Source organism: Cupressus sempervirens, chromosome 1 (genome assembly GCF_028749045.1).
Source record: "Cupressus sempervirens isolate cs-2001-9-10 chromosome 1, ASM2874904v1, whole genome shotgun sequence".
In the NCBI taxonomy this organism is placed as follows: domain Eukaryota; kingdom Viridiplantae; phylum Streptophyta; class Pinopsida; order Cupressales; family Cupressaceae; genus Cupressus; species Cupressus sempervirens.
In genome coordinates, this window is record NC_143118.1 from 863,460,266 (window position 1) to 863,604,444 (window position 144,179).

At 35.7% G+C, this 144,179-nt stretch overlaps 2 protein-coding genes across 3 annotated transcripts; one reads left to right on the forward strand and one right to left on the reverse strand.

Annotated features, from left to right (window-relative positions):
• The first annotated feature begins 51,885 nt into the window (after positions 1-51,885).
• Positions 51,886-54,201, forward strand: LOC149580575 (protein JINGUBANG-like). Its single transcript, XM_089814164.1, has one exon. It carries the CDS (start codon positions 52,545-52,547, stop codon positions 53,940-53,942), a length of 1,398 nt encoding a protein of 465 aa, XP_089670290.1. The 5' UTR covers positions 51,886-52,544; the 3' UTR covers positions 53,943-54,201.
• Positions 54,202-64,265: 10,064 nt separating this feature from the next.
• LOC149580576 (ras-related protein RABB1c) lies at positions 64,266-98,166 on the reverse strand. 2 transcript variants are annotated; one of them, XM_089792053.1, is made up of 7 exons: positions 98,039-98,166; positions 97,773-97,897; positions 97,073-97,212; positions 65,911-65,993; positions 65,162-65,366; positions 64,995-65,063; positions 64,266-64,745 (listed from the first exon to the last, which is right to left on the reverse strand). In XM_089792053.1, the coding sequence occupies exons 2-7, from the start codon at positions 97,816-97,818 to the stop codon at positions 64,650-64,652; spliced, it is 639 nt and encodes a 212-aa protein (XP_089648179.1). In that variant the 5' UTR covers positions 97,819-97,897; positions 98,039-98,166; the 3' UTR covers positions 64,266-64,649. The 2 variants fall into 2 exon arrangements, with proteins under 2 accessions (XP_089648179.1, XP_089648170.1); XM_089792044.1 differs by having other exon boundaries at positions 97,773-98,166.
• Between the last annotated feature and the right edge of the window lie 46,013 nt (positions 98,167-144,179).

Sequence of the window (144,179 nt, forward strand, 5' to 3'; positions counted from 1 at the left end):
TACAATTAGGACTCTCAAGACCAGTGAAAGAAGTCCAAAGTCAATTTCATTCACACAATTGAAGATTGGTTCATGGTAGGTTACATTGATAACAACCACCAAAATAGATATGACAAAGAATGAAATAATATTGATATAGTCACAAGGTGCATACTTGGAATGCAATCAGGATTTTATGTAATCTATTCCATAGATAGAATGATCAAATCTAAAGAATAGGGAACTTCTAAGTGGGGGAGTTTTCTACTTGGTTTTATTCTAATTGTAATGTAGAGAAAGGGGATTTTTATTTTTAGATAGTGGTCAATGTACAAGAACAATAGAATTTTTGTTCTTTTGTCATGTTCGGGGAGGGTAAATTTTAGTATATTAAAACTTAAATTTTAAATTCTTGTTTTTTATCAATATTCAACTTTGAGTGATATTGATTTTCTCTAAATGTGCATATGTTACATCTAATCATCTTTTTGACTTAGTGTCTAGTTTTTTGTATTTTTGGAAAGAGCAATATATCTCTCTCTATGTTATTTTTGTAAGATAATGATTGTATAAATGGACTTTGTGTCATTTATTTTCCATCTCCTATTAATCAATTACTTCTTTCACATCTATGTTGTGTTTATGGATAGATGTTTGTAAAACTTTATTGCTTTCAAGTTAAAAGCATTATCAATCATTGCATAGTCAATTCATTATAAATCCTACATGGGGATTTGTACTTGAAAAAATTCAAAGGGTTCTTATGCTCTTCAATAGCAAAATGACCCAACTGTTAGTGTTGATTTAGCCTTCCTCTCTGGGAATTTTAGGTTTAATTTGTATATATTTCTTGGGAGGACAATCTGCTCACTAACACATGGTTAGATACATTGGTGATAATGTTGATGGACTTAATTATGTTGATTGTATTTGATAATCATTTACTTACCATTTGAAAGAGTTATGTATAGATGCTACTAGTTAACACTAGATAGAGATAAGAATCAATAAAAGTGGGGTATTAGTAAGAAATGAGTTATCAGTAAACTAAACATGAATAACTTGCACCAACTAGTCATCGAACAATTTTTTGGGAAATAAAGAGAAGATTGAGATGTTCATTTTGCACCTTGAATTTCATAGAGCTATTACAGGAGAAGAGTTTGAGTTTTTAGTGTAGTTGATTGAGAAAATTATTGAGTGATATCTGCGTGCAAAAGATCAAATTGAGAATTTGAAAGCCCTAATTGTACAGTTTTAGTTTATTGGTGAATTTTTAAATTATCTTAAAGTTTGAATGAATAAAACTTGCACAATCATCATAGCCTTGAAGGTTGATGCAACAAAGTTAAATAAGATCACCAAGGAACCTAAACTTGAATACAAATTGTACCTATAAAGGTTGTGGAGGTTAATAACACAAGTGACCTATATTTAATTCCTTATGTGTTTTTAATAGATGTAAGGACCATATCCTAGTCAACAAATTCCACATAATACAAATGCTTAAAAAGTGGGAAAGTTAAGAGAAACCCTAGTTTAAAAGTTAATATCCATTATATTAACTATAATTAGGATTAACACTTAGTTAACAACAAGTACTTATAATTGCATTATCTAAGATGTTGATTTACATATTACACCCATCAAAATACATGTCTAACAACTATAATGAGATTTTTAAAGATACATTAACCAATTATATAATTTCATCATAATGATCATCTAAAGATGATTCAATAATCCTTAGGAATCAAGTAACCTTGGCATGTGTCCATCTGTGTGATCTGGTCTCCAAAGCCATCAGTCATTTTCCATCTTCTATCTAAGATGGAAGCATGGTCCAAGTGCTTTTACTATGCCAACCATGGAGTGTTTACTCCCCCAGAGTTATTGACATGAAGAACACCCTAACCCTAGCACAAAAATTCTAGCAAATCAAAATAGGAAGATCGGATGGATCCAATGCACCTATGAAATGTATCTACTCATATGCAACATTCTAAAGCATATCTAATCATATGAACAATAAATGTATGAATATCTACACATATGCACAACAAAGTAAGCATATCTACACATACGCACCACAAAGTAAGAATATCTACACATGTACACTACAAGTACAACAACATAATAGATGCAGTAGAGAAAATGAATGGCTTGGCCAAGAACTTAATGTCACATTTCACTAAAAGGAGAAGTAAAACAAAATGAATCCATCCAATCAAAACTAATGGATTGAGAGAACAAATGTAATGTATCCATCTTTAACCCTCCCTTTTTGCCACATTACACCCATTACACCAAGGAAATAAATATCAAGGGATACCAAAAACATTGCATTTTCATCCACACTGGCCGCAACATTGTCTACATTTGTCTTTTGTGCAAATCAAGTTTTTGTGTTGACTAGTGTCTCTGATAACTAAGGTTGCCGCCCTATAACTAAAACAGCTTGTTTCATCACTAGAAAACCTATTTTAGCATCTGCGTAGTTTTCCATTCTGTCATCTAGGTTTTCTTTTTGTCATCTACAAAAAACTATTCTATCGTCTGCATATCATAAATTTTCATTTGCAACCTATCCTTTATCATTTGCAACTTTTGGCATCTATTTAGTTTACTTTGTCATTTTCATTTGACACAATGTCATGTCATCTCAAAACCGTACTTAGTTATCCTCTGTCATCTGTATTGATTACCATCTACACATTTCGACATCTCCGCAATTAAGCATTTGTGTCAACTATCATCTGCACTTGTAGAGAGAGTTGCACAAGTTTTTAAATTATTTTTTCTAACTGGTGACTTACAAATTTTTACTAATGTTCTTTATGCGGGGAATTAACCTTGAAGACTTAAAAAACAAAAACAATAGTGATTTTCATCACTAAGGAAGTTTGTAGTGATTCTTATCACTTTAAACTTAAGGCCTAATGAACTTGTATGGCTTAATCACTCTCATTTGAATGAATGAATGTTTAGCATAGAAAACATTTGGACTTGGTGCTTAAAATTGATATGAATGTTTAGGGTAGCAAACATTTGGACTTGGTGCTTAAAATTGACATGAATGTTTAGGGTAGAAAATATTTGGATTTGGTGCTTAAAATTGACATGAATGTTTAGGGTAGAAGAAAAATTTGGAATTGGTTCTTAAAAAAATAATTCATACCCTCTTGAATGCTTTAAAAGATAATGGACATGTATGCCTAGGCTAGAGAATATTTGGAATTGGAGCTTAAAATTGGCATGTATGCCTAGGCTAGAATATATTTGGAATTGGTGATTAAAATGAATTCATATACTCTTGAATGCCTTAAAGAAAATTGATTTCATTTTAAGCATTTTTCTTATACATACGCTCGGTTTACTTTCTTGTTGACGAATCTGCACTTTTCAGTTATGTTGACAACGATTTCAAGTTGGAAAGAACATTGTATGTTATAAACACATGTCTTCAAATTAGATTACAAAACCTAAAGCTTCATTGGGAAAGAACACGTGTCTATTAAACCCCAAGGCCACTTATGTATTCTCTCCCCTCGCACCTTCGGGTGATCTTAGGTGCACAAGAAATAAGTGGTCTTGTTTTTATCTTTTTAGGAGGCCTGCTTGGGGATTTCATCACCCCTTGGGATGATCTCAACTCTAGTGTCCTAGCAGAGTATAAAAATTGAGAGGTGAATCGAAAGACACCTCTCTTGGAAGTAAAATCTTGTCACTCTTGGCTAAGCCCCAAAGAAATTTATACCTTTGGGAAGTGAAGGAGGAGATTTGGATTATCATCTCCCCCCGACTGTGTGGCATTATTTTCTTTCATCTACAGATGTGAGACTCACATACGTTGTGTATATCAAGGATGCCCTCTAGTTCATCCTTGTACATCCTAGTTGAAACCTCATAGGATTGTTGGTGTGTTTGATGTGCTTGAGTGTTTGAAATCCTCCCCTATTGAAGGGGACACACTGACTACACTTTTCTTGTATATATTGCATTGTTTGATTTTGCATCTCAAATTTGAAAAATCCAAAAACATCATAAAACATAAAAATCCAAAAACATCATAAAAGTTCAAAAATCCAAAAAATTCAAAAAATTCAAAAACAACAAAAACAAGTTCTAGTTTAAGTCCTCTTAGTCAAGTTGTCCACATCAATTTCACCTCACATCTTCTTTCCATCAAATTCATCACCCTCATATATCTCTTGTCTTAATCATTCAAATTGTTCCTCAAAACCTTAATCATCTCTATTTCATCTAAATCATTTCCTCATCATGAAATCAAATCCATAATCCTCATCCTAATCATGGTCCATAATCCACATCAAGATCATATTCCCTCATTCAATGATTCATCCTCATGATTCTTAATCTAATTCCTTGTCAAATTCAATCATTTCTAATCAATTCTTAATTTGATTCATTTTCATCTTCCTCCATAATCATATCTTTCCAATTTCATCCATTCAAGTCTTCTTCTAATTCAACTTTTCACCAAATCTTCTACTTTGGACATAGGAGCATTGTCACGAACATTGGACTTTCATTCAAACCCAACATTCACTTGTTTCCAATATCATAGGGTTTTTTATCAAATCAAATCAAACCCCCATCCAATAAATATCAAGTCCAATCCAATTCAAATCAAGCCAACACAAAGTCCAAAATTTCTCCTAGTCCTAAGTTCATATTCCATCCATCATCAAATCTTTCATCACTCTTCATCTAACATCTATGGATAAGAATTGGTTTAATCAAACAGTTGATGATCTTCAAAGAAAATATGGATTTATACCTCCTTTTCAACCTACATATCAAATCCATCCTTATAACTTCATATCCAACTCTCATCCATCTCATGTTCATTATTCTTCTACCTTTGACAAGGAAAATCCACCTCATTATCCTTCACCCACATACAATTCCATTCATGGACCACATAATTCTTCAAACACAAATGCCCTTGCCATGGAAATGGAGCAACTAAAGCATTATCTCTTAGCAAGTCAGTAGTAAAAGACCACCTTCCATGCCATGTATCCTCTTCCCCCATGTTTCAAAGATCCTAGTACTCATGTCCCATCCAACCCCAACCCTTCACACAATCCTAATCCTCCAAAAACATCATCCCCACCTTGTAAGGGGTATTTTTGATCATTCTTGGCTAAGTGTGAAGAACAAGAAAAAGTGCACCAATCACCCAAATTCATACCCCTAATTCCATCTCAAGACCTTTCTCCAAAGCATGACATTATGGATTCCCTTTCTCCTCTAGATCTGATTATTTCTCCACCTCATCATTCCCCTATCCCTCAACATCCATTTATCCCTCCTAGTCCATCTCATGATTCCCCTCATAATCACGATCAAGGCATTTCATGTACCACACACCTTACCGATTCCCCTCCATCTCAAGAGTTAGCATCCTTCCATCCTCCACTTCATGAAGAGTTTCCTTCCACTCAATCCACTAATACTCCTCCATGTCAAGATCAAATCAATCCATCTCATGATTCCACTCCCTCCAATCCATTATATGATTCTAGTCCATCTCATGATCCACTCATTCCACTACATGATCTTCTTTTAAGTCAAGATCAAAGCACCCCTTCATTTGCCTTTCATGATCCCACCCCATCTCCAAATCTTATCATCCCTCAAAATCCCCCTTGTGGCCTAATCCTCCACATGATCCTATCACACCTATTCAATCCACTCATGAACCCCATATACATGGACTCACATCTTGTGTTGAAAATAATAAGTATCCTATTGAAGAAATAATGTCTCAAGATGTTGGTACACCTTCCACTTCTTCAAAATCAAAAATTTTTCCTTCCAAACATTAACATTCTCATCCTCCATATTCCAAGTCCATTTTGGGCCCTTATATCCATATTCCCATTCCTTCCTCACTTTCGTCCATTCTAGGTCCTTGTGTTCCACAGCCAAGCCCTTCATCCCTTCCTTCCATTTTGGGTCCTTACATACATCCATCCATCATATCCATGTTTTCCACTTCATCCCCTCATGCTTCTAATAAATATCACCCAAGGCACACATCCTTGAATTCCTTCCAATGCTCACCATCCATAAGCTCTCCATCCCATTTATCTTCATGCACCCATACCATGGCCAATGGAAGAAAATTGGATGCCAAAGGAAAAGTGAATAAAGCTAAAAATCCACAAAAATCCAAGGATCAACATTTCCCCTCTAAAAGACATGTCCAAGAAAATAAAAATACGATCCAAAATAGAACTAAAAGGCCACAAAGGCTAAAAATCAAAAATGCAAAAATTATGTGGATTCCAAAGCTACTTAATGTAGCAATGAATCTCAAAGAAAACTTCAAAATGGCATCCAATCTTGCTAATTCAAAGGCTTCTATCATTCAAAAATCATCCAAGCTTCCATTTTCCAAATCCATTTTGGGTCCTTACATACCCAAATCCACCATCCTAAATTCATCATCTCCTTCATCCATTTTGGGTCCTTATATCCCAAAATCCAAACTTTCTCCTACATATCCTCCACAATTTCCTCCTTTCCATCACCCTTCAAGGTGTGTGCCAATGACAATCTTTCTGCCTCCTTCATCCACTCATTCATAAGTATTCCAACCTAGCATCCATCAACTATGTCTTCCTACCACCCACTCCACCCCCTTAATCCAACCTTTTTCATAAGCCATTGTCCTTCTTTTCACTATCCCATCAACATCTATGAGGAAAAAAAAAAATTTAAATTCCTTGAACAAAAAAAACAAATAAAAAAAGGAAATAAATATCAAGGGATACCATCCATATATATAGATGCTTGAGTCCTCCCTTCATTTTTCTATCATGTATCCAATGTCTTCCACTTCCTCTTATCCATCCATTCACTTTTCCTCTTCCACTTGCACTCTACACTAGGAGAAAGCTCTATCCATATCTCATTACCTTATATATCTTCCATACTTCCATCTACCATTCATCATCCTTTTCCATCTTTGATCTTGACTTTCACTTTCCTTTCATCCATCCATATGCACTTTCCATATCCCTTGCGCATTATCCATACATTATCCTATAAACTCCCATATTCCTTTCACATCTTTGATCTTGACATTCTATCCATATCTTGCCTCCCATAGTCCTTGTCATGTTCATTTCATCCATTTTCTATCCATACTCCTATATACTTCCATCCTTCTTTCATATGTCCTTGGTCTTGGTTATCCCATCCATTCTATCCATTTCATATCGCACATTTCATCCATATCCTTCATATCATTACCAATATCATATTCATATTCTCCCTCCCATATACCATATTCATTCCCCTTTCATGCTCATGCTCATGATCACTCCTAGAGGAACAATACCAAAATGTTCATACATTCTTTGGAAGAGCACATGACTTCTCTTCCTCCATACGCTAGCCTTCGTACCACCTTTCCATTTCCATGCATCCTTTCCCACCATATTTCCTTCCATTTTCCTATCCTTGGTATGGGGCATTTTGACTCCTTCAAAAAATGATTTTTGGCTCCGCATTTTTTTGATACCATGTCATTTGTCCCCTCATATCCTTTCACCATTCCTTTCATCCACCAACTCATGTTGCTTTTCCTCCATTTACCATGCCCTGTCTCTCCCTTGTCATTGGTCCCAATCCATTCTATCCCACATTTTTTCATATCACCTTAAATCTAATTCTTCCACTTCACTTCAATCAAATTCATTCATTCTCTAATTCAATCAATTTTCCCTTCTTCTAATCCTTTCATTCAAATCATTTCCATAATCAATTCCTTCATTCTTCCATCTATTTGCATGTACTGTGATCAAATTTCTAGTCTTCCATTCAGAAAACTTTCCTCTAGAGAACATTTATCACTTGCTCTCTCACATTCCTCTTCCATTCCAATTCAATTCATCCATCATCTTATCATATCTTATCATCATCCCATCTCATGACACTGAGCTTCAACTGAGCTTATCAAATAGTGATTTCAAATAAACTTACATGAATTCACACTAAGACTAAATGATTTGAGAACATCATTCCTTTCACTATCATTTCCAGTAAACAATCACAAACATTTCAATAAAATTCAATCAAACATTCAATTTTTGCCTTACAGGATGAATCCTTCCTACACAGGCTTAACAAATTTCACTATCAAAATTAGGTTTGTGGCAAGAACTATGAACTGAATGACTACTTGGTCATAATGTCTTTTGTTGATTTTATCTTTGTGTTTCAGTGATAGCCTCCCCATGTGTGCCTTGATCTTCCATATCTTGGTGTCATTTGAATGGATTAACCTGATTACACCTATCATTTTGTGATATGATCTGTTTTCATGATTCTTTAGCACATCTATGTTGGTTTTCAAGTTATGGTTATGCATTGCTCACTAGGGGCAATGAGTTAGCACACTTTCCACAAAGATCCCTAACAAGAGTTTGGGTGTGCCCAGACCTCTCTAGTGTGTATATGTCATTTGTTCCAACATGACTCTAAAACCTACAGTTATTGTGTTGAGAGTTTAGTCCATGCAAAGGAATCTTTTCATCTATGCTACTATAGCATTTGATGCATAACTCCTCTCGCAATATCAAACTAAGGTGTGCTCTCCCATATGAACACAACTGAATCTCATACATTCATTTAGTTAGTTACATTTAGAGTAATCATTATCCAATCCATCCTGCTTCATTCCACTTTTACCAAAAAGTCATGCAAGGTCATCTTGTAAGCCTTTTTCCTTCCCTTTTCCTTCCCATGTCTATTTTCGAGAAAATGGGGCAAAATATATTCCTTTTTCACCCCATTTCCTCGAGGGGGCACCCTCCTCCCTTGTCGTCGCTTCAACACAACTCCTAGGACTCCTATCCTTTTTGGGGCAACCTATATTTTCTTTTCTTTGATATAATGTCATCTCGACATCATATCAAAGAGGGGCAAAATGTAGACACTTAAAATTGTCCTAAAGACTATATTGATTTATTTAATATAGCCCTTGACATTATAATTTATTATTTATTAATTAATTATATTTGTCATATTCTTCTACCTAATTAATTAAATTTATTTAACTAAGTAGGTTCACTTTCCTAAGGTACTTAAATTTAATTTAAACACCTCCAGCCTTAATGTGTTAAAATTATTTAATACAATACCCTCCATTAATTCCCCTTTTAAATAAATTCTATTTATTTAAATCCCTCCATCTCATTAATTTCTCTAAAAATATGATTAAATTAAATCTTATTTAATTTAATCTTAAACCTAGCCTAAAGCCTAGCCTACCACCTATCACTTTCATCCTCCTAAGCCTATCCACCCTTTAATCCCACTTAATTACCTTAATCATCTTGCTAAACCCTTCGTAAGCCTAAGTGTGTGCTCACACATGCGTGAGACAACTCCCTATTGCAAGCTTTGTCCCCCACTCTTCTCTCCAAGTTTTCTCACACATGTGTGAGCAAACTTTGAAATGTTGACCACTTTCATGGCTTTCTTATGTGTCTCCTTGTGGCAATATGTGGATGCCACATAGATTCCACCTCACCCAAGGTCTCTATTAAACCTATAAATAGGGCCATTGTCTCAAGCATTTTCATCTCCCATTATTTCATTGTTATCATGTTGGTTTGAGATTTGAGCTTTTCATTGTAGTTTGAGTTTTCATAGTAGATTTCTCATAGTGATTTCTAGGTGCATACTAACTATTTGGTAGCTGGTTTAGTTTTCATTTGCATTATTAGTCTAGTTTACTTATGCATTTGCATCTCCATTTCACCTACATTTTAGTGTAGCTTGCATATCTAGTTAGTTTCTTTGTTTCATTTCATACTTTCACTCTGAATGCCTTCAAGTATGGCTTTCTTCATAGCCATTTCTTGAGGTGTTCTTCATCTCATGTAGTTTAGGTTCATAACTTCATCACTCAAATTTGCACATCCACATTCAAGAGATTCACTACCTTTTTGTGTTTGGGAGAGCACACCAAACATACCTCACATCCTAACACCCCAAAAAAGCCTCTCATTGGTGCCTTTGTTGAGTTGTAGAGGTTTCTTGAGGGCTTGATTTGTTGGCTACTTTGAGTTGCAAAACTCAAGCAAGCATTAGTTTGTTTTTTTCATTTTGTGAGCATTTGATGCATGTGTTTTAACTAATGTTTGTTTGTTTATTCATTCTCCCAATAGGTCACTTCTTCTAGCATACACACCCATTTAGAGAAGAAAGAGTACATTTAGCATTTATTTACTGAGTATTGTTGATGAGAGGAAAATATGCTTGATAAACTTGACTTCAGGATGAACTATTATAAATGATCAGGTTGTGTGTAATTTGTTATTGCTATTCATTATTCCAAGCATAGTAACTTTGAATGTTATGCATAGATAGCTACAGAATCTTTTGATTAAATTGTAGTGTTAATCATTCATGAGATTTCTATGTATAGGAAGTGCACTTGTAGTGTTAAGATGAAAGATGTTATTGAATTCTTATTATCTTCCTAGTAGAATACACCCTCTATATTATGTTGTTAAGAAAAATGCATATGAGTACATCTACAGAAACATATTGTTATGATGAATGTTATTGATGCCTTCTTGAATTATTACTCTTATAATGTTGAATGCAAATGATCACATTCTTTGAGGTATTTTGAAATTTTATTACTTGATATCCTAAGTGTTAGTTGTTTAACTCCTTTATAGGATGTGTGTAATGTAGCAAAAAGAGAGGGTTAGAAATGCATACATTATGTTTTGTTCTCTCAATCCACCAATTCTGATTGGATGGATTCTTTTTTTTTGCTTCTCCTTTCATTGAAATCTGGAATTAAGTACTTGGCCAAGCTATTTATTTTCTCTACTACATTTATTATGTTGTTGTACTCGTAGGGAACATGTGTAGATATGCTTACTTTGTTGTGCATATGTGTAGATATGATTACTTTTTTGTGCATATGGGTAGATATTCATACATTTTTTTTTCATATGATTAGATATGTTTTAGAATTTTGCATGTGAGTAGATATGTTTTATGCTTGCACTAGATCCATCTAATCTTCTTGTTCCAATTTTATAGGCTTTTCATGCCACAGTTAGGGCATTCTTCATGTCAAGAAGAACCCTGGGTGATTAAATACTCTATGGTTGGTATGGTAAAAGTACCTGGACCACACTCCCATCTTAGATAGAAGATGAACAATGATCGATGGCTTTGGAGACTAGATCACACAAATGGACACATGTTGAGGTTACTTGATTCTCAAGAATTGTTAAATCATCTTTAGATGATCATTATGATGTAATTATCTAAGTGGATAATGTATCTTTAATGATCTCATTGTATTTTTTGTTGGCCAAAAGTGACCTCCCACCAAAAGATTGAATTCAAATATTTAAACCCACCCAACGGTCATAAGTTTCAAAGATCCAATATTTGAATATGCACAAGTGCACATTATAACCTTAGGTTATCCCTAAGTTCTGAGTCATTTCATGTTATAATTTAAGTCTCAGAGCCACGACAAGATAATATGGTCTCAATCTTATGATGACCCTTGCATTGGAAGATTTTTAGGCAAATCGAGCATTGGTAAGATGCTACAAGGCTCATATTGGTCAAGTGGTCACGTTGTCATGACATTGAAGATTTTGTAGGATAGCAAGTCAAAGGAAAATGTGTTTTGACACCATAAAAGGTCAACAATCATAGGATCATGGGGTTGACTTCTTAGGTTGTCGATGCTACAAAGGGGAAGGTTACTCTTATGATCTTAGAGTCATAAGATCACAAGGTAAGAAGGGGTGGAGGCCAAGTTTAGATAGACATTGGGCATTCTAATCTTACAATATTCCTCTATCATAAGATCGCAAGTGCAAATGAAGAGACTATCAAGGTCATGATAAAAAGTTAATTAACCATGATCATAAGATCATAGGTGTTATTCTTATAGCTACTGATATTATAGTAGACTGTGATCATAAGATTGTAAAGGTCAAATCAACCACACCCATATCATCACAAGAGGAGATTGATGGTATCATGAACTTATGCTAGGAGTGTTATCATGTCATCATTATTTCATGAGATTTTAGGTCTTGTTTCTATTGAGGGATCATAAGGAGAATGAAGGATGGGCTCAATGCTATGAGGTATGGGTGATCACAAGATTGTAGGGGTCAGGATTATGAACAAAAGGTGACATGAAGGGTTTTGGCTATAGTTGATGATCATAGGATAATGAGTTCTAGTGTTAACCAAAATATAGGGAGCTTTACTTGTTGAGCTAGAAAAAAGAGGAGTCCTCGACTAATCAAGTAGCTCTTTGATGGTGGATCTGATCTTTTGTTCTCCTTCAACCACTTTTGTCATTCCCCAAGCCTAATAAGTATGAGGAACACTCCATCATGGCCTATTGATCTATCTATTTAGTCAAAGGATTAATGGCCATTATTCTTGTCCTCTCAGAGATTTTTTTGGTGAATAAGTGATCTTCTTGCATCTGGATTTGTGCTATGATTAGATCTTTTCTAGTTCTGGAATAATTGTTCTTTACAAGTTTGAACGCAGTTGTTAAAGTTCTATCTTAGGGTAGAAGCTATCTAAGTTATGGTTACACTATAAAAGTATATTTTGTAATCTTTCTTAGGATTAGATATCTCTATTTCTCTAGTATCGTTCGAGAATATTATTGTAAATTCCCTTTTTTCCTCTGAATTATATGACATTCTGTCTTGTCTCTTTTAGCCATTGATCTACTATACAAGCTTTATTTTCCTCTCCTCGATGTACTATGGATATTTTTGACCTACATATTTGTATCTCTTTCAACATATGGATGATATAAAGTGAATCTCTTCTTCTTTATGTCACTCATTTGGTTTTCTGGTCTACATGTGGCTATTGGGCTGAAACAAGTCTAAATCTGTACATCTTTGGATTGTCATGATAACTGTATTGTGCACATATGGGCAAAGGTTGGTCTAAAAACTCTATTTTGGTGCATCACCTCCTTAGAATAGATTAGGTAGCTTGAATTTATGCATTCCTCTTCTGTTTTCCTCTCCAGGTGTAGTCTAGGTGCATCTTGATAGCAAAGGAAGTCGGCCTTCTCCGAAGACTCAGCCTCATTGTTCAAGTCCCACAACTTGGAGGTTGTTTCCATGATTCATAAGGTTTTCCTTAGGTAAAAACTTTCAACAAGGGTACAAACTTTTTTGAGAACAGTTTTTGGCTAGGACTCCATATTAAACATTCTAATTTCATTGGCTTCAAAGAAAGATTTCATGTTCATACTAAGGAGATAATATTGCCTTCAATATTAAAGCCTTCAAGAGGCTCATTTGTTCAAGTACTTCATGACTCCAAGCTTCAAACATATCTAGTTTTCAGACCAAGGTTGTTTTGATTCATGCCTAAAGCATACACAAGGGCATCCTCTAGAGGTAATTTTTAGTAGTCAAAGCTCTTGTTTTCAAATCCTAGAAGAAAGAAGGCTAGATTGTCTCTATCACCAATTTGGAGTATAGAGGAATTCCATACACCTGCAAGATTCATCTCTACCCCTCCTACTGATAGATCTCAACCTAGGAAACCAACTACTCATGTCATTAGACCACTCATTTATATGGCTAGAGCACATGCTTTTTCCACCTTTAATAGTGGAAACCACCTCTTATTGGCTCAAAGACATGATATTCTAGTGTCAGCTCTCAAAATTATACCTAAGTTTACTAGTGAAACCTCCATTTCGCTTATTGAGCATATTCAAGAGGTGTCTAATGTCTGCAATATTCATGGCATCATTGAAGACAATATTGCAGTCAGGCTTCTAGCCTCATCCTTAAAGGGGAATGCATTATAATGGTATAGGGGGTTGCCTCATAACTCTATAGTTGATTCGGATGGGTTAGGAGCGTCCCTATGCAAATATTTTGAGGATAAAAGTGACTATCTATCACTTTTAGAGTAGCTAGCAACCATCAAGAGGGCACCTCATGAATGTATGACTAATTTTAATTATAGGTTTCAAAAGAAATGGGATTGAATACCCACTATAGCAAAGCCCCCCCCTTGGTCATGCATTCTTGTACTACCTCAGAGCCTTCAATAGTGATATTGCTACCACCCTACAGTCTATGGGAGGGGATACTTTACCAAATATATATGAGGTAGCTATAAGGGCAAAAAATATCTTGATACAAGGAAGAAAGTTAGCCCCAATGCCTCCAATGCCCTTCTTTCCTGACATGCCCAATCATTAGCTTCTTATAGCCCCCATTCCTACTTTCTCTATAAGCCAGCCCCTTATTGTGGTCCCAATAGTCTCCACATCCTCTAATGGAGTTGATAGGATTGAGGCCATGATGTAGACGCTGATGTAGAATATAGACAAGAGGTTGTAGGATCAAGAAAGGAAGATGGAGGATAATGGTGTAGTGATGCAGAAGATGGGCAGTGAGTTTTTGTCTATGAAGAGGGAGAAAGCTCAAAATAATAAGTCTCCCCAACTCCAGTATCAAGGTCATTTTCATAATAGATCCCCAAACTACATTTTTTCCCCTTACAATCAGAATAGACCTATCAACAATTCCCATGCAACAAATACCAACATAAATGGGGGTTATAATCATAATAGACCTATCGATAACCCACCCACCCCCCCCCCCCCCCCCCCCCCCCCCCGCAAAAATTCTATGAATACCAACCTAAATAGGGATTTAGTCCCTTGGAACAATCTTTCTCAAGATCAAGATTTATGCCCTTCTTGTAACTACTCCTATGGATATTGTATGTGTCAAAAGGAAAAATCTTAGGTTGCATTAATATTACTAGAGCAAGCAATTGACTAGTAACACAATGCTAATCAACTTATTGATGCTTCTCTTCAAGGTAGTTGCTCCTTCATGAACCATCAAGTGGAAGAGCCTTGTAATGTAACCAAGATTCATGTGCTTACAATACTAGGAGAAAAAGAAGAGTTGTAAAAGATGTTGCCCTTCCTCATTCTAATCAGGCCTCAACATCAAGTGCAATACCTCATATATGAATATTTGATCAGCAACACAATGGTAATCAACCTGATAATGCTTCTTAGTAGCAAAGGAAAAATGATAACACAAGAGATGTGGATGTTCCTCAAGTTGTTCCATCTCAACCTTCTATACATGCAACTCCTAAGGTTTCTACCAAAGCACCCAACACATCTTTTAGTGTGGTAGATCAAATGAAGAAGACCAATGTGAAAATTTCTATGTGGGATGTTGTTGCCACCATACCATCATAGAAGAGGTTATTGTAGCAAGAATTGGAAAGCATTGAACTCAGAGGTCAACTACCTAGAGAACAAAGTGTAACAATCTTGGTGTAGCAAAGCAAAGAAGGAGAAACAAGTAAGAAAACTAGACCTCCTCCTTTCTATGTCTCTTTAATTATAGGGGATAAACTAGTCCACAAATACATGATAGATTTGGGGGATAGTAGTTTAGTGATGTCTAAGTGTGTTGTTGATATCCTAGGAATGGAATATGATCCCATCATTAAGGATGTATTCTAGCTAGATGGTAGTACTACCAAGACTGTAGGAATCCTTAGGAATGTTGAAATAGCCCTACATGCATGCCCTGGTTGTACTATAGTTCAATATATATCAGTTTCTGAGGTCAAACTACACTTTTCTATCTACCTTTCTAGAGACTTTACTACCCAAATAGGTGGCTATATCTCCTCTAATTGGTTATACATGTTTTTTAGAACAAGATATGGAACTAAAGCTTCGATCAAAGTAGAGCCTCTAGCCCTCCATCATACTAATCCCTATACCCCTAGTCCCATCAATATTAATTGCATCATTTATGAAGAAGAGGAGGGAGACATAGTATATGAGTCTGCCACATCCACATCCTTAACAAAGATACCTAATTTCCTCTTAGATGAATGGGCTAGTGCATATTATCTTGACCCTATATCAAAAGCCATTGAGATAAGCCTTGGCACATATTGTATATCAAAAACAAATTCTCTTGTTCCCAACCTAATGAAAATCAAAGAAGATACTAGTGGACTATGGAGCATGTACTTTGATTGATTAAGGAATAAAAATGGATCAAGGGATGGTGTGATGTTGGTTTCTCCCATGCTAGAAAGGTATTACTTCTCATTTAGGCTTTAATTCAGTTGTACTAATAACATAGTAGCCTATGAGGCACTGATTCAAGGTCTCTTGCTTGCTCAAAAAAGTGGAATTCAAGCCTTAAATGTATATGGAGATAGTGAGTTGATTGTTCATTAGGTGAGAAATTAGAATGTCACTAAGAATGGTTTGCTCAAATATTATAAACATAGAGTGTGGGATTTTCTTGAAGGTTTCAATGCATTTAATATTCAAATTATTCCTAGGAAAGAAAATAGACATGTTGATAGACTTGCAGTAGTTGGTGCACCTTATCACATCCCAAGAAGTATTGAAGATGAGAAAAGGTAGTAGATTAAAATGGTGGTTAGGCCTGTTATTCCTGATAACAATGTTCATTGGCAAGTGTTTGAGTTTGATGCACAAATTGTAAGTTTCTTGCAAAATGAAGTAGAGTTCTTAGAGAGAAATCATTCAAGGCTACATGATCAGTTCATGGATTAAATCATCAATCTTAGCTCCAACAAGCTTCCTAAGGGTCTGATTACCTTAGAAAGTGTTTTCACTTCTAATGATTAAGGAAGAGATAGAGGCATAAACCTTGCTACAAGAAAGGATGATTACATTCATATCATTGTTGCTGATGGGAGAACTCTTAATATGGGAAAGGTATGTTTTGAAACTGAGAAAGAGAGTTTTGTTCATCTATGTCAAGAATTTGACCATATATTTTCTTGGACATTGTTAGAATTCTTTTAGAATAACTGAGAGGGGGGTGAATCATTTATTCAAGGTCCAATAATGTCCAATACAAAAAAATTTAATAAAACATGGGTAAATCAGAAGTACTAGCCTTTTTACTTTATTGTCAAATTCTTAATGGCATATAATTGAAATTATCATGCATGCAATTAAACATTAAACAATCATGTAAAGTAAACATGCATCACCACATAACACTTGAGATTTTGGTGACCCAGAAACCCTCCAGGAATAAGAAGGTAAAATTAGTGTAAGGATGACACCCAAAAAATTACTACGCAATAGATTTCAACCACTTCTGATGGTTTTCCCTGTTAAAGGCCTGCCCTGTTAAAGGCTTTACACACTGTCAAATGTGACCCTGTTAAAGGATTTCTACACCCTATTAGGAGTGTGCCCTGTTAGAAGACTTAAGAACATTCAACTTAGAATTCCACCAAATAAAGGATTTACATAGAGATATTAGGCCCACCCAAGTCCATGGGATTTATAGTCACCTTCTCAAAAGAATATTTTATCCCTAGAGAAGGATCTCCTATCCTTCTCTTGAGGATCTCTTATCCTTCTCCTAGGGATCTTCTATCCTTTGCCTGAGGCTTATCGACCTAGCTGTTAAGCTAACCTAGCAATGTAGGATTTAAATGTCTAATACAATAGTAAGAAAGTATTAGAAAGGTTTTGACCTGATAAATATTGCAACTCTTGTATATGTGAAAATGTGGACTCTGCTAACACACACACTTCAACAAGGTCTTTATTTGTGGATTCATCCCAAAATGAACATTGGATTGTTCATCCAAAAATCAGCTGGCAAGGCGACTTGTTGCCTTCTATCTAAAGGGAATTACTTGTTAGATATCCTCATATTTGAGATGTTAAGCAACCAGACCCTCTACGAATGAAGGATTTGAAAGAGAATGTGACTAATCTATATGAGAATGTAGATTAATCTAAAATGGAGTATGCACGTTTAATCTAAGAGAATGTAAAAGAAAGCTATGCTAAAATGTATGCATATTAAATCTATATGAGAATTAAACTAGCAATGAAAATCTTATGAAAATAAGGAGCTCAAATGAATGCACAATCCAACAGCTATTCGATGCAAATTCTCATTCAACCTTCCTTTGAAATGAAGAGAGGAGGGTCTCTTATAAAGATTTTCTTAAAAACCATCAACGGTTGAGATCGATTTCAATCAACGGTCAGGATTAAAGGTGAAGTTCAGTCATAATGGAAGATTCCCAAATTAAAGGGAGTTAACTGATTTAATTTGAGTAGAAAAAGGAGTTAACTGATTTAATTCCTTTTTGATCAACAGTGAACTGGGAATTTCCCTTTTTGAACTGAAGAAAGATTTTGGAGAGATATTTAATTTAATAAAATGAGATATGCTCTCATAATTACCTTTTCTAATTAATTAAATAATCCTTTAATTAATTAGAGACACTTTTCTTATTTAATTAAATAACTCCATTTAATTAATTAGGAATGGCTTCCCATTTAATTAAATAACGTTGTTTAATTAATTAGAAGTAAGTACTCCATTTAATTAAATAATTTTCTTTAATTTCTTAGAAATACCTTTCCCATTTAATTAAATAATTACATTTAATTAATCAAGATATGCGTATTTATTAAATTAAATAAATTTAATTCCATAGTACATTAGCCTTAAGATATAATTTAATTTAATTAAAGTATAAATACTTAGTAATTAAATTAACTATTAATCAATAGGTTTAATGTGACTAATATGAGTAAATACTATAGAAGTTAAATAATAAGCATGATGAATGCAGATTAGAGTTTTCTGCATCTAACATTTAAGTCAAGTAGCGAGTAGTAGAATAAGAATTTTCCTAGTGAAATAGGACTTAGGATTGATCAGAAATAGACCAGAATTGGTATCATGGAAATGAGCCAATTTTGGGGTATTACATTTTGCCCCTCTTTGAATGAATGTGTGAGCAACACATTCATGAGATTGGTTCTGAAGGTGATGACACGGAGACCAATTGATAAGCTTTTAAGGACTATCTCTAGAATAGAGCTTAATCCCAAGGAATCAAAGCAGAATGCCTAGATACCTAAAATTGATTCGAAGATGAGATTAGTTCTAAAGGTGATGACATGGAGACTAATTGATAAGCTTTTAAGGACTATCTCTAGAACAAAGCTTAATCCCAAGGAATCCAAGCAGAATGCCTAGATACCTGAAATTGATAGCATATAAAAGACTATCTCTAGAACGGAGCGTAATGTTTAAGGATCCAGACAGAATGTCTAGATACTTGAAATTGAAAGCATTTAGAAGATTATCTCCAGAATGGAGCTTAACCTTCAAGGATCCAGATAGAACACCTAGATACCCAAGAGATTGAAAAAAAGATAACAAGGTTCAATCATGAGTCATAGAATCATCCCTAGAACGAGGCTTGATCCTCAAGAGTAGGGGTTTAGACTATCCCAATACCTATCTATCGAACTCTGAGAAGAGTTGTTATAAGGTTGACCAATTGATGAAAAGATAAGATAGATGGGAAAGATGCCAGATAGAAGGGAACAAGATGCCCCGAGTGATGAGATGCCCCAAGTGACGAGGACATAAGATAGGAACAAGATGCCCCAAGCGATGAAGATTCAAATTGATTTGAAATTCAAGTTCAATGATGTAATCATCTTGCCCCCTCAGGAGCGAAATCAAAAGATGACACACTAGAAATATGATGTAAAGTAGTAGAAGAAATCTGAGATTCAACAGAATGTAGAAGAGATCAGAATGATCTAAAGAATGAAGAAGAGATTAGAATGATCTAAAGAAATATGAAGAGATCAGAATGATTAGAAGAAATTTGGAGAGATCAGAGTGATCTGAAGAAATGTAAAAGTTGATCCGAAGTGATTTCGAGATCCAAAAGACCAAGTTTGAGTTGAAAAGATTCCAAGAATCGCAAAGTATCAAAAAAATTTGGACTGTACAAGCATTCAATCGCATTGGTCTCAAAATTATAAAATGCATTTTTGAGCAACTTAAGTGTGTCAGATTTTGAATTCGATCTCAAAAATGGGTTCAAAACAACCAAAGTAGCCAAAAGAGTGATTAATCAATCATTTGTGTAGTCATGAAGAACATGATGCTTTGAAGATATCTGTAGTCCCTCATCAGAGTAGGTGAAAGTAGATTTGCAATTGAATTGCATGCTTATGTAAGTGAAGTATGTAACACAAGAGTATATTAAATGCAACCCTAGGCTAGATGCAACCTTAAACTAGATGCAACCCTAGGTCTGGTTACCAAGCCTCAATATTTAATCATCACCGGATATAGAACAAAGCTCGTAGGTCATACTATTCCCACTGACATTGCAATCATAGAAATATGAATATAACATATGTTATTGGTTTGTCGAGATTAAATGTAAGCATTCGAGGCACAAGAAGCCAGAATGACCAGAACATTTGTCCCTTTTAATGTAGCAAGTTAACATAAGCATCAAAGCATAAACGCTAGGATGACCAGAATGTTGCTTGCATGATAGGCACACCAAACACACGAGAGATCCCTCTTATGCTAAGCATTCAGTATTCATTTTGTCCGCAATGACCCTTGCATTTGTAACCTGAGACAGAAGTGTGCTAGATATACTCGCAGTGACTCGTACATTCACTTAGCAAGACGAGTATTAGTATTTACTATAGCATGAAGAGTTCACTCCAACAAACAAGGAGAAGCACCAACGTTATTGACGTATTCTTATAAAAGGAGTCGAGGTACACCCGGCCATCCAATACGAGATGGAGGCTCTTATAGTGGACACCCCTTTTGTAGGAATGTATCAACTAATTGGAACTAAACCGCAAACAAAAAGCAAAGAAAAAGATCATGCCCCCAGTCATTGCTTCTCTAGTCGAAGATGACATCATCGAGTTGCTCGAGGAGATATGATAAAGCAAAACAAAGCAAATAAAGAAAATGCTCAGCATATCCAAACAATTATATCATTTTTGAGTTCAATGTTTTTGGGATTGATGTCAAGTGTCAATGTCCAAAACATGTTTGAAAGAAATCTCTTCAGTAGGGTGACGACAATAGGCAAACGCAGTCAGAATGACTAGTGACTAAGGTCAAAGAGGAATCTTCACAATGAAGAACCTAAAGAGGACTAAGCGACAGTAGACAGACACAGCCAAGATGATTGGTGATTGACGCAAGAGAGATCTTCCATAAAGGAATCTGGAGACATGACCTTAGCAATAGTAAGTAGACACAGTTGAAACAACTAGTGACTGTTGCAAAAGAGATCCTATGAGAAGAATCTCAAAAAGAGTGACACTGGCAACAGTAGGCAGGCACAGTGAGGACCACTGGTGACTGTCGCAAAGGAGATTCTATGAGGAGAATCTTGAAAAGGGAGACACTAAGGGGGAATGCCCTCGAGCTGTAACAACACTCAATCCATGGATACATGAGTAGAAAGCAAGAAAAGCATGAAAGCAACTGTACAAAAAGCCAGAAGATGCGCTGTAGGATGGAGCTTTGGGAACAAGAGATGCCTATTTACCAAGTTTTCACCTTCTTGGCAGGATTTCCTTTTTTTGCTACCATGATGCCTATTTCAAGGTTTTCACCAATGGCAGTTTTCTTGTTTTTCAATTTTTTTGTATTTTTCTCTTTTTGATTTTTTTTTTGGTGTTACCAAGGTGCCTATTGCTAGGTTTTCACCAGGGTAACAATTTTTTCAGGACTTTTTCTTATTTTTAGGATTTTTGCAAAATTTTAGAACTTTTTCAGAGATTACTAGCTCTCAAGAAGGATTGCCTTGATTTTGTTCCAGTGTCTAGCAAGGTGTAGGAAAATATGTAGTAGCAAGCTAGTGGATAAGCAGAGATGGAAAGGCAAGGAGTATGAAGCACTGAATGTTACCCTCAAGGAAAGTCTTCACAAGATTACCCAAGCTAGAGAAAAGGATATAACAATATGAGCTCATGGTGTAATGAAGGGTGTCACATAAGTAATCCAAGAAAATGACCATGTCAACAGATTGCTAAGAATTGAGTTTTCTTCTTTCTTTCATTGATCAAGACTAGAGGGTTAACTGAATAGGATAGAAAAAAATTTTATGGAGGTTATGAGTGAGTGACTTGAGACAAGGACATTTGAAGGATAAGCAAGATCATGATAGGATGTCATGGATGGAAGAATTACGCATGATGCTTGTTTACTAGGTTTTCATCATGGTACTTGTCCAAGGTGCCACAAGAAGTGGTTTTCACCATAGGACGGATTTATTTTTCTTTACTTTTGCTACTAAGGCGTCTATTTCCAAGTTTTCACCGAGGTACTTTTTTTTTTCCTTTTTTTTTCTTTTTTTCTTTTTTTTTTTTTTGTTTGGATTTTTAGAGTTTTTGGAAAGAATTCAAGCCTTTCTCAAATGAGATAACACTCCTATAAGAAAGATAAGTTATGATAAGCCAAGGCCATAGCAAGGTACACTCAAAGATGCTAACAAGGTAATGGAAGGGAAATGATAGGAAAATGAGAGGTAGATGGAGGATAAGGTTGTTGGTTTTGGAAGACTGAAACAAGCAAGGATGGCAAGCAGGCATAAGATTTAGAGGATCTCATGAGGGTGGATGAGATATTAGGCAAGATCAACATTGACACACACCTTAAAGGGTAGTGGAATGATGGAGGAAATATGGATGAGATAGATTGAGGCTTAGATATATGATGTAGCAAAGCCATTTTGGAGAGGGGTGGAGTAGAAGGTTTTGAAACCTTTTTAGGAAGATGTTGGGAAGGAGATGGAGTGGAAGCCTTTGGAAGCTTAAATGTCAACTTTGATTTATTTTCAATATTCAAGTCCTTCAAAAGAGACTTGGGAATCCATATAGCTTTTGATTTTTCATTTGATGCTTTGGAATGCATTTCTTCAATAACAGATTTAAGAACCCATACTTCCTTTGGTTGAGCTCTTTGAATAGTGGACCTTTGCGGTCTCTTTTGCATATTTTCCTTCTTGACATTCACATGTCGATTAGGGGAGACATAGTGAACTTTTGAGGATGGATTCATGCACTTGTGTTTGAGTTGATTATCCAAATTTCTTCCAAAGGACTTGGGATTTATGGATGAATGAGGCCAATATGACTAGTTTAGATGAAAAGGTGGATGTGAAGAGTTCAAGTATGTGTATCTTTGATGATCTTGGGGTAGGGTAGGAGGAATGTGTAATGAGCTGAGAGTGGAAGTAGGAGATAAAGGAACATAAGGTCCCAATATGGATGGAAGACTTGAAGGATTTAGCTTAGATGGATAGGGACCAAGGATAGATTTAGAAGATGTGAATGGACCATGAGTATGGATATCAGCATCTTTAGAGTGAGCAACATGACCAAAGCCATCAATAGATTTATGAGTAACTGTTATAGGATCAATACCTTTGACAGGAGTATTTAAAGCTTGAGCATAGTTTTGAAGTGAATGTAGCGAGGTAGGAGAAGAGGGTGAGAGAACACTTTTCTCTTCAAAAGGAATCTTAGGTAGCATAGGAAAAGTATTCTTCTCTTGGTCTTTTATAGTCTCCTTAAGGATGGTGGAAGGAATATCATGATCTTTCTTAGTAGAGGTGCATGACATGGGAGATGGAGGACTATGTGACTCTTGAGATGGAGGCACAAGATCTTGGAAGACTTGAAAGGGGATGAAGGAATCTTGTTCTTGATCAACACTTGTTTCTTCATCATTTAAGTGGTCCTCTTGACATGAAACCAAATCCAAGGATGAGGGAGTATCTGAATCTATATTTGAATATATTTCTAGAGTCTCCATAACAGGCTCTTGAAGGGACAATGAAGGAATAGTTGGATTGGGGATAATAGGAGGAGCAACACATGGAGGTTTTGGATTTTTTCTTTGTGTAGTATGGGAGAGGTTTGTAGCTAAGTCAAGATTAGCTTGAGTTTCCTTTAAAGGTAGTCCTTGAGGGTACACATAGTCAACTGGGGGAGTAGTGAGTTCTTTTGGTGAATATGTGTTGGAAAGATTGGAAAATTTAGAAGGTGGATATATGTTGGAGGAAGTAGAAGTTGTGTTTGAACCGTTACTAGACATGGTTTCATGAGGTTGATCCTTCTTGAGAGTAGAATCTTTAGTAGTTGGGAGCTTATATTTTTGAATTATACCATTGTCAAAGAGATCTTGGATCTCTTTTTTCAGCTCCTTACAATGGCAAGTTTTATGTAAATTATGTCTATGATAGGCACAATAGTTACTCATAAAGGAAACTCTCGCCAAGTGAGCTTAGGTAAAGTAATGATTTTTTCTTCAAGAAGTTCTTCCAAGGTTAATTCATAAGATTTTCCCAAAGGTGTCAAATCACGCTTTGGTTTAGGTTCCCAAGGTTTTTCTTCAAAAATATTTGTAGATTTCTTGGGTGTTTGTGAAGTGTTCTCAGATATCTTGGATTCAAGATCACAAAAATTTGATTTTTGGTTATCATAGGAGGAAGGGAAATTTTCTCTCAAGGAGAATTTGTTCGATGATGTGTTTTCCTCCTCTTTTAGTCTTTGAAGTTGACCGCTCGTTGATTGGTTATTAGCCATTTTGATGTACTATGTTTCAATTAGTGACAACCAAGTTTTAGAACATAAGTCAAGTTGCCACAGTCATAGACAATGAAAAAAAGTAAAAGCTTATACAAGGACCACACTAGAATATAGTCTCAGAAAAGAAAGATAAGAGTGCAGTATACTAAGGTACGAATAGTCTAATTTGAAGGCTAGAACAGCCAAAGATTATGACTATCATGACACAGAGTACAATAAGCACTAAAGGACAAGAGCAAGATAACTGAGAGACAAGACTAGTTAAAGTATGGATCGCAAGTCATTAGCTAAGCAGGATGCCACTGTTTGGGACTATTTTCAGACAAAAAAATAGTAAACCAATGTAGGAAACAAACTTGGTACAAAGCACAGATAGCTCTAACAGACTAACTTGACAGTTCAAACTCAAGATCTCACATGAAGATCCTCTAAAAGGCACATGAGAAAGTACACAGAGCCATGCAAAGACTCAAGATAGCATAAATATTTCACACGAGGATGTGCTCTAGGCCACGCAAAGTAGTGTAAGGTTAACTTGGATAGCATAAAGATCTCGCATGGAGATGTGCAACTGTTTGCACAAGAACTTGGATAAAGCTAGGTGAAGAAGTAGTAGGACAACAAGTATTCGTGAAAAAATTTGCAAACTATATGTGAACATGGAAACCAGACTGACAACTGAACTAGATTTTGAAAAGACTTTGAAGGTTTCAAACAGTTTTGGATAGATTGTTGATTCGTTTCAGTAACCAGGCAAATAAATAGGCACGTAGAATAGCAAGCAGGTGATTTCAAGCACGTCTAAAAACAATGAGCAAGGGAAAAAGAAACCTTGCGCATGAACAATCAAGTGACTTAGTTTGTGCTAATTCCTAGGAGAGCTATTTTTGTATATTTTCAAAGAGTTTTGCAATCACACATACATCCCTAGAAAATAAAAGTTGGCCTCTCTAAGGTTTTTAGTAATGGTTTGACTCTGTAACTTTTATGACTCACAGGGGTGACCTCCAATCCCGGTGCACCGAGGTTTTAACATAGTCCGAGAACTTAATCTTCAAGAGTTGCTGGGGAGATCTAACAACCCACAATGAACCACATCCATGGAGATTTCTTCCACAAGGACATTTATATAGCGGTTGTCACTACCATGTCAAAAATGGCTATTACCGCTTGAGGTTTCGTCAACGCAGTTTTTCCTATAGAGGGATTGTCTACTGCGGTTAACCCTCTCTAAAGGTGACCGACTCATAATAGTGTACAACAAGGGGACTTAGCTTTCAGATCCAAAGTTTTGACACCTTTACACTTTCAGCCCAATCAAAGCAAGAAGATTAATTCAACACGCTAAACTAAGATTATCTCTTAAAGATCTATGATATCAACTCCCAATGATCTATCAACCTCTCCGGAGAAAGGATGCCTCAATCAATAAGTTGAAGATTCATCTATCTGCGAGATGCTCAAAGTATCCTCCCCACCTACAAGGAATTTGTTGTAGAGAGGAGTTTCCCTAGGAACCCACTCTCTCAAGATCCACGAATAGTGTTCATGGGGCCTAATTACTCTGTGTGTACAGATGTTAATTTCTAAAAGAAAATCTATCCAAAAGCAATCAAAGAGCACAAGGTGGTACACTTAATGCTTTAACTAATGCAAGGTGAGTCCAAAGATGTGGAACATTTAACCCCTCACACAAGCCAAAATGAGTCCACAACTCAGAAACTAGTGAGTTCTAGAAAGCACAAAAGGGTTGCCTTATGGAGCATTTAACACTTATTTCCTGTAGACCCCTCCCCTTTAATGTGGTGTTGATCTTGCAACCACAGGGTGGAATGAAGGGTTGGCGGATTAGCGAGTCCAATAACCCAAGATAGCTAATTAGATCTATCACTAGTAACTAAGCCTGCTAGATGAAACTAATAGAGATCACAACCTAGTATCAAATTATGCATGTGTTGTAAAATGAGAACATGGAAGGAAATACACACAAGCTTGACACAAGAGTTGTTCGTTTTAGCTCCAAATGAATTATTATCAGCTGAGGAAGGTTACCTAGTGATCCTCACAATGCACTTAGTAGATTTTACCTGATTTTTAACAATTCTTGTGTTGTTTTCGAAGCTAGCAAAAGCGAGATGCATTTTTTTATTTTTTTTCTTTCTTTTGTCATATTTGGATGGCCTTTCTTTCTTCCTTTCTGTTTTCCCAAAAAAAACCTGCAATAAAAATTATTAATTAAAATTTCAAGATTTACATCATGAGTTAATAAAATTTTTTTATGAGAACACATAAAAAAATTATTAAAAATAGAATTATGATTCAAAAAATCTGAAATTTTTACTGTAGTCTACAGAAAGTGTCCCAAATTGGCAATAAAAATTTTAGATCAAAATGTTGAGATTTATCTGATAAATTAATTTTTTTATGAAAAATCATAAAAGAATTAATAAAAATATTTTTTAAATCTAAAAAACCTGAATTTTTTATTATGAGATCTAGACATCATTCTAAACTTTCAGTAAAAAATTTAGATTTTAATTCGATTATTTGTTGTGTAAATTAATTTTTCAATGAAACAACCATTAACAAATTACTAAAAATCCAATTTTGATCTAAAAATTCTGCAATTGTTACTGTACATGCCAGACATTTCACAAATCTACAAAAAAAAATTAGATCAAAATGTGTTAGTTTACTAGCTCAAATAATTCTCATATGAAAAAATTATTAAAAATATATATAAAATAAAGATTTAATCAGAAAAATCTAAAATTTTGCATACAATTTTTTCCTATCATCTAGAACCTTCAGTTAAAATTTCAGACCAAAATTCATCAATTTGGTCTACTTTTTATGATTTTTATGAAAAATCATAAAAAGGATTAAAAAAAGAATTTTGATCATTTTTTTTTAATATAAAACTTTAGAACATGAGAAGGAAGAAAAAGAAGAAGAAGAAGAAGAGAAATAGAAGAAGATTAAGAGGAGAAGAGGAAGAGGTTTCTCAAATGCTCATTTTCTCATCATTGTTGGATGCCTTCTCGAAGTGTCTTCAAACCTGCAACAAAACAAACCTGTAAAACAAGATATAAAAAAACTACAATGTGAAACAAAAAGAATGAGGCTAGAAAATTGATTTCTCAGCCCCACGTTGGGCGCCAGAAATGTATATGTGAAAATGCGGCCTCTGCTAACACACACACTTCAACACGGTCTTTATTTGCGGATTCATCCTAGAATGAACATTGGATTGTTCATCCGAAAATCAGCTGGCAAGGTGACCTGTTACCTTCTATCTAAAGGGAATTGCTTGTTAGATATCCTCAGATTTGAGGTGTTAAGCAACCAAACCCTTTACGAACAAAGGATTTGAAAGAGAATGTGACTAATCTATATGAGAATGCAGATTAATCTAAAATGGAGTATGCACGTTTAATCTAAGAAAATGTAAAAGAAAGCTATGCTAAAATGTATGCATATTAAATCTATATGAGAATTAAACTAACAATGAAAATCTTATGAAAATAAGGAGCTCAAATGAATGCACAATCCAGCAGCAATTCGATGCAAATTCTCATTCAACCTCCCTTTGAAATGAAGAGAGGAGGGTCTCTTATATAGATTTTCCTAAAAACCATCAACGGTTGAGATCGATTCCAATCAACGGTCAGGATTAAAGGTGAAGTTCAGTCATAAAGGAAGATTCCCAAATTAAAGGGAGTTAACTAATTTAATTTGAGTAGAAAAAGGAGTTAACTGATTTAATTTGAGTAGAATAAAGAGTTAACTGATTTAATTCCTTTTTGATCAACAGTGAACTAGGAATTTCCCTTTTTGAACTGAAGAAGGATTTTGGAGAGATATTTAATTTAATAAAATGAGATATGCTCTCATAATTACCTTTTCTAATTAATTAAATAATCCTTTAATTAATTAGAGACACTTTTCTTATTTAATTAAATAACTCCATTTAATTAATTAGGAATGGCTTCCCATTTAATTAAATAACTTTGCTTAATTAATTAGAAGTAAGTATTCCATTTAATTAAATAATTTTCTTTAATTTCTTAGAAATACCTTTCCCGTTTAATTAAATAATTACATTTAATTAATCAAGATAGGCGTATTTATTAAATTAAATAAATTTAATTCCATAGTACATTAGCCTTAAGATATAATTTAATTTAATTAAAGTATAAATACTTAGTAATTAAATTAAATATTAACCAATAGGTTTAATGTGACTAATATGAGTAAATACTATAGGAATTAAATAATAAGGATGATGAATGTAGATTAGGGTTTTCTGCATCTGACATTTAAGTCAAGTAGCGAGTAGCAAAATAAGAATTTTCCTAGTGAAATAGGACTTAGGATTGATCAGAAATAGACCAAAATTGGTATCATGGCAATGAGCCAATTTTGGGGTATTACAACTCTAACCTTGCAGATTTCATATCACTCTTCAGTTCTTTTATTTGCTTGGCTTTTCTTCCTTGCAGTGCTGACAGCTTGTCCAACCTTGAAGATCTGTCTCCTTGAGTTCTTCCACTTGTTATGCCAATGCACTCTATGGTCACTTGATCAACTCAGAGTCTTAATCCTCTGTACTTACTCCTCACTGTGTCCTCCTTTTGACACTTCACACTAGCATTCTCTTGGCTTCTTCACACAACCACATTTATGACCAACTCCCTTACACTTTATCTCTAACATGTAACTCCTTATAAAGAAGTTAAGTTCTTCATTTCCCACTCAAATCTTCCCGCTCATCAATTTGATTTGATCTGAGAGAACGATATTATTTTCCCTCCAAATTGTTTCTTCCAGAAACTTCATGATAAGTCCATCAATATTCACTCAAAATTGGTTTGCATGGTTTACATGAAATTCTGTAACATCTACTCATCATCCTTATCATCCAACTAATTCACAAAATTCAATGTAACAAACTTATCATTACTAATCTGGTGAATCTTTATGTCTTATCAATAATGTAGCAACTCGGCATCATTGGTTTACTGATGCTCGGCACCTTTTGTGTTACTCGGCTTCTACTACATTTACTGATGTTCGAAACCTTCTATGTTACTCGGCACCCAAAGGATTTCTCGGCACACACTAAAGTTGAACTTGCTCGACTTTAACTAGCTTGCTTGGCACTCACAAATGAACTTAGTCAGGTTCTACAAATGACTTAGTTAAACCTTGCATCTTTGATGTGTCTTAGTGTGTCCATTCCCTATGTCTTAGAGTATGTCATCAATACACTATTTCATCAATGGCTTAGCTGATCCTTATACTTCATTACAACATCCTAACTTCAACATTTCTCTAGGTGCTCTAGTTACATCTTATTGATTGCCTCTTCCTTGTCAATCAAACAATTGATAGTATTTGGATCACTTAAGCAATTGTCATTCCTACAAGTAGCAAGTTTGACATCAATGATAAAAAAGTGATTGAAAACATTCTTTACTAGTTCCATGATTCTTCATTCATGATGATTTCAATCATTTCCAACAGGACATATGATGATTTAAAGGGTTTTGACCCTAGTTTGTTTCAACATACCATAGATTTAGTTGATAATGTCAAACCAGTTAGGCAAAAATAGAGACTAGTTAATCCCAAGATTGAGTCATTAATGAGGAAAGAGTTATCCAAATTGATTAAGGCCAATATCATTTTCCCTATGAAGCATTCATCATGGGTAGCTAACCTTGTCCCTGTTAGGAAGAAGAGTGGAGAAATCAAACTATGTGTAGATTTTAGGGATCTTAACTAAGCCTCCCTTAAGTATCATCACCCTCTCCCTTCCATGGAATAAATTTTTTCTAAGGTTAGTGGTTCAAAGAGATTCTCTTTCTTTGATGGATTCTCTAGTTATAATGAGGTGTTGTCAAAGATTATGATAGATATAAAACTACATTCACCACCAAGTGGGGCACCTGTGCCTATAGTAAAATGCCTTTTGGACTAACAAATGCAAGTGCTACATTTCAAAAAGAATTGGAGATGGCCTTCAAGAATATGATTGAAAGGTTTTTGTTGGTCTACCTTGATGATATCATTGTGTATTCAAAGAATGTAGCAAATCATTTTGGCCATCTTAGACAAGTATTCATAAGATGTAGAGAGTATGGAATATCCTTGAATCCAAGAAAGTGTGTCTTTGCCACTAATGAAGGGAAATTGTTGGGACACATTGTATCCAAAAATGGTCTGACCATCAATCCAAAGAGAACAAAAGAAATACTTTCTCTCTCTCCTCCTAATCACAAGAAGGAGTTGCAAATTTTCCTTGGTAGGATTAATTTTGTAAGAAGATTCATTCTTAATCTTTCTACCCTAGTAAAACCTCTTACAGTGATGCTTAAGAGGAATATGGTCTTTGCATGGACCAAGGAAGGGAAAGAAAGTTTTAAAGAGATCAAAGAAACCATAGCCTCAACCCCCACTCCCATCAATCCAAATTTTGAGAAAGACTTCATTCTTTACACCTTGGGAGGTGAGTCAAGCATTTCTATTGTTTTGACTCAATTGGACAATAAAAATGAAGAGCAGCTCATTGCCTTCTTTAGTGAAGGGCTTAAGGAGTATGAAGACAAGTATAGCTATGTGTAAAAGTAGGCCCTTGTAGTTATAAGATCTTTGAATGAATTCAGGCATCTTTTGCCCCATAATAAGATTCATTTGCTAGTACCTCATGCCAGAGTCAAGGACTTCCTTTTGAGTAGAGATTTCAATGAGAAAAGAGCTAGTTGGATCCCCAAAGTGATAGAGTATGATGTGGACATCTAGACTACCAATTTGGTAAGAGGGAAAGGACTATGCGTACAAATGGTCTCATCCCACTAATCAAAAGAGGAGGTTACCTTAGTATCAACAGAGCAGCAAGAAGTACAAGATTATAATCCTAGGAGCTGGGTAGATACATGAAAACCTTCTCATTAGGTGATGGATATCCTTAGGGTTTGGATAGAGAAAAAAGAAGGTAGTTCAGTTTGTAGTCAATCCCCTATGCCATAGTTGATGGTATTCTCTTTAGGAAGGATTTCAGTGGGGCATTACTAAGGTGTATTGATGCAAATTAGGCTGAAAGGATGATTAAAGAACTTCATGATGGTTTTGATGGTGGCCACTTTTCAACAAGAACCGCTGCCATAAAAATAATGAGGGTTGGTTACTATTGGCCATCCTTATTCCATGACTTCCACAAACATGTAAGGAAGTGTGAAAAGTGTGCTTTCTTTTAAGGTAAGCAGAGACTTGCAGCCCTTCCACTTCATCCCATTCAGGTTGATCAGCCCTATTTTTAGTGGGTATTAGATTTCATAGGTCTCATTAATCCACCTTCTAGCTCAGGTCATGGGTGGATCTTGGCTACAATAGATTACTTTACAAGGTGGATAGAGGTAGTAGCCTTGAAAGATTCCACATAGACTTTAGTAGTGGAATTCCTTAATGGAATTGTCACCAGGTTTGGTGCTCCTTCCACCATAATATCAAATAATGCCAAGTCATTTATAGGATCTCAGATATATGCATGGATAGTAGATCATGGTATTTACTTGAGCACATCCTCTAATTACTACCCCTAAGGTAATGGTTTGGTTAAGTCCTCCAACAAGAATTTGATCATAATCATTAAGAGGACTATTGAAGATAATCAAAGGTGCTGGCAGCAGAAATTAAGAATAGCCATGTGGTCTCATAGAATAATGCCTAAGAGGGCTATTGGAAATTCTCCATTCATGCGAGTGTATGGAAGGGAAGCTAGACTTCCTATTTCATTGGAATTTCCATCCCTAGAACTAACTCACCAACTAGAGCTAATTGAAAATGATGCTATGTCTGTAAGAATAGAAAAGTTGATGGAGCTAGAGGAGAAAAGAAATCAGGTCATGTAGACCTTGGAGACACATCAAGAACAGATGAAGAGAAGCTTTGATAAGAAGGCTAAGGTTAGAATTTTAAAGGAAGGTGATCTTGTCCTCAAATGGGATGTAGTCAAAGTGAAGGTAGGGAGACACTCAAAATTTGATGCCTTATGGAGTGGTCCCTATGTGATTATCAGTTGTAAATAGGCCAATGCTTTCTAGTTAAGCAAGCTAGATGGTGAAATTTTGCCTATTCTATTAAATGGAATATATCTTAAACCCTACTTCTGAGAAAGATGTTGTTTTGTGTATATAGTTAGAGTAGTTTTCTTTCTATTCCTTCCTATTTTCCAAGAAGTGTTGGGTACACTTTTTTTGTTCCTCTAGAATGATAGTTTTGAGGAGTTTTGTAGAGTTGTATAAGTGGAATGGAGTTATTTTGTGTATCAAAAATGCAGTAGAGGTGATGAAATAGATAAGTTTTCATGGTTTTAGAGACTCTGTAGCCCAGTGGATTTTTTAATGGTCACTGGTCATATGCCAAGAATGATTGCATTCCCCTTTAGTTACTAGAAATGTTGGCCAAAAGTGCCCTCCTACCAAAAGATTGAATTCAAATTTTTAAACCCACCCAACAGTCACAAGATTTAAAGATCCAACATTTGAATATGCACAAGTGCACATTATAACCTTAGGTTATCCCTAATTTCTAAGTCATTTCATGTTATAATTTAAGTCCCCAAGCCATGACAAGATAATATGGTCTCAATCTTATGATGATCCTTGTATCAGAGGATCATTGGGTGAATCGAGCAGTGGTAAGATGCTACGAGGCTCCTGTTGGTCGATTGGTCAAGTTGTCATGACATTGGAGACTTCATAGGATCATGAGTCAAAGGAAAATGTGTTTCAATACCACAAAAGGTCAGTGATTGTAGGATCATGGGGTTGACTTCCCAGGTTTTTGATGCTATGAAAGGGGAAGGTTAGTCATACAATCTTAGAGTTGTAAGATTGTAAGGTAAGAAGGGGTGGAGGTCAATTTGAGATGGACATTAAGTGTTCTGATCTTACGATATTCCTCTATCATAAGGTCATATGTGCAAATGAGGAGACCATCAAGGTTGTGATAGAAAGTTAGTTAACCATGATCATAAGATCATAGGGGTCACTGTTGCAGCCACTGATGTTACGATAGACTATGATCATAAGATCATGAAGGTCAAATCAACCATGCCCATAACATTTCAAGAGGAGATTGATGGTATTGTGACATTACACCAAGAGTTTTATCATACCATCATTCTATCATGAGATTGTAGGTCTTTTTGCTATCAAGGGATTGTAAGGAGAATGAAGGATGGGCTCGATGCTATGAGGTATAGGCAATCATAAGATCGTAGAGGTCGTTATGAACAAAAGGTGACATGAAGGGTTTTGATCATAATTGATAATCATAGGATTGTGAGTTCCAGTGTTGACCAAAATATAGGGAGCTTCATTGGCTAAACTAGAAAAATAGGAGTCCTCAACCAATTAGGCAGCTCTCTAATGGTCGATCCAATCTTTCCATCTCCTACAACCACTTTCCTCATTCCCTAGACCTAATAAGTACGAGGAACACTCCATCGCCACTTGTTGATCTATCTACTCACTCAGAAGATTAATGGTTTTCATTCCTATCCTCTTAGAGATTTGTTCGGTGAATAAGTGATCTTCCTACATCTAGATTTGTGCTATGATCAAATATTTTCTAGTTTTGCATTAATTATTCTTTGCAAGATTGAATGTAGTTGTTGAAGTTCTATCTTAGGTAGAAGCTATCTAAGTTATGCTTACACAATAAAAAGAAGATTTTGTAATCTTTCTTAGGGTTGTATTTCCCTATTTCTAGGGTATTTATCTAGCATACTACTATAAATTCCCTTTTTGTGTCTAAATTATATGACATTCTATCTTGTCTCTTTCAACCATCGATGTACTATGTAAGCTTTATTTGCCTCTCTTCGATGTATTGTGGATATCTATAACCTACATGTTTGTATCTCTTTTGGCCTACAAATGATATAAAGTGAATCTCTTCTTCCTTGTGTCACTCATTTGGTTGTCTAGTCTACATGTGGCTATTAGGTTGAAAAAAGTTTGAATTTATACATCTTTGGATTGTCATGATAATTGTATTGTGTACGTATGGGAAGAGATTGGTCTAAACACTCTATTTTGGTGAAAAAAATCATTAGAATAGATTAGGTATCTTGCTTTTATGCATTCTTCTTCCCTTTTCCTCTCCAAGAGTAGTTTAGGTGCATCTTGATAGCAAAGGAAGTCAACCTTCTCAGGAGACTCGGCCTCATTGTTCAAGTCCCACAGCTTGGAGGTTATTTCCATGTTTCACAAGGTTGTCCTTAGATAAAAACTTTGGACAAGGGTGCAAACTTTTGTGATAACAATTTTTAGTCATTCATTTTGATGGATGTGATGTGTAAATCAGCATCTTCAATAATGCAATTATAAGTACTTGTTCTTGTTAACAAATTGTTAATCCAGATTATAGTTAATATAATGGATATTGAATTTTCAACTAGGGTTTCTCCTATCTTTTATTCTTTTCAAGCATTTGTATAATGTGTCATTTGCTAACGAGGACATGGTCCTTACATATGGTATCAAAGCGGTGTTTAAACCCTAGGTCCTTGGGCTACTATGCTAATGTGTGTAAAAGTGTATAGGTGCATGTGTTTGATCTGTCACCATGAGAATTAGAGCTCTTGGTTCCACACTTCGGCCTTAAGTTCACTATGCTAGACACACGATTATAAGTCAACTAGCTTAATCTATGTTTGTGTGATTTGATGACATGGATTGTATGTTGTGTTTCACAGTTATGATTACTTTGACATGGAAGGATATAATGTTCCTTATGTATGTTATGATATTGGGTTAACCTTTCAATCTTGTAAAGATTGTCAAAATGGAACTTTCTTTAATGAGCAGTAAATTGAGTACCTCATATGGGTAGGATTACACGAATTTTGTGTCTACACAATGTGTATTTTAGATTTAAAAATAAAGTATTTGATTCTTGTATGTTTGAGGGAAGAAGGGTGTAAATAGATCTTATCCATTAATGTAGTATATTGATGGTTAGGAATGCCTCTAAAGTTTCCTACTTGACTTGTGATAACAATGGAAATTATATCTTATAATGTGTAAAAGGCACATGTTGCATAGGTGGTGCAAGGAAATTGATATTAGCTTGATGAGATTCTTGGAATAACCTAGTGTGATATGAAGGAAGAATAAGGGATTCTATTTATAAAGATATTAAATTGGATGTTACATTTTGCATTTAGGATCAATGCATGAAATTGTAAAGAAAAGATTTAATTAACAAGATGTGATGCATGTTTTTTAAGTTTGGTCATGTTCATAGCGCTCCTTAGATGCAAGGTGTCATGAAAAATCTACTCCATGTAATGACTGATGAGAGTCATTGTGTTTTATGTGAATTATTTTTCATTTGATTATGTGAACTTTTAGTTTTATGAACTTTAAAGTGATGAAGGGCTAACTTGAAATTATATATCTTCCTTGTGACCACCTAGCCACCTATTTTCTTGGTGATCTATATGTTGAAAATAATTGATTAATTATGTATTGCCTTTGATGTTACACAAAATGTCATATCATTTCTAGTCAGTGTATGTCGAGCTCACTCAGGTATTGAAGATAGTTTCTTGTGTCTACCGAGCATTACAGAGTTTACCTAGTTTAGAAGACAATGTCTGCCAAGTTCACTCAAGCAGCAAAGGGAAGATTGCATAAGTTGAGTGTTAACCGAGCCCACTCGGTTAATGAAGGAAATGTTGGATGGAACTAGTGTTAACCGAGCTCACTTAGTTACCAAAGAAACTTTGTGAATATGCAGTGTTAACTGAGTTCACTTGGTTAATGCAAGAAAATTTCCTAAGTTAGTATCTACTAAGTAGGGTCGGCTAATGAAGGATTTTCTTGTTTTGGCATATTGAGTTAAATTGATTTGTTTGTTGGTTCTAGCCAATTGAATAGATGAATATTAAGTATTCTAATTTGTATTCAAGCCAACTTGAAAATGTGTAAGATATAAATATAAGGTCAAGTTGAGGATTGAATGCATGGAAGAGAATAGGAGATTTGAAAGATGCTTAGAGGAAGTGAATTAGAAGGATAAGCACAATATCCTTGTGGAGCTGTAAAAATACATTCAATTAGGAAGGATCAAGTACTAAAGTCAGAATTGAGATTTGTAATCAGCAATTTGGTTGTATTAGAAATCAGGTCATCTCATTGTTACTCTCTAACCATTGTAGCAGTGATCTAAATATCTTAACAGAGTTGGCTTAACAGCTACTTGTAAATTCTCTAAAAAGGTGGCATTTTTATTTGAAATATCATGAAGACCTCTAACAAGACTACTCCTAACAGGGTGATTAAATCCTCTAACAGGGTCACACCAAAAAAAAAATTTTGTAACCTTTAACAGGGTTGGCTCTAACAGGGCTCAGGTCTGAAGAGTGAAAACAATAACTAGTTGCAATTGGTGGTTTTTCCCAAATTGGGTTTCCACATTAAATCTCGTTTTCACTTGTGTTCATGCTATTTATTTTCTGTGTATGCAACTAAGTCAAATTTAAGGTTAATTATAGTCAAACACATTAAGACCAGTATATTCAATTATTGCCAAGTTACAGTTGATTCTTAATGCTTGTCAAGTTGTAGTATTTTCTAATGTTAATTGAGTGTTTGTGTGTTTGCCAAGTAACAATAGAACATAGTTTAATCATAGTTTATGTTTTGATTTGTATTGACATCTAAGGGATCTGGGATTTATTTTTGTGGTAACTAATTCACCCCTCCCCTCTTAGTTGCTCCTCTTATATTTCCAACAATTGGTATCAGAGCTTTCGGTGCTTGTAGAGAAGGTTTCAAGGACCTAAGCTAAAGATCAAGAAGTCTTACAAAAGAGAGATTCCCAAGTTGAACAAAGACAACTTTTTAGCATGGCAAGAACTTATGAGGTTACACTTTGTAGCTATCATTGATTCAATTTGTAAATATTTTGATAATCAATGCAAGGCTTCTACTAGAACATTGACAATTGAAGAGATTGTTGAAAATAAAAATCATAACATCATGATGACTGACATTGCTTATGCTCTTAATTATGCTAAATTTGATGAGGTCAAAAGTTGCACTACTACTCATGAAATGTGGACCAAATAAAAAGACATCTATGGAGGTGATGACAATGTAAGGAGAGCCAAAGTAGAAAATCTTAGAGGCTAGTTTGATCAAATGAAGATGAGAGAGGATGAAAACATTGCAAAATATGTTGAGCAAATAAAAGAAAGTATGAGTGCAATCAAAGCATCTGGAGGAGACATTGATGACTTATTCAAGAGATGAGATGTGATCCAAATAATAAGATAAATCGAGATGCTAGAGTGGGAAGATTAATAGATTTTGAGTTGGATAGCTATGATAACTATGTCCCTAGTTCCAAAGATATGAGTCTGCATTTGAAGTCAAGCTTTCACTCAAGAAAAAAGGTGGAAAATCAAAAGGAAAATAGGGGTTTTAGCCTCAAATTCTAGCTGTGTCCAAATTGGACATATTTTATATGAAAATAGGGGTTTTTGGGTGATTTATTTGGTATTGAACATATTAAGATCAGTGGATTCAATTGTTGCCAAGTTACAGTTGATTCTTAGTGCTTGTCAAGTTTTAGTATTTTCTAGTGTTAATCAAATGCCTGTGTGTTTTTTGAGTAACAATAGAATATAGTTTAATCAGAGTTTATATTTTGATTTGTAGTGACATCTAAGGGATCTGGGATTTATTTTTGTGGTAACTGATTCACCCCTCCCCTCTTAGTTCACCCCTCCCCTCTTAGTTACTCTTATATTTCCAACAATTGGTATCAGAGCTTTTGGTGCTTGCAAGGAAGGTTTCAAGGACCTAAGCTAAAGATCAAGAAGCCTTACAAAAGAGAGATTCCCAAGTTGAACAAGACAACTTTGTAGCATGGCAAGAACTTATGAGGTTACAGTTGGCAGCTATCAGTGATTTAAGTTATAAATATCTTGATAATCAATACAAGGCTCCTACTAGAACATTGATAGTTGAAGAGATTGTTGAAAAAAAAAATTATAACATCATGATGATTGACATTGATTCTTCTCTTAATTATGTTGAATTTGACGAGGTCAAAAGTTGCACTACTGCTCATGAAATGTGGACCAAACTAAAAGATGTCTATGGAGGTGATGACAATGTAAGGAGAGCCAAAGCAAAAAGTCTTAGAGGCCAATTTGATCAAATGAAGATGAGAGCGGTTGAAAACATTGCAAAATATGTTAAGTGAATTAAAGAAAGTGTGAGTACAACCAAAGCATCTGGGGGAGATGTTGATGACTTATTCAAGAGATGAGATGTGATCCAAATAATAAGATAAATCTGGATGCTCTAGTGGGAAGATTGACATATTTTGAGTTAGATAGCTATGATAACTATGTCCCTAGTTCCAAAGATATGACTCTGCATTTGAAATCAAGCTTTCACTTAAGAAAAAAGGTGGAAAATAAAAAGGAAAACAATTTGAAAGTGAAGAAGAGAAAGAAAGTTTAGATAGTGATCTTGAATTTGTTGAAGCCCTACTTGCAAGGAAATATTCCAAAGGTAGAGGAAAGTACAAAGGTAAGAATCCTCTAATTTTATTTTTCATGTGAAAAAGTTGGTCACATTGCTGCAAGACTTCCCAGCAAAGAAGGAAAAGATGAAAAGAAAAGTATTAATTTCAAAAGACAAGAAGGAATTCAAGAGTTACAAGGACTACAAGAAAGAAAGTAAGAAATCTTGTTTTATAGCTAAAGATTTTGATAGTAGTGATAATGATGAAATGGTCTATATAGCTGTAAAAGATGAATTAGATGATGAGACAGATAAAATGGCACTTATTTCTCATGTTAGTAAGAATGATACATGGATTATTGATAGTGGTTGCTCTCATCATATGACTAGTGACAAATCAAAGTTTGAACATATGGAACATTATGATGGTGGAAGTGCTAGATTTGGAAATAATGAACCTTATTGCATAAAGGAAAAAGGATGTATCTCACTAACCAATGAACTTAGATGTGATAATGCTTATTGGGTTGAAAGACTAAAGCATAATCTACTGAGTGTAGCATAGTTGGATAACATTGAATTCAAGGTAGAATTCATGAATGGGAAGGCCAAGTTGGTAGACAGAAAAGGAAATCTAGTTGGGTCTGGCAAACAAACAAAAGGTAACGTATTCTACCTAGATCTCAGTGAAAGTTAATGTTTATTGCTCAAGTAGAAAAAAGATGGTTGTGGCATAAAAATTTATGTCATGTGAACTTTGATAATCTAATCAAGATAAGTAAGAAGAAAAGAGTAAGAGGTATTCCTAGTCTGAGAAAACCCAATATGGGCCTATGCAAAAATTGTCAAATTAGTAAGATGGGAAAGACAAGTTTCAAAAGCAAGGACTATCATTCTAAAAAAGTCTTGGAGCTAGTTCATACAGACTTATGTGGACCTATTGGAGTGGAGAGTTACAGTGGAGATAAGTATTTTATTTATTTTTTGATGATTATTCTAGAATGATAACTGTAATTTATCTGAAAGAAAAGTTCGAAGCATTTCAAAAATTCAAGTGGTATCTAGAAAGAGTAGAGAAAGAAACTAGAAATAATCTAAAGTGTTTGAGATCAAATGGAGGTGGTGAATTCATTGTCAATGAGTTGAATGAATTATGCATTGAAAGAGGAATTAAGAGACAAGTATCAACCCCTAGTAAACCATAGTAGAATGGTATAGTTGAAAGAAGGAATAGATCCATCATGGATTGTGCAAGAACTTTAATGATAGAAAAGAGTGTTGCAATCAAATACCAGAATGAAGCAATCAGTACTACAGTGCATACCTTGAACAGAGTATAGCTAAAGAAAGACTCAAATAAAATTTCTTATGAACTATGGTATGGCTATAAACCTAATGTAAATTACTTGAAAGTATTTGGTAGCAAATGTTATATCTTGAAGAAATCTAGGAAAGGTAAATTTGATGTCAAAGGTGATGAAGACATATTCCTAGGATACTCCTATAGAAGCAAAGCATATAAATTTTTAAATTTAAAAACTCATAAGATCATAGAAAATGCACATGTAAGAATTGATGAGTTTGCAAAAAAGAGTGAAGAAGAAAGTAGCAAAGAACCTTAGAATTACAAAAAGTTTGTCTACTATGAACCTGATACATTGCCAAATCAAATTGGAAGTCAGCTGAATTCACCTCTCAAGTCCCAAAAATCTCCAAAAGCTACCAATTTGCAACTAGTACAACTCGAGTCATAGTCTGAAGGACCCAAGTCATGGTCAGAAGCTACCAAGCTATTGCCTAAGAAAATCAAGTCTGATGGACCTGAGTCACGGATAGTGGGACCTGATCTTGATAGAAAAGATCATGGAAAAATTAGTGGAACAAATTGTAAATCCAAAGTACCTATGTTAGCAAGATATGTTAGAAGGCACCATGCACCTAATCAAATCATTAGAGACAAGTCAGATAGAACAATGATAAGAAACAAATTGAAAGGTACATGTTTGCTTGCTAAATTTGTACCTAGATCAGTAAAAGATGCTTTAGATAATGAAAGTTGGATTGGAGCTATGAATGAAGAAATCGAATAGATAAAAAGGAATAAAACTTGGACTCTTGTTCCTAGACCCAAGGATAAAAATGTAATTGGCACAAAGTGGGTTTTTAGAAATAAGTTGAACGAAGATGGAGAAGTTTCTAGAAATAAAGCAAGGTTAATATGCAAAGGTTATTCTCAAGAAGAAGGTATTGATTATGGTGAAACTTTTTCTCCTGTTGCTAGATTAGAAAGTGTTAGAATTTTACTTGCTTATGCTACACATAAAGGATTTAAAGTTTATCAAATGGATGTAAAATTTGCATTCTTGAATAGAATTCTTGAAAAGGAAGTTTACATAGAACAACCTGAAGGTTTTGTGGATCTTAGCAAAAGGGATATGGTATGTAAATTACACAAAGCATTGTATGGTCTGAAGCAAGTTCCTAGAGTGTGGTATGAAAGAGTTCATAACTACTTGATAAAGATTAGTTTTCAAAGAACAAATGATAAAAATAGCCTATATATCAAAGGAGGACTAGACAAAAAGATTGTATTGGCAGAAATTTTTGTGGATGACACATTATTTACTAGAAATGATGACTTGTGCAAAGCATTTTTAGAATAGATGAGTACAGAATTTGAGATGTCCATGTTTGAAGAGATGAAATTCTTTGTTAGATTGCAGATTCAACAAAAGAAAGATTGCATCTACATTACTCAATCTAAATATATCAAGGAGATAATAATAAAATTTGGAATGGAAGATTCAAAGCTAGTTGGAATACCCATGTCTACTGGACATAAGGTTTCCAAAAATGATGATTCTAAGGAGGTAGATCAAACCACATACAAATCAATGATTAGAAAATTATAGTATGTTGTACATACTAGGCCTGATATTGCATTAGTAGTTGGTATGGTGGAAAGATTCTCATTAAATCTCAAAGAAAATCACATGATGACAATCAAGAGAATCATGAGGCATCTGAACGGTACTAAAGACTATGGATTATGGTACAAGAAAAGAGGTAATCTGGACTTGAAAGCCTTCACAAATGCTGATTGGGCAGGAAGTGTTGATGACAAAAAGAGCACTAGTTGTGGAGCATTCTTTCTTAGTAAAAGACTAGTATCTTGGACAAGAAAAAAGCATAATTATATTTCTCAGTCCACAACAAAGGCAGAATATGTGGTAGCAGCAATTAATTATTCCAATGTTTTGGTTCAAGCAATTGTTGGCAAGTATGAAGATAGAAATCAAAGATCCATTTGTTATCTTCTATGATAACACCAGTGCAATCAAAATATCAAAGAATCCAGTGATGTATACCAAAACCAAGCACATTGCTATAAAATATCACTTTTTGAGAGAATTGGTACAAGATAAAGAGGTAAGATAGGAATATGTGAATACTAAAGAACAAATTTTAGACATATTCACTAAGCCATTACTTAAGGATGCATTTTTGTAGCTAAGAGGTAAGTTAGGGGTCATTCCCCTATCTAAAGCTCACTAAATGAAGTTTAGTGATGCATCAACCAGAGCATGTTGAAGATCAGTCAATTGATGCAGTATTGAAAAAGGGAACATTGCATATGAATCAGTACATAAGGTACACTGATATTCTCTAAATATTGTCTTTGGCATGAGATGTCAAAGAGGAAGATTTTATTGCCATATAACAAAAAAAATTATAAAGAGGGAGATTACACACTTCATAGAAATTTTGTTTAAAGATGCCTAAGAAAGGAGATGAACTTGGTGTGATATCATAAGGGAGAGTTTTCTATTAGAAGAAGATGTTAAAGATAGAGTTTTGCTGACAAAGGGAGAAACTAAAGGCAGAGGGAGTTCACACTAATAGAAGGAGTTCTCGTGGATGAGAATCAAAATAAACTAAGGATATGTTCCTTACTTTATTATTGCTCTAAAATTTCATTGTATTATGACATGTTGTGTTGCCATCAATGCCAAAGAGGGAGATTGTTGAAAAAAATTAATTAATTGTGTATTATCTTTGATGTTACACAAAATGTCATATCATTTCTAGTTAGTGTATGCCAAGCTCACTTGGGCATTGAAGACAATTTTCTACATCTACCAAGAATTCAAGAGTTTACCTAGTTTAGAAGACAGTGTCTATTGAGTTCACTCAGGCGACAAAGGAAAGATCGCAAAAGTTGAGTGTTAACCATGCCCACTCGGTTAATGAAGGAAATGTTGGATGGAACTAGTGTTAACTGAGCTCATTCAGTTGCCAAATAAACTTTGTGAATATGTAGTGTTAACTGAGTTCACTTGGTTAACACAAGAAAATCATGTCTAAGTTAGTTGTCTATCGAACAGGGTTGGCTAACGAAGGATTTTCTTGTTTTGGCATATTGAGCTCAATTGATTTGTTTGTTGGTTCTAGCCAACTAAGGAGATGAATATTAATTATTCTAAGTCATATTCAAGCCAACTTGACAATGTGTAAGATATAAATATAAGGTCAAGTTGAGAATTAAATGTATGGAAGAGAATAGAAGATTTGGAAGATGCTTAGAGGAAGCGAATTAGAAGGATAAGAAGAATATCCTTATGTTGTTGCAAAGATACATTTGGTCAAGAAGGATCAAGTATTAAAGCCAGAATTGAGATCTATAATCAGCAATTTAGTTGCATTAGAAATCAGCTCATCTCATTGTTACTCTCTAACCATTGTAGTAGTGATCTAAATCTGTTAACAAAGTTGGCTTAATAACTACTTGTAAATACTCTAACAAGGTGGAATTTCTATTTGAAGTGTCTTGAAGACCTCTAACAAGGCCACTCCTAACAGTGTGATTAAATCCTCTAACAGGGTCACACCTAACAGTGTGTTTTGTAACCTTTAATAGGGTTGGCTCCTAATAGGGATTACTTTAAAAGAGTGAAAATAGTAACTAGTTGTAATTGGTGGTTTTTCCCAAATTGAGTTTCCACATTAAATCTTGGTGTCACTTGTGTTCATTCTATTTCTTTTATGTGTATGCAACTAAGTTAAATTTAAGCTTAATTATAGGCAATCACATTAAGATCAGTAAATTCAGTTATTGCCAAGTTATAGTTGATTCTTAGTGCTTGTCGAGTTATAGTATTTGCTAGTGTTAACCGAGTGTTTGTGTGTTTGTCAAGTAATAGCAAAATACAATTTAATTAGAGTTTATGTTTTGATTTTTATTGACATCTAAGGATCTAGGATTTATTTTTGTGGTAACTAATTCATCCCTCCCCTCTCAGTTACTCCTCTTATATTTCCAACACTATATTCTGTAAATTGTGTTCATTTTTTATTTTGTTTTGTTTTGTTTCTCTCTTTTGAACATTGAATTGCAAACAATGAATCTTGATTTCAAGATTTCTTTGATCTTGAGGTGGCTAGGGTGTGTGTGTTTTATGATGCTAGTCTTATGTTTTGAGGTGATGTCATCTATCATGTTTAGTGTGAAATGTTGATAGGATGTTTAAGGGAGTAGATTATGAATAACATGCCATTCTTCTTTTTGCATTAATTTATTTTATTTTTTATTATTTTGGAAAGCTTACCTTCTGGTGTGGGTGTCGAATGTGGACAGATAGGGAGGGGTAGAAGTGATGCTTTTCTTTTTCACTCTATTTGCTAATGTAACATTGATACAAAAAATACTTTGGCCAAAGCTATGTGCATATGTTTATTTGATATGCTTTCCCATGTTCTATCTCCCTACCACATCCATGATTAGGGCTACTTGGACATATGTGGGAGGTAGTATGTTTCATGGTTGCACCAAATACCTCCTTTTTTGCATTATTGGGCATTGCTACGTTGGGAATTCCACATGTTAGGTAGGATCCCAAAGAAAGTACCTTTTGTACTATGTGGGCATTGCTAGGTTGGGAATTATATGTGTTAGGTAGGATCCCAAGGAAGTGCATTTTGTATTGTTTGGGCATTGCAGGGTTGGGTATTCTATGTGTTAGGTAGAATCCCAAGAAAGTGTAGGGCTTCATGGTTGGGTAGGAAAGCACGGCAACCATATTTTATGTGATGATTGAATGACGAGTAGATCATACCTCAAGCATGTGCTTATATGTTGGTTAAGCACAATTAAATAAATCTATGAATTAAAATTTCCTTGAGATATTGCCATGGTGATGAGATTGGTTTGAGGGCCAAGGTCACACAAATGAGAAAGTGGGTCTACTAATAATTACATGTAACTAGTGGGCGTACCCAAATGATTACTAAATTTGAGCAGATCACATTACATAATGTACTTGTACTTATTGTTCCATGTATGATGTGTAGGTCGACATTTTCTATGATGCTCATTAAGGTGTGACACTTTAAGATTATACACTATGTAAGCATATGATGGAATGAAGTTTGACATGTTGGTCAACTTTTTGAGTGTATTCATTTATGTCATAGTCTTGAGATGACATGATATGTTTAATAGTTTGGCTAATACTCGGTATATGAAACATAATCATTGTGGTATCTATAATCTGACATGTAGGTCAAAAATTAGTATAAAGATACATAATTAATTGGAAAATATTTTAACTACTGGTTGAGTTGACTATGTGTAGTCAGGCTTTGGCTTGACTTGATGTTTGGCCTTGGTGGCATGTATATGGAAATATGGTTTTTGCCATAGTTATACTCTAAGAGAAGTTGATATTGTGACTCCTAGTTTATAGGAAGTTGTTGGCATAATTGACTTAGTCAACTCAATCGATGAACATCGACCGATGAGTTGGTCATCTTGAGTTGTCTATTTTGGACTCCTAGTTGATATATTGTGTGAGATAGGTTTGGTCATTATGTATTCAACTTGGACAATTAATCGATGGGTTTGGTTGGGATTTTGTTTTATTGTGTATTGGATGTAGAACTCTAGGTCAATTTTGCTTGATACATTTAGATGCATAATAATGATTAAATGTTAATGAGTACGTTGATGATGTTATATGCAGATGTCATTATACTTTATGATGATTTAATTGATGATGAATTAAATGTAATTTGAATGCATTACATGATTTTGTTTCATGAATAATGACCTAATGTTGTGGATGCTTACTCACCCAATGAGCACGACATGCTAGTTGGTATGTATGGTTGATTATTTTGTACCCATGATCAAGGTGTGACTAAAGACAAGTTTAAAGGAAATGTTGACTCTAGATATTTATAGCTAAGAACTTATCTTTTGAGCTATTGACATTGTGAATGAGCTAAAGGTATTGTGAGTGTACATATGTATGTGTATGGCAAGAATTGGATGTAAACTATATACCAGCATGATCAAATCCACATGATGCCAAGGTATGGCAAGTAAACATAGGTATGTGTGTCATGTCATACAATTTTAAGTTAATATGTTACTTAAATTTTAGAATCCTTGAGATAAGGAAGTGTTGATTTGATAATTCTTCATATATTTTAGTTAAATTATGATATACAAAGGATGGATCATATAATCTAATCATGTTTCTATGAGCACTGACCTATCAATTTGGTTTTGAGTGTATCTAAGTGGTTGCAGGGAGAAGGCTAGAGTGTGGTTGAGGTAAAGAAGGCTAGCTCCTCGGAAGGGGAAGGTTGGATCATTTGGTAGCCTGCACACACCACATATTTATTATTGTGTTGATTTACTAACCGTTATTTCTCCCTTATATCAAGTCAACGTTGAGTTTTGTTTCTACGTTAAGCTCTTGTGATGGAAAAATAAATGGTAAATAGTAAATTATTTATGTCATGTCTATGATATATAAGGATAAATCATAAACTGTATTACCTTACTTAGTAGAGTAGACACAAATGATGTTTAATGCATTTTGATCCCGTTCACGAGATAGAAGTCTATAATGTTGATAGAAATGAATGAAGCATATGCCTTATTATGAGTAATGAATTTGATTTTCTTAATGGTCTTTAGATATTATTCCAATTCTTATATATCAATACATCGGGACGATGCATATTATAAGGGGAGGAGGATGTCACTACCTACTTCTCCATAACCCAAGTAAATTGGAAAACTTGTTGCCACGTGCATTTTGTTAGAGAAATTGATTAATTAATATTCGTATTACTTGCACTAAGGATGTAATTAGTTGGAAATTAATCATTACTCCATCTTGATCAAATAACAAAGAAAAAAGAAGGGAATATATCAACGGTTATGGCTCTCTAAAGAGGTACAGAGAAGATGGAGAATTTGCACTAGGAACTGCAAAAAGAGTGGGAAAACAAGCTTGACAACTAATGGACATCCAAGTTCCTCTCTATTTTGCATGATTTAATTTTAGATCCTTGATCAATGAAAATAATATTTTAGTTAATGGTTTCTCTTCTTTCAAAATGGATGTAGCTATTGTGCATTTCTACGTATAGATGACAACGTGCTTGAATATAGTTTTAATGAATATTGGGTCTTACTCTCTATGTAACTAGCCAAGTAGAATGGCTAGTTTTAGCCACCAATTTCAGGAAAGTTCTCCTTACTCAACTATAATCATTGCTCTTTGATTGAGTCCATTAATGTATGACAAGAAACTTGATAGTGAGTGTGTGTCTCTACCTTGATACATGACTGGGTGCTCAATGTTTGAGTTGGGTTGTGCACATTTTCTCTTCTTTCTTGAATAAGTATTGACCTTATTAGCCATCTTGCATCTCGGATTGGGTGCATTTGCATCTGTATTGTTCCATTAAATCTTGTGGTAGTGATAGCTTAAGGTGAAACAAGTTATCGTATCTATTACTCAACTATTTAACTCCATAAAGACAGGTATTTGATGCAACCTGAATATAAACTATATTTCAAAGGTAGACAAAGTCAAGCCCCAAATCTATTAACAAGTACCGATTTGGAATGATTGGTCATGAACCCCTTCTACTACCATTTGTTAATATAATCATTGTAATTCCTTAAAAGGAGTTATTGAGTTTTGTATGGTTACTCCCTAGCTGATTAGGCTCTTGAGAGATCGGTTGCCAGTTCATTGTGAGGCTCTTAAATGCTTAGTCTAAGACTAACACTTAGTAATTATTCAGTTCTTTAGATTCTGTGAATATATTAAGGAGTTGTTGGTAGGTGCAGTTCCTCCATGCAACATTTTAAAACCTTAATTGCAATCACCCAATACTTATTACAGTGATGGTTAATAATTTAGATAATTTTATATTTGGCCAAAATAAGAAGAGTCAACTTCCACATGTTAACTCCATGTAGTGCTATTAGACCAATTTTCCATCGTCATGTATAATTATTTATGTTAGATAAGTGATGGCTATGAGGAGTTTAACTCAGCATTATGCACTTAATGCTCTAGTCATATGTAACTATTTGCATATTATAAACTAGTGTAATCTTCCATCATCGATGGTGAGAAGATTCTTATAAGAAATTCAATGTAAAACTTTCATGCAGCATCAATCAATAAAATTTATTATGTTGTTCATTTCCTTATAGGAATGAGCCCAAACCAGAATTTTCAGTGCTAACCATGCTGATCTCTATGAGAGTTGACCCTTGACTCATTTTCAATGTAATTATTCATTGCCGAAGGAAAACGAAAGAGGGAGACCTTATTCCTTTTCATATGTGCTAAATTACTGACAACTTGTGATAGCAAACTATGGTGTATTTGGGTTGATCCTGCTTTAATATGGTTCAACGCTAATATTGACCCTTGTTCTTTCATGACTCAAGTTAATAAGATGATAAGTACATTCCTCTTAAAGTCAATGCCAAAACTAGAAACATCTTTCTTTAGGTTGTAGAATTTCTAGAATAATCTGATAATGAAGGTACCCATTTGGGATTGGGGACGATCATGGAATCCAAAGCTCTACATGTTATGTCTATTATTATGTAACATAAGTGATTTTTTGATCATTTAACTATCCTAAAAACTATGTTGATTGTACATGGTGAAAGTTGATATTTGGTTCCACATAGTTTGGTGGTAATGATTTTATTACCATTTGAGATTCTAATGGACTTGTACTAGTACTGGACAATCTTTATTGTGTAAAATGTTTTCATTATTCTGTGTCTGCATTGTTATCATGAATGTTGTATAAACTTTTTAAAATAAAAAATGTTCAATAATTTCTTCCTAATTAGCAATCCTTCCTTTTAAATAGATTTATTTGTCTAATATCTGTCTAAAATTAACTATAATAAACAATATTTTGTATGATAAATTTTATCTTTTGTAAATTTTTTTGTTATAAATATAGCTTACAGAGAACCAACATCTATATTATATCAAAATAATATCTAAAAAGTCTAATCTCTGAATTTGATTTTTTTATTTTCAAGATATTTTCACATACATATATAAATATTTTTAATGTTTAAATGTATAAGATATAGACTTATGATTTACAATTAATTATTTATAAAATTGATATTCTATAAACTAATTTTATAACCAATTACATTAAAGATAATTTCACCTACCACTTACTAAAATTTGTATATAAACATCTAAAATACAATCACAAAAATGTTTTACTCGTGAAAATGGAGATTCCACATCATGTTTAAAAATTATATTAGCATTGTTAAACAACAAGACAATGGCATTATATTCTTATAAATTCTTTTGCATAAAAGTAATATTGCATTAAGACAACCTTGACCGTGAATATTTAACACAAGGTAGTCCACATATTTACTGACAAAGACCTCTAAGAAGAAAACCACCTAGAAAGTTTCCTTTTGCTTTACATCGTGTATAAAGGATGACACAAGTTAAATTTTAAGAATAAATATCATTTTTTGAAATCCACCAAAGTAGCTTTTACTTATGCCTTAATTTAGAAAATGCAAGATATCAAGGGATAAAATATAGTCTCTTTTCATTTCCACTTTAACAAGTGATTGGGAAACATTTTGCTTTGCGTTGAATTCTATTCATATTTTACATCACAAATCCAAAATTATTACACTGAAATCATCATCAAAAACCCATTGAAAAATACTTGAGAGAAAAGACAACAATCCAGTCACAAGCCTTGGCCCAAAATGAGTTTGAGGCCAACTTGAAGAAAAAGTAGTCATTAAGCCTAAGCTTAAAAGAGACCCAATCATACAACCACGGCGGCCAAAAAAAACTAAGAAATGAGGTCACTCGTAAACCTAATTTTCTAAAAGCAGGTGATGGGATAATATATAATAGAAAAATTAGACTATACTTGTGAAGGCTATCCATGTCGAACTAAGATTAACATCTAAGTGTAATTATCAAAGAATTTATCCTATGTCTCATTTGTTTTATTATATTTCGTATTTCATTAAGTCAGCATTATAAGTTATATGCAAGTGTCCATAACAGTATGTTCATAGATATCTGAAATAAAGGAGAAAGTTTGAAGGGATGAGATATTTTCACAACTGAATCCATTTGAGATTTATTTTTTAAATATTGGATTTCTTTAATTATATAAAAGAATTATTTAAAAGTTAAAGTAAATTAATTATAAGTTTAAGTAATTTATTGTAAAACTCAACTTCACAAGATTGGCAATACATAGATTGGCAGCATTAACTATTAAAGCTTAATATCAAAATAAGATATACACACTAAGATTAAAAGATATCACTATCATATAAAGAAATAATAGAATTAATTATTAATAAAAGATATTAAAATACAGTATATGTCACCCATTAACTATTTTCTTCTCTTTTATGTAATATATGATTTTACAGTATATTAATATCAGTGTCATTTAAATAAAATGTTAATATTCTAATCTCTTCGGAAGAGGGATGGGATGTTAAATTTTTCTTCTCAGTTCATAAGGGTGATTATACTAACAATCTCATGGAAGCTCGGGCTATTTTATATGTTGTGGAACAGTGTTGCTTGCGGGGATGGAGTAAGATTATCTGTGAGTCTGATTCCCAGGTGGTGGTGAACATGCTTTTTTCGCAGGAGCTTGAGGATGTTAGTTGGCAACTGGCCACTGTTGTTAAGCAAATTATTCTCTTCTCTACCTCTTTTCAATTCATTAGGTTCACGTATATTCCTCGTGAATGGAACAGAGCTGCTGATTGTTTAGCCAAATGGGCTTCTAGTCATGATCCGAGTTGGAATATTAGGGATAGGAGGCAACTGTCCTTTGAGATGGTGCAAGAATTTGATGATCTTGTTGCTCAGGATCGAAATCCTTGTTGAGCTCTCCTTGTTATATTCCTTTCTGTCTTAATAAATTTTTACCCCTCTTTTTCCAAAAATGTTAATATTAACCATCATTATAAAATATCAATGTAAAATATAAATTAACTGTGGATTATTTTCGTCTCTACTTTGAAATATAGAATTTAGAAATAGGATATATGATATTAGGTTTGGAATGTGGATTATTTTTTTCTCTACTTTGAAATATTGAATTTAGAAATAGGATATATGATATTAGATTTGGAATATAAAAAAATAGGATATATGATATTAGATTCATGTCCAATCAATCAACTTTGATGTCAGTACGAAATCATTTTCATTATGTCAGACTTCCATTAACATATAGAAGACTTCCATTAACAAAACCTTCCAACCAATATAAAAAAATTAAAACACCAACACTTTTTAGGTGTCAAGAATTCAAATAAATAATTAAACATACACAGGGGTACGAATGCAAAATCTCCTTGCATAAGCTCCAGTTGTACTCGGTCCCTCTATGTGAGCTCCAAAATATTTTTTTATAGCCTGGCCTCAGTTGGATCCAATTGAACCAGCCATGCTTACAAGCGCACCACCTTAATGCTGGATAACAGTCTACAAATTGTGATATTTTTTAAATACCAAGAATTCCATTAGCCAAATATCTGGATTCTTTCGCCTGGTGAAAAGGATAAAAGCCCATTGATAATGTGCCTACCATTAAAAAAAAATAGAAAGCGCTTGTCAAACCTATGTTGAGGGGTTAGGCCGTGTTGAAGTCCTTTGAAACGATGTTTCAAAATGCCATGGCCGCCAAATCATCAGCTTCTTCTCCTCCAATATATATCATTGACTCAATAGTAACAGCACCTATAGAAACCCATTTATGGCTTCTTGTTTGGAATCTAGGTTCTCTGCCATATCCTCCATTGCATCTCTTTTACTCCCATTAACAAAATCTGTAGAAACCCATTTATGGCTTCTTGTTTGGAATCTAGGCTCTCTGCCATCTCCTCCATTGCATCTCTTTTACTCTCATTAACAAGATCTGTAGAACTCCACATATGACTTCTTTAGCTCTATATGAAAGCCTGGAATCTAGGTTCGCTGCCATTGATTTGTATTGTACATATTCTCGCAGGGATTGCGTGGGTAGTAGCATAGAGAGAATACCTAGTCTGGCTTATCAATAAGCCAGGCATCGCAGGATTGAATGAAGTTGGTCTTACATGGTGTAAGAGCAAACGGGTTTCCATGGTTTATTCTGGAGTCAATATACCACGGGATGGGGAGGAGGAGAATACCATTGAATACCATGACAAAGATGGAAAACCAATGGGACGTATCCTAACAAGCTCTTTAGAACCTGAAAGCACATTCACCACCTATGATTCCATAATGGTCTCTCATGACACAAAAAAGAAATTAGTTTATGGCGTTCTATCATCAAATGCTTCATGTGACTGCAGAGACCATTCCATGTCAAGCTTTCGTTCAGAATTGAGCTTGTGCTCAACTCCCTCCCTCAGATTCTTAGACATGGGGTCACAAAACTATGAAAGGAATAGTCATGGATGTGTCTCAGCTATCAAGGATCGTCATGTTGGTGATGTGGGCATATATTCCTTGGCTTTAAATTGCTGTAATGTTCTCTATAGTGGATCCTATGGCATTCAAGCTTGGCATTATGATGGACGGAGCCCTTCAAAACAAGGATTCTCCTTCGGCTCTGGGGCTGTGAAGGCCATTACTTTTTCTGGTGATAAGATATTGAGCGCACATGAGGACCATAAAATCAGAATCTGGAAGTTATCTGAAACTGGCCATCCTAAATTTGTTTGCTCGCTGCCCACGGTGAAAGACTATTTGAAAAATTGTATAAGGCCAGGGAGTTATGTCAAAGTGAGGAGACATAAAACATGCTTGTGGATACAACACATTGATACAATATCTTCTCTTGCTACAACAAAAGATGGCCTTCTGTATTCTGCTTCATGGGATAAAACGGTGAAGGTGTGGAGGCTATCAGATTGGGTGTGCATAGAATCATTCCAAGCCCATGTAGATGCCATTAATTCAATTGTGGCCTCAGATGATGGGATTCTCTATACTGCTTCAGCTGATTCCAAGATAAAAGTATGGAAGAAATGCTGTCGTGGAAGGAGGACTAAACATACCATGATTGGAGTACTGGACAAACACAAGTCTGCCATTAATGCTCTGGCACTTAGCTCTGCTGGGAATGTTCTCTATTCAGGAGGTTCTGATAGAGATATCATTGTTTGGGAGAAGCAAATGATTGATGGGAACGGATATGAAGGTGATGATGGTGGTGATGGGAAACAAATTATGTTTGCCGTTAGTTTGCTGAGTGGTCACATGCAGGCCGTCTTGTGCCTGGCTGCTGTTAAATCGGATTTGGTTTGTAGTGGATCTGCTGATAAGACGGTGAGAATCTGGAGGAGGGTAGTGGGTGAGAGTCAGAGCTGTTGCTTGGCTGTTTTGAAAGGCCATAACAGTCCTGTCAAGTCTATTACTGCACGCTATGATGATTTTATAGGCTGTGTTATATTTAGCGGAAGCTTAAATGGAGAAATTAGGACATGGTTAGGGCATGGCCATCTTAGAGTGCTTGATTTGGAGGGCTTGTGACTTTATCCACCCTTTGTAAGTGATTTGAAAATGTGATCCAGCTTTTTAAAAGTCGACTTATGAATTCCACCCTGGGATGGAAGCAAAGCTGCTTGTACCTTTGTTTTTGGGATTCTTTGCATTGTGATTGTTATTACCTTTGTAATGTATTCCTTAATCATATGGGATTGGCTTACTGTGTGATTATATTTCTTGGGTGCCAAGATCACTCACGGCCATTTGCAACAGTTAATGACGACCAGTGCCTTTTAAGTTGTAATCATTTGCTATGACATGCAAATGGGCTTGTCTATAAGAATTTTTCTTCCCATGTTAATTACTCCACTAGTTCTCTCCTGAGTATCTTTTTCTTTTTTTTTCAGATTCAAGATTTTAGGTCAGTGCTTATTTCTTTTTAGTAAAAGCTGGATAATATAACTTTCCATCCCACTCGGAGCTGAGATGGTGTCTGGACAAAGTCTTCTACTCTTCATTTGTCTGGAACGAACAAATTTTTGTCTTCTAGTATTAGGGTGTTTTTCTTGAAAGGTATTATTTCATTATTCAGAAGTTAGAACGCAATGGTATACTGAAAGGAAGAAGGTTGGATAAAAAAACGTGTTTTGATGATACAATACTCTCTTTTTAGAAGCTCTTTTTTTCAATGTAATGGATTATATGTGCGTTATAATGGTACATGTAATTGAGACTACTTTTCCATTTAGGATGTCATATGAACAAGGAAATCACTCTCAATCTTTCATTGTCGCCTTCTAAGTTAGGAGGTTTTAGGAGATTTTCCTGCAATTAACATAGATTCGTCCATCAGCATTTTGGTATTATAAGTTTCCGATTCTGAATAGCAGCCAGAATAAACTTGATTTTATCAATGTTAAGTCAGAAGCAAGTGGAAGAGCCCCCTGTTAATGCAGTATTCAATCCGTCGACCTTTCAACTGACAAACACCCATAGCTTCCACAACCAAAAACTTATACTATAAATGATATACTATTTACCTGAAACGACTTTGCCAACTACTAAAGGCTTTCTTTTTCCAACAAGTCAGAAAAGACCAGAAATGGTGATTATCGACGAAGAAAACATGTTTCCATTATCCTCGAAAAGTTCATTTTCCAAAAGCAAATCAACACCTACTCCATGAGTAATTCATGGAGTGGGTTAGCATGAGGAGAGCTAAATCCATTAATTATCAAAATTAATTATCTACCGTGTTTATCATCGTATTTGCAATTCATTTGTTGATACTATTAGTTTGTCGCAAGACACATTTTGGTGCTACTAACCATTTAGTGGGATGTAGCAAAGAACTTTGATGTTAATTGTTGTAGTTTTATCAACGAGAATGAGAAGCACTCTGAATTCTACATTCGTATAATTAGATAGACCTGGCACAAATTGAGCTGATGGAATTTCTCGGCGCGGTGAAGGTTATTCATTAATTAACAAATTTAATTATTTGCCAAACTCACAGGTGACCAGAGACGATTGATAATTAGATGTTCGCCAATAAAGTCATATATATGAAGTACACTATATAATGGAAAATAATAAAAGCTAGAAAAGCTATAATAAACACAGCCAAAAAAAAAAAATAGGAAGTAGGGGAGAGGATCCAATAGTGGAGCGGGGTTCAATAGTGGATCACGGTTCCAATCTTCCAACACATTTTTACTATATATTGTAATTAATTGATCTATTTGTAAATATATAAAAATCTAAATGTTGATAAAAAATACACCAATTCTTGAACACATCAAAACTTATAAATGTTATAGAAAAAATAAATAAATGAATTCATTAATGAGTGAAATAACTTTTTGTATTAAACAAAATATCATAGCTATCTAATATATGTATGTCACTCAAAACATAATATGCTCACTTAAATAAACATTGATATCTTAGTACACATACTATTCTTATGTGTACCACTATTGGAGTAGCAATGTATGTGCATAAATATCAATAATATGTATCATCACAAATATAAAAAGTGAATACCAGTAAATGCTTTGTATTTTCTCATGAAATGTGTGAAATTGTCAAAAAAATTAGTGTCCAACCAATGGTCCCTATGTGTTGGATATAGGTTGTATTTTATATAATAATGTGTTATTTATATAATAACAGCAAATAATCTTTTTATGTTGAAGTATTTGTCCTTTTGTGTTATATATAAAAGTTATATATAACAAATATTTATGATTAACAATAACTATTTGGTCCATTTAAGTTGCATATATGTTACATTTCATATAGTTATACAATACTCTATTAACAACAAATAATAATTTTAAATTGAATTAGTAGAGATTTTTAGATTAACTTTTGGTCGAATATTCAAAAAATCATTTTTTAGACACATTTCACTAGGTGCACTATTTTAACAAGTTGCATGATGAGTCATACCTTCAAACCTTAGTTGTAGGTAGTTCAATGTGCATTTTACATTTCAAAAAAAAACGAAAATCTTACGACATCCCATGTAGCGGCTACATGTTGACGAAGTTAGCCCTCACCACTATTGGGTCCTCTCCCCTAAAGAAATGAAAAGAAGAGAAAATATAAGCTTGTGCCAAATTTCTTCCTCTATTTGTATGGTCACTGGTGCAACATTGGTTTTAATTCATACTAACCCAATTTCGCTTTAACCAAACGTTTCCGCCATTATAACACCGACAATTGCTTGCTACAAAGAACACAGATAACCATAACATGCATCTAGCACGTCGCTTTTACCAATAACAAGGAGAGTAAGAACATATCCTTTCAAGTGCAAATACCTACTCCAAACAGAAAGCCCAGAAATAGTCAAATAGTGTTTGCTAATAGCAGCCACAGCATTCGAGATCATACGGAAGGCAGTCAATGTCCTCTATATTTTAGGACAGGTTACTTTGCGCACACCTCAAAACCCTACATCGGACACATTTGTAACACTAACTTGTTCAGAGTAATTATACTTCCTAACATAGCCTGGTTCCTTCTTATTATATGCAGGCAACCTCTTAACGGAGAAAAAAATCCCCAGATATTTAAGGTGGCAATGCTCAGAGTTAAGGCCATTGCAACAAGTCTCCTGTTGGCTTCTTAAACATCAATATTACTGGAAAGATCTTTAAAACTTCCACTCCTTCCCTGACTTGATGCCACCAAGGAGCATCTTATGTAAGTTTTAAAATAATTTTCTCTGTTATATGTATTCCCTATGAATTGTAGATGGATTTGGAGATGATTATATAGTTTCCTCTATTAGCAGTATTATCCATAAATTATAGATGCATGTGCAGACATTCTTGAGGACATAAAAAAAATTGGGCCATTTCACTTTAACTTCCATTTTCGTTCTTAGATGTCCATATTAATGTAAAAGCCTTCTAACTTTGTAATCCTCTATTTCCTAAATTGATGACAAGGTACCCTCTTCAAGTATTTTTTTCAAACACATTACTTAACGTTAATTTTCTCTATTATCATGGTGCCAACTACAAATTGATATGCAGACTATATTAATGTTTTCATGTTAGTAAAGCCACCCTCCTCGCAGGCTATGTTAATGTTTTCAATGTTATTAAAGCCACCCTCCTCGCAGGCTATGTTAATGTTTTCAATGTTATTAAAGCCACCCTCCTCGCAAAATTTCAGCCTACATTAAACTCTATGCGACGTGGTACAAGAGAGGGTCAAGAGTAATCCTTCTCTAAAACTCAACTACTTTGATGAGTACCAATTTTAAATTAGAGAACAAGAAAACTTGTCAACCACTTTGTATATGTATAATTAAACAAGCTTATGAATTGCGATAGTGCTATCAAAATTCAATTGTGGACTTTTTGAGTCACACCCATTGACCTATAAGCCATAAGTTCAGAAGAACTCATCCCTCAGAATGAATGGAACACTTATCACTCACTGAAGATAGGCAATGCTCACAGAAGTGAAGCACTTGCCCTCCCTGAGAGGTCACCCATCCCTCCATTAATGTCATGCATTAACCTCCAACTTACTCACCATTTCGAAAACAAATGCTTACGATTTATTGACCGCAGAAGAAATCGCCTCTTGGGTATTTATACTCCCTCCGGCATTTGCATAACCTCTCTCTAATCTAGCGAAATGATCTGATCAATCACACGCAAGTCTTACTAACGTAAAAGACATTTGATCATTTATTCATAAACTACCTGTTTCAGCCCTGTGAAGAGAAAAAGCTAAAGGGTGTGACTGTCATTTTCAGTAATCTCTAGGAAACAATGATTTCCTCCGTCGACCTCAGAAAATCATCTTTTAGAATGACCCTCACGAGGTTTAATCGAGAAACCATCAACATAGTAATTTTTTCTTTTATTATTTGCAGTGCCACATAATGATTCCTCTAGTTTTCTCCATTCGAGACTTCTGTCTTGACAAATTAGGCCTGTCAATAGATTGTGCCCTCTAGATTCCTCCTAGCTCCTCATACAGAAGGTAAATTGCTAAATTATCGCAACGGTTCTTATTGAAGGCCTCTCCTGAACTATCAATTATTTGACTTTTTTCACTAAAAGAGGGGTAAAAATTTTATTGAATATCACAGAGAGTAGAGCAACACAAGAAACAAAGGAAACTACAGAACTTTATCCTGGTCCACAAGTTGAACCAACATCTGAGGTAAATCAAGAGGAAGCATCCTATGATCAATAATATTCCAAGCCGACCCTTGCTTAGAGGCCCATTTAGCCAAACAATCAGCAACACCATTCCACTCACGAGGGATATGCATAAAAGACAAAAAATGATCAATTACTTGACTTTGACTATTCCTTCAATGTTTGAATTGAATTGCAATGTAATCTATGTTCCCCAAGGATGCATCTTCCCCCTGCCACCACCCACCCCCCCAAAAAAAAAGCTTTCACCATCCCCCCAGGTCTCCAAAATCGACAAAAAAAAATTGTTGTCCAAGAAACGCATCCCGCTGTCCCCTGCCATCCCCATCCCCATTCTGAAAACTTGGGGGAACATAGAATTATGTAATGGATTAGATTTCTATTCCGAATATACAAATGGAAGCTTGCAGAGCTCAAGAATTTATTTCTTAAAAGCATTCATGACTAAATATCATAGTTCCAAGAATCACGGCGATTCACGCGATTCGCCGATTTGATTCAAGCCAAATGATTTTTTGTGAATCAGTGAATCAAATCAGCAATAAAGGGTTTATGAAATAAGTTGCTCACTAAATTTCTAGGGTTTTTTTTAATTTGCCGATTCGTGGCCGATTCGATTCTGATTCATGGCTGATTCACAATTCAATTCGGCCTTGCCGATTCCGATTCAATTTCGATTCTTGTTACTTTGCTAAATATATTCCATTCAACTGTTAGAGAGACATTTCCATCATTCTCTTAATCACTTGAGATTTCAGTACCGCTTCTCTTTCGAAATGGACTCAACACTACACCCAGCTAGAGATCAACTATATTTAAAACTGTCATCAGCTGATCCCATTTGACCTTTTCGCTCATCCAGTTACAGCCATCAATATCTCTTTCCTTAAACGCCACTCCAGATGCTGACAGTAGAAGTAAGAGATATCCATAGTTTCCCCTTTGTCCTCTCAAACATATTTGTATTACTAATCTAATCAAGGATTTCTTAGCTTACTAATTTTCTTTTAACATTTTTTAATGTTGTTTCCACTCATTTATACATTACAACCCATGACATATCTTTATTTCCAGTGAAAAAGGCTTTTCCAATGCCTTCGGCTGTGTTAAATCCACTAATTGTTGCCCAGTTAGCAGGTGTTTATAGTCCTTGAATCTGATTCTTTGTGGGTTTGTTAATTGTAAGTTATCATACTTACATCACTTACTCTCAACAATAGTTGTTCTGGATCAGACTTCCTCAAGGATCCTGATCCTGCGTGTTGTGTTATTATGGAGGGCTGTAGTTACCCAACAGATATCACTTCCAATTGATAATTTTTTTGTTTGTCTGATTCTGTCTAGATTTACAAAGGTTTACCAAATATTTTTTATTCCTTTGCTTCAATTCTATCTGACCTACATTTTTACAATATATTTCATTATATCCAGGATAGCGAGCCAGACTAAGATCTTGACCATCTCAACTCGCTTCGACAGTTTTTTTACATCAGTGTGAGAATCAGAACCTCAAACCACTCTTTGAGCAATCTTCTGTGTAATTTTCTATCTATTTGTAACTGTAATAAGCCTTCTTTACACAACCTAAACCTTTTCAAACTGGCAAGAGGGCAACATTATGTTTCCTTTTATTCTTCTTATCTAGTTGTATGAGCCATCGCTTGTCCTTTGCTCTACCTAGTTTAAGGTTCCTTCTCGCCAAATATCCTAACATTTAACAACCCTAAAATACAATTCCTGAACCGCCCATTTATGATGATCCCAATGAAATAGTCGTGTAAATTCATACGTGTGTGGTTACCATTCTTCTTCAGTTGCCTGAAAAGTTACAACATATTTTTCGCAGTCTTTTACTTATTGCCATTAATAGTTGCTCTCCACAACTCGAAATCAACAATAAACTGTCGTGTACATCATGCAAGACCATTCACTCAGCATTGAATTGCTATGAAGTATATATTCAAAATTAAATGTTGCCACCTAAAATTTCCTCCGTATGAAATTAAATATGAATAGAGATTGTCTCTTAAAGCATTCGTGCATGCATTGAACGATCTCAATATCCCTCTATGGCTTTCATCCAACCAATATCTGCATATGAGAGCACGGTGTAAATAAATAGAATCTCTTGAAGCTGATGTTAAGTATATAACAATTCCTTGTTTCCTTTCCACATTTGTTTGGAAACGCTTGCCATCTTATTTAGCAGCTGCTTTTACATTTAAAAATTCTTTAAGCAGGATTGAACGTCACTCCAGAATTTATTGTCCATCTCCATCCGTTCTCTCGAGCAATACAGCTGGCTACATGGAAGTAGATTGGACCAACGCCTTTAATCTTCTCTAAACCCTATGTATTATCTTGCATCAAAAATTTCTATCTAATAACAGAACTTAATACTATATCTTTTACTGATTAAAACAGAAAATATAACAAATCAAGATTCAATAGTTTCACCTAGGATATTTGATTATCTAGGCATCTCTGCCTAACATACTCGATCAGGAGATTTAGTTCCACGTCTATGAATTTTTCTGATAAAGAAAATTTAATGCATTTACAAATATTTGTCATCTAGTCCTTTCTACAATTCGCATCCTCTAGTTATTTTATCAAGATGTACACTTAAAGGTGCAATAATTGGAACATGTACAAAAGCAGCATTTACCAAACATATACTTTTTTATTCAATCTTCAAATTGAGACTTATCTTCCAAGACAATTTTGCTTTCAAGCAAATGAGTTACCCTAACATCAGTTCTTATATTACTTATACATCATCACAGTTACTCTCGTTATTCACATTGATAATATGAAATTCAGTTTAAAAATTTCAAAGATCTATTTCTAACATAATCTGAAGCTTACTTTAAATTGTATGGTTAAATATTTTATTAATAGTGTTCTAATTCTTCATAATTACGTGAGAACATAAGTCATTATCTACTTATTAATAATCCCAAAATACTCCAAAAATGGTGAATTTGTTGAATGAGAAGCCTGCATTCTTGGTGACACTACATTGCTAAAGACTCGTAATCTAATGGTGTCAGCATTTTTATCCTGAATCACAATGGGACAAAAAAATGTATTTAAAGCAACAGTTAACGTGGTATGAGGAATTCAGGCCAGTAAATACAATCAGCAAATCTTCTCTAAACCCTATGTATTATCTTGCATCAAAAATTTCTATCTAATAACAGAACTTAATACTATATCTTTTAGACTTTTACTGATTAAAACAGAAAATATAACAAATCAAGATTCAATAGTTTTACCTAGGATATTTGATTATCTAGGCATCTCTGCCTAACATACTCGATCAGGAGATTTAGTTCCACGTCTATGAATTTTTCTGATAAAGAAAATTTAATGCATTTACAAATATTTGTCATCTAGTCCTTTCTACAATTCGCATCCTCTAGTTATTTTATCAAGATGTACACTTAAAGGTGCAATAATTGGAACATGTACAAAAGCAGCATTTACCAAACATATACTTTTTTATTCAATCTTCAAATTGAGACTTATCTTCCAAGACAATTTTGCTTTCAAGCAAATGAGTTACCCTAACATCAGTTCTTATATTACTTATACATCATCACAGTTACTCTCGTTATTCACATTGATAATATGAAATTCAGTTTAAAAATTTCAAAGATCTATTTCTAACATAATCTGAAGCTTACTTTAAATTGTATGGTTAAATATTTTATTAATAGTGTTCTAATTCTTCATAATTACGTGAGAACATAAGTCATTATCTACTTATTAATAATCCCAAAATACTCCAAAAATGGTGAATTTGTTGAATGAGAAGCCTGCATTCTTGGTGACACTACATTGCTAAAGACTCGTAATCTAATGGTGTCAGCATTTTTATCCTGAATCACAATGGGACAAAAAAATGTATTTAAAGCAACAGTTAACGTGGTATGAGGAATTCAGGCCAGTAAATACAATCAGCAAATCTTCTCTAAACCCTATGTATTATCTTGCATCAAAAATTTCTATCTAATAACAGAACTTAATACTATATCTTTTAGACTTTTACTGATTAAAACAGAAAATATAACAAATCAAGATTCAATAGTTTTACCTAGGATATTTGATTATCTAGGCATCTCTGCCTAACATACTCGATCAGGAGATTTAGTTCCACGTCTATGAATTTTTCTGATAAAGAAAATTTAATGCATTTACAAATATTTGTCATCTAGTCCTTTCTACAATTCGCATCCTCTAGTTATTTTATCAAGATGTACACTTAAAGGTGCAATAATTGGAACATGTACAAAAGCAGCATTTACCAAACATATACTTTTTTATTCAATCTTCAAATTGAGACTTATCTTCCAAGACAATTTTGCTTTCAAGCAAATGAGTTACCCTAACATCAGTTCTTATATTACTTATACATCATCACAGTTACTCTCGTTATTCACATTGATAATATGAAATTCAGTTTAAAAATTTCAAAGATCTATTTCTAACATAATCTGAAGCTTACTTTAAATTGTATGGTTAAATATTTTATTAATAGTGTTCTAATTCTTCATAATTACGTGAGAACATAAGTCATTATCTACTTATTAATAATCCCAAAATACTCCAAAAATGGTGAATTTGTTGAATGAGAAGCCTGCATTCTTGGTGACACTACATTGCTAAAGACTCGTAATCTAATGGTGTCAGCATTTTTATCCTGAATCACAATGGGACAAAAAAATGTATTTAAAGCAACAGTTAACGTGGTATGAGGAATTCAGGCCAGTAAATACAATCAGCAAATCTTCTCTAAACCCTATGTATTATCTTGCATCAAAAATTTCTATCTAATAACAGAACTTAATACTATATCTTTTAGACTTTTACTGATTAAAACAGAAAATATAACAAATCAAGATTCAATAGTTTTACCTAGGATATTTGATTATCTAGGCATCTCTGCCTAACATACTCGATCAGGAGATTTAGTTCCACGTCTATGAATTTTTCTGATAAAGAAAATTTAATGCATTTACAAATATTTGTCATCTAGTCCTTTCTACAATTCGCATCCTCTAGTTATTTTATCAAGATGTACACTTAAAGGTGCAATAATTGGAACATGTACAAAAGCAGCATTTACCAAACATATACTTTTTTATTCAATCTTCAAATTGAGACTTATCTTCCAAGACAATTTTGCTTTCAAGCAAATGAGTTACCCTAACATCAGTTCTTATATTACTTATACATCATCACAGTTACTCTCGTTATTCACATTGATAATATGAAATTCAGTTTAAAAATTTCAAAGATCTATTTCTAACATAATCTGAAGCTTACTTTAAATTGTATGGTTAAATATTTTATTAATAGTGTTCTAATTCTTCATAATTACGTGAGAACATAAGTCATTATCTACTTATTAATAATCCCAAAATACTCCAAAAATGGTGAATTTGTTGAATGAGAAGCCTGCATTCTTGGTGACACTACATTGCTAAAGACTCGTAATCTAATGGTGTCAGCATTTTTATCCTGAATCACAATGGGACAAAAAAATGTATTTAAAGCAACAGTTAACGTGGTATGAGGAATTCAGGCCAGTAAATACAATCAGCACTCTGATATAACAGAGAAACAAGCAAATAAACTGAAGAAAAGTATAACAATACCAAAAACAGGGTTAAAGAAACAGATCACATAATTACAGCAGATAATTAAAGCTGGGATTTATATCCCTGCACTAGTAGAGATACAGGTAAATTGAAAACTATGATTGAGATGAAATATGTGGCTTTGTCCAGAAAAGTTTCATTTGTACATAAACAATAAAAGCACATAAAAAAACATGTAAATGGCTATACGAATAGCTTCGCAGATGAAGGCTTGAAGCAATCAAATGATGGAAGCATACAGACTTTGCCAGTGACAGAGGAGTCTAACTGCAGATGCTGCACTGTACAGTTGGGGCATGAATGTTATAAAGCAAAATCAGCAGATGCAAACTCGGCTATCAAGCAAAGTGATTCAACCAATTTCTGGCATGATTCAAACACAAACATTTGAGTCAACTACAACAACTTCCTCCTTGGGCAGCATTAACACTTCCTGTTCCACCGCCAGCACCAGAAACACCTCCATATCCAACTTTGATGCCACATGACTGAAACATATAACAAGGAAGCAAGATTTCAGTCGAACTCCTTGAATCTTTATTTTAGAACATGATAGAAAATATCCAAAATGGGAGCAGCAATATAGTCAATTCCTCCTAGATATATGGAAAAAGCAAGGTTCATCTATTTAGCATTTTTTGAATCCACCGTGTTTAGATACAATTTAACATGAGCACACAAACAAGTATTTATGTCCATGCAGGAGGGCTCATGTGGATACAAGTATTATTGCTCACCTCATTTGACACATCAAAGACACCCTCCTGAATTTTATAATAAATTTGTGATGCGGTGCTTATAAATGCCTGAAAAAACAAAGCAAATGATTCAGCTTTTGTAAAGCCTAGAAACTAGAACATTTTAACTAATCTAAAACTAGCACAAGAATATGCAAACTCAATACCTCCTCTACATTTTGAGCAGTTTTTGCTGACGCCTCCATAAATATCAAACCATTTTCTTTTGCAAACTTTTCACCTTCTTCAGTGCTCACAGCTCTCCTGTGAGCAAGGTCACACTTGTTCCCTATAAGCATTATAGTCATGTTTGCATTTGCATGTTGCCGTGCATCCTCAAGCCAGCTTGCAAGATGATTAAAAGTCTCTCTCCTGAACAAAAGTTCCAAAATAGTTAAAGTTGGAATTTATAAAAGTCAACAATTTAATTTGTATGAGAAATGCATATAATCTGTACAACTATAATATAAAGGTTGTGAAAATCTACGAAAAAATAATGTCTTGTTCTCTTCCTAATTATACCATATTAGTATATTACAGTCGAATACAAAATTAAAAATTCAACCCATGGTAATCTTCAAGCATATGGTGAAGGTATTGGATTGGCCTAAATGTCATTCCTGCTAGAGGACCCTACAAATTACTTAAAATGTCACTTTAAGCCTAAACTGGTGAATAAGCAGTAAAACATATTTAAGATGTAACTTTAAGCCTAAACTGGTGAATAACTGGTGAATAAGCAGTAAAATAAACAAAGATATCTGGTACAACATAAGTCTTCTCACCACAGGGAATCAAATTATGCTAAAATATCCAAACACATACAGGTAAAACAAAGCTCTTCTCACTCCAGGGAATCAAATGATGCTTTGTTCTACAATAACTCAGGTCAATAAACTTGAAAGAATTAAAGTACCTGGTGATATCATAAACTAGTAATGCTCCAGCAGCTCCTCTATAATAAGATCTTGTTATCGACCGAAAAGACTCTTGTCCAGCCTACAAAATGCCAAAATTAATGTTTTGGATGTTTCGTGTAGAGAATATTCGAGTAAGGAATCATACATTTTAACTTGAATGTTCCTAGATACTCACTTCAAGAGTAAATGCAACTATTGAAGAAAATGCAACCATGTAGAAAGACTAACTTAGCAGAGACATGGTGAAAGGGCAACATCATTCTTGGGTAGAAAGAAAGATTCAATGCATTACACCAAAAGAAGTTTATGCCCTATTTAATAAAAACAAAGTAAAAGGAAAGAAATCTTCATATTTCATTTTTAATTTTACAGTACAGAAAAAACTGTTACTGGTTTAGTACACATAAAATGCATGTTCAACACTTTTTCAGCCATAGGGATAACAATTGTTCTCTATCAGAACGCTTACAATATTAAATCCTTGGCCTGGTTGCAATATTAAATCCTCGCACAAGGTCTAACAGGGATCTGAACCCCTGTCCCTCTCAGACTTCACTGTATTATAGCCTGCATGTCTTTTTGAACTTCTGTTGGTTGTGCTACGGCTTGGGTTGTACTAGTAAGAATTTGGATAGGTTTTTAGTTTGTTTTCTTTTGTTTGGTACAACTCTGTCTTGTGGTGCTAACTTTCATGGGTATAGGCTGCTGAACTATGTCATATGTTTATCTCTTTAAAAGTTCTGTCTTAAGCTGCTTTTGATGTTTATATGTTGTTAATGTGCTGTGTCTGTACGTCCTCAGGCAGTGTTCTTGTAAAGGTCAGCACCCTAGTTTTTGCAACTTATTAATATCAAAAAACAATTGTTCTCTGTCCAGTTGAGTGACTGGCTTGCCAGTAACTTTTTAAAATAATAATCCAAGATTCTGAATCATGATATCCTTTATTTCAAAGTAATATTCTAAGATTCTGAAGCATGATATCCTTTATTATATTAAATTATCTGTTTTCAAATTTACAGAAGGCACCCAAATTGTTGCCATGTTGATCAACAAATAAAATTGGCCATGAAACAAATTTCTGGTTACATTATAAGAGGCAAAATAAAAGACATGATTTTTGTCGGAAGAAGAGTTAAATAGGAAAAAAGAAAATTGAGAAGCAGCGTTGATGAAGCACACTCAAGAACAGCATCTCAGAGACTCAGAATATACTCCTTTGAAGATCCAAAAAAGCTTGTCTTCCAATGTGCATACCAACAAATTAAATTGTCAAAACAATTTTTTCCCTCCTTTTATTGGTTCTTTCTCCCATTTTTACCGTAAATGTTTATCCAAACACACAAATGATTTTTCAGAATTTAAAAACTAAATTGTCCCCTGCATGCTGGTCGCTACATTTATTCTAAAGTATTTCAAGGTCTTCTGAATGGTGATGGGCTTGACTTTACACAATATATGGACCACATAACCCCTGATTATCTGGAAACTATTTGTTGTGACAATATACCGACAACCATTTACAATATAAAGTCAGGGTTATACAACAATCATAAGTATCTTTTAAGGAAGCCTTGGAAGTGATCATTGCTGCTCCCTATAACACTAGTATTGCAGCCATTACATATAAATATTATTCTGTACATGTTGCCTTCTTGCAGGATTCGCTTCTACTCACATCTCTGCATGGGTCAAACCTAGAAAGGTTTTTGTGCCTGATTTCTCCATAGCAGCTGCATCAGTTGGGGAATCAGCAGGCACTCACTCCTCCAGTCTCAACTCAATATTGATCACTATTAAAAAAGAATGTTCAGCTTATCCCAATTCTCTGACTATATTGAGGAGGGCATTAGGGTGGGGTGGACCCCGGTTAATAACAGGAAATCTGCACCTAGGAACACAATTCTTCAGCCATATGGTTTAAAGTCACATAGCCTGATTCCTGCAGGTCTGCTTTGATTCTTGCAGATGTTTTGCTGGTGTTATTTTTTAATTTTTTAGTTGTACTTCTTGGCATGGGGCCCCACTCTAGATCTCCAGATTTGCACCTTACACAAACACTTTCATACTTAACAAAAATTTGCTGAAGAATAAACAAGGGAATCAACAAATGGGAGTAACCAATAATTTTTAAGTCTTCTTCTTTGGACTTCTCAATGTTATTAGCATCAATCATAATTACAAGACTCGGACTTGCCTCTGACACGGAAAGTCAAAATCTGACTCGGACTCGGACTCGGCCAGGACACTGAAAATCAAAAAGCCCGTGAAATTCAAAGATTTTAAAGGATTTAAAGATTCTTTCATGCATCATTTAGTCAATCAATTAACATCAAATACACAATAATTGAGATAAATAGAAGCTACTTAACACTCATACACAATTTTGCATAGATCACATAAGTATAACAACGATTTTTTGAAGGAAAAAAATTGAATAACATAATAAAAAGTTAAACATAGTGTCAAGTGTCAAATGTCTACAATATATGAAATCCATGGAATCAAAAGTTGAAAACATATATCAAAATATCAGCTAGAGTGTACAAGACTAAGGTTCTTAGTAGCCTATGCCCTCATACGAATACGCATAAGATAAGTCATGGAAGACTCAGATATTGAGAAACATGTTTGTTATATCTTACATGTGCATTGTAAACAACAACAGGGCTCTCAAGTATGTCTATCAATTTGCTTGGTGAAACACAACCTTTAACAATAAAAGTCTTTTAATAACAATTATAGTTGGCTTACAAATTTTTGCCAAGAAAATGATCAAGGACATAGCCAGCAACACATATACATTAAGTCTGAAAGTTTATAACTTCATGTACAACACTAGAGAGTTCTGTTGTGAGGTTCTCACACCATCGCCCCAAAATTTTGAGGACCCCCTCTTTTTTTAATCGCCTTGGCAACTTTTTGGGATTGTCCAACGATTTTCATTTGATTTTTTTGAGATTTTTAAGCCTTGGACACCTTCAGGCCAGTGGGGAGAGGGCTAGGTTTATTTTCACCCATTTCACTTGATTTTCCAGAGCAACCAATTTCATCCTTAGGCAAGGCAAAATTTCAAACAGCAACATTTGGCAAGATAAAAAATTGTAAATTTGTACTTAGACGTTTTCTTTTGAAATTTTGGATATAACTGTGTAATTTTTAAAAGGGAAATTTTGTTAGATTTGAGTTTTGGAAAATCTTAAATTTTTCTTTGGTGAAAAAATTAATTTTTATTATGATGAAAGCAAATTGCAAAATCAATTTTAGACTTTAGAGAAATAATTTTATTTGTGTTAAAAAACTAAAATTGCTTAGCAAAATCGATTTAAATGGAATTGTAAAAATTGACTTTAATGGATTAAAATTGCCTTGAAAAATTTTAAGCCTTTAATGAAATTGGTAATTTAATATTGAAAAATGGCCTTTGGTTAGCCAAAATCCGATTTTAATGACATATTAATTACTAAATCCTCATTAATGGAAATATTTAATATCTCCAAGGCATTATTTAATTTCTTTTTGCAATTTGGATCTAACTGGCAATTTAAAAAAGCAAATTTCATCTTGGCAAAGTTAATACTTAGCTAAGTATTTAATTGTGGGCCATAATTGTGCATTAATTATTGTTTTTCTTGCTCCCAGGGTCCCAGTCGGCCAGCTGGGGAGAGCAAACAAATTGGGTATAAGAGAAAACTCTTTCCCCTCTCTCCTTCATTCTTCATTCCTTCTCTTCCATGCTTGAACGATTTTTTTTCGAAAGCAGATTTGGTGTGTTTGGTGAATTGGTTTGAGGGCAGCTTTCTCCATTGTTGGGTGATTTTTATAGCAAGGGCAGAATTTTGTTCATTCTTGGCGATTCTTTTTGGGGCGAAGGGCAGATTTCCATATTTGGCGATTTCTTCTAGAGGGAGCAGTTTTCTTCCTTGGTGATTTTACTTGCAGACCTGAACTTTCTCCATTGCTTGGCGAACTATTGCAAGGGCAGAATTTGTTCATTCCTAGCGATTTTCAGAGCCTGATCTGCACTTTTCGATTTTCTTGCCCCAAATAATTCTTGGTTGGGGTCTGATTTTCTCCATTAGAGCTGCACCCTTTTTACATCAGACCTAGGCAATTTTAGTTTGGAGAGGAGATACATGATGAAAGTCTGATTTTCAAGGCCAAAGGTGGACAATTCCAAAGAAGTAAAATTCTAATTTTCAAGCGATTTGAAATTCTCAAAGTCTGATCCTAGATTCAAAAAGAAGATCCGACTATTGGTAGAGGTGACTTTTAATCATTTAGAGTTGAAAGGGGTCCTTAAGCTGACTTCCTTTTTTCGTTCTTGTCTAGATATCGTCTCCCGTGGTCCTTCTTGCATTTATTGTCCACCACTTTACCATCCTGTAATAGGGCGACGAGATGGAGGATGGTAGTGCAAGCAAAAATCCTAAAGGAACAAATACTAAGAAAGACAAAGAGGATATGATGCCTAAAACAACTTTCTTCTCGAAAATGAAGCAAATAACCGATACCAATGTCGGTACAGTAAACATGATACAAGTCAAGGACAAACTAAAAGGACAATCCCCCTCAGCAAAGAAGATATACAGAAGTGGAATTGTGCACACAGCGGCTTTTCCTCCTACATTGCCCTGTTCGGAATTGGTTATGAAATGCGCATCCTAGTTTGATCTAATCAATAAATCCATCATCTTTGGCAAAGGGAAGAGGGTGTTGGCCAATATTGGCGGACAAGCAATCGAAGAAACATTTTACATTCCCCAGTACAAGAGCATGGCAGTAGTGATAATGGATCAAGCAGCTAAATCATTTCAGGATAACCAAGAGGCCTATTTCACACATCTAAAGCAAAATTGGCTACACGAGGGTAAGAAAGGCGTAACTAAGTCATCAAAGCTTACAGTGGTGGACTTCAAATCAGAATATGGAGATCTCATTGTTTTTCTCAATCGGATCATGGGCCTCGCTCAAAGTATGCAACTTGAAAAAGGGAAAAAGAAGATTTGATTGGGCCAGGATCATAAGTGAGAACCTAGAATTGCAACTCAGAACCGTCCAAAACCAAAAGCAATTCTACATGGGATCCTATCTATTTTACCTAACTGCCAGATTATATAAGAGTTTGGGACTTAAGGCTTTAAGAGAAGTTGGCAAGGGGCCGGGGCAATATTTGGTGCATGAATGCTATCCACAGCTTCATTTGCACAACAACAAGTATTACAAGATATTATGTGACGCCTTTGCCATGAAGACAGTAAGGGTATTACAAGGAACACTTGCTAAGAGACTTTCATCAGAAGCAGAGGCAAAGATAAAGAAGTTTGGGAGTTGGTTCATCCAATTTCCGCAATTCACCTACATTAGAGTAGCAGGGAGTACAATTTGTCCCAAGAGGCTTCCAAGATACCCTCCCGACAAGGTAGTTTTGATGGAATTGGATAGGCAACTTGAGCACTATGATAGAATAACGAGAAATGAAGGTAAAGCAGGGATTACATTCTCAATCGGAATTGGTAATGATAGTTGTCCCAATCAGGCCGCCTTTGCAATTGCAGAGAAAGAATTAGAGTGGTATCATTTAGGGTGGTATAGAAGGCAAGGATTCGATCCTAATGGTCTTATCAAAGTATCTCATGGAAATGCATTTAAGCATGTTCCCACTATAGAGGACTTTTGGGCCAATGCCAAAGATGACTTTCATGTGAGGGAGCTTTCTTTCTCAAGATTGTCGGTGAACATAATGAGAGATATCAAATGGAGAGGCCTTGATATTCCCGATCAACTAGAAGATGATCGAAATGTACTGAGAGAAGATTATGATACGGTAGAAGGAACAGAATTGAATCCAATGAATTAGGAACCATCAAGATCCTTCCTTGGAGGTAGTCACAAGAGCAGTTGATTTGCATACCAAGTCGTGGTATAATGAAAGGTCAAGGAGGCTACAAAGACAAAGGATCCCCCTTACCTATGAGAAGATGAAGCCAAAAGGAGGTCCAGCAGAATCAGTCGAACAGAAGGGTGAAAGAAGTAGCCGGCAACAAGAAACAGCTAGAGACAAGAAAAGAGCCTTAGAGGTAGAGAAGGGCAAAGAAGATCTGGAACCTCCATCCAAGAGATAGCATACAGTTCCATCAAGGGAAAGCATAGTTGAGGCTAGAAGCCAAGAGGTCAATTCAAGCGATAAAAGGGCCGCGGCAGAAGTAAGCTCTGATTCAAAATCAAGTGGTTACAATGAGAGCACCGGATACTCCCCTCTCTCAGAAAACCAACAAGGAGATTATATGGCAATAACTAGTGGAGAAGAAGATGGGCCGATTGACATCGAGGCAATAAGTCAAGCACCCGAGGCCGTTGGTGATGCTTTGTTAGTCGAACCAAATCCAGATTTGGGGAGATGCACCGCACCACTATGGTTAAGGCAAATGCTTATGCCAAGATGCGAGGTAAGACTTAGAATTTAGGAGAGGAGAGCTAGAAAAACACCAATTGTAAGAACCATTCACCCTCCACCACCATCACTTTCTCATCAATATCATCTACCATTCACACTAAATCACCATCTCCATCATCCCACCAAAGTCCAAGTCATCCTCAACAATTTGCATAAGGCCACCTACGTGATTACCAGCAAATCACATCGATAAAACTGAGCGAGTATCCACATGTGTAAAGAACATTGGAGTTATTCTTGTTAGGAATAAAGTGTCTCAACCTTGGATAATTCCTATTCTTATTATTTGTTTTGTAAAATGTATTTCTTGCAAATAATGTTGATGTGTCGGCATCTTGAATTGTGTATAAGGAGATCATAGCTAAAACGGTTATGACGGATTCCTATGACACATAAGAGTTATGTTAGGAAGATTCAATGACAGGTGAAGACATGTGGCAACTGATAAATTTGAGTACTATACACTCTACCCCAATAGTGGGGTTTGAGATTCCTATTTTCTTAGAGAATGGTAAAACCCTAATACGGTTACCTTTGGGAGTAACCCTAAAAGTGAAGGGCATGTTATAAGCATTTTTAGGGTTGCGAAGAGGAGTATGCGAAAAAATGTATTGTTGGTACTGTGAGTTGCTATTGTAGTCTTTTGTTGTCGTTGTTGAACTTGCATTGCAAGTGTATTGTAACCTTGTGTTGAAGATAATACATTGTGCAAGTTCTTGAGGGGTGGGGTTGTTTTACCGAAAGGTTTTTCCCCACCGGCAAATCTTTGTGTTATGTGTTTCTTTCTTTGTCTATTTTCTTTATGCTTGCTTGGCTGAAATATTGTTGTTCACATGATAATGAATCTGTAAGTGTAAAAGATTTTAATAGGATTTGCACCATACTTCTCTTAAGAGATTAGTGTAGGAAGTTGTTTCCACACTTGAGTTTCCTTACAATTCTCATGTCCCATGAGCATTAACTTTTCAAGAGAGGAGTTGTGTATTTGATATCCCATATCAAATATTCAATTACTAATATATTATCTAAGTGATACAAAACTCGCATCAACAAGTTCTAACATTCATGAGCACCTAAGTCTAAAAATAAAAATAAAAAATCTCATATACATCATTATAGAATTCTAACACAAATATATGTAAATCTGAAAATATTTGTACAGCATTACTAAACTCTACAATGCTGAAAGCGACTTCTTCATAATGAAACCCAGATGGTAACCAATATTAGCAGTGAGCCCTCAATTTGGGTAACTATCCTTCATTTTGAGATGCAGGGCTATTTAGCTGTGTAATTTGCTATAACTTGGTTAACGGCATTTGAAGATTTAAACATTAAATTTCCTATAATATTCAAGATTTTCTGACATAAATTTCAAGGTTTAAGATTTAAGATTCAATCCTTAATAAATTTCTGACATACCAAAACATCATTTTTAGAATTAGTATACACTGAAAGAAAAAACACCTTCCAAAAATCTCTATCTTTTTAAATAAAAATAAATAATATATTTAAAAAGAATTTAACCAATAATTTATTTATTTTAATAAAAAAATCAGTAAAGTCCTGGGCTCAGGACTCAATGAGTCCACATGGACTCTACCAGGACTCGGTCGAGGCCATTTGCCTCAGAAAGGCCGCCTCTGCCTCGGACTCGCAAAGTCCCGGAACACTAGCATCAATACTCCGTTGAGCAAGTTACATGAAAGGCTTGCAAACAATGCAAGAATACAACACATCCTCCTCTCTAAAGTTTGAGTTTTGTATATCATGCCAATCAAAAAATAGAATGGAGAAAAATGGCCTCCAAATGCTTTGTATCTCATCCAATTTAGATCTTGTTGAAAACACTTATGTTGTGAGTTATGACAGGTGCACATTAACTATAGAAGACAAATGTGAATGGGGCATCCATCTGAGATTAAGTTACCAAAGACAGCATATAAAAATACATCATAACAAACATAGATAACTAAGTTTCAATTCCACTTACAATTCTAACAAATGAAAACATAGAAGGATTTATATACAAAAAAGGAAATTATTTCGTGTTAAATATCACAAATAGCACACTCGCAGAGTACTCAGCGAGTTGCAAAAACTGGGCCGTTTTTGTGTCTAGCAAGTGTTTGTGACTTCAACTCACACCAAAAACTCACAAATTACTCGACAAGTTTTACATTACAGCTTGGCCACAATCCTAAAATCAGTGTTTACAGGCAAAAAAAAAGGTCTCAATCAATTTCATTTCTGATTTCTTCATTCACATTTTGTTGAGAGGGGAAAACCCCGTTGAAAAAATTGAGGGGGAAAATTAACCTCCAAGTCTGATGAGGCCACAACACAGTCACCACAAGTGCAAGCTTCTAGGACTAGACGCTCTAGTTGTACCTCTCCCTTGGGATTTACTAGAATTGCGAAGAGGAAGATATAATTCTAATCAGTTATATACTTTTAATTTTATAGAAATTATTTACTATATTGCTTCCAGCCATCAGCATTCCTCATGAGACTGCAATTTTGTACCCACTTTGCACTAGAAAATATCTAATGTTTCCTTTGTGTTCACATTAACTAACTCAATGGATGCATTTCTAATTACATTTAAAAGTTCCCGAATTTTTTGCCGAGTTTTTTCTCTTGGGCCTTGGGAAGTTTTTGCTTCGGTGTGTTTTCCAACTATATTAATTATAACTTCAGATTACATAAGGCTTCTGCTATTTGATTAACGAATATTCCTAGAGACTCATATGAACAAATAAATTTATTCTCCAAGGCATTCCATAAGGTGGCCGTGTATGTGTTGCTTTGAAAAGTAACAACTATAAAACTATTTTACAGAATAACTGGCCAATCAAAATTTCCTTTAAGGTTGACACCAGGAGCAACAAAGATCCGAAGACATGTGGAATAAACTCAACTTAGACCTTCATCACTACCTTGTTGAGAGATTCAAACGGAAGCTTATACAAAACTTAACGAAATCAAAGAGAACACAAGGCCAAATGCAGCATATTTTTAGGTGTAATTATTTCAATTCACATATAAAGAAACCACAACATACTTGGCTGTTTGGCCTTCCCAATATCGCCCTTATACAAAATAAGAGTCTACAATCTCAAAAACTCAGCTTGCATCCTCAATCTTCTATCTTATATCTTCTAATCCTCATCCATACATATACTTTCCTACATCTAACCAAGCTTCTTCTATAGCTAGCTAAGCCACAAGTCGGCTAGTCAAGCATTTAATTACAATATAAGTCCATACTTGGAAGAGTAAACCAAAATCCACGCAAAGGATAATATGAAATCATGCGCACTTAAAGGTAGGTTCACATGTGTGTTAGGAGACGGCTCCTAACTGCACAAGACGCAACACGCTTTGCTAGATGAAAACAACAGAAAATCAGGGACCACAAATAACGGCATAGAACTCGAAGCAAATGAAATAACAAGAATCAGGGATAGGTCCTCAACATGTTGACAACTGCGCACAACATGAAAAAAAAACGGCAACGACTACTTTGCAAACAGCTGATTGGTACAAAAAGCAAGAAATATTTTTGGTTGATGCAAAATTGCTCAAAGACCCAAAATGCTCCTACATCAAAGGTGAATTTTGGGTGAGCCATTTTACAGTCTCTCTTAAGAATGGCATCTTTTATTGATGCCATTTTAAAACATTTCTGCATGATCTTGCATCCCTCGTCAATGCAAAAATGCTTCAAAAAAATCCACTATCAAAATCATTAAAAGACATCCTTAACAAAATTATTGTATATTGTCAAGTCATCAAAATTGGTATATTGCCTAGAAGCATAAAGGTTTGTTTGCCATTTTTTGACATCATAAAGATTCATATTGTATGGCTCTAAATCTTTAGAGGCATTACTAATCATAAAAGCCTGCATTTGGAAAAACTATTCCTTGTTAGAATCAACATATTCTTCTACAAGATCCTCTATGTCATCATGATACCTAGTCTAAACAAACATCAACCTTCACTAGCATTACCACAAAAAAGTTTAAATCACATTTTATGAGAAATTTTAACTTTAATCGTTTGCCAATTATTTCCTCTAGCAAAGTGGGCAGGCTATGTTCCAACACTGCTGCATCTAGCCCATTGCTCCCAATCATTCTCCCCCAATAATGACAATCACTAACAACGATAAACTATTTTTTGAAACCAATGCTTCTAAAAATGATCATATAGGCACTCAAACACTTAAAACTGGTTGTCGTTGCCCTACTTCGTCTTTTTTTTCAATTTGCAGAATTTCACTACAATATCCATTATATGAAAAAGAGATACCATCAAATAGCAAGCTCAATTCATTTTGTAATGGAGAAGTTTATTTTTCCAAATTTTATTGTTTGGTGCCAGCAATTGCTAAATGAAGTTAAGTCTTGCAATTTGGCTTTTATTGTGAAGTCCCCTTTTGTAAATGCCCTAGTTTTTGCCTTAAATCACAAATTCCAAGTAGAACAAAAGTACAATAAAATTAGCAACATAATGTACTATTGATGTGAGTTTTTGTACCACTACATAACATATTAGTTAGTGGATATCCGATACAGAGTATCAAACATACAATTCCTCTCTTCAAAAGTTATTGCTCATGGGATATGAGAATAACTCCAATGTTACTTACACTTGTGGATACTCGCTCAGTTTTATCGATGTGATTTGCTAGTAATCACGTAGGCGGCCTTACGCTATTCATTCAAGGATGACTTGGGCTTTTGGTGAGATGGTGATGATTTTGTATGAGTGCCAGGTGATGTTGATGGTGACGGTGATGGTGGAGGATGTAGCGCCAAATAATGTTGATTGCGCGAGGAGGCGATAATGGTTCTAACGACTTCTACCTTCCTAACTTTCTTAGGGTGAAATTCAACTACCCAACTACTACCTATTCTACTGCTACTCCTTCAACTACTCACTATTCTACTCTACTCCTATGAATGGAAAAGTTAGCAAATGGACAGAGATCGAATCTTTTGAAAGCTAACCAACGGCTCCACCTTCATAGATGCAATGATTCAAAGGAAAAATAAACTAGTTTGCCACACAAAGGCTTCCCAACAAGCCGCTAAGATGCTAGTGGTCTAGTTTTGATCCCTATCAAACATTCACTAACATCACCATACAATTAGCCACCTACTTCTACTCTAGCAACATGAAATGAAATTATACTTTAATTTGAGAGATGAGAAGAACCATGCAATACACCAAAATGATCATGTATATCCAACATGCAAGTCACAACAATGAATAGAGAACAATTTTGATAGTATCTTGGCAACAAATGTTACTCAACTATTTGGAAATAGAAACCATGCAATAATACCAAAGGCTCTTAATCACCATGCAAGTCACAACAATGAGAAAAAAAGCGATTTTGGCATTATCTTATGCAACAATTTTTTCTGACCCTTACAAATGAGAGCAAATGGCCTTATATAGAGGCCAAAATGTACAATCTATGGTAGAGATAGAGGCAAAACCGACGATCCAAATTGAATCCTATAAACCCTAATTAGGGTTGCCACCCCATCAGCCAATGAGAAGACGCCACCTCGTCAATGGACCAATGAAAAAAGTGTAAAAGTGGCAACCAATGGGAAGGCACCAAAATGGCGGCCAATCAGAAATAGGCACTTGTCCTATTCTAGAAGAAAGAGAAATTGCCACCTAGGCTTACATCAAATGATCTTCTAATATAACTCTCTCTTTTTCTTTCATTCCTTTAGCTAGAGCAATGAACTTAGCTAGCCTTTCATTAACTTCTTCCATAGGGGGACAATGTGTGTGCTTTATCTTGAGCTCCGCCGATTTCATCACGTTGTTTGCTACTTGTAGTGTCTTCTCATGATCCTTCTCATATTCCTTTGTGAACCCAATGAAAGCATTTAGAGAGGAAAGGGTGTTTAAATGTCTCTTCTTGATCGCAACATTTCTTAGCTCATCCGATCTCAATCCAAGTCTTGTCTAATTGATATCCTCTTCTCTAATATATTCAAAATCGAGTGTTGCTCCGATGTTGCTCATCATGGTTGTAATGGAAGTATCAGTGCCTGGGCTGTGATGTGCAACCGCCTTCTATATATCTTCTTTGCCAAAGGGGATTGTCCTTCCTTTAGCCTGTCCTTTACCTATATCATATTGACATTGGTATCGGCTATTTCCCTCATTTTCGAGAAGAAAGTTGTTTTGGGCATCATATCCTCTTTGTCTTTCTTAGTGTTTGTTCCCTTAGGATTCTTGCTTGTACTAACATCCTCCATCTCGTCGCCCTATTACGGGATGGTAAAGTTGTGGACAATTAGACAAGCAAAACCAAGGGAGGCGATCCTTAGACTAGAACGAAAGAAGGAAGTCAACTTAAGGACCCCTTTCAACTCTAAATGATTAAAAGTCACCTCTACCAATAGCCGGATCTTGACTCTTTTGGAATTTAAGATCAGAGCTTGAAAATTCCAAACCCTCTTGCAAATCAAAAATTTAAACACTTGAAATTGTCCACCATTTGTCCACAAAAATTCAGACCTTTGACCTCATTAATTTCCCAAATAAAATCACCCAATTTAAGGCAGAAATCGCAGCTCCTTTAATAAAAATCAGAATTTGCAAAAAATCGCCTAACACCATGAAAATCTGCCTTCCAACAAAAAATTGCCCAAAAGAAAGAGCCAATCTGCCCTAGGAAAATCACTTATGAAGGAGAAATCTGCACTTGAGAGCTGCTCCAAGACAAAATTCGCCCAAAACAAGAGAAGACTGCCCTTGCCAAAAATCGCCAAACACCAAAGAGGAGAAGATGAGAAATGAGGAGAGAAGAGGAAAAAGTTTCCTCTAATACCCAACTCCACATGCCTTCCCCAGCTGGCCGACTTGGACCTAGAGAGGGAAAAACAAAAAATTAAATCATAAATCTAAGATGTAAGCCCAGGTGTCTAATTCTAATTGGCCACCATTTTGGTGCCTTCTCATTGGTTGCTACTTTTCCACTTTTTTCATTGGTCCATTGACGAGGTGGCGTCTTCTCATTGGCCAATGGGGTGGCAACCCTAATTAGGGTTTCTAGGATTCAATCTAGATCGTCGGTTTTGCCTCTTTATCTCTAGCATCAATTGTACATTTCGACCTCTATATAAGGCCATTTGCTCTCATTTGTCATGGTCAGAGAAAATTTTTGCATAAGATAATGCCAAAATCGCATTCTTTCTCATTGTTGTGACTTGCACGGTGATTAAGAGCCTTTGGTATTATTGCATGGTTTCTATTACAAGGTAATTGGTAAATACTTGCTTATTAATAACAGAGACCGAAAGGTCAATTTATACAAAAGGAAGAGATGATGTTTCCTTAGGAAACGATCGTAAAGAATAGAAACATTCTATTCCAGAGAAAGCAAAAAACGAAAGCAAACTAAAGCTAAAGATATTTACAAGATAACCATTAACTAATAATAGACGTCTTATCTATTATTGTAATACCCTCCCTTAATGGTTAATCTATCTAACACACCAAGCCGTCCTCTGAATTTGACAAACTTATCAGGACCAAGAGGCTTGGTGAGAATGTCTGCATTCTGATCTGAGGTAGGAACATACTGCAGATCTATAGTCCCGTCTTCAACCAGCTGTCGTATGTAATGACAATGAACATCCACATGCTTGGTTCGTTCATGGAAGACTGGATTCCGTGCTAACTTGATAACGCCTTCGTTATCAACAAACAGAGTAGTCGGTCCTGTTGGTGACATTTGCATATCCCCAAGCATCCGACGAAGCCAGACAGCTTCACATCCTGCCTTAACAGTCCCTCTATATTCAGCCTCTATAGAAGAGAGAGAAACTGCCTGCTGCTTCTTGCTGGTCCATGTGACTGCACTGGATCCCAAATTGAACACATATCCAGATGTTGACTTTTTATCGTCAATAGAGCCTACCCAATCTAAATCTGTGAACCCACTGAGTTTAGGATTAGAACTCCGAGAATACAGAAGTCCATAATCAGAAGTGCCTTTCACATAACGAAGCACACGCTTTGCTGCCATCCAATGATCAGCCTTAGGAGCTGTCATAAAGCGTGAAATATAGCTGACTGCGAAGCTGATATCAGGCCTAGTAGCAGATAGGTAGATGAGGCTGCCTACTAGTTGCCTATACGTAGTATCATCAACGAAAGGAGAATCAGACTTGGTTGATAACTTGAGACCTTTCTCCATAGGTGTAGATGCAAGTTTGCAATCCTGCATTCAGAATTTGTCTAACAAGGCTCTAGCATATTTGGACTGAGAGATGAATATACCAGAACACTGTTGCCAAACTTCAACACCTAAGCAATAATGCATGAGCCCAAGGTCAGTAATATCAAAAGACTGGCATAAGTGTTGTTTGATTCCCTGAATCAAAGATGCCGAACTGCCAGTGATGATCAGATCATCCACATAGATAATCAGAAGGATGATGTCACTGTCAGTAGTCTTGATGTACAGATTTGAGTCTGAAGAACTCCTCTTGAAGCCTTGATCACTGAGGTACGTATCAATCTTGATGTACCATGCCCGAGGGGCCTGCTTCAAACCATAGAGAGCTTTTACCAATCTGAGAACCTGATGGTCTTTACCAGCAACCTTGAAACCAGGAGGCTGCGTCATGTAGACCTCTTCATGGAGATCACCATTCAGGAAAGCACTCTTTACGTCCATCTGATGGACCTTCCAGCCAAACTGTGCTGCCATGGCTAGGACTAATCTGATGGTGCTCATCTTTGCAGTAGGAGCAAAGGTCTCCTCATAATCAATGCCCTGACGCTGAGAAAAGCCCTTTGCCACTAAACGAGCTTTGTACTTATCCAAAGTACCATCTGATTTGTATTTGATTTTGTAGACCCATTTGCAGCTAATGGGTTTCTTCCCTGGGGGAAGATCAGAAAGGACCCAAGTGTTGTTCTTCAGCAGGCTCTGGTGTTCAGATTGCATGGCCTGTTCCCACTCTGGAATTCCTTTAGCCTCGGAATATGTTTGAGGTTCAAACACACTGTGAATGTTGGCCATAAGAGCAAAGTTAACAGAATCTATAGTTTTGCTCTTTTTTCGAGTAGTTCTCCCATCAATGAGCTCATAATCATGAAGATCAGCAAGTGTCTTAGCCCACCACTTAGGCCGGAGAGGAGAATGACCAACAGTAGTACTAGGAGATGCTTGATCAGCAGGATCCTGATCAGAAGAATTTGGATCAAACTCAGGTGAAGCATCTTCAAAACGAGGTGATCCTACAGGAGAAGCCGGAGGTGGCTGTACAGGTATCACTGGCAGGACTGGAGCTGTAGGAGCTACTGGAGCCCTCCCATCAGGTGGACCTAATGGAAGCCGAACTCCCAAATCATGAACCTGCATAGGCTGGTCTGCTGGATCAGGAACAGGAGAAACAGGCATGAATGGTCCTCGCTGCTCATCAAAGACTACATCGCGGCTGTATATGAGACGAGATGTCTCAACATCAATAAGGCGGTAGGCTTTGTGAAGACTGCTATATCCAGCAAGCATCAGTTTCTGACTCTTGGCATCCAACTTGGTGCGTGAAGCATCAGGGATCCAAACAAAAGCAAGAGAGCCAAAAACTTTCAGGTGACTGATTCTGGGCTTGCGACCTGACCAGGCCTCTTCCGGAGTTTTACCTTTGACTGCCACTGTGGGTGACCGGTTCAACAGATAAACTGCAGTGTTAACTGCTTCTGCCCAAAAACGCTTCGGAACATGTCTGTGTTCGAGCATGGAACGAGCCATCTCGGTGATTGTCCTGTTCCGACGTTCAACTACACTGTTCTGTTGTGGCGTGTGGGGTGTGGTGAACTGGCGTTGGATGCCATGTGTATCCAAGAAGCTGGAGAAAACATTAGAACAAAATTCCCCCCCATTGTCTGATCTAAGAGTAATAATAGATTTCCCAGACTCTTTTTCAACTAAGGGTTTAAACTTCTGAAATACAATAAATGCATCAGATTTCTTTTTAAGGAAATACACCCACATTTTTTTACTGAAATCATCTACAAACAACAAAAAATACTTGTACCCAAGAACAGAAGGAGTGACCATAGGGCCGCAAATATCAGCATGAACAAGCTGAAGTACTTGAGAAGCTCGCCAAGAATCGCCACTGGGGAAAGGTGTGCGATGTTGCTTCCCAGCCTGACATGCGTCACAAACTCCAAGGTGTTGGGTTTGAATCTCTGGCAAACCAAGAACAAGCTCATACCGAGCAAGTTGTGAGAGATAATGCACATTTAAGTGCCCATATCGCTGATGCCAAAGTGAGCTGATGGAAGATTGCCGAGCAGCCATAGCTAAGTCCTGAGAATCACCAGAATCAGTAAGTCTGAAAAGACCATGATCCTCAAGACCAACTGCAATAGTAGACTTAGTCGCCCGATCAGTGATGGTGCACTGATGTGAACTGAAGGTGACTGCCAAGTGTGGAGAATGTCGCAGCAACTGACTGACCGAGAGTAGATTTAGTTCCATCCCTGGAACGTAGTACACATCAAGGAATATGAGCTTCCTCCCAACAGACTGAATTTGAATGTTGCCTTTACCAACAACCGTGTACTCTTCTCCACCACCAAAGATAACAGAATCTGAATAAGGCTGGTAGTCAGTAAACCAGTCTCTGCGGTGAGTGAAATGTCGAGAGGCACCTGAATCAATGTACCAGGCAGATGACTGTACATGATCTGCAGGTCTTTTAGCCATGAAGGCATAAAAGGCAGATTCCACCTGCTCAGTGTGCTCTGCATTGTTCGCTTTGGGTTGCGAACCTGATTGCTTAGTCTGGGCAGCTAAGCGTTTTCGACATGCAACCTTCATGTGACCATACTTGTGGCAATAGTTGCATTGAATGTTCTTCTTTTTGGTACCATCGGATGCTGGAGCAGAAGACTTCTGCTGAGATGGTTGCTGAAACTTGCCCTTATCCTTCTGAAAGGATTTCGCAGCAAAGGCTTGCTCAGTGGAGGTGGAACTGGAGCTGCTACCGAACTGTTGTTTCCACCGATCTTGCTGAAGTAGCAGGGTGCAGAGATCAGTGAACTTTAGATCAACACCAGTAGATGTGATGTTGAGAGTCTCGATAAAATGCTCATAGGAATTTGGTAAACTCCGAAGAGTGATTACCACAATATCCTCTTCCTCCATCTTGCGACCGATGGCAAGTAACTGATCACGGATTTCCTGAATCCGATTCAGGTGTGCCTGGAGCGAGGTGCGCTCATCCATGACAATAGAAAACAGAGTGTTTTTCAGAAAGAAGGCTCTGCTCTTGTCGGAAGTCTCATGAAGACCTTTTAGATGTGTCCAGATTTCGGCCGCTGTCTTGCCAGATGGAATCTGAGAAAGCTGGTCATCAGCTACGGAGAGTTTGAGAAGCATTACTGCCTCTCGATTGTTCAGATCCCATGTATCTTGATCAGGACCCGGAGAAGTCGGACGCTGCTTAACACCCAGAACAAGTTGATTGGTGTTTCGATATTCGAAGATTGCGATGATGCGCTGCTTCCAGGTTCCATAATTGCGACCATTGAATTTGGAATTATGCTCGAGCAGAATATTTGTCAGAGATGCCATGGCACGTTTTTCAATGAAAATTGTGAAAATCTGTGAAGGCACGTTCTTCGAGGCAAAAATATGGAAGACCCAGAAAAATCAGAGAATGACCCAAAAGAGAGCTCGAAAAACCCAGAAGGAATCTTTTGTCGTTTTCTGAATCCGCTGGCTCGAAAATCGAGGCACAAAAATCGAGGCACCCAAAAAAAACGGACGACAACCCAGTTGAGTTCTCGAAAAACCCACTAAGAATCTGCAAACAAAAAAAAATTTTGACCCCAAAAATTAGGGTTTCGAAAAAAAACGGCCCTAGCTGAAAAAAGCTTGAAAAAACTTCAGATTTCTTGATGAAAAATGGTCGAATCTGCTTCCCAGAGCACGATGACAGACTGACACGGCTAAGAGCATGAAGATTTGATACAGAAACATGCAAATTTTCACCCCAAAAACGCGAGTCTTCAAAAAATGGCCACGATTTCCACATGATTTGCAGACCCGTAATTCGGGAATTTCTCCAAGCAGAAAAACCCTATGTGGGTTTTGGAGAAATTAGCTGAAATAATTTTGGAAAAATTTAAACAAATAATTTCAAGAAGAAATTATAAATTTTTTCGAAAAAATTTAAGTATTTAGCTCTGATACCATATTACAAGGTAATTGGTAAATACTTGCTTATTAATAACAGAGACCGAAAGGTCAATTTATACAAAAGGAAGAGATGATGTTTCCTTAGGAAACGATCGTAAAGAATAGAAACATTCTATTCCAGAGAAAGCAAAAAACGAAAGCAAACTAAAGCTAAAGATATTTACAAGATAACCATTAACTAATAAAAGACGTCTTATCTATTATTGTAATAGTTTCTACTTCCAAATAGTAACATTTCTGGGAGTTATGTTGGAGGATTGTTGCTAAGCTACTATCAAAATTGTTCTCTAGTCATTGTTGTGACTTGCATGGTGGATATACATGATCATTTTGGTGTATTGCATGGTTCTTCTCATCTCTCAAATTAAAGTAGGATTTCATTTCATGTTGTTAGAGTAGACGTAGATGGCTAATTGTATGGTGATGTTAGTGAATGTTGGATAGGGATCAATACTAGACCACTAGCATCCTAGCGGCTTGTTGGGAAGCCTTGTGTGGCAAACTAGTTTATTTTTTCTTTGAATCATTGCATTTGTGAAGGTGGGGCCGAGCCGCTGGTTAGCTTTCATTAGATTCAATCCCCATCCATCTGCTAACCTATCCATTCACAGGAGTAGGAATAGAATAGTGAGTAGTTGAAGGAGTAGGAGTAGAATAGCGAGTAGTGGGGTAGTCGAATATCACTCTAAGAAAGTTAGGAAGGTAGAAGTCATTAGAACCATTATCGCCTCCTCTTCGCGCAATCAACATTATCTGGCGCTACATCCTCCACCATCACCGTCACCATCAATATTCACCTGGCACTCATACAAAATCATCACCATCTCACCAAAAGCCCAAGTCATCCTCGAATGAATAGCGTAAGGTCACCTACGTGATTACCAGCAAATCACATCGATAAAACTGAGCGAGTATCCACAAGTGTAAGGAACACTAGAGTTATTCTCATATCCCATGGGTAATAACTTTTCAAGAGAGAAATCGTATGTTTGATACTCCGTATTGGATATCCAATTATTAATATGTTATGTAGTGGTAGAAAAACTCACATCAACATGTACCTGGTTGAGATGGAAACTATTGAAACATAATCAAAAAAATAGATCTTCTCCATTAGAGACATTAAAAGTATATATCATTCAACTAGAGTTAGGGACATTAGTTTAATTATAAGATACATTTAACTCATTCATGGAACTCAATCATTGGAGTGCTAAAGTAAGTGGCATATTAGGGTGCCTTAACATTTTAAATAATCCCTTACATTGGGCCCAAGAGAAAGTATCATCCCTCTTGGCCATCGTGTGGCTCCTTGCCATCCATATGAGGGGATGTACCCAACGAAACATTCCATTGCCATTTACAATAGTCTACTCTATGCCCAAGAGTAGATACTACCCCTCTTAGCCATCATGTAGCTCTGTGCATCCATATGAGGGGGTGTACATAGTATGGAATCCATATCCAATAAACCTTCTACCCTGGACCATATTAGAATATTATAATGTTTCTTTAATGATCATCTTACTTAGTCTTTAATTTATTATGCAATTTCTATTTTTGTCTATAGTTCATGATTATTTCTTATAGAAACGTTGTCTTTGTAAGCTTATATAAGGAGTTTTCATCTCTCCTTTGTTTGATACAAAAACTACAACATCAATCTACCATAACACAGTATCAAAGCATGTCAATGGGATTTCATAAAATTTAGCAAATTCTTTTAAAAAATCCTCTTTTATATTGGCATTTTTTTCAAAAGTTTGTGTTTTGAATTTTTTAAATTAAAATAGTTAAGAGGTATTTTATGAAATTTGTGGTTTGTCTTCGAATATTTTTGCTCAAAATCACAAGCCTAGTTAAGGGTTTTCATTGCGCAATTTCTTGGTTTGCCCACAATTCTCTATTTCTTGAAGGTTGCATGAATTTGCATATGAGTTACATGTTCTTACATGCACTTGCATGTTGCTTGCATGTGCTATTTAACCATGCAAAGTCTCATGTTTTGCCACATGAAGATATTTCTAATGGGTTCTCATAAATTTTCCTATAAAAAAACTTTTAATGGGTTTTCATAATTTTTTCCCTTTAAAAATGTTTTGATGGGTATTCATAAATTTTTCCCTCAAAAATATTTTGATTCTATAGTTCACAAAGTTGTGAGATTCCTTTGTGGGCTTATAACATGTTGGGTATTCCTCAAAAAAGAAGTTTTGAATTCTATGTATGCGTCTCAAATTCTATTTGGTTTTGATTGCTTTTTGACCTCAAAATTCATGTTGGGTTTTTATCAAATTTTCACATCAAAAATTGTGTTAGGTTTTCATCAATTTTTCTCCTACAAAATTGTGCCTATTTTTTATTCTATAGTTCGCAAAGTTGTCAAATTCCTTTGTGGGCTTATAACATGTTGGGTATTCCTCAAAAATGAAGTTTTGAATTCTATTTTATGCATCTCAAATTCTATTTGGTTTTGATTGCTTTTTTACCTCAAAAATCATGTTGAGTTTTGATCAAATTTTCACATCAAAAATTGTGTTAGGTTTTCATCAATTTTTCTCCTACAAAATTGTGCCTTTTTGCAATCTTTTTGGGGCATCATACTCACCTGCTAAGTTTGGAGGGTTTGCCGATTTTTCCTCAAAATCATGTTAACTATTCTAGGTATTTGTCTGTCTCCAGGGAAGAGCACCTCGGTTATACTTTGTAATGATTTCTGGTCAAATGTTTTGCTGATTTTGGGAGGGTTCGTAGCAAGATCTTGTCTCTTATTGCAAAGCATTCTGAAGACGGGGACACCTTTCTATGTTATTTTGTATACAGATTTTGGTTACTTTTGGTCATTGGCATTCTACAAATCTAGAGAGGGTCTCAACAACAACAAACAGTTTTGAAGAATCAGTGACCAAAAGATAGTAGTTACACAAAGACCATTATAGGAGGGTATTAAAATATTGTAGTTTTCTTTAATGGTCATCTTAGTTCATCATTATTTTATTAAGTAGTTTAATAGTTACACTGCCCTGGGGGACGGAGGGACAAGTTTTTGTGACGGGGGACAGAGGGGCCTTAATTTGGGAACGATGTCAGGACAGCGAGGGACCAAGGGGGATGTATATACTATACATATGGTACTTAAATTCTAGTTATGAAAAGATGTATTGCAATAGAAGATATAAAGATGTAAAAGAGTACATACTTGAACATTGCATTGAATTGCAACATCAACATTGCACATAAATAGTCAAATCAGCAAATAGTCAACATTGGGACAGTCACCTATCCTCAAAGGAGGTGGCAGAATCTAGTGGCGCCACTAGAGTCAGGGGAACGGAGTCCCCAAGTCCCCAGTGCATCCCTATCTCTAGGACGTGGGGCAAAAAAAGGGGGAAGTGTCCTCGTGTTACTATGAGTAGTTTCTATTTTTGTCTTTAGTTCACGATTGTTTCTTTTAGAAACATAATCTTTGTAAATCTATATAAGGAGTTTTCATCTCCTTTGTTTAATACAACAACATCAATTTACCATAATAGACCCAAGAGTGGATACTACCCCTTTTGGCCATCATGTAGCACTTTGCCATCCATATGAGGAGGTGTCCTTAGCAAGGAATCGTTCACCATTACAACGACACTGTTATCCCTCTCCTTATGATTAGAGTTCCTTAAGAAAATGGTCATCCAACGTAAGGGTTTGAAAAAATAATGATAGGGTGTCTCAAGCGCCCTTAACTTCTAAGCTTATAGGCAGGTCGCAACTTGAAACTCCCATGGCCTCATTGGAAAAACTATCACAAACATGAGGTGGCATACTTGGAAGATAATCTCATAACAATTTCTCCTTCCTTTTATTCTTATTTATCCCTACCATGATTAATTATAGCAAAAAATATAAGAGGTACACATTATTGTATGCTTCTTCATACAAAAGATCATATAATAAATTAATAATGATATTGTATTCATAATTTATTTATAAATAAAAAACCATAAATAGGATCATTACCCATAAATAGAAATCATAAATAAGATTGTTATTCATAAGCAAATTTCCTAATCAAAGTCTATTATGCTGCCTATTATCAGAACTTGCACTTCATACTGTTTAATAAATAATATTCAGATATAGTTGAGTGAGATCCCTATAAAACAACTCTCCTTGATTTGATGATCCTCTTTGCATGTTGTTCTTTATTATGTATGTATATCTACTCTTTGGGTGGAAGCATCATGTCCCTTCCTAGATTGTATCGCTTTAGAACCAATGTATCCTTTCAGTCACATCAATCGCGACTATTCCCCCTTGGTCATACTTTTGCAACTTGCCACCTATTGGAAGGTAGTTATCAATCATATCACTGTCTTATTTGTTTACAACCTATATGATAATAGCTGCTACAAATCTCGGTTGGCCTCTTTAGTTTAATACTTTAATTCTTTCTAGTCCTGTTCAGCCTCTTTACTCTATTGTTGTCCTTTTAACCTAACTTCAACTTATCATTTATTCAATTGTATCTCCTATGTTTAATACTGCTTAGGTGGGGGCATGACAACTACACTCATTTTCTTGCCATGTTCTCTCATTTTCACAATTCTTGCAGTGTTAAGAAGGGTATCAGGGAGCTTGTTCAATCCATCTATGCACATTTTCCATATCAGATACTAAGTAGATTATATTTCAGTTCTTGCCTTATAGGGGTATCTTGGAGGATTACTTGGATACTAGCAATTGGGAAGGTGTTATGTAATCAAATTGCTTTGTTTCAGCTCCACATCATACATCAATCTCTTGTTGATTCGATCAAATTCTAGGGTTGCTCCAAACAGAGCAGGATAGTCAATCCACGTTATGTTCCTTCAATCCAATTCCACAATTGCTCCATTGAGAGCTTCCAACATTTCTTTGCATCAAATCATCTAGTCTTTGTTTCTTCAATTAAGGTTACAAAGTTTGCTCCGAAGTGATCTTCCAATGTTTCTTTGCAACAAGTTATTACCAATCTGGAAGCCACTCTCTTTCGTTTGTAGGATGGAATAATGCACAGTATATTCATGGTAGATGAAATCTGGTTATCATGGAGTCCTCCATCCTTCATCATGTGTTTTCATCTTTGACCCACTAGAGTTTTTCACTTTCCTTTGTTATGAAAAATAGTAATGTAGATGGATACCTACATTGGCCTAGATGTCAGGGCCCCAATTAACAGTCATCTTCTACATTTTTTGCATATTAATCTGCTACTCCCTTAGATGCACTTAAGGTGGCAGTGTAAATAAGGTATTTTACCTATCTAATTCATTAGTAGGCGTTATTCACATGATAAGTTAATCTGCTACTCCCTAAGATGCACTTAAGGTGGCAGTGTAAATAAGGTATTTTACCTATCTAATTCACTAGTACATGTTATTCACATGTTAAGTTATTTAGGTCATAAAGAATCTTTCTAGAAGTCTTACATGTCATTCAATCTTATTTTGACATTTACTCATCGTTTTGGATCATTTGATAATTGTTTAGTTAACAATCATGTAGTTTCCACAGTCCATCATGTTAGTCTTGAGTGTTTCCAGATATAACTGTGTGTAATTTTTCACCATCAACATTTCAGATCCATCATCAAGATGAAACAATACCTAGAGAGCACAAATTACACACAGTTTAATCCAGAAACACTCAAGACTAATTGTTTAGTTGTTTCATTGACTAAGATTAAGAAATATGTCACAATCTTGTCTAATCCTACCTCTCAACCTTGTTTTCATAAGAAAAGCATCCTATGTACACTTCACAATTCAATTAATTCAATCTTGTACCCATAGTCAAGCAAGCTATTCTTGGCATTATCTCTTGTGAAAGGACATTTCGGTTTGCAAGTGATCCTAGGGTGTGGGAAGTTCATAATCAACGCCTGCAATTATGTTTTTTAAGCATTTCATAGTTTACATGTACGTTTAAATGATGTTAGCACATACCTTTTTCAATATCTTGATTTTTCTAAAAGATTTGTCTTAGGGTGTGTAGGAGATAGTTATGTGTTTAACAGGACTAAGGATAGAGGAACTGACGGGTTTTATGATATTTATTATCCTTGAGAGGATGTGCTTGGGTCTGAAGATTATTGAGAAAGCTTACAAACCCTCAGTAATGTGTTTAGATATCACTGGTGATGGACACTATTTTGTCTTGCTTACCAATCACTCTACTTCTGTTTGGATTGATAATGATTTACTGTGTGCAGTTGAGAAAACCATGCATTTATGATGTGTTATTCAATAATGTCATAAAACACTTGAGTGTGTACATGCTTCGATCCATGTTACTATCTTGGCAAATAGGAATGATTGGGAAGTTGATATACATCCCTTGGTTTGGAGCTTGGCAACTTTGGAAGATTGGAGGCTCTACCATTCACCCGAATAGCACTACAATCTAGGTCAAACGGGCCTTTCCACAAAGGATATTCTTGTAAATCAATAAGTATAAAAGGATTAAACATCGTAAGCATGTGATTTGAGGCTAAGTTTTTTCTAGGGGAGCTTAGAATTCACCCAAACGAGCCCCAATAATAGGGCTCCAGCCAACTAACTAGTCAAATGAATAATTTCTCTTGATGGTTTGAAAAAAGTTATGCATCAAGTTGTAACAGATATTTATCATGTTGCATCAAATGTCAATTTATTGAATTCCATGTGTGGGTATGGATATTCAGATCTTTCATCTGTATTTTCAATTTATAAAAATTATCTACAAGGATATTTATGAAAATATATAAGACAGGGTTTTCAACCTTGCATCTTTCAATTGTGTGTTTTCACATTTTGAAATTGAATATTCTTATAGGGTAAATTTGTGACCTGACTTTTCAAATTGCATGTTTTCAAGTTTTTGAAGTTGGATCTTCTTGTTGGGTGGATTTGTGACACAATGGACTATAGTGCATGTCCATAGACATTTTGAGTTGAAAAGTCTAATAATTTTCTTAGATAATTTGCAACAATGGAAATTGTCTATATATGTGTGTATGTCTTTTTACAGTTAATGAGCTGCTCTAAAACCCATGGATGATCATAAAGGTAATTTTCCAATAAAAAGGCTAGATAAACATGTATTGGAACCCTCAAGAAATTTTCACTTCCAAATTCCATATTATGTTTTAAAAAGCATATAATTGTAATCACATCAAAGTTTTGAAGTAGTGTACCAAAATCTGCAATGGTGTTTGACTTCGGAGATTGCATCCCTGCACTGTACTTTTTCTAGAACCCTTTTGAGTTTAGAATGTTGCTTACAGGCCCTTCTGTTCCCTGTTTTTTCTATAAATAGTACTATATTCTACTAGTGTAATGAGTGTTTCTTTCTAAAACTCTGTTACACATGTCCCAGTTGAAAAGCATGGTAGGATAGTCTTCCTTGCGTTGTTTAATACATCTTGACATGCATTATTATTATTTTTCAAGTTCTGTAATAATTTGAAGAATCAATATTTAGGAAGCAAATTCTGTAGCTGTAGACAAGTCATCCTCATAATACCGTTGATAGAAAGCTTGCTAAAGAATGATTTGATTAGTTTATAACAAAGTAACGAGAATCAGAATTGGATAAGAATCGGCAAGGCCAAATCAAATCATGAATCAGAATCGAATCGGCTATGAATCGGCAAATTTAAAAAACCCTTGAAATGTAGAGATTTTAACAATTCAAAACTTATTTCATACACCTTTTATTGAATATAACTTAAACACACTATAACATCATCAAATAGAACCTAACATACATAAACAAGGAACATAAATGATAAATTCATCACATATGTAAAATATAAATTTTAGCTTAAGTAAATAGATATCATAGGATCATAATGAGTCACGCCACAGATATATATAATTATAAATGTTGTCAAATCATAAATGTATGTAAGATGAAGATCTATAAAACCGATGACATTAAATCATAAATGTATGCAAGATGAAGATCCATGAAACATATGTCTATCTATAAAACTAAACAAAATGAAAAGAAATGTCTTATCTACTCTAGCTCTAGCTCAAGTATATCTCTCACTTTTCCTCTCTTTTTGTCATACTCAACAAATAGAAGACCTTTTAAAGTTATAAGAAAGAGAAATGTGAAAAAAATTCATTAAAAAAGTTGTATTTTTTATGATTTTAAGTTGCTCAATTGGGCTGCCCGATTTTTCCAGCTGATTCATGTCAATCCATGGCAATTCATGCCAAGAAATTGTCAATTCAGTTCACCAATTCACAAAAATTCGCCTAGCGTGAATCAAACCGCCAAATCGTGTGAATCGTCGTGATTCTTGTTACTATGGTTTATAATGAACAAGCAGTAGTTGGATGCTATTTCATGATTCTATGAATGTAGCAAAAAAATCCATGCCTCTTTTACCATAATTGTTGGCAATATGGTCAGATAGATGTTTTAAGAGTTGTTATTTATGACAACATATATTTAGAATTTCATTTATGCATTTATATTTAGACAAATTAGAGCAGCACGAAGAGCAGATGTGATGTGTACAGACGACTCATTGAGAGTTAGCTTATGCACAATTGAGGAAAGTTCTATGACAATATCATGATGACGTATACCAATGCGCAGATGTGTACGGACAGTACAGCGCAAGATATTATTGAAATACCAGTACAAGTATTAAACAGTGCAGAACAGAGTATAGCAGAGAATTGGATTGTACGGCTTTAGGAATTATTTCGGAGACAAAATAATTACTAAGTCATGATGAGCCGACTATGTAGATATGATTCCATAAGTTATTTTATATTATGCCAAGCGTGTGAAAGCATGAAGGCCAACTAAGCAGTGAATTATGAATGTGCAAGGTATAAGTAAGATCCATGTATGATCTATGCGATATTTGTGATTGATGTGAAGCCCATGAGATGATATGTGAACTACATCTGATGTATGATCAGAGCAAGTGCAAAATACAGCAAGAAGAAAGTATTGTCTGTATATCTAATCTTGTGAAGAACTGAATTGTATAATTGCATGTTAGGGCAACGGGCTCTTCTTGCATACTTTGTTTTTTATCTACCAACTCCTAACAAGGTTGAGGCAATTCCTAACAGGGTTGAGTCTTCTAACAAGGCCTAGTCCTCTAACAAGGAATCGAGACACTATGTCTACTTCACAGACTCCTAACCTATGTTCCACGGAGTTTCCGGGACGGGGACGTTTTAGGGGACGGGGACGTGTTTCCGGTACGGGTACGGGTCGAAGCCAAAATTTAGGGGACGGGACATTAGGGGACGGCGATTAAAAACATAGGGGATTTTTTTTAATAGAGACAAAATTCAAATATGTATATCATAACATTGATAAACCATTCACCATAGACATTTTAGAAGATAAATACATGGAATATTATCAAATGGCAAATACTAAGTGCTTCCATTATAACAATATCACATACATATATAGCAAAAATTAAAATGCCTGAAGGCTTCAAGTATCATGCTGAAATCAGAATGAAATAAAGAGAAGTCCAACTAAAATAGTTAGTAAATAGTAAATACCGAACTCAGTCTTGCCTCACTAAACACAATCTTTGCTCATTGCTGCTACTGCTCTTATGTTTTCTTCCTTCCTCTTAGCAAGTATGTTAAATCGAAAAATGAGTAGAAGAGTTAGTGTTTTAATGGACCAAATATGGGTTGCATATTGTTATTATGTCTTTAAGATGACTAGGGGCCACACGAACAACAAAAATTAGGAAAAAATATTTTTTTGGGGATGGTTTGCCTTTACCAGATTGACTGGAAAAAAGGGGACGGCCAGCAGTTTCGGGGACGGATAGGGGACGGCAAAACTGTCCCCGATACTGCTGGCCGTCCCCAAGTTTCCTGCCCAAAAAAATTGGCCGTTTCGGGGACGTTTCTGAATTTTTCAAAAAAGGGACGTCGCAGGGTATGGCCAAAATCCGTACCCGCGTCCCCGTTTCGTACCCGGTACGGGTACTAGGGTACAGAGGCAGGGGACGCGTCCCCGTGGAGCATAGCTCCTAACAGGTCAATAGCCTTAACAGGATCCTTTTGTTTACTGAATCATCTTGTGGGTATCATCCCCACCAGGGTTTTCCCTTGGCCAGGGTTTCCTTAGTTAACAAATAATGGTGTTATGAGTTCTCTATATGTAAGGTTATATTTGCTGTTCAGCATTGTTAGTTTACTTTCATATGCAAGTTCTAAAGTAATTAACAATATTTAGTTGTGGGCAAAAGTTTGTAGAATACTGATTCACCGCCCCCCCACCCCTCTCAATATTATCTATTTCTAACAATTTACTATAACACGTTCACTTAATTGGCAATAAAAGATGCATTATTTACTAAGAAACAGTCATTACGTTTTAGAAAGAGAACTGTTTGTCATATTGAATCTATTTCATCTGATTAATACTTTAAGGAATTGAACGATTAAATTATGCTATTCTCTATACTAGTTTACTAATGTGGTTAAGCCGCATCAAAATGCATAAAACCATTTGTAATTCAAGATTTCATCTCTCCATTTGTGCATTTTCTATGAGTTTAAATGTTTGTGTCTGGTGTTATGTGTGACGACAACACTAGGAGGCTGGGGTATGTTGCTTCACTGTTTAGTGTTGCCATTGTTAATGCAAAAACATTGTTGGGCTTGTCTTGCACACTTGGCCTTTACCAAATTTGAGGCAATACACTAACAACAAAACAGTCATGGCAGGTCTATATTGATCAATCCGAGTGCAAAATCTTTTAGCAACTTCTGATTTAACTTGCACAACTTGTTGGCGACACCATGAGAGCCATTGCCTCTAATCACTGGGTGAATAATACAAACCAAGCCACAACAGTCCACCAATTTACTTTGACTGCATTGGTTGTCCTAGTCAATTGAATCTTTTACTGTAGTACAACTGTAAAATCACAGAGCACCAATGTTCGAGCCTGTTAACACTCATTTCAGTGCCTCAAAGCATTACTTTGAATGGTGCCTGCCAAGTTGACACAGGGAACAGAGGACAAACTGTACATATCAAGCTAAATGTCAAAAGTTAAAACTGCATGCCACACTCACCACTCCATATCACACTATCAAAGCTCACATCATGTTAGCAACCAAATGCTTAGCACACACAAAAGACTAAATTCTGCATCAAGCTTGTGACAGACTGTCTTGTGCAAGAATAGATTCAAATTTAAGAACAAAGGGAATATTAACTCCTCAAATCTCTAATCAAATAACTGGAAGGCATATCTGATGAGAGTCTTTGAGAGAACAACCTGCTAGAACTTCCTACCTCACAGAAAGCTGAGTTTTATTCTTCATAACTAAAGCATGGGTAAATACTAAATTAATATTCCACACAAATGATTGCCATCCATCAATGAGTCGTCTTACACCAGCTTGTTGTACAAAAATACTAATGAAATTTAACATATCTAACCATAAGTTACTGGTAAGCTAATTTTAAATTTACTGCCTTAGCCAGAAGCTTTCAATTCTTTTTCAGGCAATGTCATACTAATATAAGCTAGATATCTTGATTCATTTTTTTAGAGAATTTGCACTGGACAAACACATGCTAACTGCAGCTGTATAATATTTAAAATAGGGGTCTGGATACTATTAACAATTGATGTATCCTCCAAACAAACAAAAATATGTAAACCAAACCAAACCAGTAATTCTAGATAAATTCACCCCACACCCATCATTTTATTCTCGAGAGACCTAATGAAAAAGTGAAAATCTAAAGCAAGCAACTAGACTGTCCTGGCTATAGCAAGAAATTTCTAAATTTCTTCTTACTGAAAATTGCTTGAGTTGAATTAAGCTAATGGTCATGTTGAATTGCATCAATAATGCCAATCAGACTAGGTCTCGCTGTACAAACTTGCTACACCATATAGGCAAACACATAATCTGAACATCAGTGGATTGTAGTTTAAATTGGGTAAATGTGTGATTTTTAAAGAACTCCACTATCATACATGTTGATCATGGCAAGAGTTTTATGGCTAACGGTTATGTTTAAAGAATCTCATCAATAATGTCAATCAGACTAGGTCTCTGTATACAAACTTGCTACAAAATATAGGCAAACACATTCTCCGAATATCAGTGGATACTAGTTTAAAATGAGTCCATTTGTAATTATTATAAATTGCAGTACCATAAATGTTGATCGTGACAAAATTTGTAAGTATGAAGTTTGAACCATACCACCCTATGGGCACAAACATAATCTAACATTCGTATTCTTGAAACTAAAGAATACCATGAACCAAAAGGGTTAAGTTATAAAGAAAAATAATCACGCTGGCAAGATCTAACTTTCACATCAACAAATTGCATTTTAATAATTCAAAATTCATTTCTTTAATCTCAAATGTTTGAAAGCAGCAAAGGCATAGACTACATACCGTGTCCCAGATCTGAAGTTTGATTGGTCTGTTATCAATGGTAATCATACGAGCGCCAAACTCCACACCAATTGTCAGGTCATGAACAGGCTGGAATCGCTTATCAGTAAACTGGAGTAGAAGACATGATTTACCCACCCCTGCATCAAAACAGGAAACCATTCACAATAAAAAATGAAATCTTATTCAAGCATCTGAATTGTTTAACACAACTGTTTTCTGTATATATATATCAAATTCAGACTCAATTAAATTAATTTTTTGAGTAAAAAAAAACCTCAAATTTTTGTTTCGGTTTGAAAGAAAAAAAACGTTCTATCTAAAATTTTTAAGAAAAACACAAACTTCCATGTGGGTAAACAAATCCTTTATTTAATAATATAAATTCTTTATAAAACATGCAGAATTGCAAATTTCGTTTCATTTGGGCATTTCGAAACTCAATAGTAACTTAAAGAGAAACAAGTGCGTCAAATCCATATTCAATCACATTAATCACTTGATAATAAAAAAATCTCCTAAAAAGAAAACAGGGGGAATTTTCATTCACATATGTCGAACATACTTTCAATCAATTGAATTCCTCGCAGAATAGAAAAATTGCCCTTTATGATATTATCAATACCTCATATGCCAACATGAATTTCTTAAAATAAAATAAAAAAGCGTAGAAATTCATTTGGGTAGATCAAAACCTGACCTGTATCACCAATGATAATGTACTTGAAAAGGTAGGCGTAAGACATTTTCAAGATCTGTTAAAAGTATTGAAAAGGGCACTGCTGCAGATCTGTTCACCGAAATATATAACCCCAATTTCGAGCACTGTGCTAAAGACTAATTAGGGCTTCGACATCAAAACACCGGCGAGAAAAACAAACAGAGCAATGAAAACAAATATAGGGCAATTAAAAGCAGACTGATATTAGTTTTGCCGTCGTGTATAAAGATTTGTCATGTACATACACCGATCTATTGCGGACTTCTTTTCATGCAGTGACGAAGGAATGGATGATTCGCGAGCCAAAACTGAAGAAAGCTTTTGCCGAAATTTTCCGTTTCTTTTGTTGGCAATTATGATATCCAAACCCCACACGTATGCATGAATTTTGAAATAATATTTATAGATGTCCAGCTATGGGTGATACATTTCCTTTTAATGACCAATTATTCGTTTAGTTTGGGCATTTTATGTGAGAATGGCGGAAGTGGCCCTCGAGACAACTGTTAATTGCATGCACTCCAAGGTGGAATGAATCAACTAAACTTAATCTTACTTTGCTTATGTGATAAGAAATGAAAAGGAAAGAAAGACTTGGATTTAAGGTATTCCCTTTCTTGGTTTTGGTAGGGAAGATAAAAAGTTATTTAGAATTTCGTTTATAGGTGACTATATGGGAAAGGTATCAATGGTTGTTACACTTAATTTAATTAAGATAAAGGATATATCTGATTGTGATGATTTTTAGTCTCGCTTATTATAGGCAAAGACTATAGTTTTCGATCGACTAGTTTGTATTAATCTTCATTTTGATAGTTGTGCAATTTGGAAAAAAATTGTTTATATTATAGTTGTACTAAAATTTCTAATTAAAATGAAATTTCTATATTTAATTTTCTTCTATTGGATTGGCCATGTTCGTTTTTCCTAGCAATCTTTTTCATTTTTTCGTTCAGAAAATTGAAGTAGAAATAGGGTTCTAAGAATGGAATGTGGCATTTCCTAAACGTAACATGTGTCACTTTAGAGGTTCTATATAGCATTATGTAGGCTATTAGATGTGTCCTATGTATTTACATGATTGACAACATATGTCACTACATTATCCTAACTTCATTCCACCTCCTCACAACTATGCACTTTCATTTCTAAAGAAACAACGAATTCGACTGTGTGGTTTTTCAGACTCCTTGTAGCAAAAGGGGGCCATGGACACCTAAAGAAGATTTGTGTTTGATAAACCATATCTAGGCTCATGGCAAAGGTGGTTGGAGATCTCTTTCCAAGAAAGCATATTGTAATTGGTTTATTTTTTATCATTCCAAATTTACATTCACCATCATTCTAGAATTAGGGTTGGTGTCATAGTTAGAACTTTATGTTGGTTTACTATTTTAGGATTGAGAATTTTTGTACAAATTTATTTTTCATAAATTCATTCATTTTAGGCTTGGTTTGATGGGAACAAAATGTGTTTATTGGGATGGAAGAATTATCGTTGTCCTAACATCAAATAAGGGAAGATTTAATTCTCAAGCTCCTTAGACTTCTAGAAAAAAGGTATTCAAATGATATGTTTGTACTTTCTCATTTGTTTTCTTTAAGTTATTTTATTTGTTTTCTTTAAGTTGTTTTATTTGTTACAATCTATTTGGCATCTCCCAATTATTACATTGATTCTAATTACTATTTTCATAGCTAGGATAATCAAGTTATATATTTTACGGTGACTCGACAATTAAGATAACATTTTTAGTTAAATGATAATGGGTTATAAAAAAGGTCAGTTTCTGTGCAATTATCTAGGTATTGCTTTAGAGAAGGGTTTGAAATCTAGTAAGGTTTGGCATAATACTTTTGACAAGTTGGACGTGAGGATTGGTAGTTGGAAAGATAAATAGCTATCAAAGGCAAGAAAGACTACTAAAATTAGAGCTATTTTATCTGTCATTCCTACCTTTCCTCTTTCATGTCTTCCCCTGTCTAAGAGTTCGCTCTTGAAATTTGAAGCCAAACTTAGAAATTTTCTTTGGAAAGATTGTGAAGAAGATAAAAAATTGGCGCTTATCAAATGGGAGAATATATGTAAACCTAAGGATATGGGGGGGTTAGGGATTAAGAATCTTCAATGGAAAAATAAAGCTTTAGGTGCGAAATTAATTTGGCATCTTTATAAAGAAAGAGGTCATAAGTGGGCTAAGATATTCTACAACAAATATCTTAATCCGGATGACCTTTTGTCATTATTCAGAATGAAAAATCTTCTTAGAGGGTCTGAGAGCTAGAATTTTATGACGAAATGTCGACATTTAGTTTGCAAGTTTCTCACCTAGGATGTGGGTCTGGGTGATGAAGCCTTGTTTTGGGAAGGCTCCTGGGATGGACTCCCTCCAATTAGTTCTTGTCCCTTCCCTAAGGTTCTCAAAGATAAATTGGTCTCACTATGGGGTGTTAAAGTCAGTAATTATAAGACTAAAATTTCTTCGAAAGGTACCTATCGATGGGTTTGGAGATATTTGGAAGGGTTGAGGATAGACCCTTTGACTTTTAAGGTTTATGAGAAGATTTTGTCAGATAGGAAGATTAAGCAATCAGAAAGGAAAGATGAACTTATTTGGGTTGCATCAAATGACGAAAGATACAATGTGAAAAATGGATACAAAGCTTTGGTCCACTCATAAAGTTGGAATAAAGTTGAAATACCTCTCAAGCTCTATTGGGATGTTGTGTGTCTCCCTAGGGTAGGTTTCTTTTTATGGCTTGCATTCCAAAATAGAATCTTGACAACTAATAGATTATCCAAATTTGGCGTTCTAGGTCCATCCTGGTGTATGTTATGTAAACATAACAGCAAGGATATGGATCATCTTTTATATAGATGTCCTTTTTCCCAGGCCTATTGGGAATGGCTTAAACTCAAGTTAGGGTGGTCAACACCATTGCTGAAATCTTTCCTAGATTTCCTTAAATCATAGCCTAGAAGCATGGTAAAGGGAGTCTATAATAAACTATGGAATATATGCCCCTCTATTGTGTCATGGGAAATTTGGAAGAAGAGAAATCAACGCATTTTTTGTGAAACTGAAATGAAATTAGAAGAGTTGTTATTAAAAATTGAGGCTATCATAGTGGAAGTAACAAATTCCCATCTCGAAAAATCCATGAAAAATGAAGGATCTTTCTCTATTTGGGATGGTCTTATGAAGAAGAATTGGACCAACTTGATTAATCCACCTCTTGTATATCTCAAGAAAAATAAGGAGGCTAGGGATAGGTGCAAATGGGCACCCCCTCCATATGGATGGTATAAACTCGATTTTGACAGAGTAGCTATAGGAAATTCTAGTGTAGTAGGAATAGATTTTATCATTAATGATGATACTGGTAATTGGGTAGCGAAGAAAGCTATGTCCATTCCACCTACCTCTAATAACCTAGTAGAACTTGAAGCCTTGGACAAAGGTTTGTAGTTATGTCATGATTTAGGATTGACTAGGGTCATCATAGAAGGTGACTCTCAGATTATCCTAAATGCGATTAGGTAGTGCATTACCCCTAATTGGGTCTTGAATTCTAAATTAGGTGAAGTTCTCGATCTTTTAGACTAGTTCGTCGATATTCAAATTTGTCATATTTTCTGAGAAGGTAATCAAAAAGTGGATTATTTAGCAAACAAAGGAGCTAATAGGGTTAATTTTCAAGTTTATAATGATGTATAGTTCATATTTCATCTTAGTTAGTTCTTCCTCATAGGTCTTTTTATTCACTCTCTTTATGTTAGGTTTATTTTTTTCTATTTTCTTTTCTTTTTTAGCTTATTGTTATTTTGATCAGCCTTGGTATGGGGTGGTGCCTCTTTTGTTTTTGTTTTTATATGTCTTCTTTGTCGGGGTTATGGGTTTAGTATATGAGCTAATCATCTCCTTTTCTTGCCTATCATTAGGAGTGGAGGCTTCATCTCTGCCTTTTAATCTTTGTGCCATGATTTCTTGGTTTTTGACATTTTCATTATGGTATTTTTCCCATGATTAGGCCTACTACCATTAGCAAGACATGACATCATGACAGCCTGAACTTCTAGAGGGTTTGATTTTTTGTCTTTTTATTGGAGTCATTTTCTCTACCCACTGTTTGATTGATTTTTTTGATTATGGATGTGAATTTCTATGTCTTCCACACTTCAGAATCCCACACCATGGCATTTTGTGGCAAAGTCAAACTTGAATGTTTGAGCCAGATTCTAAAACCTATGGATGACATGTCAAGGATCGTAGTGAGTAGAGCAATTGGGGAGGGTGCCTTTGATTACAAGTTTACGTGGAGAACTAATAGCAACATAATTGGTTCCTTCATTGGATGTATGGCTAGGGCAAGGGTGAATTCTAATGCTATCATCTGTCTTTGTTGTAGTATGTTTGACCCTACGTGGAGGAAGGGGCTAGAACAAGTTGTCTGTAGTATTGACGAAAAGCTGAGGATTCCACTTCCAGAGAAATACATGGATCTTCCACCAGCGTTGCTAGAGCTAGAAGTTGTTTTCCACTGTCCATCCTTAGTTATTCATGAAAATTAAGCCTTCTACAGAGAATGGCCCAAAATGGAGGCCAATATCCAATTCCTTCTCCGTTGGAGGGTTTTGGTTGAGGAGGAGAATAGAGACTGGTTACTCAATTACCTAAAAGTTTTTAATGCTTACATTTAGCTCGGGTTTACTTTTGAGGATATGGAAGCCCTAAAGTTTTGCACTCCAAATGCAGAGAAGACAAGTAGGGCTAAATTTGATTTTGAATTTCCTCCTAATTTTCATGTAGAAAATCCTAATGACATCTCTGATGTCATAATGGTCTACTAGAAATAAGGAAGTTTTGTTGGTTTAGTTGGACAATATGTTTGAAGTGGTATCGTTCAAACTGAAATGTTATTAGGGTTGGTGTTTACTATATAGCCTTATATTATGTTTTGGTGTTTGTACTATACTATATATATTTCAGTGTATTTAGTAGGCACTCTGTGACAGGGTCGTTTGTAGTTCTTTTACACTTGTATGGAGATACTAGCTCCTCTACTTTCAAATGGACAATGTGATGATAATATTATGCTATATGGTTCCTATGGATAGCTCCAAATTTTTAAGGTTTAATGGTATGTGTTTATCATATTTCTGTTTGGTTTAATCTTGGTTGAGATATTTAGTCTGTTTGGTATTTGGGTAGTTGATTATGGTTGTATTTTGATTATAGCATAAGCTCTCGATTTAATGACCCTCTATTGATTGTTATAATAAGGTTGGTTATAATGTTAATCTCTTTAAACACTTTATTTGGATGTGTGGTATTTACCTGGTTGGAATTTAAGCCCTTGCAATTCAGGCTCCCTGCTCTATTCTGTAATATCATAAGACTTGTCTCTATGTTTCTTTTCTTTTGATAGTTGTAGATGGTAGATGGCATTATGAAGATAGTTTTAGTTTTTCATGGATCCATTCTATTTTGAGGAGGCTCTACACTTGTTAATTTACCTCCTACCTTTTGTTTGGATAATTTCTCCCCTTAGCTAAGGGCTTGCATTTTCTTTAATTATGTTGGGACTCATTTGTTTGGGCTATTCTAGATTAGCATTTCTATGACTAAGTCTTTGGTTTGAAATTCTTATTGAGGCTCTCAACTTAGTTATTTAGTTTATTAGATATGGGTATTTTATTAATATTCTACAATTTCATTGGGCCAGAGGCAATTGAGATGCTATACGCTCTTTGTGTTTAGGCTTCTATGTATGTTAGGGTGAGTTGAAATTTATATATTATGTCTATGGTAGAGGTTAAGTTTGTTGGCTTGTGACATTCAAAGTAATCATTCATGGTGCTTTGGTTTAGATCTGATTAAACAACTTAGTCTTCAGGAAGAGTGTGACTTCTCTTCCTTAATTATATAGGCATGTAATCCTCTGGGTTTCTCCTTGGTTAGGGGCTTGTATTATATAAATCTCTCTATCGCATGGAAAATTATTAGTATTTATTATTAGTCTGTTCATCTTAATAATAGTGGTATATATGTTATGATCAGCAGATTAATTAATTCTTTCATTGCTAGCTTAATTTTACATTTGTCAATCACTAGTTGGCTTTGTAATCAGCTGGTATTTGTTTTGATTATGGAAGATTTATAGATTGGGATAATTTGATGACTTTGAAAGGTTTCCATTAATTAATATAGTTGTTATTTGTCACTAACCATGTTAGTTGAGTAGACTACAGGGAGGGTTGCATGCTTTTACTAGATTGGGAAGAATGTCAGCACAAGTTGACTATGTACCTATTTGAAGCAAACATAGTAGCTCCTGACAAAGCATAAGTTCCAATTAAATAATTATGTAATTAATCTGGGGTTCCTACCTTATATGTTGAAAACCAAATTTGATGTATTTTAAATATGATGAGATCTGACTAGGGTATGCCCCTTTTAAGTTGTAATAATAAAGGATGTTTGTCCCAGGCTAGACTAGAGGTTTTCTTCTTTATTCTTTCCTACCAGTGCCCGTTTGAACGAAGAAAGTTGTTGTACTTTTTATCTTTTGTATTAATAAAATAATCAAGGCCTTGGTTGTTTACCAATCAAAAAAAAAAACATTTATAGTTAAAGAAAAGAACATTACCAAATCATAAGACATGGATTTTTTAGGTGTCTTTTTAAAGTGAGGAAATCGATACAACTCAAAACAAAGCACTCAACTAAAAGAAAAGAATTGTGATTATAGTGAGTGAATCATTCCTCCATTTGTTATGGACATAAAGGACTAGAATTAAAACATTAATAAAATCAAATAGGTAGTTGCGTAGTTTTTCATTGAGAAAGATAAAAAATGAATGTCAACTAATAGGATATAAGTAAATCGATTTTGGCACTCACGCCTTTAATATAAAAATGATGCAAAAGGTAAAGACATTAATCAAGAATAATGACAATGCATTTAGCCAAATATTATGTTTAAAACATACTCCAGTAGATAAGAGGGAAAAATATGGGAGTGTTGGCATTAAGTTAGTATTGCCATTAGTGACAACACCTATCCATATCAATATAGCTACCGAGCTAAACACTTAATTCTCTACTCTCACCGAGCATTCCAGTGTTAACCAAGCTTTGAAGAGTTCAATAGTTTACACTAAGCAAATAGTGGCTACCGAGTGAATATAGGCAATATGAAGATTAGTAGTGTCTATCGAGCTTCACAATGTTTACCAAGTAGTAAGCTTGTGTCATGCAGATTTTGTGTAAACCGAGCATTGGAAGAAATAGTGTTTACCGAGTGAAGCAAGGTGAACTCAGTATCTACCGAGTGACACTACATCTACCGAGTCACCATTGGTCACCGAATTCATAACTACATCGAGTGATTAGTATGGACCGAGCATGACAATGCTGAGTAATGCAATGGATGTCATGTATCAAAAGGTCACCGAGTCAGTTCAATGAACCCGAGTTATTTACTATTGGGCCAACTTTGTAATATATTTGTTCACTTGTGTTTTGGCTGACCTTGCAGTTTTGTAAATTTGAAAGGTATATATGTGTATTGTAAGATATCAAATATATGGAAGCAATAGCAAAGTAATGAGAAGAACATGTGAAAGATTTTCAACATCAGTTCAAGGAATACAACAAGGTCATTATAGAGGCAAAAAAGTTATATCCATCACATAAGGTGATCAATGCATAAAGGATCTTATCAACAATCAGTTGTAAGTAGATCCACTGCTTCATCTTAACAGGTGAATCAGTTTCTAAATCCTCTAACAAGGTAGACTTAACAATCTTTGTACAAATCTCTTAATCAAGTGCATACTTTATTGTATTTTTGTAAATCCTCTAACAAGGTGAACCTAGTAGTCCTTTGTGCTCCTAACAGGGTAGATCACTAGAAGTGGTCAATGTAAGCCTTAACCAACCAACTTTATGCTGCAGTATTGAAGTTTTCTGGGTATCATCCCCACCCCATTTTTACTTTCTATTTGGAAGGTTTTTGGGTCACCAAAATATTGTGTTCTTTTATGTGATGAATGTCTTATCTTTCAGAACTAATGTATGCAATAGCATAGATGGATGTGTGGTAAATTTAAGGAAAAGTTTTAAAGTTATTGATTCACCCCTCCCCTCTCAGTAACTTGTCATATCTTGAATATTTTCAACAATTGGTATCAAAGCTTTATGGTTCTCATGATAGAAGCTTGATAGCTTGAGCAAAGATCTAAGGACAAATGGAGATATTTAGACTTGACAAGGCAATTGAAAATGAAAAGCTAGATCTGGAGATGGCCATAGCTCAACTCAAAGAAGCAAAGGAGCATCTTTCCCAATCCCTGAAAAGAAGGAAGGAACTTGCAAGACAAATGGATGACCATTAGTATGTTGAAGAAAAGATTGAAGACTTTTTCCCATCAAGTAGCTCAGATGAAGCTAATGAGGCAATCAAGGAACTCCTAGCAAAGAATGGCTCTCTACAAGAAGAAGTAAGGAAACTCAAAAGAGAACAAGAAATCCAATCAATTGGGCTATGTGAAATTTTGGAACAAAGGAATAAGGCAAATGAAGACTTGGAGGCAAGAAATAATGAAGAAAGGAATCAATCCAATCAACATGAAGACCTCATTGATCAAATCACTGGAGCAAATGAAGAAATAAGAATTCTCAAATCACAGAATGAAAGAATAAGAAGTGATCTAAATTATGAAAGGGAAATCAATGAAAGAATAATGAGAGAACTGAGATGTGAAAAGCAAATTGTTGAAAAATTGAAAAATGACCTAAATGCTGAAAAACAAATCAATGAGAGAGTGTTGAAATCACAAGAAGACATGAATCAATTGAATCAGCAAAATGAGCAGAATCTTCATAGGCAAAAAGGTAAAGCAGGACTTGGATACAATGAACAACAAGGTGAATCTTCCAAGCAAGGTGCAAAAAGGAATAAAAAACCCTCATGCAATCATTGTGGGAAAATTGGTCATACATCAAACAAATGCTAGAGCAATGGAAAAGGAAAATTCAATGGAAAGTGTTATAACTGCAATTAGCATGGTCACAAAGCCAATGAATGCAAGGAGAAACTAGAATTTGAAGGAAAATGTCACAAATGCAGAAAGCATGGTCACAAGGCATCTCAATGCAGATCCAAATCATTCAATCCAGCTGACCAATTTGTAAAAGCAATATTTGGATGGAACTACAATACCTGGTGTAGATGCCATTACTGTGGAGAATATGGACACACTGGCATAAATTATGTAAGGCATCACCTAAGAAAGAAATATACTACTATAAGGTGTTACACATGCACTCAACTTGGTCATATAGCTAAAAACTGCATGAGTATAGGCAAAATTGAAGATGAAAAGAAAGCAAGGGCTGACAATATAAGGAAACAAATGAGGCAACAATGGATTCCTAAATCTACTGAGGATACAAGCTCAAATCATGGTAGTGAAGTCACTCAAGAAGTGGGTGACTCCATCCCCTCAAACTAAATTCCTAAGAATGTATTGGAGCTATACTCGGCAAGAAAATCATAAGCAGTTCCAAGAAATTTGAGGAATGCAAATGATCCAATTAGTATTCCAGATACACTAGGATCATAGAAAGGTTATCTTTCACCGAGTTGCATCAGACTCCACCGAGGAAAGTTGGTCGTAGACCTTACTGAGTGAGATTAGGAGTAAAGGAAATTTGGTTTGTTTGCCGAGTTGATACTCTTGCCGAGTTAGGTCAGTGGATGACAGTCTGTCACGCACTTTGTCATAATGGTGTTGAGCATTTATGAAAATTTCTCAACAAAAAGGGCATTTTTTACTTCATTTTTCATCACATCCATGACATTTGAAGAGCAAAGCAATTTGAAAGAGCATTGTAGTGTTTTCAAGTGATTCAACAACAAGATCTTCACGAATCTTATCATCTACCGAGTAGTGATGACGTCTACCAATGGAAGCAACACTAAACCAAAGAAGGGTTCTAAAATGTTGGTTAAGGGTGTCAAATGGAAAGCACCAAACTTCAAAATCATTTCGGCCATTGCTGAATCACTTGATCCTTACAGAGCTCAGTCGCAAATCCCACCTAAGGTACTCCTAATTAACGACATATGAACTCACTTTAAATGTTTTGTTCAAGAATTAGGGACATTAGAAATGGATACTGCCCTAGCAAAAATGTGTGTAGACAGAGTTTTGAAACCTGAGCATAAACATTTGGAAGCTAAAGGATTAACTCATATCCCTCACATGACTCAAAATTTCCAAGTGAAATGGATAAGATACATATTGATTCGGTTTCACAATGGTCAATTATGGTTGGAGCAACCCATTCTAATTACAAAGAAGATGATACACAAGGTTATGGGTCTGCCAATACTAAGCAAAGCCAAGTCAACCAAAACCCTAGGTCGGGAGGAACTGCAGAAGAAAACCCTAACCAAGTGGGACGATAAAGTTTTGAAACTAAAAAATGTCACTGACATAGAGCTTAGGTTTGGCATCCATATCATTGCACATAAGATCTATAGCTTGAGTCAATCAAACAACGTTCCTTGTGAGGCAGTTGACCTAGCATACAAGGTTATAAAGAAGAACCTTGAATTCGATTTGTAAGATGTATTGCTGAAGCAATTGAACAAAAACATTGAAAGTGTGAAGACTTCCAAGAACAATTCCTTCAAGTTCGGTTCATTACTTACCTGTTTATTCTTTTATGTTCAAAAATTCTTTCCATCTAAGGGCATAGTCATATGGAGGAAAGACACCCCTGTTCTTTATTAGATAAATGAATTTATTGAAGAAATGGGTGAAAAGTTTGAAAGAGTGTTGGATAATTATTTTGAGGCATTCAAAGAGAAAATGAATAAAAGATTTTGAATCCCACCCAAGCTTGTGGAAGACTACAAGGATGACATATGCTTTGTGGTGGACTGTGACAAAGTGTATATTCAAGCAGTCATACTGAAAGTGGCATGGGTAAAACCATTGCCTTATGAAATTAACATTGATGAAGATAGAGACATCATTGAGCCTTTAATAAATGACCCAGCCAATCCAAATCTTCCTGCATTTGGCACTTATGAGGAAGCCAAGAAGAGGATAGAGCTCAGTATCAAGATTCCTCAAGCTCTCAGCAGAGGCAAGAAGAGGATTGCAAAGTTCAAGACAACTGAAGGTCCTCTAATGCTTACTGAGGGCAAGGGTGAGGATGAAGAAGAGGAATATGATGAAGGTGAAGAAGAAGAATTAAAGAAAGAGGAACCAGCAAGAAAGAAAGGTAGAGTGATTATCACTAAACCTCAGAAGAAACCAACTGTAGTATTCTCTAAGAGAGGTAGGAAAGGTAAAAGTGAACCAGTACTCATTTTCTCTCCACCTACATTTGAGGAAAGGATGAAACAACTAAGAGTCAGAGCAAGAATATGTAACTTCAAAGTTCTCAAATATGAGACTTGGACTCCAGTTGAGCAAAAAGAGATTGAGGACTTAGTCATGGAGAAGATGGGTATTTGGAAATACTCCCCTACTCAAATGCAACCTCAAATCCATGTAGATCTTTTTGCCAAAATTCAAGTGAGATGGGAGAACACGATGCAAACTATAAAAGACATCTTTGAACAACAGTTGAGACAATTTGTACCTAATCTGACTAATGCTGAAGTAAAGAAGGCAATAAAAGAGCATGAAGACAAAATGATTCTAAAGCTTAACTCATGTTTTATATTAATGAATAGCATATAATCAGTGGTTAAGCATGCCTCAAACATCTGGAGAGATGTATATCATCTCAACAAGCCATCAAATGAAACTATTATAATTAAAGATGATGATAGTGATGATGATGATGATGACAACACTCCTTACATCACAGTTACTGAAGGTGAATTGCATGCTCTAATGGAGGAGAAGGAAGAAGAAGAGAAGGAAGAAGAGGAGGAGGAAGTAGAAGAAATGGATGAAGAAGGAAAGGAGGAAGAAGCAGAAGAGGAAGAAAAGGATGAAGATGATCCAGTCAGAATTGCAGCAGAAGCAATTGCATCTCTTCCTCACACTCCACTACATACTGTCACATCTGTGGAGATAGCTTCTACTAGTGAGATTGTGAGCACAACAGCAACATTAATTGCTCAATCTTCACCAGTCACCTCCCAACTCCAAGTGTCTACAATAGAAGTGTCAAGCACTTCATCTACTGAGCTGACTGCTACTTCTTTAGCTACCAAGTTAGCTCCCTTTGCTTCTGCATCTTTAGCTAATGCATCAATAAGTTCTACAATTTTGTCTTCATCAATTCTAGTAAGATCTACAATTTTGTTTTCATTGGTATTGTCTGCATCTACTTCAATTCCAATAAGTTCAGACACTTCTATGGGTATTCTACCGAGTGTGGCACCATTTTTGGGAAGTGTTTTAATTTTTGGTTTGGTTAGTACTTCTATTGGCATTCAATCCTTAAGCCCTATTCCAGTTCTCACTGCTAGCCCTTCTATCTCTACTATTGTGTCTGTTCCAAAAGTCAAACCAGTCATCACTGAAGTAAAACAAAGGCAACCATTGAAACTTCTAATCATTGGAAAGGAAATTGAAGAAGACATTAACTTAGACATAGAAATAATAATACCTAAGATTGACTATGAGACTACTACTATTGAAGAAATGAGGTTAGTCAGTCAACTCATAGAGAAGAAAGCTACACAAAAGCAACTAAGGTCTGAAAGGGATAAGGAGTATAGAATAATTGAAAATGCCAAGAATATAATTATAGATGCTATAGGTATTGAAGTGGATTCCACTTAACATATTTTGATTCATTTAGAAGAGGTTGTGCAAAAATATAATGAGGACTCTTCTGGACAAGAGAAACTAATTGAAAAAGCTGAAAGGAAATTTGATACCAAGGTGCTAGAACATATTGCTCAGTAGATTGCAATCAAACAAGTGGAGTTGTCCACATTTTTGGGTAATTTTAAAAATTCTTTTAATAATTTTGTATCACTTTTTGCCAAACTTTGTGATATGTCCATTTTTACCATTGAAATAAAGGAGAAGCTAAATAAGATTGATGTTGAAATGAAATCTAGTGCATCAAAGTTGCAGGCTGATCCCTCTTCCAGCTCCTCTCATCACACCAAGATGAAATATCTAGCAAAAGTGCAGGAAAAACTTGTAAGAGAAGAAGCAAGAATAAGAGGAACATTGATTGATATTTAGAACATGATCTTGCCAATAATGGATATAATGCAGAAACATATTGCTCATTGCAAGACATTTGTCCAAGATTAGAACTTCTCAGTGGCTGATCACATGATCAAATTATCAGTAGAAGTTCAGATTGCTCTCTCTACTTGCAAAATTTTGCAAGAGAATTGGGATACCTCATTTGCTCTCATTCTTAAGGTACATCAAGAATTTCTCTCTCATTTTGGTGTAACTATATAGATAGTACATGTAGCCCTTTGGCATTACTATCAAAAAGGGGGAGAGATATCAGTATAAGGACAAAGGGAAATTTTGTATATAACGAGAGATATCAGTATAAGTGAAAGGGGGAGATAACACTCAATAGAGTCAACATGTATATGTGTATAGCTATGTACATAAGTATCTTTGTATATACATTATGTGTCATCAAGGAGATATATGTAGAAATGTATATGCAACAGCTTTACAAAGATCAATTTTGAAAAACCAAAATCCAGAAAATCAGCGAGTCAGTTTATGTACATATGTTTTGGCTTATAAGTGTTTTGTCACTAATGCCAAAGGGGGAGATTGTTGGCATTAAGTTAGTATTACCATTAGTGACAACACTTATCCATATCAGTATAGCTACTGAGCTCAACACTTAATTCTCTACTCTCACCGAGCATTCTAGTGTTAACCAAGCTTTGAAGAGTTCACTAGTTTACACCAAGAAGATAGTGGTTACCGAGTGAATACATGCAATATGAAGATCAGCAGTGACTACAGAGCTTCATAGTGTCTACCGAGCAGTAAGCTTGTGTCATGCAGATTTTGTGTAAATCGAGCATTGGAAGAAATAGTGTTTACCGAGTGAAGCAAGGTAAACTCAGTAACTACCGAGTGAAACTACATCTACCGAGTCACTAGTGATCACCGAGTTTAGAACTACATCAAGTGATTAGTATGGACCCAGCCTTCACTTCTACCAAGTGCATGACAATGTTGAGTAATGCAGTGGATGCCATGTATCAAAAGATCACCGAGTTAGTTTAGTGAACCCGAGTTATTTACTATTAAGCCAACTTTGTAATATATTTGTTCACTTGTGTTTTAGACGACCTTGCAGTTTTGTAAATTTGAAAGGTATATATGTAAGGTGTATTGTAAGATATCAAATATATGGAAGCAATAGCGAAGTAATGAGAAGAACATGTGAAATATTTTTAGCATTAGTTCAAGGAATACATCAAGGTTATTATAGAGGCAAAAAATTTATATCCATTACATAAGGTGATCAGTGCATAAAGGATCTTATCAACAATCAGTTGTAAGTAGATCCACTGCTTCATCTTAATAAGTGAATCAGTTTCTAAATCCTCTAACAAGGTAGACTTAACAGTCTTTGTACAAATCTCTTAACCAAGTGCATACTTCATTGTATGTTTGTAAATCCTCTAACAAGGTGGACCTAGCAGTCCTTTGTGCTCCTAACAGGGCAGATCACTAGAAGTGGTCAATGTAAGCCTTAATAGGCCAACTTTATGCTGCAATATTGAAGTTTTGTGGGTATCATCCTTACCCCAGTTTTACTTTCTATTTGGAAGGTTTCTGGGTCACCAAAATATTATGTTCTTGTTGGGTGATGCGATGCGCTCCCCTGCCCACAGGTGGTTAATTATGTGGTGTTCCATGTTCACTAACAGTCATGGCTTTTGGTGCAACGGCAAATGGGCCCAACAATTGGTATTAGAGCCTGGTTTTGGCTTGGTCATGGGTTCAAATCTCCCCGGTGCCTTCCCAACCTGCGTAAGCACCTGGTATGCGCGTCGAGGGGGAGATTGTTGGGTGATGCGACGCGCTCCCCTGCCCACAGGTGGTTAATTATGTGGTGTTCCATGTTCACTAACAGTCATGGCTTTTGGTGCAACGGCAAATGGGCCCAACATTTCTTTTGTGTGATGAATGTCTTATCTTTCAAAACTAATGTATGTAGTAGCATAGATGAATGTGTGGTAAATTTAAGGAAAAGTTTTAAAGTTACTGATTCACCCCTCCCCTCTCAGTAACTTGTCATATCTTGAATATTTCCAACATGGAGTGCACACAAGGTATATGGTGTGTTAGACATATTACTTCAAACTTATATGTCATTTCATGCAATAATGTATATTTAAGATTTTGATTATGATATAATATGAACCCAAGCTTATTAGGACATAGGTTATTAGTATTTTAGTTAAATGCAATTTAAAAATGTGGTATAATGTTTTGGATTGATTGACTTTACATTAGTTTTCCTTGGAATTGATGTCTAAATTTATATTTCTTATTTGTTAGTTGTCTTTTAATTTTATTTAGAATTATTTGTAGAATATTTACTTTTTCCCATTGGTTCTTTATAAGTTTGTTTAAGTTTTGATTATTTGTTAAATTATGAAATTAAAATATATATAGATAGCTCTTTTTAATGGCTCATTTAAATAAATTTTTGTTTATTGATTCATTTAAAAAAAAATCTACAAAATATCTTGCTAAATGAAACATAATAAATATTAGTTGAAAAATCTCAATATTAAACTAAATTTATTATTGTTTAGTATCAAATAATTTTGGGATTATATTTTGATTAATGTAGAACATTTAAAATCCATATTTTAGGAAGAATTACAAGAAATATAGTGTTGCATATATACTTAAGAACATTACATATATAGTTACTTAGTCGCATATCCATATCAACATGTTTTATAGTTTTTAGTTAGTTAACATAAAGATAAAACATAGATCTAATTCTTTCTTTTTTATTAGGTGAGACTCTAGTTGTGCAACACAACTCTTGTTTTTAATTTTTTTGGGTTGTTTCTGTATGTAATTTAATCATTTAAAACTAATGGTTCAGCTTTTAAGTATTAATGATATATGTTGTAGGAGTTGTTATGCGTAGAAGGGTTGAAAATTGATCATTTCAAAGTGTTGATTGATACATGACTTCTATTGTACCAATAACCATTACTCAAACTCACCAATATTTGTGGACAAATGTCTCACTGGTGGTTCAAAAATTTCTAATAATAGTGGTAGACAAATTTTTCTAATAATAGTGGTACACAAATAGGTCAATCATGAACCAAAGAAGTCTTAAAACCAAAAAAATGATCAACTTCTGGTACATAAATGACCTCTTATTAGTATATGTGAGATTATTTAAGTGAACGATTATTGGGGGTCACTATGACAAAAAATGAGTGGTTATTAGACCTTGGGCTTGGTGCATTTCACCTAATTGGTAATGATGATGGCATGAGATATATAAAGTCATCGAACTAGATTTATATTCATTGGGGCACATTTGTATTAGGTTTATTTCTTGAGTGCATGTGGTTGCTTAGTTAAAGGAGGCTTGTAGTTTACATGTATGATTACTTGAATAATTACAATCCAATATGTAAAAGTAGGGATGTTGACATCTATGTCTGCTAACATGTTGTCATAAAAAAAAAGACTTATTTTGTTGTTTTCAAATAAAATTGGTTTGTTGTTATTTATTTAAAATATTTAAAAGGTTGTGTATTGTATGTGTGCATATTATACATAATTTAAGCAATAATCAAACAATTAAATGTTATCTAGCAAAAAGATTGTTTTGTAATCTTTTTATATATGCATATTGCATAGAAATAAAAAAGTAATATATTTTTCTAGTGTTTGTATGTACATGTATTTTATGAAACTTTTTGTGGAGAAAACTAAACAAATTATTGTGTAGGAATATCATGAAAATATCATTATTGTTCTTATGGTATGAGTCAATGCTCACAAAATGCTAGTGCCCTTAAATGTGAAATGTGGAGGTACATAAGATGTCTTGTTCTTGTTCCTTATTATATGAGTTAGTATTCATAACATGCTAATGTAGACACCTAAATCTGATTACATCAATAGGTAATCATATTTAGTCATCTCCTAGGAAATTATTGATTGAATATTTACTATTTAATTAATTAATCATCATCTCCTAGTTTATTTATTTATTTAATTAACTATAGTCCAATTGATAAAATCAAAAGATCACCCAAAACCAATTTATGAATAAATCCCCATTCCTCTATTAAATTGAATAAATCCCCAAACCTATTCAATTTAATTTCATATCTCTGTTTTATTAAATAAATCATTTAATAAAATATCTAAAATCCTAAAAGCCTTCCTAACCCCTAATCCAACCCATTCACCCATACTAACCTCACTTAGCCACCTAACTAACCCATCCCATCAAAGCTAAATCTCTTACCCCCTAGCCCCCCTTCTAAGCTAATCTTAATCCCCCTCCTAAACATGTGTACAAATTTAAGCAAGGGTTAAGACTTGCTAACTCAAGCTAAAGTCAAAATATCTCTTACACCTCTTACATCCCCCTTTATGACTCTTACAAAGCATTTATGGAGCCCTTATCTCTTGATCCTCCTTTTTTGACCATCCACCTTGCCTTCCCTTCATCCAATCACCCTCTGACATGTGTCACCTCCCTATTGGTGCTAAATAAGCACAATCCATGTGCTCTCTTCTCCTTGCATCCTAGCCCTCCCTCACCATTTTTCCATCCTTGCATCCTAACCATCCATCTCTCTACCCCTTGGCCTATAAATGAAACCCTCTCCCTTCACAAAAATCATCCACCTTTCAAGCAATGTTATAATGCTATTTTGAGAGCCTAAAAACTACCAAAATACCATCATAATGTTGAAATCTCTCCATACCTCCATTGTTTGAAACCCTCATCCATACACACATTTGGTGAAATCCCCCATCCTTTGGAGGCTTGAGCACAACGTGAGCATACATCCCCTACTATCAGGGAAAAATCCACTTCATCAAGGGTTATGCCATAAGGAGCCTACCATTCTTGGTTTGCCTCCTTTCTTGGTGATAACCTTCATCCTATCATAAGTGTTTACCATTTTTAGTATTAAGAATTCTTTTAATAGATTAGTTTTCAATTTACACCACTAGATAATAGGTGATACATTTTGGCATGCCCGGTGGGACCTCGCATTTGGGTCAATCTTATCATGTTCTTTAGTTTTTTGTGATAAACTAACCAAAATAACCTTTTATGCTTGTGGGTGTTTGTAGGTGGTTTGTTAACATTGCTATAGGTACACAAGTCAATCTTTGGGGAATGCGCTCCTTGCCATTTGAACATTTTTCAGTTTTAACCACTTCAAAACCCCTTTTGTTTGCAATCCTGCAATCCTAGGAACTTGATCCTATGACAACAAGATTGAACCTATAAACCTACGAGAATGTGAACCCATGACTGTGAGTTCATAGTTTACCACCATCCATCTTTTGCACGTGTCCCAAACTAGCTCTGCATCCCCACCATAGTTTTTCTCGCAAGAATGCCAGCATCTGCCTACGGGATCACTGCTTCTACTTGTGGGAACGTGACTCTCTGTTAGTCAAATCTTTGAAACTAGCTTTAACTGTTGACCAATCAAACCCACTGAAAAACTTGTCTATAGAAATGTTGTTAAAACCTCTCATAGGATCGCTCTGTGACTTTTTATCTCATGACCTATTTTCCTGTAGTTTTTCACTAGTCCTGTGCAGCATTCCCGCGACTATTGACCATGTTCTTGCACCTGTGGTATTGCTACCTAAACCTGCAGGTTTGCAATGTTGACTGCTTTGTTGAATTTTTTGATACTTCCTTGTGTAGGTTTTTATGCCAATTAGTTTTCTGCAGATTGCATTATCATAATCTTCTTTCAAATAGCTTAAAATTGAACAAATCTTTCTTTTTTGTTTTTCATGGAATGGACGATTAAAGATTAAAATTAACTAATGTGATGAACATTTTGTTTTAAGTATTAATGAACATTATGTGCAAACACTTCAAATTTGGGGCTTAAAATAAACTTCAACCAATCTTGAGTGCTTGAAAGTCAAAACATTGTTATTCCTTCCTCTTTAAAGCTTTCATGCTTAATTTCCCCTTTGTTGACTCAATTTATTTTGTTGACAACATTGTGAAGTTGGAACGAACCATTGAATGATTAATCACATGTTTCTTCAACTCATAAAATAGAGCACTAAAGCATCCAAATAGTAATGAATCCAATGTCTTGTGTGTCTTGAGATTGTGCATTTTAGTACATCTTTGACTTCTCTCTTTCTTGCAAAGTAAGACCTTAAAATACATGAGGCATGTACTAAAAGTTGTTAGCAAGATCATCAACAACAACCTAAGAGTGCTTCTAGTGAGTTCATCCACCTCTGGGAAGTGCTTCCCCTTTGGTGAGAAGCTCAAATCGATAAAAAGTCTGACTAGTATATAAATGAGGGGAAAGGTAAACTTTCTTGCTTTATCACCCAAGTTTGGGCGGTGTGTTTCTAGGGGTAGCCTGAGGTGGAAAAACTTTCCCACAATTTCAGCATGTCCGAAATAAATTCTTAAGTGGATCACACACATAACAACCATTTAGTGAGATGCCACAGATCCATTTACAACCCTTTTAGTCAAAATTATATCACTTTTTTCCATGGTATGTTCATTCACGGTGCAAGGGAAACAACATTTCTCAATATTACTCACCATTATGCTCCCCTGGTAGAGGCATAAGGCCACTTGGGTTTCATCTCCAAGGGTCATTGTTCCCGTAGAACGAGAACTTCTATTTGCCATGCCTTGAAGATTCTTTGATGTGTATTATTTGTTGATCGACTCTTGTATTGACTCACCTCTTCGATGAGAGGGACATATTGAACTAGAATCAGGAGACACTGAGTTGTGGGCCATTGAATAACATATTGCAATCAAAATTTTGGCCTTAGGGATAAAGTGTGTGTTTGAATTGTCTTACTTGTGCTCAAGACCCATGGAAAATATTTGCAAAACATACACAATTCTGTGGTTACTATCAAAAATGCTTTTGCTAAAGAGATCATCTATTTGTCTTTCTCAAAGTTGCTTTGTCCTTTGAGAAATTGTTTGTTCACAAAAACCCTCATATCAAAGAAATTCCACCTTTATTATCTCAAAAGGCAGTTGTTAGCAAGTCCATTCACAACAACTGTTTGTCTTGTTGGTCCAAATTGTCTCTTTTGCCAAAAAGTTATACTTATTCCCTCAAAAACAACAAAATCACTAAAGCAAATCCTAGTTACCAATCATTTTCCCTTGGTCCAAAGTTTTTCCTTTTTTCAAAATATCCTTATTACCCATCCTACTTGACCAAAAATAACACATATTGCCTTTCAAAAACCCCATATTTGAATATACAAAGTAGTTGTTAGCAAGTCCATTCGCAACAACATTTTGCCTTCTTGGTTTTACCTATACTTGTTATCTAGAAACTCACGAAATACCCAAAAAAATCTAGTTGCAAACAACCCTTTTTCCATTTATCCAAAAATGTTGCTCTTTCCAAAGTATCCTTATTATTTATCCTACTTGACCGAAAATATCACATTTTTCCCTTGACCAAAAGTTTGTTAGCAAGTTCATTCACAACAAAATTTAAAGTCAAAGCTTGGTCCACTTCACTCAAAGTTTTCCATTATTGAAGAAACCTTAGCTATTTCTCAATTGATTTGTGTTTCCAACCCAAGGTCCAAAAGGTATACTTAGCATAGTCACTACCTCTAAAACTGCATAGTTGTGATCAGAATCGCTTGGAAATATCTCATGTCAGGCCATCCCAAGACTAAGTTCAAAAAGGTTAAACTTCCACAAATACCAGTTTACAAGGAAATAGAAGTAAAACTAAAGAAATACATCCCCAACTTGAGGATTGCCAAACTAGATCAAATTGAGAAAGACGGTGCAGAGGTGACATTACAAATTGAGTGGGACTACAAAATCCAGAATCTAACTCTCTGACGTAGTGTTAATCAGAGCCTTATCAGTAATTCTAGTGTTACTCATTCTGATTAGGTCCTCCTTCTTTCCACACACACTTGTGCACTTATAGATTTAGTCTCTCATTTAGAAACCTCACTACCACACACAAACATTTCAAAATAGGATCACCTCCTCCCATCTTAGGTTTTCAAAGAAGAATCCTCCACATGCATTATTAAAACCTAGCATCTCCCACCATTTCCTCACTTATTTAGAAGCATTTAGCATCATCTATCCCATCATCATAGTTATCCTTGAAACTTAGCATTTTTCTAGAAATAGGTTGTCATTTGTTTCCCACATCACCTTAAGAGAAATGTTAGGGCCACACATTTCATATCACCATCACATTTCCACACTCATATTTTAGGGAAACATAATCTCCTTCACTTAGGACCATATCATCTAGACTCCTAAAGTATCATATATACCTAGCATCATCCCTCTTTGCATTTTCATCGATAGGAAAATCATCCTTTCATGCCACCCACCACACATTTTGGCAAGAACACATGGAAAAAGAAGGACATAGATCCCAGTCATAGTAGTAACACATCTTGAGCTTAGTCATACCCTATAGTTTCCATGATGCCATTAGATCCACCACTGCAAATCCTAGGAAAGTCAGGTTCCTCCATAGATATTGAGGCTTTCATGAACCAACTTGGTCATGCCACCATTGTAAATGCCATCATAGATCGAAACAAGGAAACCATCATGGAAAATTTCTTAAGGGATAATGTTGGTATCTTTGAATTTGGGCATTCATAACCTATCAACATAACAGATCTTATGCACCCTTTGTTTGGATGGTAACCACCTCAGATGGAACCAACAGACCCTAATATACCCTCAACACAGGTGTCTATTCCCATTCCACAAAACACCCATCCAATTCTCACTCAACCCTTAGTGCATACTACATCCCAACCAACCCCAAGTGTACAATCTGCATCTGTTTCCACTACTCATTTTTCTACTCCACCAAATCTTCCATTTGCATTCAGCAGCACTACCTTTTCACTTCCACCTCACACCACATCTAGTCCATCTACTACACAAATTTTGCCACTAGGGTCAAATACCTCATCTTCCATCCCACCCAACATTACTATCAACCCCTTTGTAGCTAGCCAAAGCTCTTTAGCTTCATTTCCTTTGGGACCTTGGAATGTTGCTATGACACAGGGACCTACCACTAGCCTTCCCCCTAGCACTACAACCATGTCCACACCTCAGGAACTTTCGTCCATCACTACCACCCCTTACTAACTACTTTTCTATGCCACCTTTAGGCAATAGCCAAACCACCCCACCATTGCAATTCCCTATTGTGAACACTCCACTACGGATTAATTACCTTTCACCTATTCAAAATTAGTCATTTTCTCAAGTAGAAGCACAACTCACATATATTGGGCATGATATATATTCCCAAAGCATGGTTCAGGCATTACCAACATTACCAACCTTTCAACCGCAGGCTTCACGCCAACAGTATGCTCAAGTATCCACATAGAACTATCTCATAGGGTAACAACCTAATACTTATCCTCCCCACCAACAAACTTATCAATAGATGCAGTAGTATGCGCAAACCACATTCCAACAACCCATAACATCCATCCCACTAGCTGTGCAACCTATTTTTCCATAGACAACATATGGCAATTAGGGTTTCCCCTATCAATCTTTAGCACCTGTCATGTACCCTTCATTGGGGGCACCTAGACTAGGGGTATCTGTTCCCCCACCTATAAACTCTGAATTGGAAGAGATAAAAAATTCTCTCAAAGCCCTCTAAGATGGGACAAACTCCAAAACATTTAATGTTGAGGATGATTGCCCATATCCATTTAAAAAAACCATAACAATGACACTATTCCCTAAACATTTTGAGATCCCCAAGTTTGACAAATTTAGAGGGAAAAGTGATCCAGTCACACATGTTAAGGAATTCTATATGCATTATTAGGAGGTGGCCTATAATGATGTGTTCCTCATGCGGTTCTTTCCAAAAAGCTTAGGAGGACCAACCCTAGAATGGTTCTATCATATCTGTCAGGGCACTATTAAAACTTTTGCTAATCTTTCTGAAGCCTTTGTGGCTCAATACACCCATCTTGTTGAAACTAAATTATCTATAGTGGACTTAGTTCATACTAAGTAGAAAGGAGGAGAAAGCCTTGCAGAATACTTGCGACATTGGCAAATACTCACAACTAGGATCTCATGTACCATCCCAGAGCGTCATCTTGTCAAAATGTTCATAAATAATGCACACCCTAGTCTTGCCCATCACATGGTTATGAATTGTTTGCAAACATACAAAGACATTAAGGAAAAGGGGATGGGACTTGAACGAGGCCTCATTAAGGATGGTGTTATTGGACTTTACAAGGAAAACACCCAAGACCGAGGTCCCAACAATGACAAAACCTGATATTGGAATAAAAACAAAAATATAGTGACAGATGGCACCACCAACACTCGACAAGTTCATATCGTTGGGGCAACAACCAATATTCACATTTTGTCAAAAACAACCTTATTAGCAACAACCCCTTGTATATCAACAACCACCTATGCAGACCAATCAACAAGTACCTGCTCATCATAATCAAACCAATGCCATCACACTTTCATCAAGTACAAAACCCCATGTTTAGAGACAAGCATGTGCATACAACCCATTGGGGGAACCCCTTGATGTAATATTTGACAAACTGGCCAAGGATAACCTTGTTCGATATCCACAAACACAACCTTTGGAGCCCAATCAATCTAGAGCATCCTGGTATAAGAATAACGAGCTTTGTAAATTCCATCGTGTTAAAGGACACACTACCCTTAAATGCACGCAACTCAAGGATTATGTCCAGGACCTCATTGACCAGAAGGAAATCACAGTAGGGGCATAGGCTTCACCTAATGTAGGATTAATGATGTATCAAAATGCTTTCCCTCCTCATAACACAAACCTAGGAAAAGCACTTGCAAACCCTTCTGTCAACAAACCAAACAATACTCAAGGCAAACAAGGAGATAAGCGAGACAAGTCTCAAAACTATACTTCAACATACTTGGATTATGGAAGCCTTATTGGGTGCATATCACAAGTGGAGCCTTCTATCAATGTTATAAACATCAAAGGCCCAGATACCTAATGTGTAGTTACTACTCACCAACCTTGACTCAATATAGCTGGCCCACCTATATTTGCACCATCAAGACCACCTCCATCTAGAGCATCTCCATCAGGATCATCCTCATTAGGACCGCAGTATAACATCTTGGAACACCTTGGAAACACACCGGCTTAGATTTCCATTCTAGATCTCTTATGAACAAGCCCACTTTATTAATAGATCCTTGATAGTACTCTACATGAGTCACATGTCCCCTCTGACATAAATGCCACTAAGTTTTGCAACTTGGTTGGCCATCTTTCCACATCATGTGCTTTATCCTTGAAAACCATCGATATCTTAGTAGTTGAACCCAATCATATCCTTCCACTTCAAATAGCTGTCATGGTTTTTTACTTTGCAGTCCAATGGGTCATGATAGATAATGGATCGACTTTGAATCTATGTACTTTAGAGTTCATCAAATAGGTAGGATACACTGAGGCAGATATCATCAATGAAGTAATCACTATCAAGGCATATGACAACTTGGAGCGCACCACTGAAGGAACCATCTTGATCCCTCTTAGAGTCGTCCCAACCACTCAAAAAATGGTTTATCACATAGTTGATCTTAACCTTCCATACAACATCCTCTTTGGTCACCCATGGATTCATTCCATGAAGGCTGTTTCATCCACATCATTAGTGCATCAAATTTTTGCATAATGGCACTGAGGTAACCATCCATGCAGATCTTGAACCCTTTGCTTATTGCAATGTGATCAAAGCTTCGTGCACTAATCATTGCCTTAGAATTGAAATTGGCCACACCACGACTAGTTCCTCTGGCACTTTCCACAATCTAGATACCATTTTAGCCTCTACTCTTTCCACGATTAAGATCAACTACCAAGATTGTGGCGAATACAGTCTCACTGATGCTTTTACTGTTGGTGCTCTACCAATTGATCCACATACTCGAGGGCACCTAACCTATCAGATACCAAGACCAGATACTACCCCTCAAATCAAATAGCTTGGATCTACCACATTTCTTACCAAAGGTATACTCAATGGAGAGGAAAATGCTCCTGACATTAGTACATGGTTGTACAAGGAACCACCTCCAAAAAGTAAAGAACTTCTTGATCACTTCAAACAAAAGTACATGGTCTCATCGCCTTGCTATTGAACAATGGGACTATCAAGGAGGTGGTCTAGGTCACCTAGAGTCAAGCATTAGGCAACCTATGGAAGCATACAAAGAAGAGAAAAACAAAGGCTTAGGCTATGGACTCCCCACAACTAGGGGCACTATAAAGGAAGGCCATGCCTTCACAAACATCCAAAACAACCTTGTTGAGGACAAAGACATTCCTAAGGAAGTAGAAAAGAAAGCCTATGATGATATTTTTCTTGACAAAATTATCCTAGGAGCCTTTGTGCTCTGCCAACTATCCTTGAATCTCATAGACCTACCCCTTGCTCACCCTGAACTCATTGATTGGGACCAAACAAGTGTCATTCATGTTGACAAACTCTCTATTGAGCATGCTCTCCTTAAATTCATGGGGGCAGAAACACCACATAAATGACCACACCCACCTTCAACATATGTCTACAAACTAGATCCAACAGGTTACTTTGGGGAGGAGGAAATCTCCTGTTGCAAAATTGAAATGAAAAACAAAATAAAAAAGAAAAAAAGAAAAAGCAAAACATCCTCTGGTGAAAACTCCTTTGGAGCACCATTAGATGACTCACAAAATGAAATAAAAATAAAGGACGTATCTAACGGTGAAAATCTCTCAGAGGCACCCAAAGATGGAGATTTCATCCTTCCCCCATAGGAGCATAGACCACCCATATCTTCAGTCTTGGTAGAAGAAACTTGACCAGTCAATATCAGTTTGATGAAGATACCACACATCACATACATTGCAGCATCTCTACCACCCGAGCAAGCAGATCTTTTCATTGAAGTCCTCCATGAAAATGTTCGGCACTTTGCATGGTCCTCTCAAGACATGCTAGGGTTGGACCCCAAGTTAGTTGTGCACCATTTGGCTGTGGATCCAAAGGCCAAACTTGTTAAGAAAAAGCTCTGTAAGATGCACCCCAAAGTTGCTTTATTGGTTAAGGCAGAGCTAGAAAAGTTGCTAGAGGCAAAAATAATTTGCCCAATAGATTATTCTGAATGGATTTCCAACATGGTACCTATTACCAAGCCTTCTAGTGACATCAGAATCTACACAGACTTTAGAGATCTCAATAAAGCTTGTTCGAAGGATGACTTCCCATTACCAAATATTGACATGATTATTGATCTCACCGCAGGTCATGAGCTCTTGTCACTAATGGATGGTTTCTCTAGATACAACCAGATTTAGATAGCAGAGGAAGACCAACATAAAATGACATTTACTACACCTTGGGGAACATTTTGTTATAACATGATGTCATTTGGGCTAAAGAATGCTGGAGTAACATATCAACGCGTCATGACCATCATCTTCTATGACCTAATTCATAAGACTCTTGAGGATTATGTGGATGATATTTTAGTCAAGTCCCTTAATGCTCTTGATCACTTATCTCACCTCGAGGAAGTGTTTGATCGATTGGCTCAATATCATCTCATGCTCAATCCTAAGAAATGTGTCTTCAATGTCACCTCAAGAAAGCTCTTGGGATTCATTGTATCACAATGAGGTATTGAGATTGATCCTAAAAAGGTCAAAGCCATCATGGATATGGCTCCTCCTAAGACACTCAAGCACCTTCATTCTCTTTAGGGAAAACTTCAATTAGTCAGACAGTTCATCTCCCATCTCGCTGATAAATGCCAACCGTTTACACATCTACTCAAGAAGGATTAGAACTTCAGATGGGACCCTGCTTGCTAGTGTAAATTTGAGCTCATCAAGCAATACTTGGCTAATCTGCCTATTTTGGTTCCTCCAGTTGTAGGGCATCCACTCATCTTATACATCATAGCTACCCCCACAGCCTTTTGTGCTCTTCTAGAACAACTTGATGATATAGGAAAGGAAAGAGCTATTTATTACATCAGTCATACCTTAGTGGGATATGAGCTCAATTACACACTAATGGAAAAGGCTTGCTTAGTTGTGGTAGTTTCCACCTAGAAGTTGCGTCACTACATGTTGAGTCACACTGTGTACCTAATCTCAAAGATTGATCCATTGAAATATATGTTATCTCACACAGTACTCACAGGATGCCTGTCTAAATGGGTCATGCTTTTCAGTGAATTTGACATCCAATATATTGATAGAAAGGCCATCAAAGGCCAAGCTATTGCAGATCACTTGGCAGATGTACCCTTGGTTGCAGACCACCCTCTCATCATGGAATTCCTAGATGAACACCTCTATTTGATAGAAGAACAAGCATCCTGGAAGCTATACTTTGATGGCTCTTACACATCTCATGGCTCTGGTGTAGGCATACTCTTGGTCACACCTCAAGGAGATTACATTCCTAAACCTTTCAAGCTATAAGTTTGGTGTACCAATAACATCTTAGAGTATGAAGCCCTTGTTGCAGGCTCAAAATCACCATTGAATGGAATATCAAGGAGCTACAAGTCTACGGTGATTCTCAACTTATCATCAAACAAGCCTTGAATGAATATCAGACCAAGGATGACAAGCTACTAACTTACAAGGAATTGGTTGATCAATTAAAGGAATGCTTTACTCAACTCTAGTTCATACAAATACCTAGACTACAAAATAAAGCAACATATGCCATGGCTACTATTGGTTCCCTTTTGGAAATATTGCGAGAGGCTACATAGTATGAATTCTTGGTCAAGTAGCTACATGAACGCGCATATGAGAATGATGTGTCAACATGAGTATGCATCTTGGTTGGTGCCCAATCTCCATAGTACCATGAAATTCATGCTTACCTACTAAATGGTATCATATCTCCCCATCTCACACTAACCCAATGCCAGAACCTTTTTTGCAGAGCTTCCCATTATACTATCATCACCCAAACCCTATATCATCATGGTTATCATGATACTCTCTCTCAATGTTTAGACCAAAAAGAGGCTATAATGGCTCTCAAAGAAGTACATGCTAGACTTTGTAGTGCTTACACGAGTAGGATAATGCTAGCTAAGCAAATCCTTCGGGCTAGGTATTATTGGCCTACTCTAGAGCATGATGCATGTGAGTTTGTGAAATAATGTTTACCTTGTCAACAACATGCTAATCTAATCTAGGCCCTAGCTTAGGATCTCCAACTGATAGTGCCACCATGACCTTTTTCCTATTGGGGGTTCGATCTTGTTGGTCTTATTGTACCACTTGCTTCAGAAGGACACAAGTGGATAATCACCGCCACTGATTATTTCACTAAGTGGGTCAAAGCAGTTCCCCTTGTCACTACCATGGGAGTTCAGGTGTCCAAATTTATCCTATATCATATCATCTATCACTTTGGCATCCCATATACCATTTCTACTGACCATGGAGGTAATTTTGAAAACCTAAATATGGAGGAATTGTGCACTTCCCTTCACATCCATCGTTGCTTTTCTAGCCTATATTTCCCACAAGGTAACAGTCAGGTGGAGGCAACTAATAAAACCCTACTTAAAATCCTAAAGAAATTTTTCAATGATTTTGGTCATGATTGGCATTTGCAAATCAATCCTAGCCTATGGGCATACCGCACCTTATTCCATACATCCATTGGCACAACCCTATACTCCTTGGTCTATGGTGCTGAAGTACTATTACCTATCGAGGTTGAACTCCCATCCCTTCACATTTCTCTGTGGGGCTAGATATCTAATGAAGAGTACAGAGTGGCTCGACTTACTCAGCTTGATCTACTTGATGAGAAAAGGCAACAGGCCTATGACCACCTCATGGTCTACCAAAATCGCCTCAAGTGCAATTTCAACAGGAAAGTCCATATGCGTAGTTTTCAAGAAGGTGACATGGTCCTCAAAGAGAACATGAAGGTTTAGACTGACCGAGAAAAGAAAGGCAAGTTCAAGCCCACATGGCTTGGTCCTTATGTGGTCACGACATCTTTTGCCTCAGGAGCCTATCAGCTATCTACACTTGAAGGTGAAGTCCTGAATGATCCTACCAACATCATTCACCTTAAGAAATTCTACATCTGAAAGAAAAAAATCTTAGTAGAAAAAAAGAAAGGTCAATAAAAATAAGCATTCAATGGTGAAAATTTGGCAATTCAAGCACCTTGGATAGGTCCCTGGTGAAAACCTAACAAATAGGCACCAGGTGTACTTAACCTTTTTATTATCTATCACCGACGCTCATCTTCCACATCACCACTCCATATCACATCACCCATCTTCCCTTTTTTCCAAGCTATTCCTCATAGCTTTACTATTCACACTCCCATCATGCCCCGTAACATCATCTTCTAGCATTCTGACCTTTGCAGCATCCAGCTCGCTTCTGTATTATAACTCTTGTTGATATACACCTCATGTATCATATTAGATGTACCTTACCATTTTACTCTACCACATGTGTCTTATCAGGTGTTTTTCATCCTTGTACTTTACCATATGCATCCTACTCGACGAGTAGTATTCTATGTATCTTATCCTTGTACCAACACTTGTATCCTATGTATCATAATCTTGTACAATATAGCAGTGACATAATCCTTGTAACAATAATTATGCTTTACATATCACACCCCTGTAACAATACTTGTATTATAACAATGCTATCTCCTCATCCTATACATACCTACTACCATGTTTTATCATATGTTCCCGAATTCCCAATCATTTATAGTCATACTTGTATATCTTATTCAGGTCTTATTGTGACACCTTGTGTCCCTAGCCTATCATCTGTAGAAAGATGTCATTTTCCCCTTTTTTCGGTATCCTACATGTCCTCGTCTTAAAATCCTTTCCAACTATCTCTTCCTTGTTTTCCAGCCCATCAGTAGCCCATCAGTTTGATCTCTTTAGCAAAAGGTTTATTTTTTGCACTTTTTGTTATTTCCTTGCAAATCTTTGGTTTTTGTATATTTTGATTGATCGCTTCCACGTGATTTTAGTTGTTCCCTCCTCAAGGTCGCCATGATCATTTCATATCATGGTATGTTTTGACTGGGGCAACTTAAAGGCATGGTTTTGATTGCGATCTTTTTATGCTTGTGAGTTAGTCAGATATTACCCTTGCATATTTCAACCATGTTTTCATTTTTGATAACATGATGCACTTGGATGATATCGTTTGCTTTTGGATCACCCAACATCATTCTCACACTGATCTCTCCGAGACTCATGTGTGATGCTGGGGAAATCCTTGAGTGCTTGTTTGAGTCAGTCCTATGTAATATTGGGGAAAAAGCCTTGATGTTCTTAGTAACCTTGGTAGATCCCTAATATTCCTATATCAAATAAAGTGCTCACACTACATGGTGGTACTTCTTCATTAAGTACCCTGTGCTCAAGCTTCCCATACACCCCACATTTATTTTCTCATTACTCCATAACCCATGGTATCCTCTTCCTTTACATCACCTATCTCTCTTAAACTCCAGCTTTTTCCACTATCAGAATCTTTCGATTCAAATCATCAAACATTGACACTTGTTGTCATTATCCCACTCTCATAGCTTCTCATCCCTTAGGCTACAATTTCAACACCATCATGATGTGATCCCTATCATAAGTTACTATCCTATCTCTATACTCTACTATCCTCCTAATTGCAAGTTTGTTGCTCACTCATGTTCCAACATCATTCTCCTTAGAGTCAGTATCTCCTATGTTTTACGATCACTTTTTATATCATAGATCACTATCCTAATTCAAGTATTGGTTATCCTATTCTGCCATCATAGTTTGTCTTGTATCTCCTAGAATCCAACATGTTGTATTATCATAGCCTATATCCTTTTATCATACCTTGGATCTCTCTTATATCCTAGCATTCAATCTTTCACTTCACATATGTTATCCTCACATGCTTATCATAAGTCTTAGATGTATCTTTTAGTTTTTAGCATATCATAAATGTTCCATTTTTCATCATTTTTTTGTGATTCATTTAAGTGTGATAGTTCATCATTAGTTTGTGATTCATTTTAGTATGATAGTTCATCTTTAAATTGTGATTCATTTTAGTGTGATAGTTCATCATTAAATTGTGATTCGTTTTAGTGTGATAATTCATCATTCATTTGTGATTCATTTCACAACATTATAGTTCATCTTTTATTTATTTTTAATTTATGTTCACATATCATAAATCTCATGTTTATCCTTTACATTATGTTCATTTTAAATATCATAAATCTCATGTTTATCCATTACATTACGTTCATTTTAAATATCATAAATCTCGAGTTTATCCTAAATATTGTAAATCTCATGTTTATCCTTTAATTGGTGATTCATTTTACATTTGTCACTTATCGTTTAGTTTGTTTTCATTTGAGTACTATATAAATGTTCTCATCATCATAAAATAGCCTATCAAATACTATCAAAGGAAATCACATCATTAAGGGTCACATCAAAACCTATCACATCACATCTAAAATATCATAAGGCAAAATCACATCATCAATAATCACATCCAAATGTATCACATCACATTTACAATATCATAGAAAAAAATCACATCACATCATATCCACACTATCATAGCAAATCACATCATAAACATATTGCATCATATTTACACTATCATAGAAAATCACACCCTACATCATAAATTGTCAACAAAATCATATCTCTCATCACATATCATATCCTGCATCACAAACCACCAACAATATCATCAAAGATCACATCCTACATATCAAACATATCAGTCTCTTAGCTACATCTAAACCATACTCATGCCCTCATATGTCCATAAACACATATCCCGCCCTAAAGAATGATCAGCTCTCTATATATCTCCTCTACAATGAATCAATGAAAGAATAAAGAATACAGTCCATCATAGTCCAAATATACAGTATCCATATCATACAAATGAATCATATCAATACATCAGGTCTATGCTCGCACAAACATATACATATATCTCAAAACTGCCAATCTGTACAACAAAATGCTCCTCATACACTATCCAATATATCATTGGTCACCCTAATCCTCCTCCTTTGCTGCCTCCTCATCATGAGACTCATAAGTAGCCCTCTCTACCCCTAGTGTTGGTGGTGGTGGAGGTGGTGGTCTGATCAATCCTCCCCCTGTCCCTGAGCTCTCTACCTCATCCCTCCTCCCCCTCCTCCCTGTGTCTTGCCTTTGGCTCTGTCCTATCCTGTGACTATGCCCTGTATGCTAAGACTTGCATGTCCTCTATGAGCCTCCAGTGCTCCATCCACTCTCCCCCCCTCCATGCATCCCTGTATAAGTCCCAGCTGGACCTGACCGTGTTAGTTGCCTGTAATTCTCTATTTGATCTGTTGGGACTACTACATGGTACCTGTCCGAATAGAATCTAGCCCTCTCCCTCAGATCCTCCACCTCAGCCTGTAGTCTCCTCAGCTCCTCCATCCCTCCACCCACTGCAACCTATGCTCTCAGGGTCATCACCTCCACCACTAATCTATCCTACTCCTTTTGAATCACATCTATCCTTACCTGTGCGGCTTGCCTCTCCAGGCTCACCACATCCAGCCTCCCCTCCACCCGCCCCAACTTTATTTGTAGCCTCCCCGCCTCAATCCTTGCCTTGTTTGCCTGGCCTTGTGCTACATCTCACTCTTTTCGTAGCTGATCTCACTCTATCTTGAGTTGATCTCACTACTGTTATGTGTCGTGGAGTAGCTGGCTTGTCATATCATGCATCTACTGTAGTAAGGCATACCAGGCTGCCCATCCACCACCCGCTCCCCTTGCAGCTAGCCCTCCTCCATCACCCTCTACTGCCCTATGTGGCCCTTGCTCCCCCTCCCCCTACAACCTCCTATCCTTTGCTCTCTCCTCTCTCATTGGCTTTGCCCTCCTCTCCTCTTCTCTCCCCTCTCTTCCTCTCTTCGGCTGAGCTCCTCTCTGTTGCCTCCCTACCCTCTGCCTCTGTCGAGCTGACCCCTTCTCCTGAGCAATAATCTCTGCCTATTGTCATAGCCCTTTGGCTACATATCTCCCCTGCCTCACCGCCCAAGCTAACTCCCTCACCACCACTGCTACCCTCATCACCTATGCTTGACCTACTGGTCTCGGCTGCTAAAACCCATCCTAGTACTCCTAAGTAGAGCTCACATTTGCCACACCCCCGAACTAATCCCACTACTGTGGCTCTAACTCTAGCCATGCCCACAAAAAACCCTCCCTCCATAGTGTTGGCCCATACATAGATACTAGCTCGTGTGTCACCCATTGATACTAGTTCAGCTCCCCTAGAGTCGTCTGTCACCATCTAAACTACTGCAAGACCTTATCTGGCCGATAGTTCTTGGAAATGTACTCCCATTGTCCAAAAATAAAGTAAGATGATATGGTATATGGCAGCTACTACCCCTACTCTGCCCATGGTCCCAGGCCCATATACGGTCTCCATACCACTATCAAAATCTCATCAATCTGGACTCTCCAGTAGTCCACCTCCTTTGTATGATCATATGTGAGTGGCTCTGCCCAGCTATAGGCCACTAGCTCCTCCACTTGCCTTTCTCTCTAACCAATCAGCCTAAATACTGCAATGTGCTCCCAGACCCATACCTGCAATAAGGTGGGGAACCCTATGCTCCTCCCCTGTTGGCTGACACCCTGGTACACTATCTGGTGCAAATCTCTATATAGCTTAGCCAACATCAAAGATCCCCAAGCCGTAGGAACTCCTACATCTACTATGCGCATAATCATCGAGATCAATGCTAGTGTCACTCTTGTCCCTCTTGTGTCTAGGGCAATATAGCCAGAAATAAGCCTGCACACATAGAAATAAATGCATCGCTTAGGTGCCACTCGATCCAGATGCTCATCTAATGCAAACTGTCCCCTCCAAATCTGGTATGCCACCCAGGCCCAACCAATCTCTACATTGCAGCCTCTGCTATCATCTCTCTAGTTGCTATCACCAACATCCCCCATACTAGTAATCTAAATATCCGGTATACATCCTCCAAGGTCACCATCATCTCTCTTGTTGACAGGTGAAAGGTCAAAGTCTCATTGTGCCACTGCTCACACAATGCTGTCACCATAGCCATATAAGTCCGTGTGTGAGGCATCCTCGCTAGGTATTCAAGCCTAATTCCCTCAATCCTCACCCAATCTGTGGCCGTTAGCTGATCCCCCACACATAGCACATTGCTCGCATGACACTAAGGCATCCAACAACCACTGCACACTAAAAACTCAATCACATATTAGTATTCTTTGTCATATTTTACTTACCATAGATTCCCACTCCTTATCATACCCACCCCCCGTCTTTTTCTATGTTTTTTCCCAAAAGTTGTGTTCCCATGAACGCATTCCCACGAACCTTACCATTTTTCCATCCTTGCATCCTGACCATCTATCTCTCTACCCCTTGGCCTATAAGTGAAACCCTCTCCCTTCACAAAAATCATCCACCTTTCATGCAATGTTATAATGCTATTTTGAGAGCCTAAAAACTACCAAAAAACCATCATAATGTTGAAATCCCTCCATACCTCCATTGTTTGAAACCCTCATCCATACACACATTTGGTGAAATCCCCCATTCTTTGGAAGTTTGAGCATAACATGAGCATACATCCCCTCCTATCAGGGACAAATCCACTTCATCAAGGGTTATGCCATAAGGAGCCTACCATTCTTAGTTTGCCTCCTTTCTTGGTGATAACCTTTGTCCTATCATAAGTGTTTACCATTTTTAGTATTAAGAATGCTTTTAATATGTTAGTTTTCAATTTGCACTACTAGATAATAGGTGATACAACTAGTACCCTATTGGGTGATACGACACGCTCCCCTGCCCACAGGTGGTTAATTATGTGGTGTTCCATGTTCACTAACAGTCATGGCTTTTGGTGCAACGGCAAATGGGCCCTACAATTGGTATCAGAGCCTGGTTTTGGCCTGGTCATGGGTTCAAATCTCCCCAGTGCCATCCCGACCCACGTAAGCACCTGGTATGCGCGTCGAGGGGGAGATTTTTGGGTGATGCGACATGCTCCCCTGCCCACAGGTGGTTAATTATGTGGTGTTCCATGTTCACTAACAGTCATGACTTTTGGTGCAATGGAAAATGGGCCCTACAATGTCGAGATAATGGGTGTTGCACACATTGCATAATATTGTTATTTTATTATTTTATTTTATTATGTAATGTTGTACCTAGATGGACGTGCAACATGTAAAGATTCCCACGAAATATTCTTGACGAGTTGTATTGTAACATTGTGAAAATATTTCATGTAATTATTTAATATTGGGGAAAAGAATTAAATGCCCAATATTAAATGTGGGGTCAGTGGGTTAGGTAGCACATGGTTTTAGCACATGGTTTATGTAATACCACTTGGTGGTTTTGTGGGACTTGCTACTATATAAGCAGCCACAAGGGTAGTTGTTGTAGTGGGAGAGAGAGAGTGACAAGGAGAAGATAAAAGGCAAGAGTCGAGCGAGACAAGGCTTGATAGGTTAGCCAAGGAGAGCATTTGTGAAGGTTGAAAGCATGGCATGGGATGTGTGGATTCATGCTTGTTCACATAGTTTGCTCGGTTGTGGCTATGGCCATGAAGGCTTCCATGGTTGTATGGCAATGGTATTTTTGCTGAATAATACATGATGATGGATGCTTTTGGAGGCTGGGTTTTTTCCCTCAATGAGGGTTTCCCAGGGTATATCTTGTGTCACATTTTGTGGGTATGTTGTCTTTTCTCTTGCATGTGGATTTTAATTCCGTGTTTATTTTAGATCTATTATGGGTTATGTGGAAACGGTTATATTCTTTATTGCCAAGTTTCCTTACATACCCAAGAATGTGAAATTTGGAAGTGCATAAGAGGTTGAGATATCAAGAAAAAGATAGTTTTTTTTTAAAGCTCTACAATTGTTTAGATTAATATTTTGGTTTATTTTCCATTAAATTTTGTATTTTTAGCTATATATTGGTGAAGTGTGTTTGATTGATATTGAGCAAAAACGTCATTTTTTATGTTGTAATGGTAGTGGTCGATTTGGGACTTTATATTTGGAGCCTAATCAGCCCTCAAGTTGGAGACTATTGACATGTGGCAACTAATCATATTGTCAAGCTTAATTATTTGTGACTTTTTTAAGTCATATCCCCCAACCCAAATCAATTAATGAAGGAGATGGGGGAAGGGGTTGTAATGCCCCGCTTAGGAGCCTAGATAAATTAACCTTAAGAGTTATAATGTTTATCATATGATTTGTTTAAAAAAGAAGAAGTTTATACCATATTTATAAGAGTGTGGAAGCGATAGATTGGTTTGCTAATCACAGAGATTACATTCCTCTAAGGCTCCATAATGAAGAATCATATGTATTGAATTTGTAGCTAATTAAATTAGTTATTTAAGTTAATTTTAAGATCACCATTACACAACCATATCATAGCATCATTTAACTGCATGAATCATTATTACAATATAAATTTCATGATTAAACTGATTTTATTTTTGAGAAATTAGATACATAACATCCATTGCATAGGCTATAGGGTATGTCCTACAAATAAAAGTGCACATATAACTTAGTGTCCCTTAAGAGTTCTCAAAATGATACATGAACCAAATATAAAATATGAAGATAAGAGCAAGTCTTCAAGTATGTTGAACATGAATATACAAAAGCATCAAAGAATCTTCCAGCATTAATAAAACTTGTCAAAAACTTGTATCCTAAGAAATATCCATGACCACCTAACCACATGGAAACTAAATGGGCCACTCCCACCATGTTGAGGAGATAACTTTAGGTTCCACTCAATTAACAGTTTGCACATTAGGGAATACTAGGTAGGGGAATCCTAAAAGCTTTGTAACACAATCGATACTAAATGCACAAAAGAAGTGGTAAACTAATTTTTAGAGGCAAACCAACAACACATGTAAAAAAACCTAAGATGTAGATGGGGAATGTCATCACATGAGTCAACTCTAAGGTTACCTTGGTAGTTTCTCTGGACCTTGACTCCCTAGTGATTGTATGTAGGTTCGTAACCTTTTTGTACATACAAGGTTCACTAACTACACAAGACCTCAATCATGCATGTTTTCTCACTCCCATCCTAACTAGTAAAGCACTCAAGGCATGGGTGAGGCACACATTTACCATTTCAATTTATTTTGAATAGTATTATCCCTTGATTACTGGTGCAAGGAGGGTTATGAACAACTAGGGCCCAAGGCACACCCAACTATCCAACCACCTTGTTGAGTTAACACGATGGAAGAAAACACTTAGAGAACAACACCAAGGAGAGAGAGAACAAGAGACATTTATTGATTCATCAAATCATCAACATACATGCCCAGCTATAAGGCCTTCTAGGTTACAACTAGATACAAAATATAACTTCAAGATCTATAATCCTACTTCAAAATTGCAATCCTAGATACATTTGCTCTGACTCTCTAAGTCCTCTCAGTTCTCTCCTAAACTAAACCAAATACCTCTACTAATACTTGCTAAAATGGATTACACAAAATTCTAGAACATTACATAATAGAAAGCTTGGCCTCAAAATATTCAACACTTATCTAAAGACATAATCCAATCATTAAATTCATGATCCAAATTAAATACAAGAGTTGGCTCAAACTAAGAATGAAACACATACAACTTAGTCAAAGAAGGACTAGAGCAACAATAGACAATAGGCTCACTCAACACATGAAGGAACACTTGGTCAACACTGAACAACTCAGTTAACACTACACTTGGCTAAGACTAGAACTCGGTCAAAATTGCAACTCGACAAGCTCTATACAAACCCAATTAACACAGGAGAGCTTGGTTAACATAACTAGAATGATTAAACTACCAAAATGAATAAAAGCGCAAGATTACAAGGAAACCCAAGATGCTCCTACATCAAACAACTAGGGTTGAAAGAAATGATTCTCCTAAATCATGTATGTGTCACAACCTGGGCTGAATACAACTCAGATTGAGAAATTGATGTAGCATCTTCAATTGGTCTATTCTTCCACTTCTCCAAACACTCATAGTAATATTTTCTCTTGTGCTCTTACCAACTCTCTAATCTAATATCTATTCAACCTCTTTAATCTACTTCTTAGGATAATCATTTGATACAATAACTTCATTGTTTGACTCATGATACTTATGCAAATCAACAACATTGAATATAGGATATATATCCATGTCATTAGGTAACTAAAATTCATAAGCATTACCACTATCAAACTTCCTCAAGATCTTACAAGGTTAAAACTTCTTCATCTTCAATTTACTGCATGTTCCAATAGGAAATCTACCTTCTTCAAATGAACTATCACCTGAGCACCAACTTTGAAAATATGATGTCTTCTAGAATTATCATCATTCACCTTATACTTCTGATTACTTTGTTCCAACTTTAACTTTACTTCCTCATGCAAAGACTTCATAAAACCAACAAATTCTTCACATTCACCACACCTCTTCCCTTCATCAACAACATCCCTCAAATTTTATATTCCTCTAGGTTACATTCTAGTAACAATCTCAAAAGGTGTTTTTGCTATACTCCTATTCACAAAATTATTATATGTAAACTCAGATTGTGCCAATACTAGCTCCCAATTACTTAGCTTATCTTCAACTATACATCTCAACAAATTACCCAAGCTTCTATTCACAACTTTTGTCTATCCATCTATCTATGGATGGAATGTATAACTAAATCTCAACTTAGTATCCATCTTCTTCCACAAAGTCCTCCAAAAATAACTAACAAACTTACAATCTTTGTAAAAAATAATACATTTTGGTAATCCCTGCAATCTAACAATCTCTTTGAAGAAAATCTCAACAACATGCACAACAACTGATGTCTTCTTACATGGTATGAAAAGTGTCATTTTAGAAAATATATCCACATGTAATATCCCCCTAAAAGGAATTAAATAATATTTATTGATATCTCAGTTTGTAATAAGCATTTAAATTAATGGAATACAGTATTACAAAAATAATAATAATACACATATATATGAAATGACTAATTGATTATTGCATGCTTAGTTATTAATAAAAATATTTATTGATTAAATGTTAAATTATAATGAAATAAAACATATGACTGTAAACCTAATTAAATTATTTCATAAAATAATAATTATTAAGTCCTAAGCAAACTAATAACTATAACTAAGAAACCATATCAAAGGACCACATAAATCATGTTGTTTATCACATCCCTTGAACACCTCACAACGCTTATATCAGGGTGGTATAAATAATAGTAAATATAGATATCCATCTCATGGTTCAATGGACATGAAAATTTATAAACCCCATTGTAGCGAGTTGATAGTTTATAAATCACCCGTGAATGAGAAAACATGGGAATTAATATGGAAAGAGTGATGCTACGTGGGTAAAAGCAGACTCACAAATAGGTGTACATATGAAAAATAATAGGGAGGCACCAAAGTAGAGAGCGTACATAAACTCAACCACATCATCACATAGTTGGCAAATGGAATGACAAGCAGATGAGTCAAACAAGTGAGGTCTTGGAAATTGAACAATGATCACCCATTGTGGAGGAAGAAAGTCTATAAAAAACTATAGTACCATGCAATAAGGACACATGGATATATTACATGCAGTCAAGGTTCAACCTTGTACATGTCAAGAGCCAATGCATCAGGACATTGGGGCCCACTAGTAAATAGGTATGATGGAAAGGTAGGAATATTTGTTTAGTTACATACAGTATTGCTTTACTTAATAATGATTAATTATATTTAGTGAATGTTGTGAAAAGGTACTATTACTATTACACAATAGTATATTTGGTTGTTAGTTATATTTTATTATTTTAGAACTAGAACTATTACTAATAGTGTAATTATTATTAATTTGTTATACAATTTCAATAGGAGTCAAAATTAGGATTCATATTATAAATATGTAGATATAATAATAAATGTAAATCATTTTAAATGTAGGAAGAGTATTGATTTACATTAAAAAGGAATCTATTGAAGAGAAATGTAGTACATGTAGTCACATAGGTCTTTGAAGGATGATGGCTAACTAATCGAGGATCATTCTGAGGAACCTAGAGGGCCTTCCTAGAGGATTATGAAGCTCAATTTGAAAGGTAGTTTTAGGGGAGAAGGCCAATTAATTGAAGGTCATTTCTCATGAACACAAGGGATCCTCCCAAAGGGTTAGTAAGCCAAATTAAGGATCCTCAAAGATGTGTAGAAATGTTGGAATCCTTAGTTATCAATCATTAGAATTGAATTTAATAGTCTATACTTCTCATAATTTCTATAGGTAAATTTGTCTGTGATAATACATTAATCTATTAAGAGAATTATAAAATCAAAGCATGGGGGTAGCAGGGTATTAACACCTTGAACCAACCTCCATGGCCAAGAATTTTCCGCATTTCCAAAATATTTTGATGTTGTCAAACATATGCATATGTTGTTGGCCTTGGAAAGAGGATGCCCATCCAAGAAGAATTTTAAGGGGTGCGCACCTAGGATGACAACACAATTGCTATGAGTTATGAAGCTTGATCTAGAGACGTCCTTAAGATTAGGTTTAACTTAGAGAGTAGAATAATGTAGTTAGCTTTATTATTATTATGATTCTAATGTTTATTTTTGTAGGTGTTACATGTCCTTAACTATGTAACGCCCCGCCAAGGGATCCAAAAGAACTAACCTAAGATTTTACTAAGTTTGCCAAATATTTTTTTTTTATAAAAATAACATACAACTACAATGATAAAATAGTGGAAGCAATAACATACAATCAGATATAAGCAAACACAATATGTTACATTCCTTAAGGATCCCAAGATGTTGAATCACATTTAAATTTAAATTATACTAAGTCCAATAAATAACACATCCACATGAAATAATAACTACAAGTTCAAACTATTTAAATAATATGCATTTGTTTTGAATGACACTTGGCATTAATTTAGAATCCATAATCATCCACTATACATGTCACAGGGTATGAAAGGTTAAAAGAATATACATTTATAAAATAGATTACATCATCCCTTTAGGACCTCATTAAAAAATAAAAATACAATAAGTAAAATCATCCATCATATAGATATAACCATCCATCATAATACACAAAGATAGAATGAAAGGAAATGCAGAACAAGGAACTCTTGCCATGACATCAATAGACGAATCTTGGTAAACGTAAAAAGCCCTACCACCCAACCTCATGGTAACCCAAAAAGGTCTACTCCCACCACGCTAAGGAGGTGGTCTCAAGTCACACATATGATAACAATCCCAAAATCAAAAGCAATATCTAGGTCAGGAAAACCCTAAAAGTAATCTAACTCAAAGGTTCCAAGATAAAGTGACATCTAAACCCTGAGGCAAACAAAAATACATAGGGAATCTATACTGTTAGTGGGGTAAGTGTCATCGCATGAACCAACTCTAGGGTTACCCAGCTAGTCTTTTAATCCTTCGGCCTCCTAGTGAATCTATGTGGCACTAGTATCCTTTCATACTAACAAGGCATACTAACAATGCATGGTCACAACCAAATGTCCTCTCTACTCCCATCCTAGTTTGTACTAGTACTCAAGGCATGGGCGAGGAAAGACAAGACTCTTACTAGGTTCATTTTACTTTCGTTTAGTGTATTTTTTTTCACTTATTAACTACTTACAATGGGTTAGTCATCAACCTCCATTGCAAGCCACTTCCCAACTTAACATATAGATTACCTACCCTAGGCTCATAAAAGTACAAATCAAAGAATCATAGTTTTCACCTCAGCCCTATACAAGTGAGTAGAAAGCATTAAAAGAAAATTCACAATAACACCTCAATCCTTTATGTTGGTGTTTTAAAACTACTAAGCAACAAAATGCTTAATACCAAGATGACAATACTCACACAATCTAAAGACTAGCCAATTCTTATTAGCAATTGTATGTGCAAAACCATTTGGGCCCAACTTCAACAAAACCACGGGTGGTTTTCTACTCTTCTAGCTCTGCAAAACTAGGTTGGGTATACCTAGGGATGATTCATGACTGGAAAACACTGTATGAGGATTATTTTAGTTTCATTTTGATTCTCATCTCAAATCCTCAAATACATGTACAATTCTTGAGAATTTGATAAACACATCCCATATAGCAAATATGGCCAAAATTCTTCTATAGATCTGCAGGTGTTCTCAGCAATAGTGGCTAACTGAAGCTAAAACATTCCATGCAAACAAGTACAGGCCAACTTTGAAAATCTTTAGGAAATAAAAGTAAGATTGATTTAATTCTGCATTTTGACAACCATTTGTGACACATTTCTCTTTTAGCTGGATCAAATTTGATTAGTGCCTAATCCATTGGGGTTCAGAGTCTACATCAAATTCTTAGATCTAATTTGTTGCCTTACAACAAATTTTATCAGTAGTTCTTATCAGAATTCATCATTCAAAATCCTTTCCACTACTACAACAACCTTATCAAATTCATCAAAGCTTTTACTTAATCCATTGAATTAATAGTAGTGATGAACAGATATACAACCTAACTGAATTGCATTTAATTGCACAAGCCTTTACTCATACAACATCAAGATAACCAAGTAATCAAAAGGAGACAAAGTTCAGTAAGAATTGATATGGGGACAACTCATAATTTGTATTCATTTTCCTTGAAAATTGTATACAATTTATAGTAAACTTAGAATGACCTTCAGAAAGAAACACAGATCATTCTATATTCATGTATTCTCAAGATCTGATTGAGAAAATATACCACGAATTTTTTGCTCAAAACAATGGACCAAAAATAGACTAAGTATATCACTTAGAAAAATAGAATTCGAACCCTTTCTCTAGCCCTGGGATCTCACTTATATAGTGTGAGATGCAACAAGCTTCAGGCTAAGAGAAAATGACAGGTGTCCTTTACAAGGAATATTTACATACACCTATCACAAAATGACAAAAATATGGGTAACATAAGATATTCAAATCAAAACATTCTTTTAGATGGGTCAGCTTCTGTCACATGCTCTAATGTTGTTGAGTTGGCTGCTATTATGATCCTTCTTCGTATGCAATAGCCAAATTAACCAACAATAAAGCTTGTTTTGATCATGGCACGTCAACCTCTACTTGTGGGTCTTCATTGCCTTTATCTTGTATGGTGGGAACAACATCTACCTTTTCCTTTTCTTTAGTTGTATCAGCATCCTGTGGTCTTGGGTCTACAACTGAAAGTGACAGATTATTCTTGTCTTCTTCTTCCAGTTGGGCTTGAGTAGTGATGTTATCAATAATTTGGATTTCCTCACCTTGCACTTCATCACTATCATTTCCACCTTCATCAAACTATTTACCAAGAGCCATTTCTGCCATCCACTTGTCAAATAATGTGTCATTTGACCAATTGAATTGCAAAATATCCCTTTGTCTTTCCAGCACATATTCAACTTCATTATTAATGGCAACGAATTCTTATTTTTAAGTATTAAAGAATATTTGGGCCTTCACCATTTCTTCTATTGTGGTAGTCCACCATGCATGCCCTATTTCATTAATGACTTGATTCATTCTTAAACAAAATAAATCATCAAGTTCCTTTCCCCATTCATCTTTGCTTTTCAAATTATTCTTTTTATCTAGGGCGAGAGGAAACAAACTAAATTTTTGGCTCTTGTACTTGTTCAAGTAGCCTACTATTGTTTTTTGCAAATGAATCCTTTTATTATTAAAATCAGCAAGATCAGAAACAATATCAAATGTTTTTTCAATTTGATCAAAAGAATCATCTATAACAGAGAAACACAATTTTTTTATTTCTTTCTCCCTTCTTACCCATTTATTCACAATAGGTATTAAAGCCTCATCTTTGGCTTTCAAATCTTTCTAGATACTGATTACCTTGGCCAACTGATCATAAATTAGCAACCATTCAACTTTGTCCCCCAAACATGTGAGAGCTTTTCTTAGTTTATCTTCATATTTGGATTCCAATTCTACATGTAAGGCCCACAGTTTACCTTTTTCTTCTTCAAAATCCTCAGCAGTGTAGTACTGTGGTTTTTGGGGTGTATTTGGTATTTCTACATGAGGGGGGTGGATTTGAAGGGTTCAACTGGGGGGCGAGGGTATGTTATTCTTGGCCTAGTGGATCTTCCCAATAGCTTGTTCTCAAGCTCAATTCTCCTTTTCACCTCTTTATTATAGGCATCCACCACTGTTTCATACTTGCTCTGCAACTCAGTCATTTCCTTTTCTTCCCTTTCTATAGTAGCCAAGGCAAATTGAGAATAATCCACATTCATGTGGGCTGCTTGTACATGTGAGGTATCAACAACTCTCCTCACAATGATACTCCTTGTTAGTCCTGAATCATCAAGCTGTGATGGAGTAGCCCTGGATCCTCTTCTTAATGACCACATAACAAGAGTAGCTTGGTCATTACTGAATACAGTTCCCAAGAACTCTTTTTTTATTTGGATCTTGCAATCCCAAATTATTTGACACATAATTAAATTAAAAATCAAGGCATCAGCAATGTCCCAATTGGGCAATAATAAAATATTTGCAGCCTTTACCATCTATCTCCCCTCTTCAGGGGTTATATTCTGGAACTCTTGTATCATTTGTTCCTTTATTTGATCCTGAATGGAGGCTTCATTCATTTCTGGATGTTCTACTTTCATATTTTTACATCTTTCCTCAAAAATGTGCATGTTTGCTCTCCAAGAAAACTGATGGAAAGCCCTAGACCTTACAAAATTGTCATTAGACAAAAATTGATGACTGGCTTGTTCTAAAATAGGGTCTAATTCCCTTCCCCTAAAATCTGCTACAGTTAACTCAAAACTTGGCACAGGAGGCTCCCGGGGGTTCCCTTCATCAATCTTTGCCTGGGTAACAAAGACTCCCCCTTGTGATCCAATTTGTTCAATTTGCTCATTAGTGAGCTGCTCATCCTTAATTCTCATAGGGGTTTGGGAAGGTGAGTAATTTTCATCATGTGGTTGCTCTTCCCTTATTATCTTTCTTCTTTTAGGAGAAGGTTCAGGTGGCGTTTCTTCAAAAACAACACTAGTAGATTCAACTATCTATTTTCCTTTATTCACAATGGGCCTTTGATCTTGAATGATAGTATATCCTGACCTCCTTTGCACAATTAATGGGCCTGCCCCTATATTGGGAGTGAAATCCAATCTTCTAATCATTTCCCTGGCTTTATCTGGAAAAGAATCAATGAAAATTTCAGGGAATGTACTCATAAGCTTATTTATTCTATTTGTAGTAGTCACAACATTACTAAGAGGGCTGTAATATTTATCAAAACAATTAATAAAATTCAATTTTTTGAATATACTCTCCATTTTTCTTTCTTTGTTTCTTGTTCCTGTAGAGAGTACTCATTCCTTATTACATCTTCAAGTAAATAAAATTCATGCTGAACTGGACGAAACTTGATTCTATGCCTAAGAGCAGAATTAAAGAAATCTTCTGCATCACAAAAATGAGAGTGAGATACTGCCATTTTATACTGATCCAAAAATTTGTAGAGGAAGACCCACCCTTCCTTGGTTATTACAAACTGGTGGGCTACTGTGCAAGTGGGAAAAATTGATCCTATTCCCCTTTTGTGCAAAAAGGCTTCTTCCATTCCCCCCAACTGCCACAAAAATTCAGCCACTCCTACTTTTAAGGGCACTTGGTAAGGTAGTACATGGGGTGTCCCTCTGAATCCATAAACTCTGATGATAGTTGAAACTAAATATGGGATGACATCTCCCCAATTATGTGAAACTTTCAGACTATGGGATTTTTCCATAGGCCTAACAAGGTGCATTAGTGCCTTAGGAATTCTGGGATTGTCACTCAATATGAGACATCTTAGTTTGGAGGCAAAGTGCCTGTCAAATCTAACAAAACTAGCATTTTCTACCTCTCCAGTCATATCTGCACTCCA

What these genes read in the sequence shown, in the direction of transcription:
- LOC149580576 (XM_089792053.1), bottom strand. Translation starts at nt 97,818, where the DNA reads ATGTCTTACGCCTACCTTTTCAAGTACATTATCATTGGTGATACAG. An exon ending in CATTATCATTGGTGATACAG is followed by an intron (nt 97,213 to 97,772) that starts GTCAGGTTTTGA and finishes GTTTTGATGCAG; the next exon opens with GGGTGGGTAAATCATGTCTT. An exon ending in CTAGTTTATGATATCACCAG is followed by an intron (nt 65,367 to 65,910) that starts GTACTTTAATTC and finishes ACTTTTGTTCAG; the next exon opens with GAGAGAGACTTTTAATCATC.
- LOC149580575 (XM_089814164.1), top strand. Translation starts at nt 52,545, where the DNA reads ATGGTTTATTCTGGAGTCAATATACCACGGGATGGGGAGGAGGAGAAT.